Raw genomic sequence first — 128911 nt, forward strand, 5'->3', positions numbered from 1 at the left:
TGTGTGTGTAGACAACTGTTTGTATTGAGTGTGTATACAACTGTGTGTAATGTGTGTGTGTATACAACTGTGTGTATTGTGTGTGTGTGTATATACAACTGTGTGTATTGTGTGTGTGCGTGCATACAACTGTGTGTATTGTGTGTGTATACAACTGTGTTTATTGTGTGTGTGTGTATACAACTGTGTGTATTGTTTGTGTGTGTATACAACTGTGTGTGTGTGTGTATACAACTGTGTGTGTGTGTATACAACTGTGTGTATTGTGTGTGTGTGTACACAACTGTGTCTGTGTATATACAACTGTGTGTATTGTGTGTGTGTATACACGTGTGTTTTGTGTGTGTGTATTCACGTGTGTATTGTGTCTGTGTGTGTATACAACTGTGTGTATTGTGTGTGTATACAACTGTGTGCATTGTGTGTGTGTGTGTATACAACTGTGTGTATTGTGTGTGTGTGCATACATCTATGTGTATTGTGTCTGTGTGTATACAACTGTGTGTATTGTGTGTGTATGCAACTGTGTGTATGTACAACTATGTGTATTGTGTGTGTGTGTATACAACTGTGTGTATTGTGTGTGTGTGTATACAACTGTGTGTATTGTGTGTGTGTGTACATACAACTATGTGTATTGTGTGTTTGTGTGCATACAACTGTGTGTATTGTGTCTGTGTGTATACAACTGTGTGTATTGTGTGTGTAGACAACTGTGTGTATTGTGTGTGTATACAACTGTGTGTAATGTGTGTGTGTGTGTACATACAACTGTGTGTATTGTGTGTGTGCGTGCATACAACTGTGTGTATTGTGTGTGTATACAACTGTGTGTATTGTGTGTGTGTGTATACAACTGTGTGTATTGTTTGTGTGTGTATACAACTGTGTGTGTGTGTATACAACTGTGTGTGTGTGTATACAACTGTGTGTATTGTTTGTGTGTGTATACAACTGTGTGTGTGTGTATACAACTGTGTGTGTGTGTATACAACTGTGTGTATTGTGTGTGTGTGGATACAACTGTGTGTATATACAACTGTGTGTATTGTGTGTCTGTGTATATACAAATGTGTGTATTGTGTGTTTGTGTGCATACAACTGCGTGTATTGTGTCTGTGTGTATACAACTGTGTGTATTGTGTGTGTAGACAACAGTGTGTATTGTGTGTGTATACAACTGTGTATAATGTGTGTGTGTGTGTATACAACTGTGTGTATTGTGTGTGTGTGTATACAACTGTGTGTACTGTGTGTGTATACAACTGTGTTTATTGTGTGTGTATACAACTGTGTGTATTGTTTGTGTGTGTATACAACTGTGTGTGTGTGTATACAACTGTGTGTATTGTGTGTGTGTGTGGATACAACTGTGTGTATATACAACTGTGTGTATTGTGTGTCTGTGTATATACAACTGTGTGTATTGTGTGTGTGTGTATACAACTGTGTGTATTGTGTGTGTGTGTGGATACAACTGTGTGTATATACAACTGTGTGTATTGTGTGTGTGTATACACGTGTGTTTTGTGTGTGTGTATACACGTGTGTATTGTGTCTGTGTGTGTATACAACTGTGTGTATTGTTTGTGTGTATACAACTGTGTGTATTGTGTGTGTGTATATATACAACTGTGTGTATTCTGTGTGTGTGTATCCAACTGTGTGAATTGTGTGTGCGTGGAGATAACTGTGTGTATTGTGCGTGTGTGTATATACAACAGTGTGTAATGTGTGTGTGTGTATATACAACTGTGTGTAATGTGTGTGTGTGCATACAACAGTGTGTATTGTGTGTGCATACAACTGTGCGTATTGTGTGTGTGTATACAACTGTGTGTGTGTGTATACAACTGTGTGTATTGTGTGTGTGTGTGGATACAACTGTGTGTATATACAACTGTGTGTATTGTGTGTCTGTGTATATACAACTGTGTGTACTGTGTGTGTGTGTATACAACTGTGTGTATTGTGTGTGTGTGTTTGGATACAACTGTGTGTATATACAACTGTGTGTATTGTGTGTGTGTATACACGTGTGTTTTGTGTGTGTGTATACATGTGTGTATTGTGTCTGTGTGTGTATACAACTGTGTGTATTGTGTGTGTGTATACAACTGTGTGTATTGTGTGTGTGTGTATATACAACTGTGTGTATTCTGTGTGTGTATCCAACTGTGTGAATTGTGTGTGCGTGTATATAACTGTGTGTATTGTGCGTGTGTGTATATACAACTGAGTGTATTGTGTGTGTGTGTATATACAACTGTGTGTACTGTGTGTGTGCGTGCATACAACAGTGTGTATTGTGTGTGTATACAACTGTGCGTATTGTGTGTGTGTATACAACTGTGTGTATTGTGTGTGTGTGTGTGTGTGTGTGTATACAACTGTGTATATTGTGTGTGTGTTTAGAGACAAATGTGTGTATTGTGTGTGTGTATACATCTGTGTGTGTGTGTGTGTATGCAACTGTGTGTATTGTGTGTGTGTGTATATACAACTGTGTGTATTGTGTGTGTGTATACAACTGTGTGTGTGTGTATACAACTGTGTGTATTGTGTGAGTGTATATACAACTGTGTGTATTTTGTGTGTGTGTATACAACTGTGTGTATTGTGTCTGTGTGTACACAACTGTGTGTATTGTGTGTGTATACAACTGTGTGCATTGTGTGTGTGTATACAACTGTGTGTATTGTGTGTGTGTGTATACAACTGTGTGTATTGTGTGTGTATGCAACTGTGTGTATGTACATCTATGTGTATTGTGTGTGTGTGTATACAACTGTGTGTATGTGTGTGTGTGTATACAACTGTGTGTATTGTGTGTGTGTGTACATACAACTGTGTGTATTGTGTGTTTGTGTGCATACAACTGTGTGTATTGTGTCTGTGTGTATACAACTGCATGTATTGTGTGTGTATGGATACAACTGTGTATACAACTGTGTTTATTGTGTGTGTGTGTATACAACTGTGTGTATTGTTTGTGTGTGTATACAACTGTGTGTGTGTGTGTATACAACTGTGTGTGTGTGTATACAACTGTGTGTATTGGGTGTGTGTGTGGATACAACTGTGTGTATATACAACTGTGTGTATTGTGTGTCTGTGTATATACAACTGTGTGTATTGTGTGTGTGTATACACGTGTGTTTTCTGTGTGTGTATACACGTGTGTATTGTGTCTGTGTGTGTATACAACTGTGTGTATTGTGTGTGTGTGTATACAACTGTGTGTATTGTGTGTGTGTATATACAACTGTGTGTATTGTGCGTGTGTGTATATACAACTGTGTGTAATGTGTGTGTGTGTATATATACAACTGTGTGTAATGTGTGTGTGTGTGTATACAACTGTGTGTAATGTGAGCGTGTGTATACAACTGAGTGTATTGTGTGTGTGTGTATATACAACTGTGTGTACTGTGTGTGTGCGTGCATACAACAGTGTGTATTGTGTGTGTATACAACTGTGCGTATTGTGTGTGTGTATACAACTGTGTGTATTGTGTGTGTGTGTATACAACTGTGTGTGTGTGTGTATATACAACTGTGTGTATTGTGTGTGTGCGTGTATACAACTGTGTGTATATACAACTGTGTGTATTGTGTGTCTGTGTATATACAACTGTGTGTATTGTGTGTGTGTATACACGTGTGTTTTGTGTGTGTGTATACACGTGTGTATTGTGCCTGTGTGTATACAACTGTGTGTATTTTGTGTGTGTGTGTGTATACAACTGTGTGCATTGTGTGTGTGTGTATATAACTTTGTGTATTGTGTGTGTGTGTATATACAACTGTGTGTATTGTGTGTGTGTGTAAATACAACTTTGTGTATTGTGTGTGTGTGTAAATACAACTTTGTGTATTGTGTGTGTGTGTATACAACTGTGTGTATTGTGTGTGTGTGTAAATACAACTTTGTGTATTGTGTGTGTGTGTATATACAACTGTGTGTATTGTGTGTGTGTATATGCAACTGTGTGTATTGCGTGTGTGTATATACAACTGTCAGTATTGTGTGTCTGTGTATATACAACTGTGTGTATTGTGTGTGTGTATACACGTTTGTATTGTGTCTGTGTGTGTATACGACTGTGTGTATTGTGTGTGCGTATATAGACAACTGTGTGTATTGTGTGTGTGTGTGTATACAACTGTGTGTATTGTGTGTGTGTGTATATACAACTGTGTGTATTGTGTGTGTGTGTATACAACTGTGTGTATTGTGTGTGTGTGTATATAACTTTGTGTATTGTGTGTGTGTGTATATACAGATGTGTGTATTGTGTGTGTGCGTGCATACAACTGTGCGTATTGTGTGTGTATACAACTGTGTGTATTGTGTGTGTGTGTATACACCTGTGTGTATTGTTTGTGTGTGTATACAACTGTGTGTGTGTGTATACAACTGTGTGTGTGTGTATACAACTGTGTGTATTGTTTGTGTGTGTATACAACTGTGTGTGTGTGTATACAACTGTGTGTGTGTGTATACAACTGTGTGTATTGTGTGTGTGTGTGTATACAACTGTGTGTATATACAACTGTGTGTATTGTGTGTCTGTGTATATACAACTGTGTGTATTGTGTGTTTGTGTGCATACAACTGTGTGTATTGTGTGTGTAGACAACTGTGTGTATTGTGTGTGTATACAACTGTGTATAATGTGTGTGTGTGTATACAACTGTGTGTATTGTGTGTGTGTGTGTATACAACTGTGTGTATTGTGTGTGTATACAACTGTGTTTATTGTGTGTGTATACAACTGTGTGTATTGTTTGTGTGTGTATACAACTGTGTGTGTGTGTATACAACTGTGTGTATTGTGTGTGTGTGTGGATACAACTGTGTGTATATACAACTGTGTGTATTGTGTGTCTGTGTATATACAACTGTGTGTATTGCGTGTGTGTGTATACAACTGTGTGTATTGTGTGTGTGTGTGGATACAACTGTGTGTATATACAACTGTGTGTATTGTGTGTGTGTAGACACGTGTGTTTTGTGTGTGTGCATACACGTGTGTATTGTGTCTGTGTGTGTATACAACTGTGTGTATTGTGTGTGTGTATACAACTGTGTGTATTGTGTGTGTGTGTATATACAACTGTGTGTATTCTGTGTGTGTGTATCCAACTGTGTGAATTGTGTGTGCGTGTATATAACTGTGTGTATTGTGCGTGTGTGTATATACAACAGTGTGTAATGTGTGTGTGTGTATATACAACTGTGTGTAATGTGTGTGTGTGTGTATACAACTGTGTGTAATGTGAGTGTGTGTATACAACTGAGTGTATTGTTTGTGTGTGTATACAACTGTGTGTGTGTGTATACAACTGTGTGTGTGTGTATACAACTGTGTGTATTGTTTGTGTGTGTATACAACTGTGTGTGTGTGTATACAACTGTGTGTGTGTGTGTATACAACTGTGTGTATTGTGTGTGTGTGGATACAACTGTGTGTATATACAACTGTGTGTATTGTGTGTCTGTGTATATACAACTGTGTGTATTGTGTGTTTGTGTGCATACAACTGTGTGTATTGTGTGTGTAGACAACTGTGTGTATTGTGTGTGTATACAACTGTGTATAATGTGTGTGTGTGTGTATACAACTGTGTGCATTGTGTGTGTGTGTGTATACAACTGTGTGTATTGTGTGTGTGTGTATACAACTGTGTGTATTGTGTGTGTATGCAACTGTGTGTATGTACATCTATGTGTATTGTGTGTGTGTGTATACAACTGTGTGTATTGTGTGTGTGTGTGTATACAACTGTGTGTATTGTGTGTGTGTGTACATACAACTGTGTGTATTGTGTGTTTGTGTGCATACAACTGTGTGTATTGTGTCTGTGTGTATACAACTGCATGTATTGTGTGTGTATGGATACAACTGTGTATACAACTGTGTTTATTGTGTGTGTGTGTATACAACTGTGTGTATTGTTTGTGTGTGTATACAACTGTGTGTGTGTGTGTATACAACTGTGTGTGTGTGTATACAACTGTGTGTATTGGGTGTGTGTGTGGATACAACTGTGTGTATATACAACTGTGTGTATTGTGTGTCTGTGTATATACAACTGTGTGTATTGTGTGTGTGTATACACGTGTGTTTTCTGTGTGTGTATACACGTGTGTATTGTGTCTGTGTGTGTATACAACTGTGTGTATTGTGTGTGTGTGTATACAACTGTGTGTATTGTGTGTGTGTGTATATACAACTGTGTGTATTGTGCGTGTGTGTATATACAACTGTGTGTAATGTGTGTGTGTGTATATATACAACTGTGTGTAATGTGTGTGTGTGTGTATACAACTGTGTGTAATGTGAGCGTGTGTATACAACTGAGTGTATTGTGTGTGTGTGTATATACAACTGTGTGTACTGTGTGTGTGCGTGCATACAACAGTGTGTATTGTGTGTGTATACAACTGTGCGTATTGTGTGTGTGTATACAACTGTGTGTATTGTGTGTGTGTGTATACAACTGTGTGTGTGTGTATATACAACTGTGTGTATTGTGTGTGTGCGTGTATACAACTGTGTGTATATACAACTGTGTGTATTGTGTGTCTGTGTATATACAACTGTGTGTATTGTGTGTGTGTATACACGTGTGTTTTGTGTGTGTGTATACACGTGTGTATTGTGCCTGTGTGTATACAACTGTGTGTATTTTGTGTGTGTGTGTGTATACAACTGTGTGCATTGTGTGTGTGTGTATATAACTTTGTGTATTGTGTGTGTGTGTATATACAACTGTGTGTATTGTGTGTGTGTGTAAATACAACTTTGTGTATTGTGTGTGTGTGTATATACAACTGTGTGTATTGTGTGTGTGTATATGCAACTGTGTGTATTGCGTGTGTGTATATACAACTGTCAGTATTGTGTGTCTGTGTATATACAACTGTGTGTATTGTGTGTGTGTATACACGTTTGTATTGTGTCTGTGTGTGTATACAACTGTGTGTATTGTGTGTGCGTATATAGACAACTGTGTGTATTGTGTGTGTGTGTGTATACAACTGTGTGTATTGTGTGTGTGTGTATATACAACTGTGTGTATTGTGTGTGTGTGTATACAACTGTGTGTATTGTGTGTGTGTGTGTATATAACTTTGTGTATTGTGTGTGTGTGTATATACAGATGTGTGTATTGTGTGTGTGCGTGCATACAACTGTGTGTATTGTGTGTGTATACAACTGTGTGTATTGTGTGTGTGTGTATACACCTGTGTGTATTGTGTGTGTGTGTATACAACTGTGTGTGTGTGTATACAACTGTGTGTGTGTGTATACAACTGTGTGTATTGTTTGTGTGTGTATACAACTGTGTGTGTGTGTATACAACTGTGTGTGTGTGTGTATACAACTGTGTGTATTGTGTGTGTGTGGATACAACTGTGTGTATATACAACTGTGTGTATTGTGTGTCTGTGTATATACAACTGTGTGTATTGTGTGTTTGTGTGCATACAACTGTGTGTATTGTGTGTGTAGACAACTGTGTGTATTGTGTGTGTATACAACTGTGTATAATGTGTGTGTGTGTATACAACTGTGTGTATTGTGTGTGTGTGTGTATACAACTGTGTGTATTGTGTGTGTATACAACTGTGTTTATTGTGTGTGTATACAACTGTGTGTATTGTTTGTGTGTGTATACAACTGTGTGTGTGTGTATACAACTGTGTGTATTGTGTGTGTGTGTGGATACAACTGTGTGTATATACAACTGTGTGTATTGTGTGTCTGTGTATATACAACTGTGTGTATTGCGTGTGTGTGTATACAACTGTGTGTATTGTGTGTGTGTGTGGATACAACTGTGTGTATATACAACTGTGTGTATTGTGTGTGTGTAGACACGTGTGTTTTGTGTGTGTGCATACACGTGTGTATTGTGTCTGTGTGTGTATACAACTGTGTGTATTGTGTGTGTGTATACAACTGTGTGTATTGTGTGTGTGTGTATATACAACTGTGTGTACTCTGTGTGTGTGTATCCAACTGTGTGAATTGTGTGTGCGTGTATATAACTGTGTGTATTGTGCGTGTGTGTATATACAACAGTGTGTAATGTGTGTGTGTGTATATACAACTGTGTGTAATGTGTGTGTGTGTGTATACAACTGTGTGTAATGTGAGTGTGTGTATACAACTGAGTGTATTGTTTGTGTGTGTATACAACTGTGTGTGTGTGTATACAACTGTGTGTGTGTGTATACAACTGTGTGTATTGTTTGTGTGTGTATACAACTGTGTGTGTGTGTATACAACTGTGTGTGTGTGTGTATACAACTGTGTGTATTGTGTGTGTGTGGATACAACTGTGTGTATATACAACTGTGTGTATTGTGTGTCTGTGTATATACAACTGTGTGTATTGTGTGTTTGTGTGCATACAACTGTGTGTATTGTGTGTGTAGACAACTGTGTGTATTGTGTGTGTATACAACTGTGTATAATGTGTGTGTGTGTGTATACAACTGTGTGTATTGTGTGTGTGTGTGTATACAACTGTGTGTATTGTGTGTGTATACAACTGTGTTTATTGTGTGTGTATACAACTGTGTGTATTGTTTGTGTGTGTATACAACTGTGTGTGTGTGTATACAACTGTGTGTATTGTGTGTGTGTGTGGATACAACTGTGTGTATATACAACTGTGTGTATTGTGTGTCTGTGTATATACAACTGTGTGTATTGCGTGTGTGTGTATACAACTGTGTGTATTGTGTGTGTGTGTGTGGATACAACTGTGTGTATATACAACTGTGTGTATTGTGTGTGTGTATACACGTGTGTTTTGTGTGTGTGTATACACGTGTGTATTGTGTCTGTGTGTGTATACAACTGTGTGTATTGTGTGCGTGTATATAACTGTGTGTATTGTGCGTGTGTGTATATACAACAGTGTGTAATGTGTGTGTGTGTGTATATACAACTGTGTGTAATGTGTGTGTGTGTGTATACAACTGTGTGTAATGTGAGTGTGTGTATACAACTGAGTGTATTGTGTGTGTGTGTATATACAACTGTGTGTACTATGTGTGTGCGTGCATACAACAGTGTGTATTGTGTGTGTATACAACTGTGCGTATTGTGTGTGTCTATACAACTGTGTGTATTGTGTGTGTGTGTGTGTGTGTATATACAACTGTGTATATTGTGTGTGTGTTTAGAGACAACTGTGTGTATTGTGTGTGTGTGTATACATCTGTGTGTGTGTGTGTGTATGCAACTGTGTGTATTGTGTGTGTGTATATACAACTGTGTGTATTGTGTGTGTGTATACAACTGTGTGTGTGTGTGTATACAACTGTGTGTATTGTGTGTGTGTATATACAACTGTGTGTATTTTGTGTGTGTGTGCATACAACTGTGTGTATTGTGTCTGTGTGTACACAACTGTGTGTATTGTGTGTCTATACAACTGTGTGCATTGTGTGTGTGTGTGTGTATACAACTGTGTGTATTGTGTGTGTGTGTGCATACAGCTATGTGTATTGTGTCTGTGTGTATACAACTGTGTGTATTGTGTGTGTATGCAACTGTGTGTATGTACATCTATGTGTATTGTGTGTGTATATACAACTGTGTGTATTGTGTGTGTGTGTGTATACAACTGTGTGTATTGTGTGTGTGTGTACATACAACTGTGTGCATTGTGTGTTTGTGTGGATACAACTGTGTGTATTGTGTGTGTGTGTGCATACAACTATGTGTATTGTGTCTGTGTGTATACAACTGTGTGTATTGTGTGTGTATGCAACTGTGTGTATGTACATCTATGTGTATTGTGTGTGTATACAACTGTGTGTATTGTGTGTGTGTGTATATACAACTGTGTGTATTGTGTGTGTGTGTATACAACTGTGTGTATTATGTGTGTGTGTATATAACTTTCTGTATTGTGTGTGTGTGTATATATACAGATGTGTGTATTGTGTGTGTGTATATATATACAACTGTGTGTATTGTGTGTGTGTGTATATACAACTGTGTGTATTGCGTGTGTGTATATACAACTGTGTGTATTGTGTGTGTATTATGCAACTGTGTGTATTGTGTCTGTGTGTGTATACAACTGTGTGTATTGTGTGTGTGTTTATTTACAACTGTGTGTATTTTGTCTGTGTGTATGCAACTGTGTCTATTGTGTCTGTGTGTATACAACTGTGTGTATTTTGTGTGTGTCTACAACTGTGTGTATTGTGTGTGTGTGTATGCAACTGTGTGTATTGTGTGTGTGTGTATATACAACTGTGTGTATTGTGTGTGTATTATGCAACTGTGTGTATTGTGTGTGTATATACAACTGTGTGTATTGTGTCTGTGTGTGTATGCAACTGTGTGTGTTGTGTGTGTGTGTATATACAACTGTGTGTATTGTGTGTGTGTGTGTATACAACTGTGTGTATTGTGGGTGTGTATATATACAACTGTGTGTATTGTGTGTGTGTATATATACAACTGTGTGTATTGTGTGTGTGTGTGTATACAACTGTGTGTATTGTGTGTGTGTATATATACAACTGTGTGTATTGTGTGTGTGTTTATATACAACTGCGTGTATTGTGTCTGTGTGTATATACAATGGTGTGTATTGTGTGTGTGTATACAACTGTGTGCATTGTGTCTGTGTGTATATACAACTCTGTGTACAGTGTATTTGTATATAACAACTGTGTGTATTGTGTCTGTGTGTATATACAACTGTGTGCATTGTGTCTGTGTGTATATACAACTCTGTGTACAGTGTATTTGTATATAACAACTGTGTGTATTGTGTCTGTGTGTATATACAACAACTGTGTGTATTGTGTCTGTGTGTATATACAACTGTGTGTATTGTGTCTGTGTGTATATACAACTGTGTGTATTGTGTCTGTGTGCATATACAACTCTGTGTATTGTGTCTGTGTGTAGAAACAACTGTGTGTATTGTCTGTGTAAAACGAACACCATGGGACATGGGATGGATGCTCCATCCATCAATATTGGCGACCACGCTCTGGAAGTGGTTCAAGAATTCACCTGCAGTCCATGTCCACTCTCCCCTGTCACTGACTCTACACCCATTTAATCACCCACAGTCCATGTCCACTCTCCCCTATCACTGACTCTACACCCATTTAATCACCCACAGTCCATGTCCACTCTCCCCTATCACTGACTCTACACCCATTTAATCACCCACAGTCCATGTCCACTCTCCCCCTATCACTGACTCTACACCCATTTAATCACCCACAGCCCATGTCCACTCTCCCCCTATCACTGACTCTACACCCATTTAATCACCCACAGTCCATGTCCACTCTCCCCCTATCACTGACTCTACACCCATTTAATCACCCACAGTCCATGTCCACTCTCCCCCTATCACTGACTCTACACCCATTTAATCACCCACAGTCCATGTCCACTCTCCCCCTATCACTGACTCTACACCCATTTAATCACCCACAGTCCATGTCCACTCTCCCCCTATCACTGACTCTACACCCATTTAATCACCCACAGTCCATGTCCACTCTCCCCGATCACTGACTCTACACCCATTTAATCACCCACAGCCCATGTCCACTCTCCCTCTATCACTGACTCTACACCCATTTAATCACCCACAGCCCATGTCCACTCTCCCCTATCACTGACTCTACACCCATTTAATCACCCACAGCCCATGTCCACTCTCCCCTATCACTGACTCTACACCCATTTAATCACCCACAGTCCATGTCCACTCTCCCTCTATCACTGACTCTACACCCATTTAATCACCCACAGCCCATGTCCACTCTCCCCTATCACTGACTCTACACCCATTTAATCACCCACAGCCCATGTCCACTCTCCCCCTATCACTGACTCTACACCCATTTAATCACCCACAGCCCATGTCCACTCTCCTCGATCACTGACTCTACACCCATTTAATCACCCACAGCCCATGTCCACTCTCCCCTATCACTGACTCTACACCCATTTAATCACCCACAGCCCATGTCCACTCTCCTCGATCACTGACTCTACACCCATTTAATCACCCACAGCCCATGTCCACTCTCCTCTATCACTGACTCTACACCCATTTAATCACCCACAGCCCATGTCCACTCTCCCCTATCACTGACTCTACACCCATTTAATCACCCACAGCCCATGTCCACTCTCCTCTATCACTGACTCTACACCCATTTAATCACCCACAGCCCATGTCCACTCTCCTCTATCACTGACTCTACACCCATTTAATCACCCACAGTCCATGTCCACTCTCCTCTATCACTGACTCCACACCCATTTAATCACCCACAGTCCATGTCCACTCTCCCCTATCACTGACTCTACACCCATTTAATCACCCACAGCCCATGTCCACTCTCCTCGATCACTGACTCTACACCCATTTAATCACCCACAGCCCATGTCCACTCTCCCCTATCACTGACTCTACACCCATTTAATCACCCACAGCCCATGTCCACTCTCCTCTATCACTGACTCTACACCCATTTAATCACCCACAGCCCATGTCCACTCTCCCCTATCACTGACTCTACACCCATTTAATCACCCACAGCCCATGTCCACTCTCCTCTATCACTGACTCTACACCCATTTAATCACCCACAGCCCATGTCCACTCTCCCCTATCACTGACTCTACACCCATTTAATCACCCACAGCCCATGTCCACTCTCCTCGATCACTGACTCTACACCCATTTAATCACCCACAGCCCATGTCCACTCTCCTCTATCACTGACTCTACACCCATTTAATCACCCACAGCCCATGTCCACTCTCCTCTATCACTGACTCTACACCCATTTAATCACCCACAGCCCATGTCCACTCTCCCCTATCACTGACTCTACACCCATTTAATCACCCACAGCCCATGTCCACTCTCCCCTATCACTGACTCTACACCCATTTAATCACCCACAGCCCATGTCCACTCTCCTCGATCACTGACTCTACACCCATTTAATCACCCACAGCCCATGTCCACTCTCCCCTATCACTGACTCTACACCCATTTAATCACCCACAGCCCATGTCCACTCTCCCTCTATCACTGACTCTACACCCATTTAATCACCCACAGCCCATGTCCACTCTCCTCTATCACTGACTCTACACCCATTTAATCACCCACAGCCCATGTCCACTCTCCTCTATCACTGACTCTACACCCATTTAATCACCCACAGCCCATGTCCACTCTCCTCTATCACTGACTCTACACCCATTTAATCACCCACAGCCCATGTCCACTCTCCCCCTATCACTGACTCTACACCCATTTAATCACCCACAGCCCATGTCCACTCTCCTCTATCACTGACTCTACACCCATTTAATCACCCACAGCCCATGTCCACTCTCCCCTATCACTGACTCTGCACCCATTTAATCCCCTCCCAATTAAAGCTTTCCAATGCATCTGCATGTGCTTTCACGCCACCGCAGAGGAGTTTGGAGCAAGCCCCAGATGGAGAGGGGGGGAGCGGCCCCTTTAAGAGATTCGCAGCAGAAACGCCTTTTTCAAAACGTCATCTCAGAGGTGGTTTGGCCTGCGGGGGCGGCCGTGGCGGCGGGAGCCAGTGCGCAGTCGCGGAAGTGTCTGACACCCGGAAGTGTTGCTGAACCCGGAAGTGGGTCCTCTCCAGCCTCCAAACACCTCAGTTTCAAACATTCTTTGCTATTTGAATTCTTTTTTGTTGTTGTTGTTGTTGAGTTGAATTAAGTTTGATAATTTAAGAAAGGTATAAGCTTTGAAAGGATTATTTTCTGCTCCAGAGCTGCTTTTATGCAACACATGTGGTTTCTTTTGCCAGTATTGATTTGGTTGGCGCAGTTTCAGTGGGAAGGGGTTACATTGGCTTCAGAGGGACTATTCAACTGGGGTGGGCCTGCCCAGCCGCCCCACCCCACCCCACCCCTCCGCGAGGGACCTGCCTTCTGGGAGAGTGTGTTGCAGGGACAAGTGGGGTCGATATTGAGGAGTGTATTAATGGAGGAGAGAGAGAGAGGCGGAGAGGTTGAGGGAGGGAATTCCGGAGCTCGGGACCCCCCCCCCCCCCACCCCCGGCAGCTGAAGGCACGGCCCCCAATGGTGGAGCGATGGGAATCGGGGGATGGTCAAGAGGCCGGAATTGGAGGGAGTGCAGAGATCTCGGAGGGTGGTAGGGGATGGCGGAGGTTACAGAGATAGGGAGGGTTGTAGGGGCTGGAGGAGGTTACAGAGATAGGGAGGGTTGTAGGGGCTGGAGGAGGTTACAGAGATAGGGAGGGTTGTAGGGGCTGGAGGAGGTTACAGAGATAGGGAGGGTTGTAGGGGCTGGAGGAGGTTACAGAGATAGGGAGGGTTGTCGGGGACTGGAGGAGGTTACAGAGATAGGGAGGGTTGTAGGGACTGGAGGAGGTTACAGAGATAGGGAGGGTTGTAGGGGCTGGAGGAGGTTACAGAGATAGGGAGGGTTGTCGGGGACTGGAGGAGGTTACAGAGATAGGGAGGGTTGTAGGGGCTGGAGGAGGTTACAGAGATAGGGAGGGTTGTAGGGGCTGGAGGAGGTTACAGAGATAGGGAGGGTTGTAGGGGCTGGAGGAGGTTACAGAGATAGGGAGGGTTGTAGGGACTGGAGGAGGTTACAGAGATAGGGAGGATTTAAGGGGCTGGAGGAGGTTACAGAGATAGGGAGGGTTGTAGGTGCTGGAGGAAATGAGCTGTAGTGGAAGGCGGGCTTAGTGACTCCTTGCATTGGAGCTCGGGGTACAGCTGCGATGCCCTCGTAGTGGAATAGCAGCCTGTCGTGGTCAGTTGAATGTCTCACTTCACTCTCTCTCTTTCAGGGCTGGAGCCAGTCAGTCCGTCCTGTGCATGCTGCTGTCCGGGGGTCGCCTGCTCGTTCGACCCCTGACCCGACGGCCCCTCATGGAGTTGGCCTCTGTCGTCGCGGCCCTGGAGCGGTTGGCGCCGCCCGCCCTGGCCGCCAGCTGGGATAACGTGGGCCTCCTGGTGGAGCCCAGCCCTCCCCACACCGTGCACACCATGCTGCTCACCAACGACCTGACCGAGGGGGTGATGGAGGAGGCCCTGAGGCTGCAGGCCCAGCTTGTCCTGGCCTACCATCCCCCGCTGTTCCATCCCTTCCGCCGCGTCACCATGGCGACCTGGAAGGAGCGGCTCCTTGTCCGGGCACTGGAGAACCGCGTGGCCATTTACTCCCCGCACACCGCCTTTGACGCCTCACCTCACGGAGTCAACGACTGGCTGGCCAAGGGACTGGGTGAGTAAGCAGTGTCCCCCATCAAACACTCCCAGGACAGGTACAGTACGCGGGTTAGATACAGAGTAAAGCTCCCTCTACACTGTCCCCCATCAAACACTCCCAGGACAGGTACAGTACGGGGGTTAGATACAGAGTAAAGCTCCCTCTACACTGTCCCCCATCAAACACTCCCCAGGACAGGTACAGTACGGGGGTTAGATACAGAGTAAAGCTCCCTCTACACTGTCCCCCATCAAACACTCCCCAGGACAGGTACAGTACGGGGGTTAGATACAGAGTAAAGCTCCCTCTACACTGTCCCCCATCAAACACTCCCAGGACAGGTACAGTACGGGGGTTAGATACAGAGTAAAGCTCCCTCTACACTGTCCCCCATCAAACACTCCCAGGACAGGTACAGTACGGGGGTTAGATACAGAATAAAGCTCCCTCTACACTGTCCCCCATCAAACACTCCCCAGGACAGGTACAGTACGGGGGTTAGATACAGAGTAAAGCTCCCTCTACACTGTCCCCCATCAAACACTCCCCAGGACAGGTACAGTACGGGGGTTAGATACAGAGTAAAGCTCCCTCTACACTGTCCCCCATCAAACACTCCCCAGGACAGGTACAGTACGGGGGTTAGATACAGAGTAAAGCTCCCTCTACACTGTCCCCCATCAAACACTCCCCAGGACAGGTACAGTACGGGGGTTAGATACAGAGTAAAGCTCCCTCTACACTGTCCCCCATCAAACACTCCCCAGGACAGGTACAGTACGGGGTTAGATACAGAGTAAAGCTCCCTCTACACTGTCCCCCATCAAACACTCCCCAGGACAGGTACAGTACGGGGTTAGATACAGAGCAAAGCTCCCTCTACACTGTCCCCATCAAACACTCCCAGGACAGGTACAGTACGGGGGTTAGATACAGAGTAAAGCTCCCTCTACACTGTCCCCATCAAACACTCCCAGGACAGGTACAGTACGGGGTTAGATACAGAGTAAAGCTCCCTCTACACTGTCCCCCATCAAACACTCCCAGGACAGGTACAGTACGGGGTTAGATACAGAGTAAAGCTCCCTCTACACTGTCCCCCATCAAACACTCCCCAGGACAGGTACAGTACGGGGTTAGATACAGAGCAAAGCTCCCTCTACACTGTCCCCATCAAACACTCCCAGGACAGGTACAGTACGGGGGTTAGATACAGAGTAAAGCTCCCTCTACACTGTCCCCCATCAAACACTCCCAGGACAGGTACAGTACGGGGGTTAGATACAGAGTAAAGCTCCCGCTACACTGTCCCCCATCAAACACTCCCAGGACAGGTACAGTACGGGGGTTAGATACAGAGTAAAGCTCCTTCTACACTGTCCCCATTATCTTCTCCTTCTGTCTCTCTTTCTCAGGCGACTGCTCCACTGTGCCTCTGACAAACTCCACAGCAGACACCTTCCCGACACCGGGATCACACCGCCTGGAAGCGACGATCCCGGCCAGCTATGACGCCGCCTCCGTAGTCGCACGGCTGCGGGCATTAGAGGGGGCCACGGTGGCCCTCGTGACCCTCAGGTACTGGGATGTTCCTCATCTGCTGTCGCTGGGGTGGCCTCGGGCCTGGTGGCTGTCACCCGGGCCCGAGTGAGAAGTGGTGGGCTATTCCACTGCAGGTGGCGGCGCAGTGGAGCCCCAGCATTGCGAGGGAAGTCCGATTGGATCCTGACTGCCCAGGGTAGTTTCCCTTTGTGTGTGTGTGTGTGTGTGTGGCTCTGTCCCAACCTGGTTGGAGCCAAGCCGTGACTCGGCTGTTTTTTTCCTCCTGCCACCGCCTCTCTTATTCGCCCGTTGTTTCTGCGTCCCACAGCTCCGGGTCCCGGCTGTCGCTCAACTGTTCCCGGAAAGCCCTTGTGGAGGCCGTGCGAGTCCTGAACCGTGTCGAGGAGATCCGCGCCAGTCTGGAGGTCACGGAGCTTCAGAAGGTAAGGGGCGGGCAGGCGGGCACCGCCGCGCGGATGACTCCGGAATTTGCCCGCCGAGGGGACGTGACCGAGAGCCGACTGGCGCTCGCTCGGCCCGCGCGCGCGCGGGACCGCCATCTGAACCGCCCGTTTGTCCCTCTGATCGCCTCTTCCTCCTCCTCCTTCGCAGCCTCCGCTCCCCGACACGGGGATGGGCCGATTGTGCGCGCTGAGGGAGAAAACGTCCACGGCCGCTGTCATCCGGCGGATCAAAGAGCACCTGAAGCTGGCTCATGTCCGGGTGGCGCTGGGCACGGGGCGGAGCCTGGGTGAGTCGAGCCGTCGCGGAGTCAGTGGGCGGGGGGGGGCTTTCGGGTTTGCCCCCCCCCCCCCCCGGGAAGTGTTCTGACGCGTTCTGAGATGGCGGGCGGGGGTGCTGAGGCCCACGCGTAGTTTCGTCACCGTGGCTGCGGAGCCCGTTAACGCGGGGGCGCGACGGTTCCGGTGCCCGATATACACGTGAGCCTGACCGCCTGTACCTTTTTGCAGATTCGGAGGTGGCGACTGCGGCCGTCTGTGCTGGCTCGGGTGCGAGCGTTCTCCGGGGAGTGGCGGCTGACCTGTTCCTGACGGGTAAGCGCGGTTTGGGCGAGCCCGCGGAGGCAGTGTGGGTGGTTGGGGGTGGGGATGGCGGGTCAGGGGCGCTGTGTCCGGATTGGCCGCCTGCTCAGATTCAACCTTTGCCCCTTCCCCCAGGTGAGATGTCGCACCACGAGGTGTTGGACGCCGTCGCTGTGGGAACGACCGTCGTGCTGTGCGAGCACAGCAACAGCGAGCGGGGATTCCTGGTCGAGCTCCGGGACGTCTTGAGCCAGAGTCTGGAGGGCCGGGTCTCCGTGCTCGTGTCCGCCGCGGACCGGGAGCCTCTCCGCGTCATGTGAGGGCCACGGCAGTGGATAAAGGGAGAGCCCAATCCTGGAGACCCTTCAATTAAATTATTGTATCACTGGCACTGGGAGTGTCTCATTTCCTCACGTTCCCGTGCGGGGAGAGAGAGGATACAGGAGGGGAGAGAGAGAGGAAACCTAAAAGCTTGACGCACTCAAATGTTGAGGGCCTTCAGTTGTAATATGAGGCGTTGTGACAAAGCCGCCCCTTCCAACGCCCTTTTCTGTTACCCCAGCCGTAGGCCCCTTTGAGTCACCCTACTCCTCGCTCCCTCTTCCCTGCTCCCCCCACCACCCACAGGCTCTTCCAAGACCCGAGCCTGGCCCCATCCGACTGTTTCCCAATCTCCTGTCCCGCCACGAAAGCCTTCACAGTGAGGGATCGGGGCCTACCACCCCAGGCTTGGCGGTGACGGAAGGGGCCGAGCAACGGCAGGTCGCGACAGGCGGAGAAATGAAGTGTTTCGAAGTTAAAAAAAAAAAGGAACCCATGTGACCAGGAACAGCGTCATTTATTTGAAGAGGTCATTTGTAATTTGCAAGACTATAAAGTGAAACCAGCAGAGATAAAATACTGGGGTTCTGAAACCGGCTGTGATTATACTGTGCGGGAGAGTGAGCGGTCGGTCACCAGCCTTAGAGAATAGATATATATAAAATAGCGTTGAGTATAAAATTGTGGTACGGATAACGGGAGATGTGAATAAATAAGAACCCAAGGCAGATTACAAACAAGGCCGGGCCGGGGGTGGCCGACATCCGGGGAATGTTTAACACGGGTGGGGGGGGGGGGGGAGGACGGAGGAACGGTGCCCGGGAACGTTTAGTATTCGGAGGAGGTGACGGTGGATTAGGAAAGACCCTTCATTCTTCCCGTCCGAGCAGGGGAGGTGTTGCCCCCTGACGTTGCCGGGCCCTGGTTTGGACCTGCGAGCGCAGGGCCTCACTGCCGGACAGGAGCCGGGCGTCTAGCCGAAGAGCTTGGTGAAGCACGGGTGGCAGTAAGGCTTGTCATTCTCTTCCTTGAAAGTTCCTTTGTTCAGCTGCTTGAGGCAAAAGGCACAGACGAAGTGGTTGGGGTGGAACTTGTTCCCCATGGCAGTGATACAACGACCGGTGATGGGCTTCTCGCACCCCGAACACAGAGAACCCCGGTTCTTGTGGTAGTGGATCTCGCAGTAAGGTTGGCCCGCGTGCTCGAAGAAACTCCCATTCACAAACGGAGTGAAGCAGTCCTGTGGAGAGAGAGCGGGGGCAGTGTGTTTAGTGTGTGGATTGATACTGGGCTGTGGGGAGAGAGCGGGGCAGTGGGATTAGTTTGGGGATTGATACAGGGCTATGGGGAGAGAGCGGGGCAGTGGGATTAGTTTGGGGATTGATACAGGGATATGGGGAGAGAGCGGGGCAGTGGGATTAGTTTGGGGATTGATACAGGGATATGGGGAGAGAGCGGGGCAGTGGGATTAGTTTGGGGATTGATACAGGGCTATGGGGAGAGAGCGGGGCAGTGGGATTAGTTTGGGGATTGATGCAGGGCTATGGGGAGAGAGCGGGGCAGTGGGATTAGTTTGGGGATTGATACAGGGATATGGGGAGAGAGCGGGGCAGTGGGATTAGTTTGGGGATTGATACAGGGATATGGGGAGAGAGCGGGGCAGTGAGATTAGTTTGGGGATTGATACAGGGACACGGGGAGAGAGCAGGGCAGTGAGATTAGTTTGGAGATTGATACAGGGATATGGGGAGAGAGCGGGGCAGTGGGATTAGTTTGGGGATTGATACTGGGCTATGGGGAGAGAGCGGGGCAGTGGGATTAGTTTGGGGATTGATGCAGGGCTATGGGGAGAGAGCGGGGCAGTGGGATTAGTTTGGGGATTGATACAGGGATATGGGGAGAGAGCGGGGCAGTGGGATTAGTTTAGGGATTGATACAGGGATATGGGGAGAGAGCGGGGCAGTGAGATTAGTTTGGGGATTGATACAGGGACACGGGGAGAGAGCAGGGCAGTGAGATTAGTTTGGAGATTGATACAGGGCTATGGGGAGAGAGCGGGGCAGTGAGATTAGTTTGGGGATTGATACAGGGATATGGGGAGAGAGCGGGGCAGTGGAATTAGTTTGGTGATTGATACTGGGCTATGGGGAGAGAGCGGGGCAGTGGGATTAGTTTGGGGATTGATACAGGGCTATGGGGAGAGAGCGGGGCAGTGGGATTAGTTTGGGGATTGATACAGGGACACGGGGAGAGAGCGGGGCAGTGGGATTAGTTTGGGGATTGATACAGGGATATGGGGAGAGAGCGGGGCAGTGGGATTAGTTTGGGGATTGATACAGGGATATGGGGAGAGAGCGGGGCAGTGGGATTAGTTTGGGGATTGATACAGGGATATGGGGAGAGAGCGGGGCAGTGAGATTAGTTTGGGGATTGATACAGGGCTATGGGGAGAGAGCGGGGCAGTGGGATTAGTTTGGGGATTGATACAGGGATATGGGGAGAGAGCGGGGCAGTGGGATTAGTTTGGGAATTGATACAGGGACACGGGGAGAGAGCAGGGCAGTGGGATTAGTTTGGGGATTGATACAGGGCGATGGGGAGAGAGCGGGGCAGTGGAATTAGTTTGGTGATTGATACTGGGCTATGGGGAGAGAGCGGGGCAGTGGGATTAGTTTGGGGATTGATACAGGGACACGGGGAGAGAGCGGGGCAGTGGGATTAGTTTGAGGATTGATACAGGGACACGGGGAGAGAGCGGGGCAGTGGGATTAGTTTGGTGATTGATACTGGGCTATGGGGAGAGAGCGGGGCAGTGGGATTAGTTTGGGGATTGATACAGGGACACGGGGAGAGAGCGGGGCAGTGGGATTAGTTTGGGGATTGATACAGGGATATGGGGAGAGAGCGGGGCAGTGGGATTAGTTTGGGGATTGATACAGGGCGATGGGGAGAGAGCGGGGCAGTGGAATTAGTTTGGTGATTGATACTGGGCTATGGGGAGAGAGCGGGGCAGTGGGATTAGTTTGGGGATTGATACAGGGACACGGGGAGAGAGCGGGGCAGTGGGATTAGTTTGGGGATTGATACAGGGATATGGGGAGAGAGCGGGGCAGTGGGATTAGTTTGGGGATTGATACAGGGATATGGGGAGAGAGCGGGGCAGTGAGATTAGTTTGGGAATTGATACAGGGACACGGGGAGAGAGCGGGGCAGTGGGATTAGTTTGGGAATTGATACAGGGACACGGGGAGAGAGCGGGGCAGTGGGTTTAGTTTGGGGATTGATACAGGGCTACGGGGAGAGAGCGGGGCAGTGAGATTAGTTTGGAGATTGATACAGGGCTACGGGGAGAGAGCGGGGCAGTGGGTTTAGTTTGGGGATTGATACAGGGCTACGGGGAGAGAGCGGGGCAGTGAGATTAGTTTGGGGATTGATACAGGGCTACGGGGAGAGAGCGGGGCAGTGGGATTAGTTTGGGGATTGATACAGGGATATGGGGAGAGAGCGGGGCAGTGAGATTAGTTTGGGGATTGATACAGGGCTATGGGGAGAGAGCGGGGCAGTGGGATTAGTTTGGGGATTGATACAGGGATATGGGGAGAGAGCGGGGCAGTGGGATTAGTTTGGGGATTGATACAGGGCTCTGGGGAGAGAGCGGGGCAGTGGGATTAGTTTGGGGATTGATACAGGGCTATGGGGAGAGAGCGGGGCAGTGAGATTAGTTTGGGGATTGATACCGGGCTATGGGGAGAGAGCGGGGCAGTGGGATTAGTTTGGGGATTGATACAGGGATATGGGGAGAGAGCGGGGCAGTGAGATTAGTTTGGGGATTGATACAGGGCTATGGGGAGAGAGCGGGGCAGTGGGATTAGTTTGGGGATTGATACAGGGATATGGGGAGAGAGCGGGGCAGTGGGATTAGTTTGGGGATTGATACAGGGCTATGGGGAGAGAGCGGGGCAGTGGGATTAGTTTGGGGATTGATACAGGGCTATGGGGAGAGAGCGGGGCAGTGAGATTAGTTTGGGGATTGATACAGGGCTATGGGGAGAGAGCGGGGCAGTGGGATTAGTTTGGGGATTGATACAGGGATATGGGGAGAGAGCGGGGCAGTGGGATTAGTTTGGGGATTGATACAGGGATATGGGGAGAGAGCAGGGCAGTGGGATTAGTTTGGGGATTGATACAGGGCGATGGGGAGAGAGCGGGGCAGTGGAATTAGTTTGGTGATTGATACTGGGCTATGGGGAGAGAGCGGGGCAGTGGGATTAGTTTGGGGATTGATACAGGGACACGGGGAGAGAGCGGGGCAGTGGGATTAGTTTGGGGATTGATACAGGGCGATGGGGAGAGAGCGGGGCAGTGGAATTAGTTTGGTGATTGATACTGGGCTATGGGGAGAGAGCGGGGCAGTGGGATTAGTTTGGGGATTGATACAGGGATATGGGGAGAGAGCGGGGCAGTGGGATTAGTTTGGGAATTGATACAGGGACACGGGGAGAGAGCAGGGCAGTGGGATTAGTTTGGGAATTGATACAGGGACACGGGGAGAGAGCAGGGCAGTGAGATTAGTTTGGAGATTGATACAGGGCTACGGGGAGAGAGCGGGGCAGTGGGTTTAGTTTGGGGATTGATACAGGGCTATGGGGAGAGAGCGGGGCAGTGAGATTAGTTTGGGGATTGATACAGGGCTATGGGGAGAGAGCGGGGCAGTGGGATTAGTTTGGGGATTGATACAGGGATATGGGGAGAGAGCGGGGCAGTGAGATTAGTTTGGGGATTGATACAGGGCTATGGGGAGAGAGCGGGGCAGTGGGATTAGTTTGGGGATTGATACAGGGATATGGGGAGAGAGCGGGGCAGTGGGATTAGTTTGGGGATTGATACAGGGCTCTGGGGAGAGAGCGGGGCAGTGGGATTAGTTTGGGGATTGATACAGGGCTATGGGGAGAGAGCGGGGCAGTGAGATTAGTTTGGGGATTGATACAGGGCAATGGGGAGAGAGCGGGGCAGTGGGATTAGTTTGGGGATTGATACAGGGATATGGAGAGAGAGCGGGGCAGTGAGATTAGTTTGGGGATTGATACAGGGCTATGGGGAGAAAGCGGGGCAGTGGGATTAGTTTGGGGATTGATACAGGGCTATGGGGAGAAAGCGGGGCAGTGGGATTAGTTTGGGGATTGATACAGGGCTACGGGGAGAGAGCGGGGCAGTGGGATTAGTTTGGGGATTGATACAGGGCGATGGGGAGAGAGCAGGGCAGTGGGATTAGTTTGGGGATTGATACAGGGCTATGGGGAGAGAGCGGGACAGTGGGATTAGTTTGGGGATTGAAACAGGGATATGGGGAGAGAGCAGGGCAGTGGGATTAGTTTGGGGATTCATACAGGGATATGGGGAGAAAGCGGGGCAGTGGGATTAGTTTGGGGATTGAAACAGGGATATGGAGAGAGAGCGGGGCAGTGGGATTAGTTTGGGGATTGATACAGGGATATGGGGAGAGAGCGGGGCAGTGGGATTAGTTTGGGGATTGAAACAGGGATGTGGGGAGAGAGCGGGGCAGTGGGATTAGTTTGGGGATTGATATGGGGAGAGAGCGGGGCAGTGGGATTAGTTTGGAGATTGATACAGAGATATGGGGAGAGAGCGGGGCAGTGGGATTAGTTTGGGGATTGATACGGGGATATGGGGAGAGAGCGGGGCAGTGGGATTAGTTTGGGGATTGATACGGGGACACGGGGAGAGAGCGGGTCAGTGGGATTGGTTTGGGGATTGATACAGGGATATGGGGAGAGAAAGGGGCAGTGGGGTTAGTTTGGGGATTGATACGGGGATATGGGGAGAGAGCGGGGCAGTGGGATTAGTTTGGGGATTGATACTGGGCTATGTGGAGAGAGCGGGGCAGTGGGATTAGTTTGGGGATTGATACAGGGCCATGGGGAGAGAGCGGGGCAGTGGGATTAGTTTGGAGATTGATACAGGGATATGGGGAGAGAGCAGGGCAGTGGGATTAGTTTGGAGATTGATATGGGGAGAGAGTGGGGCAGTGGGATTAGTTTGGGGATTGATACAGGGATATGGGGAGAGAGCGGGGCAGTGGGATTAGTTTGGGGATTGATGTGGGGAGAGAGCGGGGCAGTGGGATTAGTTTGGGGATTGATACAGGGCGATGGGGAGAGAGCGGGGCAGTGGAATTAGTTTGGTGATTGATACTGGGCTATGGGGAGAGAGCGGGGCAGTGGGATTAGTTTGGGGATTGATACAGGGACACGGGGAGAGAGCGGGGCAGTGGGATTAGTTTGGGGATTGATACAGGGCTATGGGGAGAGAGCGGGGCAGTGGGATTAGTTTGGGGATTGATACAGGGATATGGAGAGAGAGCGGGGCAGTGAGATTAGTTTGGGGATTGATACAGGGCTGTGGGGAGAAAGCGGGGCAGTGGGATTAGTTTGGGGATTGATACAGGGATATGGGGAGAGAGCGGGGCAGTGGGATTAGTTTGGGGATTGATACAGGGCTACAGGGAGAGAGCGGGGCAGTGGGATTAGTTTGGGGATTGATACAGGGCTATGGGGAGAAAGCGGGGCAGTGGGATTAGTTTGGGGATTGATACAGGGCTACGGGGAGAGAGCGGGGCAGTGGGATTAGTTTGGGGATTGATACAGGGCTATGGGGAGAGAGCAGGGCAGTGGGATTAATTTGGGGATTGATACAGGGCTATGGGGAGAGAGCGGGACAGTGGGATTAGTTTGGGGATTGAAACAGGGATATGGGGAGAGAGCAGGGCAGTGGGATTAGTTTGGGGATTCATACAGGGATATGGGGAGAAAGCGGGGCAGTGGGATTAGTTTGGGGATTGAAACAGGGATATGGAGAGAGAGCGGGGCAGTGGGATTAGTTTGGGGATTGATACAGGGATATGGGGAGAGTGCGGGGCAGTGGGATTAGTTTGGGGATTGAAACAGGGATATGGGGAGAGAGCGGGGCAGTGGGATTAGTTTGGGGATTGATATGGGGAGAGAGCGGGGCAGTGGGATTAGTTTGGGGATTGATACGGGGACACGGGGAGAGAGCGGGTCAGTGGGATTGGTTTGGGGATTGATACAGGGATATGGGGAGAGAAAGGGGCAGTGGGGTTAGTTTGGGGATTGATACGGGGATATGGGGAGAGAGCGGGGCAGTGGGATTAGTTTGGGGATTGATACTGGGCTATGTGGAGAGAGCGGGGCAGTGGGATTAGTTTGGGGATTGAAACAGGGATATGGGGAGAGAGCAGGGCTGTGGGATTAGTTTGGAGATTGATACAGGGATATGGGGAGAGAGCAGGGCAGTGGGATTAGTTTGGAGATTGATATGGGGAGAGAGTGGGGCAGTGGGATTAGTTTGGGGATTGATACAGGGATATGGGGAGAGAGCGGGGCAGTGGGATTAGTTTGGGGATTGATGTGGGGAGAGAGCGGGGCAGTGGGATTAGTTTGGGGATTGATATGGGGAGAGAGTGGGGCAGTGGGATTAGTTTGGGGATTGATACAGGGATATGGGGAGAGAGCGGGGCAGTGGGACTAGTTTGGGGATTGATACGGGGATATGGGGAGAGAGCGGGGCAGTGGGACTAGTTTGGGGATTGATACGGGGATATGGGGAGAGAGCGGGGCAGTGGGATTAGTTTGGGGATTGATACAGGGCTACGGGGAGAGAGCGGGGCAGTGGGATTAGTTTGAGGATTGATGCAGGGATATGGGGAGAGAGCGGGGCAGTGGGATTAGTTTGGGGATTGATACAGGGACACGGGGAGAGAGCGGGGCAGTGGGATTAGTTTGGGGATTGATACAGGGCTACGGGGAGAGAGCGGGGCAGTGGGATTAGTTTGAGGATTGATACTGGACTATGGGGAGAGAGTGGGGCAGTGGGATTAGTTTGGGGATTGATACGGGGCTATGGGGAGAGAGCGGGGCAGTGGGATTAGTTTGGGGATTGATACTGGACTATGGGGAGAGAGTGGGGCAGTGGGATTAGTTTGGAGATTGATACAGGGCTATGGGGAGAGAGCGGGGCAGTGGGATTAGTTTGGGGGTTGATACGGGGATATGGGGAGAGAGCGGGGAAGTGGGATTAGTTTGGGGATTGATACAGGGCTATGGGGAGAGAGCGGGGCAGTGGGATTAGTTTGGGGATTGATACGGGGATATGGGGAGAGAGCGGGGCAGTGGGATTAGTTTGGGGATTGATACAGGGACACGGGGAGAGAGCGGGGCAGTGGGATTAGTTTGGGGATTGATACAGGGATATGGGGAGAGAGCGGGGCAGTGGGATTAGTTTGGGAATTGATACAGGGATATGGGGAGAGAGCGGGGGCAGTGGGATTAGTTTGGGGATTGATACAGGGACACTGGGAGAGAGCAGGACAGTGAGAGCGTCACTCACACGGCAGACAAAACACTCCGGGTGCCACAGGGCGTTGAGGGCCGAGATGTAGTTCTCCAGGATAGGCTGTCTGCAGCCGTGACATCGCGAGGCAAACATCTCATAGAAATCCTTCCTGCAGTAGGGTTTCCCGTCCCTCTCGTGGAATCCTGTGGACGGCACGTGAGGAGACCAGTGAGGAGGGGGGCTGGTGAATTTAACACCGCATCATGGCGCCGTACAGCCCGTCCCAAATTTCAACCTCCCTCCCTCCCCGGGACAATCGCACCGCGAATCGGGGTCTGGAAATAAAAACAACAGCCCTCCAAACAGCCGGCGGGAAGACCGGCACTGCACCGTCCTGACCTGTGTCTCGGAGGCGGGCGGACCTATTTGCCTTGTCGCTTTGCCCGTGTCACGCCCCGTTGTTGATCCGTGACGGGACGTCTGGCCGCCTCCGGCAGACGTCTGGGTGACCGGCTGGGGGACGGTGGGGTGGGGAGGGCGTTGCACTCGGAAAGGGTCACTCACCATCCTCTCCGAAGACGCAGCCACACTTGACGCAGCAGAAGTGGTTGGGGTGCCAGTTGCGATCCAGGGCTGTCACCATTTTCTACAGGTGGGGAAGAGAGAATGAGCAGGAAAAAAACTGGAGGTAAAGGAGAGAATCCGGTCCGCCTCGATCCCACCCCCCCCCCCCACTCCTTTACCCCCTCCGCATCGTTTCCCCACTCCTTCACTCCCTCCATCCTCGTTACCCCCACTCCTTCACTCCCTCCATCCTCGTTACCCCCACTCCTTCACTCCCTCCATCCTCGTTACCCCACTCCTTCACTCCCTCCATCCTCGTTACCCCCACTCCTTCACTCCCTCCATCCTCGTTACCCCCACTCCTTCACTCCCTCCATCCCCGTTACCCCCCCCCCACTCCTTCACTCCCTCCGCATTGTTTCCCCACTCCTTCACTCCCTTCATCCTCGTTACCCCGCTCCTTCACTCCCTCCATCCTCGTTACCCCCACTCCTTCACTCCCTGCGCCTCTTGACCCCCACTCCTTCACTCCCTCCATCCTCGTTACCCCACTCCTTCACTCCCTCCGCATCGTTTCCCCACTCCTTCACTCCCTCCGCATCGTTACCCCCGCTCCTTCACTCCCTCCATCCTCGTTACCCCCACTCCTTCACTCCCTGCGCATCTTGACCCCCACTCCTTCACTCCCTCCATCCTCGTTACCCCCACTCCTTCACTCCCTCCATCCTAGTTACCCCACTCCTTCACTCCCTCCATCCTCGTTACCCCCACTCCTTCACCCCTGCACATCATTCCTCCACTCCTTCACTCCCTCCATCCTCGTTACACCCACTCCTTCACTCCCTCCATCCTCGTTACCCCCACTCCTTCACTCCCTCCATCCTCGTTACCCCCACTCCTTCACTCCCTCCATCCTCGTTACCCCCACTCCTTCACTCTCTCCGCCTCACTCCCTCCGCCTCTTGACCCCCACTCCTTCACTCTCTCCACCTGGTTCCCCCACTCCTTCGCTCCCTCCGCCTCATTCCCCCCCACTCCTTCACTCCCTCCGCCTCTTCCCCCACTCCTTCACTCCCTCCATCCTCGTTACCCCCACTCCTTCACTCCCTCCATCCTCGTTACCCCAACTCCTTCATTCCATCCGCCTCGTTCCCCCACTCCTTCACTCCCTCCACCCTCGTTACCCCCACTCCTTCACTCCCTCCATCCTCGTTACCCCCACTCCTTCACTCCCTCCGCCTCGTTCCCCCCAAACCTTCGCACCCTCCGTCTCGTTCCCCCCAAACCTTCACTCCCTCCATCCTCGTTACCCCCACTCCCTCCACCTCGTTACCCCCACTCCTTCACTCCCTCCATCCTCGTTACCCCCACTCCTTCACTCCCTCCATCCTCGTTACCCCCCCCACTCCTTCACTCCCTCCGCATTGTTTCCCCACTCCTTCACTCCCTCCATCCTCGTTACCCCGCTCCTTCACTCCCTCCATTCTCGTTACCCCCACTCCTTCACTCCCTGCGCCTCTTGACCCCCACTCCTTCACTCCCTCCATCCTCGTTACCCCACTCCTTCACTCCCTCCGCATCGTTACCCCACTCCTTCACTCCCTCCGCTTCGTTACCCCACTCCTTCACTCCCTCCGCATCGTTACCCCCGCTCCTTCACTCCCTCCATCCTCGTTACCCCCACTCCTTCACTCCCTGCGCATCTTGACCCCCACTCCTTCACTCCCTCCATCCTAGTTACCCCACTCCTTCACTCCCTCCATCCTCGTTACCCCCACTCCTTCACTCCCTGCACATCATTCCCCCACTCCTTCACTCCCTCCATCCTCATTACCCCCACTCCTTCACTCCCTCCATCCTCGTTACCCCCACTCCTTCACTCTCTCCGCCTCACTCCCCCACTCCTTCACTCCCTCCGCCTCTTGACCCCCACTCCTTCACTCTCTCCACCTGGTTCCCCCACTCCTTCGCTCCCTCCGCCTCATTCCCCCCCACTCCTTCACTCCCTCCGCCTCTTCCCCCACTCCTTCACTCCCTCCATCCTCGTTACCCCCACTCCTTCACTCCCTCCATCCTCGTTACCCCAACTCCTTCATTCCCTCCGCCTCGTTCCCCCACTCCCTCCATCCCCGTTACCCCCCCCCCACTCCTTCACTCCCTCCGCATTGTTTCCCCACTCCTTCACTCCCTCCATCCTCGTTACCCCCACTCCTTCACTCCCACCGCCTCATTCCCCCACTCCTTCACTCCCTCCGCCTCATTCCCCCCACTCCTTCGCACCCTCCGTCTCGTTCCCCCCAAACCTTCGCTCCCTCCGCCTCGTTCCCCCCACTCCTTCGCTCCCTCTGCCCCATTCTTTTACTCCCCGTGACTCGCTCCCATCGCCACTCGATCAGCCCCTCGCAGAGCTGGGCGGTGGATTACCATGTGGGATTGTAGGGGCAGGTGGAGTGGGTGAATGGCTGTACCACTCTCCCCCTCCCCCGTCTGTATACTCACATCCATGATGGGCTCTTCACACTGAGCACAGCGCGGTGAAAAGAGCAACCAGTAATCCTTCTCGCAGTACGGCACTCCCTCCTTCTCGAAAAAGTTGCTGCCCCCGATCTCCTTTCGGCAGCGCACGCAGACAAAGTGTTCGGGGTGCCAAACCTGCCCCAGGGCGGTCACCACCTGCGGAGAGACGACGACCGGGACAAGACGGGTGAGTCGCGGACGGAGAGCGTACTGTCGGAGGGTCAGTACTGAGGGAGTGTCACACTGTTAGAGGGTCAGTACTGAGGGAGTGTCACACTGTTAGAGGGTCAGTACTGAGGGAGTGTCACACTGTTAGAGGGTCAGTACTGAGGGAGTGTCACACTTTCAGAGGGTCAGTACTGAGGGAGTGTCACACTTTCAGAGGGTCAGTACTGAGGGAGTGTCGCACTGTTAGAGGGTCAGTACTGAGGGAGTGTCACACTGTTAGAGGGTCAGTACTGAGGGAGTGTCACACTGTCAGAGGGTCAGTACTGAGGGAGTGTCACACTTTCAGAGGGTCAGTACTGAGGGAGTGTCACACTGTTAGAGAGTCAGTACTGAGGGAGTGTCACACTGTTAGAGGGTCAGTACTGAGGGAGTGTCACACTGTTAGAGAGTCAGTACTGAGGGAGTGTCACACTGTTAGAGGGTCAGTACTGAGGGAGTGTCACACTGTTAGAGGGTCAGTACTGAGGGAGTGTCACAATGTCAGAGGGTCAGTACTGAGGGAGTGTCACACTGTTAGAGGGTCAGTACTGAGGGAGTGTCACACTGTTAGAGGGTCAGTACTGAGGGAGTGTCACACTGTCGGAGGGTCAGTACTGAGGGAGTGTCACACTGTTAGAGGGTCAGTACTGAGGGAGTGTCACACTGTCAGAGGGTCAGTACTGAGGGAGTGTCACAATGTTAGAGGGTCAGTACTGAGGGAGTGTCACACTGTCAGAGGGTCAGTACTGAGGGAGTGTCACACTGTTAGAGAGTCAGTACTGAGGGAGTGTCACACTGTCAGAGGGTCAGTACTGAGGGAGTGTCACAATGTTAGAGGGTCAGTACTGAGGGAGTGTCACACTGTCAGAGGGTCAGTACTGAGGGAGTGTCACACTGTTAGAGGGTCAGTACTGAGGGAGTGTCACACTGTCGGAGGGTCAGTACTGAGGGAGTGTCACACTGTTAGAGGGTCAGTACTGAGGGAGTGTCACACTGTCAGAGGGTCAGTACTGAGGGAGTGTCACAATGTTAGAGGGTCAGTACTGAGGGAGTGTCACACTGTCAGAGGGTCAGTACTGAGGGAGTGTCACACTGTTAGAGGGTCAGTACTGAGGGAGTGTCACACTGTCGGAGGGTCAGTACTGAGGGAGTGCCGCACTGTCAGAGGGTCAGTACTGAGGGAGTGTCACACTGTCAGAGGGTCAGTACTGAGGGAGTGTCACACTGTTAGAGGGTCAGTACTGAGGGAGGGTCACACTGTCGGAGGGTCAGTACTGAGGGAGCGCCGCACTGTTAGAGGGTCAGTACTGAGGGAGTGTCACACTGTTAGAGGGTCAGTACTGAGGGAGTGTCACACTGTCAGAGGGTCAGTACTGAGGGAGTGTCACACTGTCAGAGGGTCAGTACTGAGGGAGTGTCACACTGTTAGAGGGTCAGTACTGAGGGAGGGTCACACTGTCGGAGGGTCAGTACTGAGGGAGCGCCGCACTGTTAGAGGGTCAGTACTGAGGGAGTGTCACACTGTCGGAGGGTCAGTACTGAGGGAGTGCCGCACTGTCAGAGGGTCAGTACTGAGGGAGTGTCACACTGTCAGAGGGTCAGTACTGAGGGAGTGTCACACTGTCGGAGGGTCAGTACTGAGGGAGTGTCACACTGTTAGAGGGTCAGTACTGAGGGAGTGTCACACTGTCAGAGGGTCAGTACTGAGGGAGTGTCACACTGTCAGAGGGTCAGTACTGAGGGAGTGTCACACTGTCAGAGGGTCAGTACTGAGGGAGTGTCACACTGTCGGAGGGTCAGTACTGAGTGGTGTCACACTGTTAGAGGGTCAGTACTGAGGGAGTGTCACACTGTCGGAGGGTCAGTACTGAGGGAGTGTCACACTGTTAGAGGGTCAGTACTGAGGGAGTGTCACACTGTTAGAGGGTCAGTACTGAGGGAGTGTCACACTGTTAGAAGGTCAGTACTGAGGGAGTGTCGCACTGTCGGAGGGTCAGTACTGAGGGAGTGTCGCACTGTTAGAGGGTCAGTACTGAGGGAGTGTCGCACTGTTAGAGGGTCAGTACTGAGGGAGTTTCACACTGTCAGAGGGTCAGTACTGAGGGAGTGTCACACTGTTAGAGGATCAGTACTGAGGGAGTGTCACACTGTTAGAGGATCAGTACTGAGGGAGTGTCACACTGTTAGAGGATCAGTACTGAGGGAGTGTCACACTGTTAGAGGATCAGTACTGAGGGAGTGTCACACTGTTAGAGGATCAGTACTGAGGGAGTGTCACACTGTTAGAGAGTCAGTACTGAGGGAGTGTCACACTGTTAGAGGATCAGTACTGAGGGAGTGTCACACTGTCAGAGGGTCAGTACTGAGGGAGTGTCACACTGTCAGAGGATCAGTACTGAGGGAGTGTCACACTGTCAGAGGGTCAGGACTGAGGGAGTGTCACACTATTAGAGGGTCAGTACTGAGGGAGTGTCACACTGTTAGAGGATCAGTACTGAGGGAGTGTCACACTGTTAGAGGATCAGTACTGAGGGAGTGTCACACTGTCGGAGGGTCAGTACTGAGGGAATGTCGCACTGTTGGAGGGTCAGTACTGAGGGAATGTCACACTGTTAGAGGGTCAGTACTGAGGGAGTGTCACACTGTTAGAGGATCAGTACTGAGGGAGTGTCACACTGTCGGAGGGTCAGTACTGAGGGAATGTCGCACTGTTGGAGGGTCAGTACTGAGGGAGTGTCACACTGTCAGAGGGTCAGTACTGAGGGAGTGTCACACTGTCGGAGGATCAGTACTGAGGGAGTGTCACACTGTCGGAGGGTCAGTACTGAGGGAGTGTCACACTGTCGGAGGGTCAGTACTGAGGGAGTGTCACACTGTCAGAGGGTCAGTACTGAGGGAGTGTCACACTGTCGGAGGATCAGTACTGAGGGAGTGTCACACTGTCGGAGGATCAGTACTGAGGGAGTGTCACACTGTCGGAGGGTCAGTACTGAGGGAGTGTCACACTGTCGGAGGGTCAGTACTGAGGGAGTGTCACACTGTCGGAGGGTCAGTACTGAGGGAGTGTCACACTGTCGGAGGGTCAGTACTGAGGGAGTGTCACACTGTCGGAGGGTCAGTACTGAGGGAGTGCCGCACTGTCGGAGGGTCAGTACTGAGGGAGTGTCACACAGTCGGAGGGTCAGTACTGAGGGAGTGTCACACTGTCGGAGGGTCAGTACTGAGGGAGTGTCACACTGTCAGAGGATCAGTACTGAGGGAGTGTCACACTGTCAGAGGATCAGTACTGAGGGAGTGTCACACTGTCGGAGGATCAGTACTGAGGGAGTGTCACACTGTCAGAGGGTCAGTACTGAGGGAGTGTCACACTGTCAGAGGATCAGTACTGAGGGAGTGTCACACTGTCGGAGGATCAGTACTGAGGGAGTGTCACACTGTCGGAGGGTCAGTACTGAGGGAGTGTCACACTGTCGGAGGGTCAGTACTGAGGGAGTGTCACACTGTTAGAGGGTCAGTACTGAGGGAGTGTCACACTGTCAGAGGGTCAGTACTGAGGGAGTGCCGCACTGTCAGAGGGTCAGTACTGAGGGAGTGTCACACTGTCGGAGGATCAGTACTGAGGGAGTGTCACACTGTCGGAGGATCAGTACTGAGGGAGTGTCACACTGTCGGAGGGTCAGTACTGAGGGAGTGTCGCACTGTCGGAGGATCAGTACTGAGGGAGTGTCACACTGTCGGAGGGTCAGTACTGAGGGAGTGTCACACTGTCGGAGGGTCAGTACTGAGGGAGTGTCACACTGTCGGAGGGTCAGTACTGAGGGAGTGCCGCACTGTCGGAGGGTCAGTACTGAGGGAGTGCCGCACTGTCGGAGGGTCAGTACTGAGGGAGTGTCACACAGTCGGAGGGTCAGTACTGAGGGAGTGTCACACTGTCAGAGGGTCAGTACTGAGGGAGTGTCACACTGTCAGAGGATCAGTACTGAGGGAGTGTCGCACTTTCGGGAGGGTCAGTACTGAGGGAGTGCCGCACTGTCGGAGGGTCAGTACTGAGGGAGTGCCACACTGTCGGAGGGTCAGTACTGAGGGAGTGCCGCACTGTCGGAGGGTCAGTACTGAGGGAGCGTCGCACTGTCAGAGGGTCAGTACTGAGGGAGCGTCACACTGTCGGAGGGTCAGTACTGAGGGAGTGCCGCACTATCGGAGGGTCAGTACTGAGGGACTGTCGCACAGTCGGAATGTCAGTACTGAGGGAGTGCCGCACTGTCGGAGGGTCAGTACTGAGCGAGTGCCGCACTGTCGGAGTGCCGCACTGTCGGAGTGCCGCGCTGAAGGAGTGTCGCACTGTCGGAGGGTCAGTACTGAGGGAGTGCCGCACTGTCGGAGGGTCAGTACTGAGGGAGTGCCGCACTGTCGGAGGGTCAGTACTGAGGGAGTGCCGCACTGTCGGAGGGTCAGTACTCAGGGAGTGCCGCACTGTCGGAGGGTCAGTACTCAGGGAGTGCCGCACTGTCGGAGGGTCAGTACTCAGGGAGTGCCGCACTGTCGGAGGGTCAGTACTCAGGGAGTGCCGCACTGTCGGAGGGTCAGTACTCAGGGAGTGCCGCACTGTCGGAGGGTCATTACTGAGGGAGTGCCGCACTGTCGGAGGGTCAGTACTGAGGGAGTGCCGCACTGTCGGGCGTTCAGTACTGAGGGAGTGCCGCACTGTCGGAGGGTCAGTACTGAGGGAGTGCCGCACTGTCGGAGGGTCAGTACTGAGGGAGTGCCGCACTGTCGGAGTGCCGCAGTGTCTCGGAACCCGTCTGCCCTCTTGGGCAGAGGGAAAGCTTCCTCTTGGAAGAATGGCAGGACTGGGGGGTTCTTCTCGGTGTCCTGGCCTGGTGGAATCTTGCTGTGCCTCAGCAGTGACGGCACCTCATTGGCTGTCAGGCACTTTGGGGCATCCTGCGGGTGGGGGAAGGCTCTATGCAAATGCACGTTATTTTGTTTTTTTTCCCCTATAGATATCAAGGCTGTCCACCCCTTTGCCCAGTCGCACCCCCCCCCCCTCTCCCCCCCCCCCACCCCCCCACAACCCCCTAGTGTGTTTTTTTAATCAAAGTGGGGATAGGGTCACAGATGGCTGATCTCAGCCCATTTATTTAATGACCTCTGCTATTCGACTGTGAAAGCCCTCGCCATTTGCCACAGCTCCTCCTGGGATTAATTTGCAAGTGCGAGCCAAATATTGGAGCCCTGCCCCCCCCTACCCGTCCTCTTGCCCCCACCTCCCCCCCACTCCCACCCCATCTTCACCCGCCCCTCCCCTCACCTTCCCTCTCTCACCTGCCCCACGATGGGCTTCCGACAGGCGCTACAGGAGCCCTTGGTGATGGTCGAGATTCCCTGGCGGCTGAGGCTGGACTGCAGTATTCCCAGCATGTTATCCAGGTTCCCAGCAGGGACGGCTGTCTGTGACTCACTGACCGGTCCAGGGGAGACGACTGTTACACTCGGCTGTGAGGCTGTCTGGGCCAGGGGCTACAGAGAGGTGGGGGGGGGGGGGGGGGGGTGGGGGCGGAGGGAGGAAGGAGAAGGGAGAGGGAGGGAGGGAGGGAGCGGGGAGGCGGGGAGAGGGAGCGGAGAGAGGGAGCGGGGAGGCGGAGAGAGGGAGAATTATCAAACAGTAACATCACCAGCTGCTCGTGCGGATTCCCCCCTTCAACACATCAAAGCCGCCAAATGAGACACAGGAAGATCCCGGCGAGAGGCAATGTCACCATCACACTGACCAGTCGGGACATTGTCCAGTGGTGCCCGCAGAGGCTGCACACAGCACTGTCAATCCCAGTGTCCTACACAGATATCATCAATTCAGCTCAACGTAACAGTCTAACAGCTGATGTAGTGTGTTAGATACACTGTCCTTTCCCCCTCTGGGACCGGGTGTCACAGTGTGTTAGATACACTGTCCTTTCCCCCTCTGGGACCGGGTGTCACAGTGTGTTAGATACACTGTCCTTTCCCCCTCTGGGACCGGGTGTCACAGTGTGTTAGATACACTGTCCTTTCCCCCTCTGGGACCGGGTGTCACAGTGTGTTAGATACACTGTCCTTTCCCCCCTCTGGGACCGGGTGTCACAGTGTGTTAGATACACTGTCCTTTCCCCCTCTGGGACCGGGTGTCACAGTGTGTTAGATACACTGTCCTTTCCCCCCTCTGGGACCGGGTGTCACAGTGTGTTAGATACACTGTCCTTTCCCCCTCTGGGACCGGGTGTCACAGTGCGTTAGATACACTGTCCTTTCCCCCTCTGGGACCGGGTGTCACAGTGTGTTAGATACACTGTCCTTTCCCCCCTCTGGGACCGGGTGTCACAGTGTGTTAGATACACTGTCCTTTCCCCCCTCTGGGACTGGGTGTCACAGTGTGTTAGATACACTGTCCTTTCCCCCTCTGGGACCGGGTGTCACAGTGTGTTAGATACACTGTCCTTTCCCCCTCTGGGACCGGGTGTCACAGTGTGTTAGATACACTGTCCTTTTCCCCCCTCTGGGACTGGGTGTCACAGTGTGTTAGATACACTGTCCTTTCCCCCTCTGGGACCGGGTGTCACAGTGTGTTAGATACACTGTCCTTTCCCCCTCTGGGACTGGGTGTCACAGTGTGTTAGATACACTGTCCTTTCCCCCCTCTGGGACTGGGTGTCACAGTGTGTTAGATACACTGTCCTTTCCCCCTCTGGGACCGGGTGTCACAGTGTGTTAGATACACTGTCCTTTCCCCCTCTGGGACCGGGTGTCACAGTGTGTTAGATACACTGTCCTTTTCCCCCCTCTGGGACTGGGTGTCACAGTGTGTTAGATACACTGTCCTTTCCCCCTCTGGGACCGGGTGTCACAGTGTGTTAGATACACTGTCCTTTCCCCCTCTGGGACCGGGTGTCACAGTGTGTTGGATACACTGTCCTTTCCCCCTCTGGGACCGGGTGTCACAGTGTGTTAGATACACTGTCCTTTCCCCCCTCTGGGACTGGGTGTCACAGTGTGTTAGATACACTGTCCTTTCCCCCTCTGGGACCGGGTGTCACAGTGTGTTAGATACACTGTCCTTTCCCCCCTCTGGGACCGGGTGTCACAGTGTGTTAGATACACTGTCCTTTCCCCCCTCTGGGACCGGGTGTCACAGTGTGTTAGATACACTGTCCTTTCCTCCTCTAGGACCGGGTGTCACAGTGTGTTAGATACACTGTCCTTTCCCCCTCTGGGACCGGGTGTCACAGTGAGTTGGATACACTGTCCTTTCCCCCTCTGGGACCGGGTGTCACAGTGTGTTAGATACACTGTCCTTTCCCCCCCCCCTCTGGGACCGGGTGTCACAGTGTGTTAGATACACTGTCCTTTCCCCCCCTCTGGGACCGGGTGTCACAGTGTGTTAGATACACTGTCCTTTCCCTCCCCCCCCCGGGACCGGGTGTCACAGTGCGTTAGATACACTGTCCTTTCCCCCCCCCACCCTCTGGGACCGGGTGTCACAGTGCGTTCGATACACTGACCTGTCCCCCTCTGGGACTGGGTGTCACAGTGCGTTAGGTACACTGTCCTTTCCCCCCCTCTGGGACCGGGTGTCACAGTGCGTTAGGTACACTGTCCTTTCCCTCCCCCCCCCGGGGACCGGGTGTCACAGTGCGTTAGATACACTGTCCTTTCCCCCCCCCCCTCTGGGACCGGGTGTCACAGTGCGTTAGGTACACTGTCCTTTCCCTCCGCCCCCCGGGACCGGGTGTCACAGTGTGTTAGATACACTGTCCTTTCCCCCCTCTGGGACCGGGTGTCACAGTGTGTTAGATACACTGTCCTTTCCCCCCTCTGGGACCCGGTGTCACAGTGTGTTAGATACACTGTCCTTTCCCCCTCTGGGACCGGGTGTCACAGTGTGTTAGAGACACTGTCCTTTCCGCCTCTGGGACCGGGTGTCACAGTGCGTTAGATACACTGTCCTTTCCCCCTCTGGGACCGGGTGTCACAGTGTGTTAGATACACTGTCCTTTCCCACTCTGGGACCGGGTGTCATAGTGTGTTAGATACACTGTCCTTTCCCCCTCTGGGACCGGGTGTCACAGTGTGTTAGAGACACTGTCCTTTCCCCCCTCTGGGACCGGGTGTCACAGTGTATTAGATACACTGTCCTTTCCCCCTCTGGGACCGGGTGTTACAGTGAGTTAGATACACTGTCCTTTCCCCCTCTGGGACCGGGTGTTACAGTGTGTTAGATACACTGTCCTTTCGCCCTCTGTGACCGGGTGTCACAGTGCGTTAGATACACTGTCCTTTCCCCCCTCTGGGACCGGGTGTCACAGTGTGTTAGATACACTGTCCTTTCCCCCTCTGGGACTGGGTGTCACAGTGTGTTAGATACACTGTCCTTTCCCCCCTCTGGGACCGGGTGTCACAGTGTGTTGGATACACTGTCCTTTCCCCCCTCTGGGACTGGGAGTCACAGTGTGTTAGATACACTGTCCTTTCCCCCTCTGGGACCGGGTGTTACAGTGTGTTAGATACACTATCCTGGAGTTCAGAAGAGTGAGGAGGGATCTCATAGAAACCTATAAAATTCTAACAAGACTTGACAGGTTAGATGCAGGAAGGATGTTCCCGATGGTGGGGGAGTCCAGAACCAGGGGTCACAGTCTGAGGATACGGGGTAAACCTTTCAGGACGGAGATGAGGAGAAATTACTTCACCCAGAGAGTGGTGAGCCTGTGGAATTCGCTACCACAGAAAGCAGTTGAAGACAAAACATTGTATGTTTTCAAGAAGGAGTTAGATATAGCTCTTGGGTCTAAAGGGATCAAAGGGTATGGGGGGGAAAGCGGGAACAGGTTACTGAGTTGGATGATCAGCCGTGATCATCATGAATGGCGGAGCAGGCTCGAAGGGCCGAATGGCCTGCTCCCATTTTCTATGTTTCTGAATCGAGTGGGGATAGCTGGGTTACTACTATGGGCCGGAGCGTTGGAGATTCCTGGGGTCACCCTCTCCTCTGGTTCTGCCTCCGTACCTGCGTGTCAGTGGCTGAGGGAGGGCGAGGCAGACTCACCTGGCTGTGGAGCTGGAAGTCGGAGAGCGAGGCCATGAGTTTGTCCAGCTCTAGTGTCGCGGTTGTAGCCGAGTTGTTCACTTGTGTCTGCGGCACAGGGTACCTACACAGAGAGAGAGAGAGAGAGACACACAGATCGTGGCAACACTCGCTCAAGAACCATCTCCTCAACTCCCTCCCTCCTTCCTCTAGCCCCTCCTCCTCACCTCGCTCTCTTCTCTGATCCCCTCCCTCATCCCTTCCATCCCACTCTCTCGCCCTGTTTCCCTTGCACCCCTCCCTTCTCCCATCCCCCCCTCCATTGACATTGCCAGTGCCGCGTGACTGTTTACATTGGAAATTCCCATTCTAAACGCGAATGCGCCAATTTTCAGCGACTCAAAGCTGACGGGTGGATCCTCGGGGTATAGGGGTTTGGTTGGATGTATTTCGGGGCTGATATCCTCCGCGGCTGATAACGTGAGCCCGCCGCGCGACACGAAACTCACGTGATCGCTGCTTGCGGCCCAACTCCCGTCACTTTCGGGGCCTCCCTCTCCTCAGCTGGCAACTTCCTGGGCGCTGCCGCTTCTGGGGGGCCGGGGACGACGTCCGCCTCGGCCTGCTGGATTCCCGCCTGCGTCTCGGTCGGCTTGCCCGGTGGAAACTGCGCCAGGATTTCATCTGTAGAGAGTGGAGTGAGAGAGAGAGAGAGAGAGAGAGAGAGAGAGAGAAAGGTGTGTTTGATTGGAAATCTCAATTGGATATTCCCAGGCCTGTGTTTAGTGACAATTCCTCCTTAACGGGGGTCTGACAGTGAGACTCCCTCTTTAACAGGGGTCTCTGACGGTGAGACTCCCTCTTTAACGGGGGTCCCTGACGGTGAGACTCCCTCTTTAACGGGGGTCCCTGACGGTGAGACTCCCTCTTTAACAGGGGTCCCTGACGGTGAGACTCCCTCTTTAACAGGGGTCCCTGACAGTGAGACTCCCTCTTTAACGGGGGTCCCTGACGGTGAGACTCCCTCTTTAACGGGGGTCCCTGACGGGGAGACTCCCTCTTTAACAGGGGTCTCTGACGGTGAGACTCCCTCTTTAACAGGGGGTCCCTGACGGTGAGACTCCCTCTTTAACGGGGGTCCCTGACGGTGAGACTCCCTCTTTAACAGGGGTCCCTGACGGTGAGACTCCCTCTTTAACAGGAGTCCCTGACGGTGAGACTCCCTCTTTAACAGGGGTCCCTGACAGTGAGACTCCCTCTTTAACAGGGGTCCCTGACGGTGAGACTCCCTCTTTAACGGGGGTCCCTGACGGTGAGACTCCCTCTTTAACGGGGGTCCCTGACAGTGAGACTCCCTCTTTAACGGGGGTCCCTGACGGTGAGACTCCCTCTTTAACAGGGGTCCCTGACAGTGAGACTCCCTCTTTAACAGGGGTCTCTGACGGTGAGACTCCCTCTTTAACAGGGGTCCCTGACGGTGAGCCTCTTTAACAGGGGTCCCTGACGGTGAGACTCCCTCTTTAACGGGGGTCCCTGACGGTGAGACTCCCTCTTTAACGGGGGTCCCTGACGGTGAGACTCCCTCTTTAACGGGGGTCTCTGACGGTGAGACTCCCTCTTTAACGGGGGTCCCTGATGGGGAGACTCCCTCTTTAACAGGGGACCCTGACGGTGAGATTCCCTCTTTAACAGGGGTCCCTGACGGTGAGACTCCCTCTTTAACGGGGGTCCCTGACGGTGAGACTCCCTCTTTAACAGGGGTCCCTGACGGTGAGACTCCCTCTTTAACAGGGGTCTCTGACGGTGAGACTCCCTCTTTAACAGGGGTCCCTGACGGTGAGACTCCCTCTTTAACGGGGGTCCCTGACGGGGAGACTCCCTCTTTAACGGGGGTCCCTGACGGGGAGACTCCCTCTTTAACGGGGGTCCCTGACGGGGAGACTCCCTCTTTAACGGGGGTCCCTGACGGGGAGACTCCCTCTTTGAATGGAGTCCCTCAATTTGCTGACAATCAGGGATGGGTTGACCTGAAATTCTGTCCCTCTAATTGTGACTTTGGGATCTAACTCTTACCAGTCATGCTGAACTGCGCTGTGTTCAGTTCCTGCAGCAAACGATCCAGCTCGGAGAGACCGCCGCCTACCATGGTCGAATTGCCAGCAGGCATCTGCTCGTTGGTCTTGGATTTGCACACGGTGCTGTCGGGAGACAACAACAACTTAAATTTACGTGGTGCCTTTAAAGCAATAAAACGTCACAAGGTACTTTTGCAGGGACGTAATGAAACAAAATATGACCCCACGTTAGGGACCGGGAACCAAAAGCCCAAAGAGGGGAGTTTGAGGGAGCGTCTTAAAGGAGCACAGAGATCTCGGAGGGTTGTAGGAGCTGGAGGAGGTTACAGAGATAGGGAGGGTTGTAGGGGCTGGAGGAGGTTACAGAGATTGGGAGGGTCGTAGGGGCTGGAGGAGGTTACAGAGATTGGGAGGGTCGTAGGGGCTGGTGGAGGTTACAGAGATAGGGATGGTCGTAGGGGCTGGAGGAGGTTACAGAGATTGGGACGGTTGCAGGGGCTGGAGGAGGTTACAGAGATAGGGAGGGTTGTAGGGGCTGGTGGAGCTTACAGAGATAGGGAGGGTGGTAGGGGCTGGTGGAGGTTACAGAGATAGGGATGGTCGTAGGGGCTGGAGGAGGTTACAGAGATTGGGAGGGTCGTAGGGGCTGGAGGAGGTTACAGAGATAGGGACGGTTGCAGGGGCTGGAGGATGTTACAGAGATAGGGAGGGGTGTAGGGGCTGGAGGAGGTTAGAGATAGGGAGGGTTGTAGGGGCTGGAGGAGGTTACAGAGATAGGGAGGGTTGTAGGGGCTGGAGGAGGTTACAGTGATAGGGAGGGTTGTAGTGGCTGGAAGAGGTTACAGAGAGGGAGGGTTGTAGGGACTGGAGGATGTTAGAGATAGGGAGGGTTGTAGGGGCTGGAGGAGGTTACAGAGATAGGGAGGGGTGCAGGGGCTGGAGGAGGTTACAGAGATAGGGAGGGGTGTAGGGGCTGGAGGAGGTTACAGAGATGGGAGGGTTGTAGGGGCTGGAGGATGTTACAGAGATAGGGAGGGTTGTAGGGGCTGGAGGAGGTTACAGAGATAGGGAGGGTTGTAGGGGCTGGAGGAGGTTACAGTGATAGGGAGGGTTGCTGTGGCTGGAGGAGGTTACAGAGATAGGGAGTGTTGTAGGGGCTGGAGGATGTTACAGAGATAGGGAGGGGTGTAGGGGCTGGAGGAGGTTGCAGAGATAGGGAGGGTTGTAGGGGCTGGAGGAGGTTACAGAGATGGGAGGGTTGTAGGGGCTGGAGGAGGTTACAGAGATAGGGCGGGTTGTAGGGGCTGGAGGATGTTACAGAGATAGAGAGGGATGTAGGGGACTGGAGGAGGTTACAGAGATAGGGAGTGTTGTAGGGACTGGAGGAGGTTTCAGAGATAGGGAGGGCTGTAGTGACTGGAGGAGGTTTCAGAGATAGGGAGGGGTGTAGGGGACTGGAGGAGGTTACAGAGATAGGGAGTGTTGTAGGGACTGGAGGAGGTTTCAGAGATAGGGAGGGCTGTAGTGACTGGAGGAGGTTTCAGAGATAGCGAGGGTTGTAGTGGCTGGAGGAGGTTACAGAGATAGGGAGGGTTGTAGGGGCTGGAGGAGGTTACAGAGGTAGGGAGGGGTGTAGGGGCTGGAGGAGGTTACAGAGGTAGGGAGGGGTGTAGGGGCTGGAGGAGGTTACAGAGATAGGGAGGGTTGTAGGGGCTGGAGGATGTTACAGCGATAGGGAGTGTTGTCGGGGCTGGAGGAGGTTACAGAGATAGGGAGGGTTGGATGGACTGGAGGAGGTTACAGAGATAGGGAGGGTTGTAGGGGCTGGAAGAGGTTAAAGAGATAGGGAGGGTTGGATGGACTGGAGGAGGTTACAGAGATAGGGAGGGTTGTAGGGGCTGGAGGAGGTTACAGAGATAGGGCGGGTTGTAGGGGCTGGAGGAGGTTACAGAGATAGGGAGGGTTGGAGAGACTGGAGGAGGTTACAGAGATGGGAGGGTTGTAGGGGCTGGAGGAGGTTACAGAGATAGGGAGGGTTGTAGGGGTTGGAGGTGGTTACAGAGATAGGGAGGGTTGTAGGGGCTGGAGGATGTTACAGAGATAGGGAGGGTTGTAGGGGAATGGAATAGATTACAGAGATAGGGAGGGTTGTAGGGATTGGAGGAGGTTACAGAGGTAGGGAGGGTTGCAGGGGCTGGAGGAGGTTACAGAGATAGGGAGGGTTGGAGAGACTGGAGGAGGTTACAGAGATGGGAGGGTTGTAGGGGCTGGAGGAGGTTACAGAGATAGGGAGGGTTGTAGGGGCTGGAGGTGGTTACAGAGATAGGGAGGGTTGTAGGGGCTGGAGGATGTTACAGAGATAGGGAGGGTTGTAGGGGCTGGTGGAGGTTACAGAGATAGGGAGGGTTGTAGGCGCTGGAGGAGGTTACAGAGTTAGGGAGGGTTGTAGGGACTGGAGGAGGTTACAGAGATCGGGAGGGTTGTAGGTACTGGAGGAGGTTACAGAGATCGGGAGGGTTGTAGGTACTGGAGGAGGTTACAGAGATAGGGAGGGTTGTAGGGGCTGGAGGAGGTTACAGAGATAGGGAGGGTTGTAGGGACTGGAGGAGGTTACAGAGATCGGGAGGGTTGTAGGTACTGGAGGAGGTTACAGAGATAGGGAGGGTTGTAGGGGCTGGAGGAGGTTACAGAGATAGGGAGGGTTGTGGGGACTGGAGGAGGTTACAGAGATAGTGAGGGTTGTAGGCGCTGGAGGATGTTACAGAGATAGGGAGGGTTGTAGGGGCTGGAGGTGGTTACAGAGATAGGGAGGGTTGTCGGGGTTGGAGGAGCTTACAGAGATAGGGAGGGTTGTAGGGGACTGGATGTGGTTACAGAGTAGGGAGGGTTTCAGGGACTGGAGGAGGTTGCAGAGATAGGGAGTGTTGTAGGGGCTGGAGGAAGTTACAGAGACAGGGAGGGTTGTAGGGGCTGGAGAAGGTTACCCAGATAGGGAGGGTTGTAGGGACTGGAGGAAGTTACAGAGATAGGGAGGGTTGTAGGGGCTGGAGGAGGTTACAGAGATAGGGAGGGTTGTAGGGGCTGGAGGAGGTTACAGAGATAGGGAGGGTTGTAGGGGCTGGAGGAGGTTACAGAGATAGGGAGGGCTGTAGGGGCGGAAGGAGGTTACAGAGATAGGGAGGGTTGTACTGGTTGGAGGAGGTTACAGAGATAGGGAGGGTTTTAGGGACTGGAGGAGGTTACAGAGATAGGGAGGGTTGTAGGGGCTGGAGGAGGTTACAGAGATAGGGAGGGTTGTAGGGGCTGGAGGAGGTTACAGAGATAGGGAGGGTTGTAGGGACTGGAGGAAGTTACAGAGATAGGGAGGGTTGTAGGGGCTGGAGGAGGTTACAGAGATAGGGAGGGTTGTAGGGGCTGGAGAAGGTTACAGAGATAGGGAGGGTTGTAGGGACTGGAGGAAGTTACAGAGATAGGGAGGGTTGTAGGGGCTGGAGGAGGTTACAGAGATAGGGAGGGTTGTAGGGGCTGGAGGAGGTTACAGAGATAGGGAGGGTTGTAGGGGCTGGAGGAGGTTACAGAGATAGGGAGGGTTGTAGGGGCTGGAGGAGGTTGCAGAGATAGGGAGGGTTGTAGGGGACTGGATGTGGTTACAGAGTAGGGAGGGTTTCAGGGACTGGAGGAGGTTGCAGAGATAGGGAGTGTTGTAGGGGCTGGAGGAAGTTACAGAGACAGGGAGGGTTGTAGGGGCTGGAGAAGGTTACAGAGATAGGGAGGGTTGTAGGGACTGGAGGAAGTTACAGAGATAGGGAGGGTTGTAGGGGCTGGAGGAGGTTACAGAGATAGGGAGGGTTGTAGGGGCTGGAGGAGGTTACAGAGATAGGGAGGGTTGTAGGGGCTGGAGGAGGTTACAGAGATAGGGAGGGCTGTAGGGGCGGAAGGAGGTTACAGAGATAGGGAGGGTTGTAGTGGTTGGAGGAGGTTACAGAGATAGGGAGGGTTTTAGGGACTGGAGGAGGTTACAGAGATAGGGAGGGTTGTAGGGGCTGGAGGAGGTTACAGAGATAGGGAGGGTTGTAGGGGCTGGAGGAGGTTACAGAGATAGGGAGGGTTGTAGGGGCTCGAGGAGGTTACAGAGATAGGGAGGGTTGTAGGGGCTGGAGGAGGTTACAGAGATAGGGAGGGTTGTAGGGGCTGGAGGAGGTTACAGAGATAGGGAGGGTTGTCGGGGCTGGAGAAGGTTACAGAGATAGGGAGAGTTGTAGGGACTGGAGGAAGTTACAGAGATAGGGAGGGTTGTAGGGGCTGGAGGAGGTTACAGAGATAGGGAGGGTTGTAGGGGCTGGAGGAGGTTACAGAGATAGGGAGGGTTGTAGGGGCTGGAGGAGGTTACAGAGATAGGGAGGGTTGTAGGGGCTGGAGGAGGTTACAGAGATAGGGAGGGTTGTAGGGGCTGGAGGAGGTTACAGAGATAGGGAGGGCTGTAGGGGCGGAAGGAGGTTACAGAGATAGGGAGGGTTGTAGTGGTTGGAGGAGGTTACAGAGATAGGGAGGGTTTTAGGGACTGGAGGAGGTTACAGAGATAGGGAGGGTTGTAGGGGCTGGAGGAGGTTACAGAGATAGGGAGGGTTGTAGGGGCTGGAGGAGGTTACAGAGATAGGGAGGGTTGTAGGGGCTCGAGGAGGTTACAGAGATAGGGAGGGTTGTAGGCGCTGGAGGAGGTTACAGAGATAGGGAGGGTTGTAGGGGCTGGAGGAGGTTAGAGATAGGGAGGGTTGTAGGGGATGGAGCAGGTTACAGAGATGGGGAGGGTTGTAGGGGCTGGAGGAGGTGACAGAGATAGGGAGGGTTGTAGGGACTGGAGGAGGTTACAGAGATAGGGAGGGTTGTAGGGACTGGAGGAAGTTACAGAGATAGGGTGGGTTGTAGGGGCTGGAGGAGGTTACAGAGATAGGGAGGGTTGTAGGGACTGGAGGAGGTTACAGAGATAGGGAGGGTTCTAGGGACTGGAGGAGGTTACAGAGATAGGGAGGGTTCTAGGGACTGGAGGAGGTTACAGAGATAGGGAGGGTTGTCGGGACTGGAGGAGGTTACAGAGATAGGGAGGGTTGTAGGGACTGGAGAAGGTTACAGAGATAGGGAGGGTTGTAGGGACTGGAGGAGGTTACAGAGATAGGGAGAGTTATAGGGACTGGAGGAGGTAACAGAGATAGTGAGGGTTGTAGGGGCTGGAGAAGGTTCCAGAGATAGGGAGGGTTGTAGGGACTGGAGGAGTTTACAGAGATAGGGAGGGTTGTAGGGGCTGGAGGAGGTTACAGAGATAGGGAGGGTTGTAGGGACTGGAGGAGGTTACAGAGATAGGGAGGGTTGTAGGGACTGGAGGAAGTTACAGAGATAGGGAGGGTTGTAGGGGCTGGAGGAGGTTACAGAGATAGGGAGGGTTGTAGGGACTGGAGGAGGTTACAGAGATAGGGAGGGTTCTAGGGACTGGAGGAGGTTACAGAGATAGGGAGGGTTCTAGGGACTGGAGGAGGTTACAGAGATAGGGAGGGTTGTCGGGACTGGAGGAGGTTACATAGATAGGGAGGGTTCTAGGGACTGGAGAAGGTTACAGAGATAGGGAGGGTTGTAGGGACTGGAGGAGGTTACAGAGATAGGGAGAGTTGTAGGGACTGGAGGGTGTTACAGAGATAGGGAGGGTTGTCGGGGCTGGAGGAGGTTACAGAGATAGGGAGGATTGTCGGGGCTGGAGGAGGTTAAAGAGATAGGGAGGGTTGTAGGGACTGGAGGAAGTTACAGAGATAGGGAGGGTTGTAGGGGCTGGAGGAGGTTACAGAGATAGGGAGGGTTGTAGGGGCTGGAGGAGGTTACAGAGATAGGGAGGGTTGTAGGGGCTGGAGGAGGTTACAGAGATAGGGAGGGCTGTAGGGGCGGAAGGAGGTTACAGAGATAGGGAGGGTTGTAGTGGTTGGAGGAGGTTACAGAGATAGGGAGGGTTTTAGGGACTGGAGGAGGTTACAGAGATAGGGAGGGTTGTAGGGGCTGGAGGAGGTTACAGAGATAGGGAGGGTTGTAGGGGCTGGAGGAGGTTACAGAGATAGGGAGGGTTGTAGGGGCTGAGGAGGTTACAGAGATAGGGTGGGTTGTAGGGGCTGGAGGAGGTTACAGAGATAGGGAGGGTTGTAGGGGCTGGAGGAGGTTACAGAGATAGGGAGGGTTGTAGGGGCTGGAGGAGGTTACAGAGATAGGGAGGGTTGTAGGGGCTGGAGGAGGTTACAGAGATAGGGAGGGTTGTAGGGGCTGGAGGAGGTTACAGAGATAGGGAGGGTTGTAGGGGCTGGAGGAGGTTACAGAGATAGGGAGGGTTGTAGGGGCTGGAGGAGGTTACAGACATAGGGAGGGCTGTAGGGGCGGAAGGAGGTTACAGAGATAGGGAGGGTTGTAGTGGTTGGAGGAGGTTACAGAGATAGGGAGGGTTTTAGGGACTGGAGGAGGTTACAGAGATAGGGAGGGTTGTAGGGGGTGGAGGAGGTTACAGAGATAGGGAGGGTTGTAGGGGCTGGAGGAGGTTACAGAGATAGGGAGGGTTGTAGGGGCTGGAGGAGGTTACAGAGATAGGGAGGGTTGTAGGGGCTGGAGGAGGTTACAGAGATAGGGAGGGTTGTAGGGACTGGAGGAGGTTACAGAGATTGGGAGGGTTGTAGGGGCTGGAGGAGGTGACAGAGATAGGGAGGGTTGTAGGGACTGGAGGAGGTTACAGAGATAGGGAGGGTTGTAGGGACTGGAGGAAGTTACAGAGATAGGGAGGGTTGTAGGGGCTGGAGGAGGTTACAGAGATAGGGAGGGTTGTAGGGACTGGAGGAGGTTACAGAGAAAGGGAGTGTTGTAGAGGCTGGAGGAGGTTAAAGAGATAGGGAGGGTTGTAGGGGCTGGAGGAGGTTACAGAGAAAGGGAGTGTTGTAGAGGCTGGAGGAGGTTAAAGAGATAGGGTGGGTTGTAGGGGCTGGAGGAGGTTTCAGAGATAGGGAGGGTTGTAGTGGCTGGAGGAGGTTACAGAGATAGGGAGGGTTGAAGGGGCTGGAGGAGGTTACAGAGATAGGGAGGGTTGTAGGGACTGGAGGAGGTTACAGAGATAGGGAGGGTTGTAGGGGCTGGAGGAGGTTACAGAGATAGGGAGGGTTGTAGGGACTGGAGGAGGTTACAGAGATAGGGAGGGTTGAAGGGGCTGGAGGAGGTTACAGAGATAGGGAGGGTTGTAGGGACTGGAGGAGGTTACAGAGATAGGGAGGGTTGAAGGGGCTGGAGGAGGTTACAGAGATAGGGAGGGTTGAAGGGGCTGGAGGAGGTTACAGAGATAGGGAGGGTTGTAGGGGTGACGGGTGAACGGGGACTCGGTGAGAGTTCGGACGCGGAATGGTCGAGTCTGGAGGGGAACGAAGGCGAGGGTTTCAGCAGCTGATGAGCTGAGACAGGGGCGGAGTCGGGGCGACGTTCCAGAGGTGGAAATAGATCATCATGGCAAAGATACAGTCATAAACATATCTTAATGAAAGAATGCACTCCCTCAGTACTGACCCTCCGACAGTGCAGCACTCCCTCAGTACTGACACTCTTACAGTTCGGCACTCCCTCAGTACTGACCCTCCAACAGTGCAGCACTCCCTCAGTACTGACACTCTTACAGTTCGGCACTCCCTCAGTACTGACCCTCCAACAGTGCGGCACTCCCTCAGTACTGACCCTCCGACAGTGCAGCACTCCCTCAGTACTGACACTCCGACAGTGCAGCACTCCCTCAGTACTGACACTCTTACAGTTCGCCACTCCCTCAGTACTGACCCTCCAACAGTGTCGCACTCCCTCAGTACTGACACTCTTACAGTTCGGCACTCCCTCAGTACTGACCCTCCAACAGTGTCGCACTCCCTCAGTACTGACCCTCCAACAGTGCAGCACTCCCTCAGTACTGACCCTCCAACAGTGTCGCACTCCCTCAGTACTGAACCTCCGACAGTGCGGCATTCCCTCAGTACTGACCCTCCGACAGTGTGACACTCCCTCAGTACTGACCCTCCGACAGTGTGACAATCCCTCAGTACTGACCCTCCGACAGTGTGACACTCCCTCAGTACTGACCCTCCGACAGTGCGGCACTCCCTCAGTACTGACCCTCCGACAGTGCAGCACTCCCTCAGTACTGACACTCTTACAGTTCGGCACTCCCTCAGTACTGACCCTCCAACAGTGTCGCACTCCCTCAGTACTGACACTCTTACAGTTCGGCACTCCCTCAGTACTGACCCTCCAACAGTGTCGCACTCCCTCAGTACTGACCCTCCAACAGTGCAGCACTCCCTCAGTACTGACCCTCCAACAGTGTCGCACTCCCTCAGTACTGAACCTCCGACAGTGCGGCATTCCCTCAGTACTGACCCTCCGACAGTGTGACACTCCCTCAGTACTGACCCTCCGACAGTGTGACACTCCCTCAGTACTGACCCTCCGACAGTGTGACACTCCCTCAGTACTGACCCTCCGACAGTGCAGCACTCCCTCAGTACTGACCCTCCAACAGTGTCGCACTCCCTCAGTACTGACCCTCCGACAGTGTGACACTCCCTCAGTACTGACCCTCCGACAGTGCAGCACTCCCTCAGTACTGACCCTCCAACAGTGTCGCACTCCCTCAGTACTGACCCTCCGACAGTGTCGCACTCCCTCAGTACTGACCCTCCGACAGTGCGGCATTCCCTCAGGACTGACCCTCCGACAGTGTAGCACTCCCTCAGTACTGACCCTCCGACAGTGTCGCACTCCCTCAGTACTGACCCTCCGATAGTGCGGAGCTCCCTCAGTACTGACCCTCCGACAGTGTAGCACTCCCTCAGTACTGACCCTCCGACAGTGCGGCATTCCCTCAGGACTGACCCTCCGACAGTGCGGCATTCCCTCAGGACTGACCCTCCGACAGTGTAGCACTCCCTCAGTACTGACCCTCCGACAGTGCGGCATTCCCTCAGGACTGACCCTCCGACAGTGTAGCACTCCCTTAGTACTGACCCTCCGACAGTGCGGAGCTTCCTCAGTACTGACCCTCCGACAGTGCAGCACTCCCTCAGTACTGACCGACAGCGCGGCACTCCCTCAGTACTGACCCTCCGACTGAGCGGCACTCCCTCAGTACTGACCCTCCAACAGTGTCGCACTCCCTCAGTACTGACCCTCCGACAGTGTCGCACTCCCTCAGTACTGACCCTCCGACAGTGCGGCATTCCCTCAGGACTGACCCTCCGACAGTGTCGCACTCCCTCAGTACTGACCCTCCGACAGTGTCGCACTCCCTCAGTACTGACCCTCCGACAGTGCGGCATTCCCTCAGTACTGACCCTCCGACAGTGCAGCACTCCCTCAGTACTGACCCTCCAACAGTGTCGCACTCCCTCAGTACTGACCCTCCGACAGTGTCGCACTCCCTCAGTACTGACCCTCCGACAGTGCGGCATTCCCTCAGGACTGACCCTCCGACAGTGTAGCACTCCCTCAGTACTGACCCTCCGACAGTGTCGCACTCCCTCAGTACTGACCCTCCGATAGTGCGGAGCTCCCTCAGTACTGACCCTCCGACAGTGTCGCACTCCCTCAGTACTGACCCTCCGATAGTGCGGAGCTCCCTCAGTACTGACCCTCCAACAGTGCAGCACTCCCTCAATACTGACCCTCCGACAGTGTAGCACTCCCTCAGTACTGACCCTCCGACAGTGCGGCATTCCCTCAGGACTGACCCTCCGACAGTGTAGCACTCCCTCAGTACTGACCCTCCGACAGTGCGGCATTCCCTCAGGACTGACCCTCCGACAGTGTAGCACTCCCTCAGTACTGACCCTCCGACAGTGCGGCACTCCCTCAGTACTGACCCTCCGACAGTGCGGCATTCCCTCAGGACTGACCCTCCGACAGTGTAGCACTCCCTTAGTACTGACCCTCCGACAGTGCGGAGCTTCCTCAGTACTGACCCTCCGACAGTGCGGCACTCCCTCAGTACTGACCCTCCGACTGAGCGGCACTCCCTCAGTACTGACCCTCCGACTGTGCGGCACTCCCTCAGTACTGACCCTCCGACAGTGCGACACTCCCTCAGTACTGACCCTCCGACAGTGCGACACTCCCTCAGTACTGACCCTCCGACAGTGCGACACTCCCTCGGTACTGACCCTCCGACAGTGCGACACTCCCTCGGTACTGACCCTCCGACAGTGCAGCACTCCCTCAGTACTGACCCTCTGACAGTGCGGCACTCCCTCGGTACTGACCCTCCGACAGTGCAGCACTCCCTCAGTACTGACCCTCCAACAGTGTCGCACTCCCTCAGTACTGACCCTCTGACAGTGCGGCACTCCCTCAGTACTGTCCCTCCGACAGTGTGGCACTCCCTCAGTACTGACCCTCCGACAGTGCGACACTCCCTCAGTACTGACACTCCGACAGTGCGACATTCCCTCAGTACTGACCCTCCGACAGTGCGACACTCCCTCAGTACTGACCCTCCGACAGTGCGACACTCCCTCAGTACTGACCCTCTGACAGTGCGACACTCCCTCAGTTCTGACCCTCCGACAGTGCGACACTCCCTCAGTACTGACCCTCCGACAGTGCGGCACTCCCTCAGTACTGACCCTCCGACAGTGCGGCACTCCCTCAGTCCTGACCCTCCGACAGTGCGACACTCCCTCAGTACTGACCCTCCGACAGTGTGACACTCCCTCAGTACTGACCCTCCGACAGTGCGGCACTCCCTCAGTACTGACCCTCTGACAGTGTGACACTCCCTCAGTACTGACCCTCTGACAGTGTGACACTCCCTCAGTACTGACCCTCCGACAGTGCGGCACTCCCTCAGTACTGACCCTCTGACAGTGTGAAGCTCCCTCAGTACTGAGCCTCTGACAGTGTGACACTCCCTCAGTACTGACCCTCTGACAGTGTGACACTCCCTCAGTACTGACCCTCTGACAGTGTGACACTCCCTCAGTACTGACCCTCCGACAGTGTGACACTCCCTCAGTACTGTCCCTCTAACAGTGTGACACTCTCTCAGTACTGACCCTCTGACAGTGTGACACTCCCTCAGTACTGACCCTCTGACAGTGTGACACTCCCTCAGTACTGACCCTCTGACAGTGTGACACTCCCTCAGTACTGACCCTCCGACAGTGTGACACTCCCTCAGTACTGACCCTCTGACAGTGTGACACTCCCTCAGTACTGACCCTCTGACAGTGTGACACTCCCTCAGTACTGACCCTCCGACAGTGTGACACTCCCTCAGTACTGACCCTATAACAGTGTGACACTCCATCAGTACTGACCCTCCGACAGTGTGACACTCCCTCAGTACTGACCCTCCGACAGTGTGACACTCCCTCAGTACTGACCCTCCGACAGTGTGACACTCCCTCAGTACTGACCCTCCGACAGTGTGACACTCCCTCAGTACTGACCCTCTAACAGTGTGACACTCCCTCAGTACTGACCCTCCGACAGTGTGACACTCCCTCAGTACTGACCCTCTGACAGTGTGACACTCCCTCAGTACTGACCCTCCGACAGTGTGACACTCCCTCAGTACTGACCCTCCGACAGTGTGACACTCCCTCAGTACTGACCCTCCGACAGTGTGACACTCCCTCAGTACTGACCCTCTGACGGTGTGACACTCCCTCAGTACTGACCCTCTAACAGTGTGACACTCCCTCTGTACTGACCCTCTGACAGTGTGACACTCCCTCAGTACTGACCCTCTGACAGTGTGACACTCCCTCAGTACTGACCCTCTGACAGTGTGACACTCCCTCAGTACTGACCCTCCGACAGTGTGACACTCCCTCAGTACTGACCCTCTCACAGTGTGACACTCCCTCAGTACTGACCCTCTGACAGTGTGACACTCCCTCAGTACTGACCCTCCGACAGTGTGACACTCCCTCAGTACTGACCCTATAACAGTGTGACACTCCATCAGTACTGACCCTCCGACAGTGTGACACTCCCTCAGTACTGACCCTCCGACAGTGTGACACTCCCTCAGTACTGACCCTCCGACAGTGTGACACTCCCTCAGTACTGACCCTCTAACAGTGTGACACTCCCTCAGTACTGACCCTCTGACAGTGTGACACTCCCTCAGTACTGACCCTCCGACAGTGCGGCACTCCCTCAGTACTGACCCTCTGACAGTGTGACACTCCCTCAGTACTGACCCTCTGACAGTGTGACACTCCCTCGGCACTGACCCTCAGACAGGTTCACTCTACATTAAACTGATCCATCCCTGTTTAACACTGAAGGAAATCTCAAGGCGTGCCCAGAAAAATAAAACGCATGTACTAAGTCACACAACATCAGAGAATTCAGTGGCATCGGAAATTGTGTTCCTGCCAAACCAGAGCTTTTACTTTATCTCAATGTCCAAGAATTCTACATCCTTCCTGAACATGTCAGAGCATTTCATATCAACTCACAGGGACAGTCACAAACTAGAGGCACCAGTGCGTTAGATACACTGTCCATTCCCACTCTGAGACTGGGTGTCACAGTGTGTTAGATACACTGTCCTTTCCCCCTCTGGGACCGGGTGACACAGTGTGTTAGATACACTGTCCTTTCCCCCTCTGGGACCAGGTGTCACAGTGTGTTCGTTACACTGTCCTTTCCCCCTCTGGGACTGGGTGTCACAGTGCGTTAGATACACTGTCCTTTCCCCCTCTGGGACCGGATGTCACAGTGTGTTCGTTACACTGTCCTTTCCACCTCTGGGACTGGGTGTCACAGTGCGTTAGATACACTTTCCTTTCCCCCTCTGGGACCGGGTGTCACAGTGCGTTAGATACACTGTCCTTTCCCCCTCTGGGTCCGGGTGTCACAGTGTGTTAGATACACTGTCCTTTCCCCCTCTGGGACCGGGTGTCACAGTGCGTTAGATACACTGTCCTTTCCCCCTCTGGGACCGGGTGTCACAGTGTGTTAGATACACTGTCCTTTCCCCCTCTGGGACCGGGTGTCACAGTGTGTTAGATACACTGTCCTTTCCCCCCTCTGGGACCGGGTGTCACAGTGCGTTAGATACACTGTCCTTTCCCCCTCTGGGACCGGGTGTCACAGTGTGTTAGATACACTGTCCTTTCCCCCTCTGGGACCGGGTGTCACAGTGTGTTAGATACACTGTCCTTTCCCCCCTCTGGGACCGGGTGTCACAGTGTGTTAGATACACTGTCCTTTCCCCCCTCTGGGACCGGGTGTTACAGTGCGTTAGATACACTGTCCTTTCCCCCTCTGGGACCGGGTGTCACAGTGTGTTAGATACACTGTCCTTTCCCCCTCTGGGACCGGGTGTCACAGTGTGTTAGATACACTGTCCTTTCCCCCCTCTGGGACCGGGTGTCACAGTGTGTTAGATACACTTTCCTTTCCCCCTCTGGTACAAGGTGTCACAGTGCGTTAGATACACTGTCCTTTCCCCCTCTGGGACTGGGTGTCACAGTGCGTTAGATACACTGTCCTTTCCCCCTCTGGGACCGGGTGTTCGTGAACAATTAGATATTCTCAATGACATTTACCTGTAGAGATGGTCCTTATCTCCACTGACTGCACCTGATCGAGGTTTGTCAGAAGCCTTTGCTGCACTTACAGTCTGTAATTGAAAAAAGGGGATTAAAGGGTGATATCTGTACACTGACTGGTGTCTCTCAGTCCCCTCTCTCTCAGGGTGATATCTGTCCACTGACTGGTGTCTCTCAGTCCCCTCTCTCTCAGGGTGATATCTGTACACTGACTGGTGTCTCTCAGTCCCTCTCTCTCAGGGTGATATCTGTACACTGACTGGTGTCTCTCAGTCCCTCTCTCTCAGGGTGATATCTGTACACTGACTGGTGTCTCTCAGTCCTCTCTCTCTCAGGGTGATATCTATACACTGACTGGTGTCTCTCAGTCCCTCTCTCTCAGGGTGATATCTGTACACTGACTGGTGTCTCTCAGTCCCTCTCTCTCAGGGTGATATCTGTACACTGACTGGTGTCTCTCAGTCCTCTCTCTCTCAGGGTGATATCTATACACTGACTGGTGTCTCTCAGTCCCTCTCTCTCAGGGTGATATCTATACACTGACTGGTGTCTCTCAGTCCTCTCTCTCTCAGGGTGATATCTGTACACTGACTGGTGTCTCTCAGTCCCCTCTCTCTCAGGGAGATATCTGTACACTGACTGGTGTCTCTCAGTCCTCTCTCTCTCAGGGTGATATCTGTACACTGACTGGTGTCTCTCAGTCTCTCTCTCTCAGGGTGATATCTATACACTGACTGGTGTCTCTCAGTCCCTCTCTCTCAGGGTGATATCTGTACACTGACTGGTGTCTCTCAGTCCCCTCTCGCTCTCAGGGTGATATCTGTACACTGACTGGTGTCTCTCAGTCCCCTCTCTCTCTCAGGGTGATATCTGTACACTGACTGGTGTCTCTCAGTCCCCTCTCTCTCTCAGGGTGATATCTGTACACTGACTGGTGTCTCTCAGTCCCCTCTCTCTCAGGGTGATATCTGTACACTGACTGGTGTCTCTCAGTCCTCTCTCTCTCAGGGTGATATCTGTACACTGACTGGTGTCTCTCAGTCCCTCTCTCTCAGGGTGATATCTGTACACTGACTGGTGTCTCTCAGTCCTCTCTCTCTCAGGGTGATATCTGTACACTGACTGGTGTCTCTCAGTCCCTCTCTCTCAGGGTGATATCTATACACTGACTGGTGTCTCTCAGTCCCCTCTCTCTCAGGGTGATATCTGTACACTGACTGGTGTCTCTCAGTCCTCTCTCTCTCAGGGTGATATCTGTACACTGACTGGTGTCTCTCAGTCCCTCTCTCTCAGGGTGATATCTGTACACTGACTGGTGTCTCTCAGTCCTCTCTCTCGCAGGGTGATATCTGTACACTGACTGGTGTCTCTCAGTCCCTCTCTCTCAGGGTGATATCTGTACACTGACTGGTGTCTCTCAGTCCCTCTCTCTCAGGGTGATATCTGTACACTGACTGGTGTCTCTCAGTCCCCTCTCTCTCAGGGTGATATCTGTACACTGACTGGTGTCTCTCAGTCCCTCTCTCTCAGGGTGATATCTGTACACTGACTGGTGTCTCTCAGTCCCTCTCTCTCAGGGTGATATCTGTACACTGACTGGTGTCTCTCAGTCCTCTCTCTCTCAGGGTGATATCTGTACACTGACTGGTGTCTCTCAGTCCCTCTCTCTCAGGGTGATATCTATACACTGACTGGTGTCTCTCAGTCCCCTCTCTCTCAGGGTGATATCTGTGCACTGACTGGTGTCTCTCAGTCCCCTCTCTCTCAGGGTGATATCTGTACACTGACTGGTGTCTCTCAGTCCTCTCTCTCTCAGGGTGATATCTGTACACTGACTGGTGTCTCTCAGTCCCTCTCTCTCAGGGTGATATCTGTACACTGACTGGTGTCTCTCAGTCCTCTCTCTCTCAGGGTGATATCTGTACACTGACTGGTGTCTCTCAGTCCTCTCTCTCTCAGGGTGATATCTGTACACTGACTGGTGTCTCTCAGTCCCTCTCTCTCAGGGTGATATCTATACACTGACTGGTGTCTCTCAGTCCCCTCTCTCTCAGGGTGATATCTGTACACTGACTGGTGTCTCTCAGTCCTCTCTCTCTCAGGGTGATATCTGTACACTGACTGGTGTCTCTCAGTCCCTCTCTCTCAGGGTGATATCTGTACACTGACTGGTGTCTCTCAGTCCTCTCTCTCTCAGGGTGATATCTGTACACTGACTGGTGTCTCTCAGTCCCCTCTCTCTCAGGGTGATATCTGTACACTGACTGGTGTCTCTCAGTCCCTCTCTCTCAGGGTGATATCTGTACACTGACTGGTGTCTCTCAGTCCCTCTCTCTCAGGGTGATATCTGTACACTGACTGGTGTCTCTCAGTCCCCTCTCTCTCAGGGTGATATCTGTACACTGACTGGTGTCTCTCAGTCCTCTCTCTCTCAGGGTGATGTCAGTACACTGACTGGTGTCTCTCAGTCCCTCTCTCTCAGGGTGATATCTGTACACTGACTGGTGTCTCTCAGTCCCTCTCTCTCAGGGTGATATCTGTACACTGACTGGTGTCTCTCAGTCCCTCTCTCTCAGGGTGATATCTGTACACTGACTGGTGTCTCTCAGTCCCTCTCTCTCAGGGTGATATCTGTACACTGACTGTTGTCTCTCAGTCCCCTCTCTCTCAGGGTGATATCTGTACACTGACTGGTGTCTCTCAGTCCCCTCTCTCTCAGGGTGATATCTGTACACTGACTGGTGTCTCTCAGTCCCTCTCTCTCAGGGTGATATCTGTACACTGACTGGTGTCTCTCAGTCCCTCTCTCTCAGGGTGATTTCTGTACACTGACTGGTGTCTCAGTCAATCTCCCTCTCTTGGTCACTTTGGTGGTCTGTTCCTTACCTGCTGGGGTGTGTAGGCTGGAGGCGGAGGCTGCTGGGATCCTCCTGTGCCTATCCGGTGCCCATTGCTGTGCAGGACGGGGCTACATATTGTCGCAGAGTCCATGGGCCTCGCCCCGGGAGCGTCGGGGATTAGTGCAGGCCGCTTGGAGATATGTGAGGTGGTGTTTTCAAGATCGGCCAAGAGCGCATCTGCAACGAGAGAGAGAAAGTGAATGGAAGCAGTCGGATGTCCCATCCTATTTCATTCTCTCCCCTTCAGCATCTCGGGAGAGTGAAGAGTCAGAGAGCGTGACCGGGAGGGTCGGTCAGAGAGCATGACCGGGAGGTTCAGTCAGAGAGCGTGACCGGGAGGTTCAGTCAGAGAGCGTGACCGGGAGGTTCAGTCAGAGAGCGTGACCGGGAGGTTCAGTCAGAGAGCGTGACCGGGAGGTTCAGTCAGAGAGCGTGACCGGGAGGGTCGGTCAGAGAGCATGACCGGGAGGTTCAGTCAGAGAGCGTGACCGGGAGGTTCAGTCAGAGAGCGTGACCGGGAGGGTCGGTCAGAGAGCATGACCGGGAGGTTCAGTCAGAGAGCATGACCGGGAGGTTCAGTCAGAGAGCATGACCGGGAGGTTCGGTCAGAGAGCGTGACCGGGAGGTTCGGTCAGAGAGCGTGACCGGGAGGTTCGGTCAGAGAGCGTGACCGGGAGGTTCGGTCAGAGAGCGTGACCGGGAGGTTCGGTCAGAGAGCGTGACCGGGAGGTTCGGTCAGAGAGCGTGACCGGGAGGTTCGGTCAGAGAGCGTGACCGGGATGTTCGGTCAGAGAGCGTGACCGGGAGGTTCGGTCAGAGAGCGTGACCGGGAGGTTCGGTCAGAGAGCGTGACCGGGAGGGTCGGTCAGAGAGCATGACCGGGAGGTTCAGTCAGAGAGCATGACCGGGAGGTTCAGTCAGATAGCGTGACCGGGAGGTTCAGTCAGATAGCGTGACCGGGAGGGTCGGTCAGAGAGCGTGACCGGGAGGGTCGGTCAGTGAGCGTGACCGGGAGGTTCGGTCAGAGAGCGTGACCGGGAGGTTCGGTCAGAGAGCGTGACCGGGAGGGTCGGTCAGAGAGCGTGACCGGGAGGGTCGGTCAGAGAGCGTGACCGGGAGGGTCGGTCAGAGAGCGTGACCGGGAGGGTCAGTCAGAGAGCGTGACCGGGAGGGTCGGTCAGAAAGCGTGACCGGGAGGGTCGGTCAGAGAGGGTGTGACCGGGAGGGTCAGTCAGAGATGGCGTGACCGGGAGAGTCGGTCAGAGAGGGCGTGACCGGGAGGGTCGGTCAGAGAGGGCGTGACCGGGAGGGTCGGTCAGAGAGGGCGTGACTGGAGGGTCAGTCAGAGAGGGCTGGACCGGAGGGTCAGTCAGAGAGGGCGTGACCGGAGGGTCAGTCAGAGACGGCGTGACCGGGAGGGACAGTCAGAGAGAGTGACCAGGGGGGCGGGGGGGGGGGTCAGTCAGAGAGAGAGTGACCGGGAGGGTCGGTCAGAGAAAGAGTGACCGGGAGGGTCGGTCAGAGATTGTGTGACCGGGAGGGACGGTCAGAGATTGTGTGACCGGGAGAGACGGTCAGAGATTGTGTGACCGGGAGGGTCGGTCAGAGATTGTGTGACCGGGAGGGTCGGTCAGAGAGGGCATGACCGGGAGGGTCGGTCAGAGAGGGCGTGACCGGGAGGGTCGGTCAGAGAGGGCGTGACCGGGCGGGACGGTCAGAGAGGGCGTGACCGGGCGGGACAGTCAGAGAGAGAGTGACCGGGCGGGACAGTCAGAGAGAGAGTGACGGGGGGGGGTCAGTCAGAGAGAGAGTGACCGGGGGCGTCAGTCAGAGAGAGAGTGACCAGGAGGGTCGGTCAGAGAGAGAGCGACCTGGAGGGTCAGTCAGAGAGAGAGCGACCGGGAGATCGGTCAGAGAGGGCGTGACCGGGAGGGTCGGTCAGAGAGGGCGTGACCGGGAGGGTCGGTCAGAGAGGGCGTGACCGGGCGGGACAGTCAGAGAGAGAGTGACCGGGCGCGACAGTCAGAGAGAGAGTGACGGGGGGGGGTCAGTCAGAGAGAGAGTGACCGGGGGCATCAGTCAGAGAGAGAGCGACCAGGAGGGTCGGTCAGAGAGAGAGCGACCTGGAGGGTCAGTCAGAGAGAGAGCGACCGGGAGGGTCGGACAGAGAGGGCGTGACCGGGAGGGTCGGTCAGAGAGAGAGTGACCGGGAGAGTCGGTCAGTGAGGGCGTGACCGGGAGAGTCGGTCAGAGAGGGCGTGACCGGGAGGGTCGGTCAGAGAGGGCGTGACCGGGAGAGTCGGTCAGAGAGGGCGTGACCGGGAGGGACAGTCAGAGAGAGTGACCAGGGGGGCGGGGGGGGGGGGGTCAGTCAGAGAGAGAGTGACCGGGAGGGTCGGTCAGAGAAAGAGTGACCGGGAGGGTCGGTCAGAGATTGTGTGACCGGGAGGGACGGTCAGAGATTGTGTGACCGGGAGAGACGGTCAGAGATTGTGTGACCGGGAGGGTCGGTCAGAGATTGTGTGACCGGGAGGGTCGGTCAGAGAGGGCATGACCGGGAGGGTCGGTCAGAGAGGGCGTGACCGGGAGGGTCGGTCAGAGAGGGCGTGACCGGGCGGGACGGTCAGAGAGGGCGTGACCGGGCGGGACAGTCAGAGAGAGAGTGACCGGGCGGGACAGTCAGAGAGAGAGTGACGGGGGGGGGTCAGTCAGAGAGAGAGTGACCGGGGGCGTCAGTCAGAGAGAGAGTGACCAGGAGGGTCGGTCAGAGAGAGAGCGACCTGGAGGGTCAGTCAGAGAGAGAGCGACCGGGAGGGTCAGTCAGAGAGAGAGCGACCGGGAGATCGGTCAGAGAGGGCGTGACCGGGAGGGTCGGTCAGAGAGGGCGTGACCGGGAGGGTCGGTCAGAGAGGGCGTGACCGGGCGGGACAGTCAGAGAGAGAGTGACCGGGCGCGACAGTCAGAGAGAGAGTGACGGGGGGGGGTCAGTCAGAGAGAGAGTGACCGGGGGCATCAGTCAGAGAGAGAGCGACCAGGAGGGTCGGTCAGAGAGAGAGCGACCTGGAGGGTCAGTCAGAGAGAGAGCGACCGGGAGGGTCGGACAGAGAGGGCGTGACCGGGAGGGTCGGTCAGAGAGAGAGTGACCGGGAGAGTCGGTCAGTGAGGGCGTGACCGGGAGAGTCGGTCAGAGAGGGCGTGACCGGGAGGGTCGGTCAGAGAGGGCGTGACCGGGAGGGTCGGTCAGAGAGGGCGTGACCGGGCGGGACAGTCAGAGAGAGAGTGACGGGGGGGGGTCAGTCAGAGAGAGAGTGACCGGGAGGGTCAGTCAAAGAGAGAGTGACCGGGAGGGTCAGTCAAAGAGAGAGTGACCGGGAGGGTCGGTCAGAGAGAGAGTGACCGGGAGGGTCGGTCAGAGAGACAGTGACCGGGGGCGTCAGTCAAAGAGAGAGTGACCAGGAGGGTCAGTCAGAGAGAGAGTGACCGGGGGCGTCAGTCAAAGAGAGAGTGACCGGGAGGGTCGGTCAGAGAGAGAGAGTGACCGGGAGGGTCGGTCAGAGAGAGAGTGACCGGGAGGGTCGGTCAGAGAGAGAGTGACCTGGTGGGTCGGTCAGAAAGAGAGTGACCGGGAGGGTCGGTCAGAGAGAGAGTGACCGGGAGGGTCGGTCAGAGAGAGAGTGACCGGGAGGGTCGGTCAGAGAGAAAGTGACCGGGAGAGTCAGTCAGAAGACTGACCAGCAGGGTGAATGTGAGAGGGAGACAGACAGAGCAAGAGAGGGAGCTTGAGACAGAGTCAGGGACACTGAGATAGCGAGACGGAGAGAGAGATAGAGAGACAGAGCGAGAGAGACAGAGATGGAGTGGGTGAAAGTTACACAGTAAGCGAGAGAAAGCTGCACAGAGAGTGTGACAGATGCAGAATGAAAACCACAAAGCAAGCTTCGCAGGTAGAGAGAGGAGGGGGGACGGGCAGGAAAACGTGAATGTGTGTGAGAGTGGGAACTTTAAAAAGGAGAGACACTAGTCACTGCTGAATCCCGGGGTGTGGAGGGTCTGTGGGATTGGAACGGGTGCTGTCATAGGGATCTGTAATGCTGTGGATCGGGAGGATGTCAGAGTCTTGCCTTCGTCCAGAGCTTCCCTGTGCCCCACATTGGGTTATAAATATTAGCTGCTCTGGGAGTGTTTGATGGGGGACAGTGTAGAGGGAGCTTTACTCTGTATCTAACCCCCGTACTGTACCTGTCCTGGGGAGTGTTTGATGTGGACAGTGTAGAGGGAGCTTTACTCTGTATCTAACCCCCGTACTGTACCTGTCCTGGGAGTGTTTGATGGGGACAGTGTAGAGGGAGCTTTACTCTGTATCTAACCCCCGTACTGTACCTGTCCTGGGGAGTGTTTGATGTGGACAGTGTAGAGGGAGCTTTACTCTGTATCTAACCCCCGTACTGTACCTGTCCTGGGAGTGTTTGATGGGGGACAGTGTAGAGGGAGCTTTACTCTGTATCTAACCCCCGTACTGTACCTGTCCTGGGAGTGTTTGATGGGGGACAGTGTAGAGGGAGCTTTACTCTGTATCTAACCCCTGGGAGATGGGGGACGGTGCGCGGAGGGGGGAGATGGGGGATGGTGCGCGGAGGGGGGAGATGGGGGATGGTGCGCGGAGGGGGGAGATGGGGGACGGTGTGCAGACAGATACATACATACCGAAAATAACAATACGAGGACTGAGATGATTGTACATTTGCTCAGCTTCTCCTACAGAGAGAGAGAGAGACACAGCACAGAAAGAAATGACTATTCAACATGTGACAGACGGACAGCGAGACGGGGGGGGCGGGGAAGGCGACAAGGGGGTGCGTCCGAGCCCAATCGACCAGCTGCCCTGCCCCGAAGGGACTCCCCGCCACCCAGGCCCGAGCGGAACCCGAATTCCCCTCATCGGCAACCGACCCTCCCTCCCCCGCCCCCCCCGAAACAGAGCAGGAAAAGCCCAGGCTCCAACCGCGGCCTAGTGCGCCGAGCATCCTCCATCTCGGCCCGTGTGGGGCCGAGCCCCCCCACACTCTCACACACACAGATAGCTGGAGGCGAGGAGGCCCTCAGCCTGTACCTCCACACAGCCAGCTTGTCGCAGACCTGCGTCTAAACTGAACGGAAAAGCGCGTGGAAAAACACCAAGCTGACCCTGAGGAGCAAGCTGATGGCAGGCACCAGCTGATAGCCAGAGGAAAATGGAGACACATCTTTGGGATTGACAAGCATTACAGTGAGGGGTGTGCTTCACAGCTCCAGCGACCCGGGTTCAATTCCGGGTACTGCCTGTGTGGAGTTTGCAAGTTCTCCCTGTGTCTGCGTGGGATTTCTCCGGGTGCTCCGGTTTCCTCCCACATGCCAAAGAGTTGCAGGTTGATCGGTTAATTGGCCATTATAAATTGCCCCTAGTATAGGTAGGTGGTAGAGAAATATAGGGACAGGTGGGGATGTGGTAGGAATATGGGTTTAGTGTAGGATTAGTATAAAATGGGTGGTTGATGGTCGGCACAGACTCGGTGGGCCGAAGGGCCTGTTTCAGTGCTGTATCTCTAAAAGTGAGGGGTGTGGGATATATCAGTGTTACAGTGAGGGGTGTGGGATATATCAGTGTTACAGTGAGGGGTGTGGGATATATCAGAGTGTTACAGTGAGGGGTGTAGGATATATCAGTGTGTTACAGTGAGGGGAGTGGGATATATCAGTGTTACAATGAGGGGTGTGGGATATATCAGTGTTATAGTGAGGGGTGTGGGATATATCAGTGTTACAGTGAGGGGTGTGGGATATATCAGTGTTACAGTGAGGGGTGTGGGATATATCAGAGTGTTACAGTGAGGGGTGTAGGATATATCAGTGTGTTACAGTGAGGGGAGTGGGATATATCAGTGTTACAGTGAGGGGTGTGGGATATATCAGTGTTATAGTGAGGGGTGTAGGATATATCAGTGTGTTACAGTGAGGGGTGTGGGATATATCAGTGTTACAGTGAGGGGAGTGGGATATATCAGTGTTACAGTGAGGGGAGTGGGATATATCAGTGTTACAGTGAGGGGAGTGGGATATATCAGTGTTACAGTGAGGGGAGTGGGATATATCAGTGTTACAGTGAGGGGTGTGGGATATATCAGTGTGTTACAGTGAGGAGTGTGGGATATATCAGTGTTACAGTGAGGGGTGTGGGATATATCAGTGTTACAGTGAGGGGTGTGGGATATTTCAGTGTTACAGTGAGGGGTTTGGGATATATCAGTGTTACAGTGAGGGGTGTGGGATATATCAGTGTGTTACAGTGAGGGGTGTGGGATATCTCAGTGTTACAGTGAGGGGTGTGGGATATTTCAGTGTTACAGTGAGGGGTGTGGGATATTTCAGTGTTACAGTGAGGGGTGTGGGATATCTCAGTGTTACAGTGAGGGGTGTGGGATATATCAGTGTTACAGTGAGGGGTGTGGGATATATCAGTGTTACAATGAGGGGTGTGGGATATTTCAGTGTTACAGTGAGGGGTGTGGGATATATCAGTGTTACAGTGAGGGGTGTGGGATATATCAGAGTGTTACAGTGAGGGGTGTGGGATATATCAGTGTTACAGTGAGGGGTGTGGGATATATCAGTGTTACAATGAGGGGTGTGGGATATTTCAGTGTTACAGTGAGGGGTGTGGGATATATCAGAGTGTTACAGTGAGGGGTGTGGGATATATCAGTGTTACAGTGAGGGGTGTGGGATATATCAGAGTTACAGTGAAGGGTGTGGGATATATCAGTGTTACAGTGAGGGGTGTGGGATATATCAGTGTTACAATGAGGGGTCTAGGATATATCAGCGTGTTACAGTGAGGGGTGTGGGATATATCAGTGTTACAGTGAGGGGTGAGGGATATATCAGTGTTACAGTGAGGGGTGTGGGATATATCAGAGTGTTACAGTGAGGAGTGTGGGATATATCAGTGTTACAGTGAGGGGTGTGGGGTATATCAGAGTGTTACAGTGAGGGGTGTGGGATATATCAGAGTGTTACAGTGAGGGGAGTGGGATATATCAGTGTTACAGTGAGGGGTGTGGGATATATCAGTGTTACAGTGAGGGGTGTGGGGTATATCAGAGTGTTACAGTGAGAGGTGTGGGATATATCAGTGTGACAGTGAGGGGTGTGGGATATATCAGTGTTACAATGAGGGGTCTAGGATATATCAGTGTGTTACAGTGAGGGGTGTGGGGTATATCAGAGTGTTACAGTGAGGGGTGCGGGATATATCAGTGTTGCAGTGAGGGGTGCGGGATATATCAGTGTGACAGTGAGGGGTGTGGGATATATCAGAGTGTTACAGTAAGGGGGTGTGGGATATATCAGTGTTACAGTGAGGGGTGTGGGATATATTAGTGTTACAGTGAGGGGGTGTGGGATATATCAGAGTGTTACAGTGAGGGGGTGTGGGATATATCAGAGTGTTACAGTGAGGGGGTGTGGGATATATCAGTGTTACAGTGAGGGGGTGTGGGATATATCAGAGTGTTACAGTGAGGGGGTGTGGGATATATCAGAGTGTTACAGTGAGGGGGTGTGGGATATATCAGAGTGTTACAGTGAGGGGTGTGGGATATATCAGTGTTACAGTGAGGGGGTGTGGGATATATCAGAGTGTTACAGTGAGGGGGTGTGGGATATATCAGTGTTACAGTGAGGGGTGCGGGATATATCAGTGTTACAGTGAGGGGTGTGGGATATATCAGAGTGTTACAGTGAGGGGGTGTGGGATATATCAGTGTTACAGTGAGGGGGTGTGGGATATATCAGTGTTACAGTGAGGGGTGCGGGATATATCAGTGTGACAGTGAGGGGTGTGGGATATATCAGAGTGTTACAGTGAGGGGGTGTGGGATATATCAGTGTTACAGTGAGGGGGTGTGGGATATATCAGTGTTACAGTGAGGGGTGTGGGATATATTAGTGTTACAGTGAGGGGTGTGGGATATATCAGTGTGTTACAGTGAGGAGTGTGGGATATATCAGTGTTACAGTGAGGGGTGTGGGATATATCAGTGTGTTACAGTGAGGGGTGTGGGATATATTAGTGTTACAGTGAGGGGTGTGGGATATATCAGTGTTACAGTGAGGGGTGTGGGATATATCAGTGTTACAGTGAGGGGTGCGGGATATATCAGTGTGACAGTGAGGGGTGCAGGATATATCAGTGTGACAGTGAGGGGTGTGGGATATATCAGTGTTACAGTGAGGGGTGCAGGATATATCAGTGTTACAGTGAGGGGTGTGGGATATATCAGTGTTACAGTGAGGGGTGTGGGATATATCAGTGTGACAGTGAGGGGTGCGGGATATATCAGTGTGTTACAGTGAGGGGTGTGGGATATATTAGTGTTACAGTGAGGGGTGTGGGATATATCAGTGTTACAGTGAGGGGTGTGGGATATATCAGTGTTACAGTGAGGGGTGCGGGATATATCAGTGTGACAGTGAGAGGTGTGGGATATATCAGTGTTACAGTGAGGGGTGTGGGATATATCAGTGTTACAGTGAGGGGTGCGGGATATATCAGTGTGACCGTGAGGGGTGTGGGATATATCAGTGTTACAGTGAGGGGTGTGGGATATATCAGTGTTACAGTGAGGGGTGTGGGATATATCAGTGTTACAGTGAGGGGTGTGGGATATATCAGCGTTACAGTGAGGGGTGCGGGATATATCAGTGTGTTACAGTGAGGGGTGTGGGATATATCATTGTGACATTGAGGGGTGTGGGATATATCAGTGTTACAGTGAGGGGTGTGGGATATATCAGTGTTACAGTGAGGGGTGTGGGATATATCAGTGTTACAGTGAGGGGTGTGGGATATATCAGTGTTACAGTGAGGGGGTGTGGGATATATCAGTGTTACAGTGAGGGGTGTGGGATATATCAGTGTTACAGTGAGGGGTGTGGGATATATCAGTGTTACAGTGAGGGGTGTGGGATATATCAGAATGTTACAGTGAGGGGTATGGGATATATCAGAGTGTTACAGTGAGGGGTGTGGGATATATCAGAGTGTTACAGTGAGGTGTGTGGGATATATCAGTGTTACAGTGAGGTGTGTGGGATATATCAGTGTTACAGTGAGGGGTGTGGGATATATCAGTGTTACAGTGAGGGGTGTGGGATATATCAGTGTTACAGTGAGGGGTGTGGGATATATCAGAGTGTTACAGTGAGGGGTGTGGGATGTATCAGTGTTACAGTGAGGGGTGTGGGATGTATCAGTGTTACAGTGAGGGGTGTGGGATATATCAGAGTGTTACAGTGAGGGGGTGTGGGATATATCAGAGTGTTACAGTGAGGGGTGTGGGATATATCAGAGTGTTACAGTGAGGGGTGTGGGATATATCAGTGTTACAGTGAGGGGTGTGGGATATATCAGTGTTACAGTGAGGGGTGTGGGATATATCAGAGTGTTACAGTGAGGGGTGTGGGATATATCAGTGTTACAGTGAGGGGTGTGGGATATATCAGAGTGTTACAGTGAGGGGTGTGGGATATATCAGTGTTACAGTGAGGGGTGTGGGATATATCAGTGTTACAGTGAGGGGTGTGGGATATATTAGTGTTACAGTGAGGGGTGTGGGATATATTAGTGTTACAGTGAGGGGGTGTGGGATATATCAGTGTTGCACTGAGGTGTGTGGGATATATCAGTGTTTCAGTGAGGGGTGTGGGATATCTCAGTGTTGCAGTGAGGGGTGTGGGATATATCAGTGTTGCAGTGAGGGGTGTGGGATATATCAGTGTTGCAGTGAGGGGTGTGGGATATATCAGTGTTACAGTGAGGGGTGTGGGATATATCAGTGTTACAGTGAGGGGTGTGGGATATATCAGTGTTACAGTGAGGGGTGTGGGATATATCAGTGTTACAGTGAGGGGTGTGGGATATATTAGTGTTACAGTGAGGGGTGTGGGATATATCAGTGTTACAGTGAGGGGTGTGGGATATATCAGTGTTGCAGTGAGGGGTGTGGGATATATCAGTGTTACAGTGAGGGGTGTGGGATATATCAGTGTGTTACAGTGAGGGGTGTGGGATATCTCAGTGTTACAGTGAGGGGTGTGGGATATATCACTGTTACAGTGAGGAGTGTGGGTTATATCAGAGTGTTACAGTGAGGGGTGTGGGATATCTCAGTGTTACAGTGAGGGGTGTGGGGATATATCAGTGTTACAGTGAGGGGTGTGGGATATCTCAGTGTTACAGTGAGGGGTGTGGGATATATCAGTGTGTTACAGTGAGGGGTGTGGGATATATCAGTGTTACAGTGAGGGGTGTGGGATATATCAGTGTTACAGTGAGAGGTGTGGGATATATCAGTGTTACAGTGAGGGGTGTGGGATATCTCAGTGTTACAGTGAGGGGTTTGGGATATATCAGTGTGACAGTGAGGGGTTTGGGATATATCAGTGTTACAGTGAGGAGTGTGGGATATATCAGTGTTACAGTGAGGGGTGTGGGATATATCAGTGTGACAGTGAGGGGTTTGGGATATATCAGTGTTACAGTGAGGGGTGTGGGATATATCAGTGTTCCAGTGAGGGGTGTGGGGATATATCAGTGTTACAGTGAGGGGTGTGGGGATATATCAGTTTTACAGTGAGGGGTGTGGGATATCTCAGTGTTACAGTGAGGGGTGTGGGATATCTCAGTGTTACAGTGAGGGGTGTGGGATATCTCAGTGTTACAGTGAGGGGTGTGGGATATATCAGTGTTACAGTGAGGGGTGTGGGATATCTCAGTGTTACAGTGAGGGGTGTGGGATATATCAGTGTGACAGTGAGGGGTTTGGGATATATCAGTGTTACAGTGAGGGGTTTGGGATATATCAGTGTTACAGTGAGGGGTGTGGGATATATCAGTGTTACAGTGAGGAGTGTGGGATATATCAGTGTTACAGTGAGGGATGTGGGATATATCAGTGTTACAGTGAGGGGTGTGGGATATATCAGTGTGACAGTGAGGGGTGTGGGATATCTCAGTGTTGCAGTGAGGGGTGTGGGATATATCAGTGTTGCAGTGAGGGGTGTGGGATATATCAGTGTTACAGTGAGGGGTGTGGGATATATCAGTGTTACAGTGAGGGGTGTGGGATATCTCAGTGTTACCGTGAGGGGTGTGGGATATCTCAGTGTTACAGTGAGGGGTGTGGGATATATCAGTGTGACAGTGAGGGGTTTGGGATATATCAGTGTTACAGTGAGGGTGTGGGATATATCAGTGTTACAGTGAGGGGTGTGGGATATATCAGTGTTACAGTGAGGGGTGTGGGATATCTCAATGTTACAGTGAGGGGTTTGGGATATATCAGTGTTGCAGTGAGGGGTTTGGGATATCTCAGTGTTACAGTGAGGGGTGTGGGATATCTCAGTGTTACAGTGAGGGGTGTGGGATATATCAGTGTTACAGTGAGGGGTGTGGGATTTATCAGTGTTACAGTGAGGGGTTTGGGATATATCAGTGTTGCAGTGAGGGGTTTGGGATATCTCAGTGTTACAGTGAGGGGTGTGGGATATATCAGAGTGTTACAGTGAGGGGTGTGGGATATCTCAGTGTAACGGTGAGGGGTGTGGGATTTATCAGTGTTCCAGTGAGGGGTGTGGGATATATCAGAGTTGCAGTGAGGGGTGTGGGATATATCAGTGTGTTACAGTGAGGGGTGTGGGATATATCAGTGTTACAGTGAGGGGTGTGGGATATATCAGTGTTACAGTGAGGGGTGTGGGATATTTCAGTGTTGCAGAGAGGGGTATGGGATATATCAGTGTTGCAGAGAGGGGTATGGGATATATCAGTGTTACAGTGAGGGGTATGGGATATATCAGTGTTACAGTGAGGGGTATGGGATATATCAGTGTTACAGTGAGGGGTGTGGGATATATCAGTGTTACAGTGAGGGGTGTGGGATATTTCAGTGTTGCAGAGAGGGGTGTGGGATATATCAGAGTGTTACAGTGAGGGGTGTGGGATATATCAGTGGTACAGTGATGGGTGTGGGATATTTCAGTGTTGCAGAGAGGGGTGTGGGATATATCAGTGTTGCAGTGAGGGGTGTGGGATATATCAGTGTTACAGTGAGGGGTGTGGGATATATCAGTGTTACAGTGAGGGGTGTGGGATATATCAGAGTTGCAGTGAGGGGTGTGGGATATATCAGTGTTGCAGTGAGGGGTGTGGGATATATCCGTGTTACAGTGAGGGGTGTGGGATATATCAGTGTTACAGTGAGGGGTGTGGGATATATCAGTGTTACAGTGAGGGGTGTGGGATATATCAGAGTTGCAGTGAGGGGTGTGGGATATATCAGTGTTGCAGTGAGGGGTGTGGGATATATCAGTGTTGCAGTGAGGGGTGTGGGATATATCAGTGTTACAGTGAGGGGTGTGGGATATCTCAGTGTTACAGTGAGGGGTGTGGGATATCTCAGTGTTACAGTGAGGGGTGTGGGATATATCAGTGTTACAGTGAGGGGTGTGGGATATCTCAGTGTTACAGTGAGGGGTGAGGGATATATCAGTGTTACAGTGAGGGGTGTGGGGTATATCAGTGTTACAGTGAGGGGTGTGGGATATATCAGTGTTACAGTGAGGGGTGTGGGATATATCAGTGTTCGAGTGAGGGGTGTGGGATATATCAGTGTTACAGTGAGGGGTGTGGGATATCTCAGTGTTACAGTGAGTGGTGTGGGATATATCAGTGTTACAGTCAGGGGTGTGGGATATCTCAGTGTTACAGTGAGTGGTGTGGGATATCTCAGTGTTACAGTGAGGGGTGTGGGATATATCAGTGTTACAGTGAGGGGTGTGGGATATATCAGTGTTCGAGTGAGGGGTGTGGGATGTATCAGTGTTACAGTGAGGGGTGTGGGATATCTCAGTGTTACAGTGAGGGGTGTAGGATATATCAGTGTTCGAGTGAGGGGTGTGGGTTATATCAGTGTTACAGTGAGGGGTGTGGGATATCTCAGTGTTACAGTGAGGGGTGTGGGATATATCAGTGTTCGAGTGAGGGGTGTGGGATATATCAGTGTTACAGTGAGGGGTGTGGGATATATCAGTGTTACAGTGAGGGGTGTGGGATATCTCAGTGTTACAGTGAGGGGTGTGGGATATATCAGAGTGTTACAGTGAGGGGTGTGGAGTATATCAGTGTTGCAGTGAGGGGGGTGGGATATCTCAGTGTTACAGTGAGGGGTGTGGGATGTATCAGTGTTACAGTGAGGGGTGTGGGATATATCAGAGTGTTACAGTGAGGGGAGTGGGATATATCAGTGTTACAGTGAGGGGTGTGGGATATATCAGTGTTACAGTGAGGGGTGTGGGATATATCAGTGTTACAGTGAGGGGTGTGGGATATATTAGTGTTACAGTGAGGGATGGGGATATATCAGTGTTACAGTGAGGGGTGTGGGATATATCAGTGTTACAGTGAGGGGAGTGGGATATATCAGTGTTACAGTGAGGGGTGTGGGATATATCAGTGTTACAGTGAGGGGTGTGGGATATATCAGTGTTCCAGTGAGGGGTGTGGGATATATCAGTGTTCCAGTGAGGGTTGTGCGATCTATCAGTGTTACAGTGAGGGGTGTGGGATATATCAGTGTTTGACAGTGAGGGGTGTGGGATATATCAGTGTTACAGTGAGGGGTGTGGGGAATATCAGAGTGTTACAGTGAGGGGTGTGGGATACATCAGTGTGTGACAGTGAGGGGTGTGGGATATATCAGAATAACAGTGAGGGGTGTGGGATATCTCAGTGTTACAGTGAGGGGTGTGGGATATATCAGTGTTACAGTGAGGGGTGTGGGATGTATCAGTGTTACAGTGAGGGGTGTGGGATGTATCAGTGTTGCAGTGAGGGGTGTGGGATGTATCAGTGTTACAGTGAGGGGTGTGGGATATCTCAGTGTAACAGTGAGGGGTGTGGGATATCTCAGTGTTACAGTGAGGGGTGTGGGATGTATCAGTGTTACAGTGAGGGCTGTGGGATATATCAGAGTGTTACAGTGAGGGGAGTGGGATATATCAGTGTTACAGTGAGGGGTGTGGGATATATCAGTGTGACAGTGAGGGGTGTGGGATATATCAGTGTGTTACAGTGAGGGGTGTGGGATATATTAGTGTTACAGTGAGGGGTGTGGGATATATCAGTGTTACAGTGAGGGGTGTGGGATATATCAGTGTTACAGTGAGGGGTGCGGGATATATCAGTGTGACAGTGAGGGGTGCGGGATATATCAGTGTGACAGTGAGGGGTGTGGGATATATCAGTGTTACAGTGAGGGGTGCAGGATATATCAGTGTTACAGTGAGGGGTGTGGGATATATCAGTGTTACAGTGAGGGGTGTGGGATATATCAGTGTGACAGTGAGGGGTGCGGGATATATCAGTGTGTTACAGTGAGGGGTGTGGGATATATTAGTGTTACAGTGAGGGGTGTGGGATATATCAGTGTTACAGTGAGGGGTGTGGGATATATCAGTGTTACAGTGAGGGGTGCGGGATATATCAGTGTGACAGTGAGAGGTGTGGGATATATCAGTGTTACAGTGAGGGGTGTGGGATATATCAGTGTTACAGTGAGGGGTGCGGGATATATCAGTGTGACCGTGAGGGGTGTGGGATATATCAGTGTTACAGTGAGGGGTGTGGGATATATCAGTGTTACAGTGAGGGGTGTGTGATATATCAGTGTTACAGTGAGGGGTGTGGGATATATCAGCGTTACAGTGAGGGGTGCGGGATATATCAGTGTGTTACAGTGAGGGGTGTGGGATATATCATTGTGACATTGAGGGGTGTGGGATATATCAGTGTTACAGTGAGGGGTGTGGGATATATCAGTGTTACAGTGAGGGGTGTGGGATATATCAGTGTTACAGTGAGGGGTGTGGGATATATCAGTGTTACAGTGAGGGGGTGTGGGATATATCAGTGTTACAGTGAGGGGTGTGGGATATATCAGTGTTACAGTGAGGGGTGTGGGATATATCAGTGTTACAGTGAGGGGTGTGGGATATATCAGAATGTTACAGTGAGGGGTATGGGATATATCGGAGTGTTACAGTGAGGGGTGTGGGATATATCAGAGTGTTACAGTGAGGTGTGTGGGATATATCAGTGTTACAGTGAGGGGTGTGGGATATATCAGTGTTACAGTGAGGGGTGTGGGATATATCAGTGTTACAGTGAGGGGTGTGGGATATATCAGAGTGTTACAGTGAGGGGTGTGGGATGTATCAGTGTTACAGTGAGGGGTGTGGGATGTATCAGTGTTACAGTGAGGGGTGTGGGATATATTAGTGTTACAGTGAGGGGTGTGGGATATATTAGTGTTACAGTGAGGGGGTGTGGGATATATCAGTGTTGCACTGAGGTGTGTGGGATATATCAGTGTTTCAGTGAGGGGTGTGGGATATCTCAGTGTTGCAGTGAGGGGTGTGGGATATATCAGTGTTGCAGTGAGGGGTGTGGGATATATCAGTGTTGCAGTGAGGGGTGTGGGATATATCAGAGTGTTACAGTGAGGGGTGTGGGATATATCAGTGTTACAGTGAGGGGTGTGGGATATATCAGTGTTACAGTGAGGGGTGTGGGATATATCAGTGTTACAGTGAGGGGTGTGGGATATATCAGTGTTACAGTGAGGGGTGTGGGATATCTCAGTGTTACAGTGAGGGGTGTGGGATATATCAGTGTGACAGTGAGGGGTCTGGGATATATCAGTGTTACAGTGAGGGGTTTGGGATATATCAGTGTTACAGTGAGGGGTGTGGGATATATCAGTGTTACAGTGAGGAGTGTGGGATATATCAGTGTTACAGTGAGGGATGTGGGATATATCAGTGTTACAGTGAGGGGTGTGGGATATATCAGTGTGACAGTGAGGGGTGTGGGATATCTCAGTGTTGCAGTGAGGGGTGTGGGATATATCAGTGTTGCAGTGAGGGGTGTGGGATATATCAGTGTTACAGTGAGGGGTGTGGGATATATCAGTGTTACAGTGAGGGGTGTGGGATATCTCAGTGTTACCGTGAGGGGTGTGGGATATCTCAGTGTTACAGTGAGGGGTGTGGGATATATCAGTGTGACAGTGAGGGGTTTGGGATATATCAGTGTTACAGTGAGGGTGTGGGATATATCAGTGTTACAGTGAGGGGTGTGGGATATATCAGTGTTACAGTGAGGGGTGTGGGATATCTCAGTGTTACAGTGAGGGGTTTGGGATATATCAGTGTTGCAGTGAGGGGTTTGGGATATCTCAGTGTTACAGTGAGGGGTGTGGGATATCTCAGTGTTACAGTGAGGGGTGTGGGATATATCAGTGTTACAGTGAGGGGTGTGGGATTTATCAGTGTTACAGTGAGGGGTTTGGGATATATCAGTGTTGCAGTGAGGGGTTCGGGATATCTCAGTGTTACAGTGAGGGGTGTGGGATATATCAGAGTGTTACAGTGAGGGGTGTGGGATATCTCAGTGTAACGGTGAGGGGTGTGGGATTTATCAGTGTTCCAGTGAGGGGTGTGGGATATATCAGAGTTGCAGTGAGGGGTGTGGGATATATCAGTGTTACAGTGAGGGGTGTGGGATATATCAGTGTGTTACAGTGAGGGGTGTGGGATATATCAGTGTTACAGTGAGGGGTGTGGGATATATCAGTGTTACAGTGAGGGGTGTGGGATATTTCAGTGTTGCAGAGAGGGGTATGGGATATATCAGTGTTGCAGAGAGGGGTATGGGATATATCAGTGTTACAGTGAGGGGTATGGGATATATCAGTGTTACAGTGAGGGGTATGGGATATATCAGTGTTACAGTGAGGGGTGTGGGATATATCAGTGTTACAGTGAGGGGTGTGGGATATTTCAGTGTTGCAGAGAGGGGTGTGGGATATATCAGAGTGTTACAGTGAGGGGTGTGGGATATATCAGTGGTACAGTGATGGGTGTGGGATATTTCAGTGTTGCAGAGAGGGGTGTGGGATATATCAGTGTTGCAGTGAGGGGTGTGGGATATATCAGTGTTACAGTGAGGGGTGTGGGATATATCAGTGTTACAGTGAGGGGTGTGGGATATATCAGAGTTGCAGTGAGGGGTGTGGGATATATCAGTGTTGCAGTGAGGGGTGTGGGATATATCCGTGTTACAGTGAGGGGTGTGGGATATATCAGTGTTACAGTGAGGGGTGTGGGATATATCAGTGTTACAGTGAGGGGTGTGGGATATATCAGAGTTGCAGTGAGGGGTGTGAGATATATCAGTGTTGCAGTGAGGGGTGTGGGATATATCAGTGTTGCAGTGAGGGGTGTGGGATATATCAGTGTTACAGTGAGGGGTGTGGGATATCTCAGTGTTACAGTGAGGGGTGTGGGATGTATCAGTGTTACAGTGAGGGGTGTGGGATATATCAGTGTTACAGTGAGGGGTGTAGGATATATCAGTGTTCGAGTGAGGGGTGTGGGTTATATCAGTGTTACAGTGAGGGGTGTGGGATATCTCAGTGTTACAGTGAGGGGTGTGGGATATATCAGTGTTCGAGTGAGGGGTGTGGGATATATCAGTGTTACAGTGAGGGGTGTGGGATATATCAGTGTTACAGTGAGGGGTGTGGGATATCTCAGTGTTACAGTGAGGGGTGTGGGATATATCAGAGTGTTACAGTGAGGGGTGTGGAGTATATCAGTGTTGCAGTGAGGGGGGTGGGATATCTCAGTGTTACAGTGAGGGGTGTGGGATGTATCAGTGTTACAGTGAGGGGTGTGGGATATATCAGAGTGTTACAGTGAGGGGAGTGGGATATATCAGTGTAACAGTGAGGGGTGTGGGATATATCAGTGTTACAGTGAGGGGTGTGGGATATATCAGTGTTACAGTGAGGGGTGTGGGATATATTAGTGTTACAGTGAGGGATGGGGATATATCAGTGTTACAGTGAGGGGTGTGGGATATATCAGTGTTACAGTGAGGGGAGTGGGATATATCAGTGTTACAGTGAGGGGTGTGGGATATATCAGTGTTACAGTGAGGGGTGTGGGATATATCAGTGTTCCAGTGAGGGGTGTGGGATATATCAGTGTTCCAGTGAGGGTTGTGCGATCTATCAGTGTTACAGTGAGGGGTGTGGGATATATCAGTGTTTGACAGTGAGGGGTGTGGGATATATCAGTGTTACAGTGAGGGGTGTGGGGAATATCAGAGTGTTACAGTGAGGGGTGTGGGATACATCAGTGTGTGACAGTGAGGGGTGTGGGATATATCAGAATAACAGTGAGGGGTGTGGGATATCTCAGTGTTACAGTGAGGGGTGTGGGATATATCAGTGTTACAGTGAGGGGTGTGGGATGTATCAGTGTTGCAGTGAGGGGTGTGGGATGTATCAGTGTTACAGTGAGGGGTGTGGGATATCTCAGTGTAACAGTGAGGGGTGTGGGATATCTCAGTGTTACAGTGAGGGGTGTGGGATGTATCAGTGTTACAGTGAGGGCTGTGGGATATATCAGAGTGTTACAGTGAGGGGAGTGGGATATATCAGTGTTACAGTGAGGGGTGTGGGATATATCAGTGTTACAGTGAGGGGTGTGGGATATATCAGAGTGTTGCAGTGAGGGGTGTGGGATATATCAGTGTTACAGTGAGGGGTGTGGGGTATATCAGTGTTACAGTGAGGGGTGTGGGATATATCAGTGTTACAGTGAGGAATGTGGGATATATCAGTGTTCCAGTGAGGAGTGTGGGATATATCAGTTTTACAGTGAGGGATGGGGATATATCAGAGTGTTACAGTGAGGGGAGTGGGATATATCAGTGTTACAGTGAGGGGTTTGGGATATATCAGTGTTACAGTGAGGGGTGTGGGATATATCAGTGTTCCAAGGAGGGGTGTGGGATATATCAGTGTTACAGTGAGGGGTGTGGGATATATCAGTGTTACAGTGAGGGGTGTGGGATATATCAGTGTGTGACAGTGAGGGGTGTGGGATATATCAGAATAACAGTGAGGGGTGTGGGATATCTCAGTGTAACAGTGAGGGGTGTGGGATATATCAGTGTTACAGTGAGGGGTGTGGGATATATCAGTGTTGCAGTGAGGGGTGTGGGATGTATCAGTGTTACAGTGAGGGGTGTGGGATATCTCAGTGTTGCAGTGAGCGCTGTGGGATATCTCAGTGTTACAGTGAGGGGAGTGGGATATATCAGTGTTGCAGTGAGGGGTGTGGGATATATCAGTGTTGCAGTGAGGGGTGTGGGATATATCAGTGTTACAGTGAGGGGTGTGGGATATATCAGTGTTACAGTGAGGGGTGTGGGATATATCAGAGTGTTACAGTGAGGGGTGTGGGATATATCAGTGTTACAGTGAGGGGTGTGGGGTATATCAGTGTGACAGTGAGGGGTGTGGGATATCTCAGTGTTACAGTGAGGGGTGTGGGATATCTCAGTGTTACAGTGAGGGGTGTGGGATATCTCAGTGTTACAGTGAGGGGTGTGGGATGTATCAATGTTACAGTGAGGGGTGTGGGATATATCAGAGTGTTACAGTGAGGGGTGTGGGATATATCAGTGTTACAGTGAGGGGTGTGGGATATATCAGTGTTACATTGAGGGGTGTGGGATATATCAGTGTTACATTGAGGGGTGTGGGATATATCAGAGTGTTACAGTGAGGGGTGTGGGATATATCAGTGTGTTACAGTGAGGGGTGTGGGATATATCAGTGTTACAGTGAGGGGTGTGGGATATATCAGTGTTACAGTGAGGGGTGTGGGATATATCAGTGTTGCAGTGAGGGGTGTGGGATATATCAGTGTTACAGTGAGGGGGTGTGGGATATATCAGTGTTACAGTGAGGGGTGTGGGATATCTCAGTGTTGCAGTGAGGGGTGTGGGATATCTCAGTGTTACAGTGAGGGGTGTGGGATATATCAGTGTTACAGTGAGGAGTGTGGGAGATATCAGTGTGACAGTGAGGGGTGTGGGATGTATCAGTGTTACAGTGAGGGGTGTGGGATATATCAGTGTTACAGTGAGGGATGTGGAATATATCAGTGTTACAGTGAGGAGTGTGGGATATATCAGTGTGACAGTGAGGGGTGTGGGATGTATCAGTGTTACAGTGAGGGGTGTGGGATATATCAGAGTGTTACAGTGAGGGGAGTGGGATATATCAGTGTTACAGTGAGGGGTGTGGGATATATCAGTGTTACAGTGAGGGGTGTGGGATATATCAGTGTTACAGTGAGGGGTGTGGGATATATCAGTGTTACACTGAGGGATGGGGATATATCAGTGTTACAGTGAGGGGAGTGGGATATATCAGTGTTGCAGTGAGGGGGGTGGGATATCTCAGTGTTACAGTGAGGGGTGTGGGATGTATCAGTGTTACAGTGAGGGGTGTGGGATATATCAGTGTTCCAGTGAGGGGTGTGGGATATATCAGTGTTCCAGTGAGGGGTGTGGGATCTATCAGTGTTACAGTGAGGGGTGTGGGGAATATCAGAGTGTTACAGTGAGGGGTGTGGGATATATCAGTGTTACAGTGATGGGTGTGGGGAATATCAGAGTGTTACAGTGAGGGGTGTGGGATATATCAGTGTGTGACAGTGAGGGGTGTGGGATATATCAGAATAACAGTGAGGGGTGTGGGATATCTCAGTGTTACAGTGAGGGGTGTGGGATATATCAGTTTTACAGTGAGGGGTGTGGGATATATCAGGTTTGCAGTGAGGGGTGTGGGATGTATCAGTGTTCCAGTGAGGGGTGTGGGATATCTCAGTGTAACAGTGAGGGGTGTGGGATATCTCAGTGTTACAGTGAGGGGTGTGGGATATCTCTGTGTTACAGTGAGGGGTGTGGGATATCTCAGTGTTACAGTGAGGGGTGTGGGATATATCAGTTTTCGAGTGAGGGGTGTGGGATATATCAGTGTTACAGTGAGGGGTGTGGGATATATCAGTGTTACAGTGAGGGGTGTGGGATATATCAGTGTTACAGTGAGGGGTGTGGGATATATCAGTGTTACAGTGAGGGGTTTGGGATATATAAGTGTTACAGTGAGGGGTGTGGGATATATCAGTGTTGCAGTGAGGGGGGTGGGATATCTCAGTGTTACAGTGAGGGGTGTGGGATGTATCAGTGTTACAGTGAGGGGTGTGGGATATATCAGAGTGTTACAGTGAGGGGAGTGGGATATATCAGTGTTACAGTGAGGGGTGTGGGATATATCAGTGTTACAGTGAGGGGTGTGGGATATATCAGTGTTCCAGTGAAGGGTGTGGGACATATCAGTGTTCCAGTGAGGGGTGTGGGATCTATCAGTGTTACAGTGAAGGGTGTGGGATCTATCAGTGTTACAGTGAGGGGTGTGGGGAATATCAGAGTGTGACAGTGAGGGGTGTGGGATATATCAGTGTTACAGTGAGGGGTGTGGGATATATCAGTGTGTGACAGTGAGGGGTGTGGGATATATCAGTCTGTGACAGTGAGGGGTGTGGGATATATCAGTGTTACAGTGAGGGGTGTGGGGAATATCAGAGTGTTACAGTGAGGGGTGTGGGATATATCAGTGTGTGACAGTGAGGGGTGTGGGATATATCAGAATAACAGTGAGGGGTGTGGGATATCTCTGTGTTACAGTGAGGGGTGTGGGATATATCAGTGTTGCAGTGAGGGGTGTGGGATGTATCAGTGTTACAGTGAGGGGTGTGGGATATATCAGTGTTACAGTGAGGGGTGTGGGATATATCAGTGTTGCAGTGAGGGGTGTGGGATGTATCAGTGTTACAGTGAGGGGTGTGGGATATCTCAGTGTAACAGTGAGGGGTGTGGGATATATCAGTGTAACAGTGAGGGGTGTGGGATATATCAGTGTTACAGTGAGGGGTGTGGGATATATCAGAGTGTTACAGTGAGGGGTGTGAGATATCTCAGTGTTACAGTGAGGGGTGTGGGATATCTCAGTGTTACAGTGAGGGGTGTGGGATATCTCAGTGTTACAGTGAGGGGTGTGGGATATCTCAGTGTTACAGTGAGGGGTGTGGGATATCTCAGTGTTACAGTGAGGGGTGTGGGATATATCAGTGTTCGAGTGAGGGGTGTGGGATATATCAGTGTTACAGTGAGGGGTGTGGGATATATCAGTGTTACAGTGAGGGGTGTGGGGATATATCAGTGTTACAGTGAGGGGTGTGGGATATATCAGTGTTACAGTGAGGGGTTTGGGATATATAAGTGTTACAGTGAGGGGTGTGGGATATATCAGTGTTGCAGTGAGGGGGGTGGGATATCTCAGTGTTACAGTGAGGGGTGTGGGATGTATCAGTGTTACAGTGAGGGGTGTGGGATATATCAGAGTGTTACAGTGAGGGGAGTGGGATATATCAGTGTTACAGTGAGGGGTGTGGGATATATCAGTGTTACAGTGAGGGGTGTGGGATCTATCAGTGTTACAGTGAGGGGTGTGGGATATATCAGTGTGTGACAGTGAGGGGTGTGGGATATATCAGTGTTACAGTGAGGGGTGTGGGGAATATCAGAGTGTTACAGTGAGGGGTGTGGGATATATCAGTGTGTGACAGTGAGGGGTGTGGGATTTTTCAGAATTACAGTGAGGGGTGTGGGATATCTCAGTGTTACAGTGAGGGGTGTGGGATATATCAGAGTTACAGTGAGGGGTGTGGGATATATCAGTGTTACAGTGAGGGGTGTGGGATATATCAGTGTTGCAGTGAGGGGTGTGGGATGTTTCAGTGTTACAGTCATAGGTGTGGGATATCTCAGTGTTACAGTGAGGGGTGTGGGATGTATCAGTGTTACAGTGAGGGCTGTGGGATATATCAGAGTGTTACAGTGAGGGGAGTGGGATATATCAGTGTTACAGTGAGGGGTGTGGGATATATCAGTGTTACAGTGAGGGGTGTGGGATATATCAGTGTTACAGTGAGGGGTGTGGGATATCTCAGTGTTACAGTGAGGGGTGTGGGATATATCAGTGTTACAGTGAGGTGTGTGGGATATATCAGTGTTACAGTGAGGAATGTGGGATATATCAGTGTTACAGTGAGGGGTGTGGGATATCTCAGTGTTACAGTGAGGGGTGTGGGATATATCAGTGTTACAGTGAGGTGTGTGGGATATATCAGTGTTACAGTTAGGAATGGGGATATATCAGAGTGTTACAGTGAGGGGAGTGGGATATATCAATGTTACAGTGAGAGGTGTGGGATATATCAGTGTTCCAGTGAGGAGTGTGGGATATATCAGTGTTACAGTGAGGAATGTGGGATATATCAGTGTTCCAGTGAGGGGGTGTGGGATATATCAGTGTTACAGTGAGGAATGTGGGATATATCAGTGTTACAGTGAGGGGTGTGGGATATCTCAGTGTTACAGTGAGGGGGTGTGGGATATATCAGTGTTACAGTGAGGAATGTGGGATATATCAGTGTTACAGTGAGGGGTGTGGGATATCTCAGTGTTACAGTGAGGGGTGTGGGATATATCAGTGTTACAGTGAGGTGTGTGGGATATATCAGTGTTACAGTTAGGAATGGGGATATATCAGAGTGTTACAGTGAGGGGAGTGGGATATATCAGTGTTACAGTGAGGGGTGTGGGATATATCAATGTTACAGTGAGGGGTTTGGGATATATCAGTGTTACAGTGAGGGGTGTGGGATATATCAGTGTTCCAAGGAGGGGTGTGGGATATATCAGTGTTACAGTGAGGGGTGTGGGGAATATCAGAGTGTTACAGTGAGGGGTGTGGGATATATCAGTGTGTGACATTGAGGGGTGTGGGATATATCAGAATAACAGTGAGGGGTGTGGGATATCTCAGTGTGACAGTGAGGGGTGTGGGATATCTCAGTGTTACAGTGAGGGGTGTGGGATATATCAGTGTTCGAGTGAGGGGTGTGGGATATATCAGTGTTACAGTGAGGGGTGTGGGATATATCAGTGTTACAGTGAGGGATGGGGATATATCAGTGTTACAGTGAGGGGTGTGGGATATATCAGTGTTACAGTGAGGGGTGTGGGATATATCAGTGTTCCAAGGAGGGGTGTGGGATATATCAGTGTTACAGTGAGGGGTGTGGGGAATATCAGAGTGTTACAGTGAGGTGTGTGGGATATATCAGTGTTACAGTGAGGAATGTGGGATATATCAGTGTTACAGTGAGGGGTGTGGGATATCTCAGTGTTACAGTGAGGGGTGTGGGATATATCAGTGTTACAGTGAGGTGTGTGGGATATATCAGTGTTACAGTTAGGAATGGGGATATATCAGAGTGTTACAGTGAGGGGAGTGGGATATATCAGTGTTACAGTGAGGGGTGTGGGATATATCAATGTTACAGTGAGGGGTTTGGGATATATCAGTGTTACAGTGAGGGGTGTGGGATATATCAGTGTTCCAAGGAGGGGTGTGGGATATATCAGTGTTACAGTGAGGGGTGTGGGGAATATCAGAGTGTTACAGTGAGGGGTGTGGGATATATCAGTGTGTGACATTGAGGGGTGTGGGATATATCAGAATAACAGTGAGGGGTGTGGGATATCTCAGTGTGACAGTGAGGGGTGTGGGATATCTCAGTGTTACAGTGAGGGGTGTGGGATATATCAGTGTTCGAGTGAGGGGTGTGGGATATATCAGTGTTACAGTGAGGGGTGTGGGATATATCAGTGTTACAGTGAGGGATGGGGATATATCAGTGTTACAGTGAGGGGTGTGGGATATATCAGTGTTACAGTGAGGGGTGTGGGATATATCAGTGTTCCAGTGAGGGGTGTGGGATATATCAGTGTTCCAGTGAGGGGTGTGGGATATATCAGTGTTACAGTGAGGGGTGTGGGGAATATCAGAGTGTTACAGTGAGGGGTGTGGGATATATCAGTGTGTGACAGTGACGGGTGTGGGATATATCAGAATAACAGTGAGGGGTGTGGGATATCTCAGTGTTACAGTGAGGGGTGTGGGATATATCAGTGTTACAGTGAGGGGTGTGGGATATATCAGTGTTGCAGTGAGGGGTGTGGGATGTATCAGTGTTACAGTGAGGGGTGTGGGATATCTCAGTGTAACAGTGAGGGATGTGGGATATCTCAGTGTTACAGTGAGGTGTGTGGGATGTATCAGTGTTACAGTGAGGGCTGTGGGATATATCAGAGTGTTACAGTGAGGGGTGTGGGATATATCAGTGTTACAGTGAGGTGTGTGGGATATATCAGTGTTACAGTGAGGAATGTGGGATATATCAGTGTTCCAGTGAGGAGTGTGGGATATATCAGTGTTACAGTGAGGGATGGGGATATATCAGAGTGTTACAGTGAGGGGAGTGGGATATATCAGTGTTACAGTGAGGGGTGTGGGATATATCAGTGTTACAGTGAGGGGTTTGGGATATATCAGTGTTACAGTGAGGGGTGTGGGATATATCAGTGTTCCAAGGAGGGGTGTGGGATATATCAGTGTTACAGTGAGGGGTGTGGGGAATATCAGAGTGTTACAGTGAGGGGTGTGGGATATATCAGTGTGTGACAGTGAGGGGTGTGGGATATATCAGTGTGTGACAGTGAGGGGTGTGGGATATATCAGAATAACAGTGAGGGGTGTGGGATATCTCAGTGTAACAGTGAGGGGTGTGGGATATATCAGTGTTTCAGTGAGGGGTGTGGGATGTATCAGTGTTACAGTGAGGGGTGTGGGATGTATCAGTGTTACAGTGAGGGGTGTGGGATATATCAGAGTGTTACAGTGAGGGGAGTGGGATATATCAGTGTTGCAGTGAGGGGTGTGGGATATATCAGTGTTACAGTGAGGGGTGTGGGATATATCAGTGTTACAGTGAGGAGTGTGGGATATATCAGTGTTACAGTGAGGGGTGTGGGATATATCAGTGTTACAGTGAGGGGTGTGGGATATATCAGTGTTACAGTGAGGGGTGTGGGATATATCAGTGTTACAGTGAGGGGTGTGGGATATCTCAGTGTTGCAGTGAGGGTGTGGGATATATCAGTGTTACAGTGAGGGGTGTGGGATATATCAGTGTTACAGTGAGGGGTGTGGGATATATCAGTGTTACAGTGAGAGGTGTGGGGTATATCAGTGTTACAGTGAGGGGTGTGGGATATATCAGTGTTACAGTGAGGGGTGTGGGATATATCAGTGTTACAGTGAGGGGTGTGGGATATATCAGTGTTACAGTGAGGGGTGTGGGATATATCAGTGTTACAGTGAGGGGTGTGGGATATCTCAGTGTTGCAGTGAGGGGTGTGGGATATATCAGTGTTACAGTGAGCGGGTGTGGGATATCTCAGTGTTACAGTGAGGGGTGTGGGATATCTCAGTGTTATAGTGAGGAGTGTGGGATATATCAGTGTTACAGTGAGGGGTGTGGGATATATCAGTGTTACAGTGAGGGGTGTGGGGAATATCAGTGTTACAGTGAGGGGTGTGGGATATATCAGTGTTACAGTGAGGGGTGTGGGATATATCAGTGTTACAGTGAGGGGTTTGGGATATATCAGTGTTACAGTGAGGGGTTTGGGATATATCAGTGTTACAGTGAGGGGTGTGGGATATATCAGTGTTACAGTGAGGGGTGTGGGATATATCAGTGTTACAGTGAGGGGTGTGGGATATATCAGTGTTACAGTGAGGGGTGTGGGATATATCAGTGTTACAGTGAGGGGTGTGGGATATCTCAGTGTTACAGTGAGGGGTGTGGGATATCTCAGTGTTACAGTGAGGGGTGTGGGATATCTCAGTGTTACAGTGAGGGGTGTGGGATATATCAGTGTGTTACAGTGAGGGGTGTGGGATATATCAGTGTTACAGTCAGGGGTGTGGGATATATCAGAGTGTTACAGTGAGGGGTTTGGGATATATCATTGTTGCAGTGAGGGGTGTGGGATATATCAGAGTGTTACAGTGAGGGGTGTGGGATATATCAGTGTTACAGTGAGGGGTGTGGGATATATCAGTGTTACAGTGAGGGGTGTGGGATATATCAGTGTTACAGTGAGGGGTGTGGGATATATCATTGTTACAGTGAGGAGTGTGGGATATTTCAGTGTTACATTGAGGGGTTTGGGATATATTAGTGTTTCAGTGAGGTGTGTGGGATATATTAGTGTTACAGTGAGGGGTGTGGGATATATCAGTGTTACAGTCAGGGGTTTGGGATATCTCAGTGTTACAGTGAGGGGTTTGGGATATATTAGTGTTTCAGTGAGGGGTGTGGGATATATCAGTGTTACAGTGAGGGGTGTGGGATATATCAGTGTTACAGTGAGGGGTGTGGGATATATCAGTGTTACAGTGAGGGGTGTGGGATATATCAGTGTTACAGTGAGGGGTGTGGGATATATCAGTGTTACAGTGAGGGGTGTGGGATATCTCAGTGTTACAGTGAGGGGTGTGGGATATCTCAGTGTTACAGTGAGGGGTGTGGGATATCTCAGTGTTACAGTGAGGGGTGTGGGATATATCAATGTTACAGTGAGGGGTGTGGGATATCTCAGTGTTAGAGTGAGTGGTGTGGGATATCTCAGTGTTACAGTCAGGGGTTTGGGATATCTCAGTGTTACAGTGAGGGGTGTGGGATATCTCAATGTTATAGTCAGGGGTTTGGGATATCTCAGTGTTACAGTGAGGGGTTTGTGATATATTCGTGTTACAAAGAAGGGTGTGGGATATCAATGTTACAGCGAGATGGTGTTTTGCATGCCTCTGTGTGAGGTTATCCACTTTGGTAGCAAAAGCAGGAAGGCAGATTACTATCTGAACGGCTGTAAACTGAGAGAGGGGGAATATGCAGCCAGACCTGGGTGTTCTCGTACACCAGTCGCTGAACGTCAGCATGCAGGTGCAACAGACGGTAAAAAAAGGGCAAATGGTATGTTGGCCTTCATAGTGAGAGGATTAGAGTACAGGAGCAGGGATGTCTTGCTGCAGTTATACGGGGCCTTGGTGAGGTCACACCCGGAACATAGTGTGGATTTCTGGTCTCCTTATCTGAGGAAGGATGTTCTTGCTAGAGAGGGAGTGCAGCGAAGGTTTACCATCCTGGGATGGTGGGACTGACGTACGAGGGGAGATTGAGTCGGTTCGGTTTATATCCGCTGGAGTTCGGAAGAGTGAGGGGGGATCTCATAGAAACCTATAAAATCCTAACAGGACTTGACAGGGTACATGCAGGAAGGATGTTCCCGATGGTGGGGGAGTCCAGAACCAGGGGTCATAGTCTGAGGATACGAGGGCAAACCATTCAGGACGGAGATGAGGAGAAATTACTTCACCCAGAGAGTGGTGAGCCTGTGGAATTCCCTCCCGCAGAAAGCAGTTGAGGCCAAAACATTGTGTGTTTTCAAGGAGGAGTTAGAGATAGCTCTTGTGTCTGAAGGGATCAAAGGGTATGGGGGGGAAAACGGGAAAAGGTTGCTGAGTTGGATGATCAGCCGTGATCGTAATGAACGGCAGAGCAGGCTCGAAGGGCCGAATGGCCTACTCCTGCTCCTATTTTCTATGTTTCCTTGACAGTTACTCAATGCAGCATTGAGTATATACAATGTGAGGAACTGCAGACTGGTCAATCAGCGACTGTCTGAGCAAGGAATGTTTCCCATGCTTTATTAACTGGGTGCTACATCCTGTACACACACTCTAACCCCAGCATGCTGCGTGACCTTCCCTTCTGAATCACTGGGAACTTACTTATCAAACACTCTCCATCTACAGTCCAGAGCAATCCAACTCAATTCCGTTCAGGACATGTCCGCACACAGAATATTTCAGAAGCACTGGATATAGAAACGACCTTAGAACATCTGTTCTCCTCCGAGACCGATTACGAAACATAATCCATTCCCGTACTCAATTAACACACTTCCCAGCAGAGAGCTCCCTCTACAGTGACTCCCATCAAACACTCCCCAGGACAGGTACAGTACGGGGGTTAGATACAGAGTCAAGCTCCCTCTACACTGTCCCCCATCAAACACTCCCAGGATAGGTACAGTACGGGGGTTAGATACAGAGTAAAGCTCCCTCTACACTGTCCCCCATCAAACACTCCCAGGACAGGTACAGTACAGGGGTTAGATACAGAGTAAAGCTCCCTCTACACTGTCCCCATCAAACACTCCCAGGACAGGTACAGTACAGGGGTTAGATACAGAGTAAAGCTCCCTCTACACTGTCCTCCATCAAACACTCCCAGGACAGGTACAGTATGGGGGTTAGATACAGAGTAAAGCTCCCTCCACACTGTCCCCCATCAAACACTCCCAGGACAGGTACAGTACAGGGGTTAGATACAGAGTAAAGCTCCCTCTACACTGTCCTCCATCAAACACTCCCAGGACAGGTACAGTACGGGGGTTAGATACAGAGTAAAGCTCCCTCTGCACTGTCCCCCATCAAACACTCCCCAGGACAGGTACAGTACGGGGGTTAGATACAGAGTCAAGCTCCCTCTACACTGTCCTCATCAAACACTCCCCAGGACAGGTACAGTACGGGGGGTTAGATACAGAGTCAAGCTCCCTCTACACTGTCCCCCATCAAACACTCCCCAGGACAGGTACAGTACGGGGGGTGAGATACAGAGTAAAGCTCCCTCTACACTGTCCCCCATCAAACACTCCCAGGACAGGTACAGTACGGGGGTTAGATACAGAGTAAAGCTCCCTCTACACTGTCCCCATCAAACACTCCCCAGGACAGGTACAGTACGGGGGTTAGATACAGAGTAAAGCTCCCTCTACACTGTCCCCATCAAACACTCCCCAGGACAGGTACAGTACGGGGGTTAGATACAGAGTAAATCTCCCTCGACACTGTCCCCCATCAAACACTCCCAGGACAGGTACAGTACGGGGGTTAGATACAGAGTAAAGCTCCCTCTACACTGTCCCCATCAAACACTCCCAGGACAGGTACAGTACGGGGGTTAGATACAGAGTGAAGCTCCCTCTACACTGTCCCCCATCAAACACTCCCAGGACAGGTACAGTACGGGGGTTAGATACAGAGTAAAGCTCCCTCTACACTGTCCCCCAAACACTCCCAGGACAGGTACAGTATGGGGGTTAGATACAGAGTAAAGCTCCCTCTACACTGTCCCCCATCAAACACTCCCCAGGACAGGTACAGTACGGGGGTTAGATACAGAGGAAAGCTCCCTCTACACTGTCCCCCATCAAACACTCCCCAGGACAGGTACAGTACTGGGGTTAGATACAGAGTAAAGCTCCCTCTACACTGTCCCCCATCAAACACTCCCCAGGACAGGTACAGTACTGGGGTTAGATACAGAGCAAAGCTCCCTCTACACTGTCCCCCATCAAACACTCCCCAGGACAGGTACAGTACGGGGGTTAGATACAGAGTAAAGCTCCCTCTACACTGTCCCCCATCAAACACTCCCAGGACAGGTACAGTACGGGGGTTAGATACAGAGTAAAGCTCCCTCTACACTGTCCCCATCAAACACTCCCAGGACAGGTACAGTACGGGGGTTAGATACAGAGTAAAGCTCCCTCTACACTGTCCCCCATCAAACACTCCCAGGACAGGTACAGTACGGGGGTTAGATACAGAGTAAAGCTCCCTCTACACTGTCCCCATCAAACACTCCCAGGACAGGTACAGTACGGGGGGTTAGATACAGAGTAAAGCTCCCTCTACACTGTCCCCCATCAAACACTCCCAGGACAGGTACAGTACGGGGGTTAGATACAGAGTAAAGCTCCCTCTGCACTGTCCCCCATCAAACACTCCCAGGACAGGTACAGTACGGGGGTTAGATACAGAGTAAAGCTCCCTCTACACTGTCCCCCATCAAACACTCCCAGGACAGGTACAGTACGGGGGGTTAGATACAGAGTAAAGCTCCCTCTACACTGTCCCCATCAAACACTCCCCAGGACAGGTACAGTACGGGGGGTTAGATACAGAGTAAAGCTCCCTCTACACTGTCCCCATCAAACACTCCCAGGACAGGTACAGTACGGGGGTTAGATACAGAGTAAAGCTCCCTCTACACTGTCCCCCATCAAGAAACAAAAAAAGCAGGGATAGATATTTTTATTCATTTCACGGGATGTGGGTGTCACTGGCTAGACCAGCAGATATTGCCCTTGAGAAGGTGGTGGTGAGCTGCCTTCTTGAACCGCTGCAGTCCATGTGGGGTAGATACACCCAGAGTGCTGTTCGGAAGGGAGTTCCAGGATTTTGACACAGCAACAGTGAAGTAATTACGATTTAGTTCCAAGTCAGGAGGGTGTGTGACTTGGAAGGAAATTGCAGGTGGTGGTTTTCCCAAGCCTCTGATATTCCCTCGGCATTGAGAGAGGGACTGAGAGACACCAGTCAGTGTACAGATATCACCCTGAGAGAGAGGGACTGAGAGACACCAGTCAGTGTACAGATATCACCCTGAGAGAGAGGGGACTGAGAGACACCAGTCAGTGAACAGATATCACCCTGAGAGAGAGGGGACTGAGAGACACCAGTCAGTGTACAGATATCACCCTGAGAGAGAGGGGACTGAGAGACACCAGTCAGTGTACAGATATCACCCTGAGAGAGAGGGACTGAGAGACACCAGTCAGTGTACAGATATCACCCTGAGAGAGAGGGACTGAGAGACACCAGTCAGTGTACAGATATCACCCTGAGAGAGGGGACTGAGAGACACCATTCAGTGTACAGATATCACCCTGAGAGAGAGGGGACTGAGAGACACCAGTCAGTGTACAGATATCACCCTGAGAGAGAGGGGACTGAGAGACACCAGTCAGTGTACAGATATCACCCTGAGAGAGGGACTGAGAGGCACCAGTCAGTGTACAGATATCACCCTGAGAGAGAGGGGACTGAGAGACATCTGTCAGTGTACAGATATCACCCTGAGAGAGAGGGGACTGAGAGACACCAGTCAGTGTACAGATATCACCCTGAGAGAGGGACTGAGAGACACCAGTCAGTGTACAGATATCACCCTGAGAGAGAGGGGACTGAGAGACATCTGTCAGTGTACAGATATCACCCTGAGAGAGAGGGGACTGAGAGACACCAGTCAGTGTACAGATATCACCCTGAGAGAGAGGGGACTGAGAGACACCAGTCAGTGTACAGATATCACCCTGAGAGAGGGACTGAGAGGCACCAGTCAGTGTACAGATATCACCCTGAGAGAGGGACTGAGAGACACCAGTCAGTGTACAGATATCACCCTGAGAGAGAGAGGGACTGAGAGACACCAGTCAGTGTACAGATATCACCCTGAGAGAGAGAGGGACTGAGAGACACCAGTCAGTGTACAGATATCACCCTGAGAGAGAGGGACTGAGAGGCACCAGTCAGTGTACAGATATCATCCTGAGAGAGGGACTGAGAGGCACCAGTCAGTGTACAGATATCACCCTGAGAGAGAGGGGACTGAGAGACACCTGTCAGTGTACAGATATCACCCTGAGAGAGAGGGGACTGAGAGACACCTGTCAGTGTACAGATATCACCCTGAGAGAGAGGGACTGAGAGACACCAGTCAGTGTACAGATATCACCCTGAGAGAGAGGGACTGAGAGACACCAGTCAGTGTACAGATATCACCCTGAGAGAGAGAGGGACTGAGAGACACCAGTCAGTGTACAGATATCACCCTGAGAGAGAGGGGACTGAGAGACACCAGTCAGTGTACAGATATCACCCTGAGAGAGAGAGGGACTGAGAGACACCAGTCAGTGTACAGATATCACCCTGAGAGAGAGGGACTGAGAGACACCAGTCAGTGTACAGATATCACCCTGAGAGAGAGGACTGAGGGACACCAGTCAGTGTACAGATATCACCCTGAGAGAGAGAGGGACTGAGAGACACCAGTCAGTGTACAGATATCACCCTGAGAGAGAGGGACTGAGAGACACCAGTCAGTGTACAGATATCACCCTGAGAGAGAGGGACTGAGAGACACCAGTCAGTGTACAGATATCACCCTGAGAGAGAGGGGACTGAGAGACACCAGTCAGTGTACAGATATCACCCTGAGAGAGAGGGGACTGAGAGACACCAGTCAGTGTACAGATATCACCCTGAGAGAGAGGGACTGAGAGACACCAGTCAGTGTACAGATATCACCCTGAGAGAGAGGGGACTGAGAGACACCTGTCAGTGTACAGATATCACCCTGAGAGAGAGGGGACTGAGAGACACCAGTCAGTGTACAGATATCACCCTGAGAGAGAGAGGGACTGAGAGACACCAGTCAGTGTACAGATATCACCCTGAGAGAGAGGGACTGAGAGACACCAGTCAGTGTACAGATATCACCCTGAGAGAGAGGGACTGAGAGACACCAGTCAGTGTACAGATATCACCCTGAGAGAGAGGGGACTGAGAGACACCAGTCAGTGTACAGATATCACCCTGAGAGAGAGGGACTGAGAGACACAGTCATTGTACAGATATCACCCTGAGAGAGAGGGACTGAGAGACACCAGTCAGTGTACAGATATCACCCTGAGAGAGAGGGGACTGAGAGACACCAGTCAGTGTACAGATATCACCCTGAGAGAGAGGGACTGAGAGACACCAGTCAGTGTACAGATATCACCCTGAGAGAGAGGGACTGAGAGACACCAGTCAGTGTACAGATATCACCCTGAGAGAGAGGGGACTGAGAGACACCAGTCAATGTACAGATATCACCCTGAGAGAGAGGGACTGGGGGACACCAGTCAGTGTACAGATATCACCCTGAGAGAGAGGGGACTGAGAGACACCAGTCAGTGTACAGATATCACCCTGAGAGAGAGGGGACTGAGAGACACCAGTCAGTGTACAGATATCACCCTGAGAGAGAGAGAGACTGAGAGACACCAGTCAGTGTACAGATATCACCCTGAGAGAGAGAGACTGAGAGACACCAGTCAGTGTACAGATATCACCCTGAGAGAGAGAGACTGAGAGACACCAGTCAGTGTACAGATATCACCCTGAGAGAGAGGGGACTGAGGGACACCAGTCAGTGTACAGATATCACCCTGAGAGAGAGGGGACTGAGAGACACCAGTCAGTGTACAGATATTACCCTGAGAAAGAGGGGACTGAGACACCAGTCAGTGTACAGATATCACCCTGAGAGAGAGAGGGACTGAGAGACACCAGTCAGTGTACAGATATCACCCTGAGAGAGAGAGACTGAGAGACACCAGTCAGTGTACAGATATCACCCTGAGAGAGAGAGGACTGAGAGACACCAGTCAGTGTACAGATATCATCCTGAGAGAGAGAGGACTGAGAGACACCAGTCAGTGTACAGATATTACCCTGAGAAAGAGGGGACTGAGACACCAGTCAGTGTACAGATATCACCCTGAGAGAGAGGGGACTGAGAGACACCAGTCAGTGTACAGATATCACCCTGAGAGAGAGGGGACTGAGAGACACCAGTCAGTGTACAGATATTACCCTGAGAAAGAGGGGACTGAGACACCAGTCAGTGTACAGATATCACCCTGAGAGAAAGGGGACTGAGAGACACCAGTCAGTGTACAGATATCACCCTGAGAGAGAGGGGACTGAGAGACACCAGTCAGTGTACAGATATTACCCTGAGAAAGAGGGGACTGAGAGACACCAGTCAGTTTACAGATATCACCCTGAGAGAGAGAGACTGAGAGACACCAGTCAGTGTACAGATATTACCCTGAGAAAGAGGGGACTGAGAGACACCAGTCAGTGTACAGATATCATCCTCAGAGAGAGAGGACTGAGAGACACCAGACAGTGTACAGATATCACCCTGAGAAAGAGGGACTGAGAGACACCAGTCAGTGTACAGATATCATCCTGAGAGAGAGAGGACTGAGAGACACCAGTCAGTGTACAGATATCACCCTGAGAGAGAGGGGACTGAGAGACACCAGTCAGTGTACAGATATCACCCTGAGAGAGAGGGACTGAGAGACACCAGTCAGTGTACAGATATTACCCTGAGAAAGAGGGGACTGAGAGACACCAGTCAGTGTACAGATATCATCCTCAGAGAGAGAGGACTGAGAGACACCAGACAGTGTACAGATATCACCCTGAGAAAGAGGGACTGAGAGACACCAGTCAGTGTACAGATATCATCCTGAGAGAGAGAGGACTGAGAGACACCAGTCAGTGTACAGATATCACCCTGAGAGAGAGGGACTGAGAGACACCAGTCAGTGTACAGATATCACCCTGAGAGAGAGGGACTGAGAGACACCAGTCAGTGTACAGATATCACCCTGAGAGAGAGGGACTGAGAGACACCAGTCAGTGTACAGATATCACCCTGAGAGAGAGGGACTGAGAGACACCAGTCAGTGTACAGATATCACCCTGAGAGAGAGGGGACTGAGAGACACCAGTCAGTGTACAGATATCACCCTGAGAGAGAGGGACTGAGAGACACCAGTCAGTGTACAGATATCACCCTGAGAGATAGAGACTGAGAGACACCAGTCAGTGTACAGATATCATCCTGAGAGAGAGAGGACTGAGAGACACCAGTCAGTGTACAGATATCACCCTGAGAGAGAGGGACTGAGAGACACCAGTCAGTGTACAGATATCACCCTGAGAGAGAGGGACTGAGAGACACCAGTCAGTGTACAGATATCACCCTGAGAGAGAGGGGACTGAGAGACACCAGTCAGTGTACAGATATCACCCTGAGAGAGAGGGGACTGAGAGACACCAGTCAGTGTACAGATATCACCCTGAGAGAGAGGGGACTGAGAGACACCAGTCAGTGTACAGATATCACCCTGAGAGAGAGGGGACTGAGAGACACCAGTCAGTGTACAGATATCACCCTGAGAGAGAGGGACTGAGAGACACCAGTCAGTGTACAGATATCACCCTGAGAGAGAGGGGACTGAGAGACACCAGTCAGTGTACAGATATCACCCTGAGAGAGAGGGACTGAGAGACACCAGTCAGTGTACAGATATCACCCTGAGAGAGAGGGACTGAGAGACACCAGTCAGTGTACAGATATCACCCTGAGAGAGGGGAGTGAGAGACACCAGTCAGTGTACAGATATCACCCTGAGAGAGAGGGGACTGAGAGACACCAGTCAGTGTACAGATATCATCCTGAGAGAGAGAGACTGAGAGACACCAGTCAGTGTACAGATATCACCCTGAGAGAGAGAGGACTGAGAGACACCAGTCAGTGTACAGATATCACCCTGAGAGAGAGGGACTGAGAGACACCAGTCAGTGTACAGATATCACCCTGAGAGAGGGACTGAGAGACACCAGTCAGTGTACAGATATCACCCTGAGAGAGAGGGGACTGAGAGACACCAGTCAGTGTACAGATATCACCCTGAGAGAGAGGGACTGAGAGACACCAGTCAGTGTACTGATGTCTCCCTGAGAGAGAGAGGGACTGAGAGACACCAGTCAGTGTACAGATATCACCCTGAGAGAGAGGGACTGAGAGACACCAGTCAGTGTACAGATATCACCCTGAGAGAGAGGGGACTGAGACACCAGTCAGTGTACAGAAATCACCCAGAGAGAGAGGGACTGAGAGACACCAGTCAGTGTACAGATATCACCCTGAGAGAGAGGGGACTGAGAGACACCAGTCAGTGTACAGATATTTCCATGTGCCTCTTACTGCTGATATTTTGGCTGAGTGTTTTGGGCAGCCTTGCTCAAAGATTGCTAAATATGGAAAGTTTATAATCTCACTCTCCGCTACTGGAATGTAATTAAACCCTGAGCCCGAGACCCATACACATTCTCCAACCCACCCTTTGAGTTACAGACAGACCCCGGGCAGCCAGTTCCCTCTTGTACGGGGATTAACCCTCTCACCCACCTCTCCCCAGTTACACACACCGGGCAGCCAGTTCCCTATTGGAGGGAGATTAACCCTCTCACCCACCTCTCCCCATTAGTCATCTGTGTTGATGTTAATCCTGCTCCCTCACACTGTCACTCAGTAACCCCTCTCCCCCAGCACCCTGTGTTACTGACTGTATCTCTACTGATGTTAATCCAGCTCCCTCACACTGTCACTCAGTAACCCCTCTCCCCCCAGCACCCTGTGTTACTGACTGTATCTCTACTGATGTTAATCCTGCTCCCTCACACTGTCACTCAGTAACCCCTCTCCCCCAGCGCCCTGTGTTACTGACTGTATCTCTACTGATGTTAATCCAGCTCTCTCACACTGTCACTCAGTAATCCCTTTCCCCCCCAGCGCCCTGTGTTACTGACTGTATCTCTACTGATGTTAATCCAGCTCCCTCACACTGTCACTCAGTAACCCCTCTCCCCCCAGCACCCTGTGTTACTGACTGTATCTCTACTGATGTTAATCCAGCTCCCTCACACTGTCACTCAGTAACCCCTCTCTCCCCCAGCACCCTGTGTTACTGACTGTATCTCTACTGATGTTAATCCAGCTCCCTCACACTGTCTCTCAGTAACCCCTCTCCCCCCAGCGCCCTGTGTTACTGACTGTATCTCTACTGATGTTAATCCAGCTCCCTCACACTGTCACTCAGTAATCCCTCTCCCCCAGCACACTGTGTTACTGACTGTATCTCTACTGATGTTAATCCAGCTCCCTCACACTGTCACTCAGTAACCCCTCTCCCCCCAGCACCCTGTGTTACTGACTGTATCTCTACTGATGTTAATCCAGCTCCCTCACACTGTCACTCAGTAACCCCTCTCCCCCCAGCGCCCTGTGTTACTGACTGTATCTCTACTGATGTTAATCCAGTTCCCTCACACTGTCACTCAGTAACCCCTCTCCCCCAGCGCCCTGTGTTACTGACTGTATCTCTACTGATGTTAATCCAGCTCCCTCACACTGTCACTCAGTAACCCCTCTCTCCCCAGCGCCCTGTGTTACTGACTGTATCTCTACTGATGTTAATCCAGCTCCCTCACACTGTCACTCAGTAACCCCTCTCCCCCCAGTGCCCTGTGTTACTGACTGTATCTCTACTGATGTTAATCCAGCTCCCTCACACTGTCACTCAGTAACCCCTCTCTCCCCGCAGCGCCCTGTGTTACTGACTGTATCTCTACTGATGTTAATCCAGCTCCCTCACACTGTCACTCAGTAACCCCTCTCCCCCAGCGCCCTGTGTTACTGACTGTATCTCTACTGATGTTAATCCAGCTCCCTCACACTCACTCAGTAACCCCTCTCTCCCCAGCGCCCTGTGTTACTGACTGTATCTCTACTGATGTTAATCCAGCTCCCTCACACTGTCACACAGTAACCCCTCTCCCCCCAGTGCCCTGTGTTACTGACTGTATCTCTACTGATGTTAATCCAGCTCCCTCACTATCGGGATACCCCTCCGTCCCCCGAGATTCCATCCTTGACCCTCAGAACACCTTCAAGCCAAGGCAAGACACCTCCCTTAACGTCAGAACAGAAGGACAGGACACGTCCCCTCTGCCCCTCGAGACTGCCCTGCCAAAAATCTATCAATCTCAGTCTCGTATACACTCAATGCTGGAGCATCTGAAACGTTCTGAGGTGGAGAATTCCATACAGTCACCACCCTCTGTGTGAAGAAATGTCTCCTCATTGTAGTTAAAATCAGCTGCCTGGGGCCCTCCGCTCTGGAATTCCCCCCTCTACCTCTCCGCCCCTCTCTCTCTCTCCTCCTTCAAGACGATCCTGAAAAGCGACCTCTTTGACTGAGCGTTTGAGCCTGTCCCTAATACCTCCCCACGTGGCTCGGGGTCAAATAATCCCACCCTCCAGGCTTCAGTTAGAGACAGGCCCGTCAGTGAGGCCTAGGCACAGGCTGTGTAATCCCACCCTACAGCCTTCAATTAGAGATAGGCCTGTCAGTGAGGCCTAGGCAAATAATCCCACCATCCAGGCTTCAATTAGAGCCAGGCCCATCAGTGAGGCCTAGGCACAGGCTGTGTAATCCCACCCTACAACCTTCAGCTCGAGACAGGCCCATAAGTGAGGCCTAGGCAAATAATCCCACCATCCAGGCTTCAGTTAGAGACAGGCCCGTCTGTGAGGCCTAGGCACAGGCTGTGTCATCCCACCCTACAGCCTTCAATTAGAGATAGGCCTGTCAGTGAGGCCTAGGCAAATAATCCCACCATCCAGGCTTCAATTAGAGCCAGGCCCATCAGTGAGGCCTAGGCACAGGCTGTGTAATCCCACCCTACAGCCTTTAGTTAGAGACAGGCCTGTCAGTTAGGCACAGGCTGTGTAATCCCACCCTGCAGGCTTCAGTTGACCGAGTATGGCATCAAGGAGCCCGAGCAAAACTGGAGTCAATGGGAATCAGGGGGAAAACCCTCCGCTGGTTGGAGTCATACCGAGCGCAAAGGAAGATGGTTGTGGTTGTTGGAGGTCAATCATCTGAGCTCCAGGACATCACTGCAGGAGTTCCTCAGGGTAGTGTCCTCGGCCCAACCATCTTCAGCTGCTTCATCAATGACCTTCCTTCAATCATAAGGTCAGAAGTGGGGATGTTCGCTGATGATTGCACAATGTTCAGCACCATTCGTGACTCCTCAGATACTGAAGCAGTCCGTGTAGAAATGCAGCAAGACCTGGACAATATCCAGGCTTGTGCTGAGAAGCGGCAAGTAACATTCACGCCACACAAGTGCCAGGCAATGACCATCTCCAACAAGAGAGAATCGAACCATCTCCCCTTGACATTCAATGGCATTACCATCTCTGAATCCCCCACGATCAACATCCTGGGGGTTACCATTGACCAGAAACTGAACTGGGCCAGCCATATAAATACCGTGACTACAAGAGCAGGTCAGAGGCTGGGAATTCTGCAGTGAGTAACTCACCTCCTGACTCCCCAAAGCCTGTCCACCATCTACAAGGCACAAGTCAGGAGTGTGATGGAATACTCTCCACTTGCCTGGATGGGTGCAGCTCCAACAACACTCAGGAAGCTCGACACCATCCGGGACAAAGCAGCCCACTTGATTGGCACCCCATCCACAAACATTCACTCCCTCCACCACCGACACACAGTGACAGCAGTGTGTACCATCTACAAGATGCACTGCAGCAACTCACCAAGGCTCCTTAGACAGCACCGCCCAAACCCGCGACCTCCACCAACTAGAAGGACAAGGGCAGCAAATACATGGGAACACCACCACCTGCAAGTTCCCCTCCAAGTCACACACCATCCTGACTTGGAACTATATCGGCCGTTCCTTCACTGGCGCTGGGTCAAAATCCCGGAACTCCCTTCCTCACCGCACTCTGGGTGCACCTACCCCACACGGACTGCAGCGGTTCAAGAAGGCAGCTCACCACCGCCTTCTCAAGGGGCAATTAGGGATGGGCAATAAGTGCTGGCCTGGCCAGTGACGCCCACATCCCAGGAATGAAGTTTAAAAAAAGTTAGTGACAGGCCTCTCAGTGAGGCCTAGGCAAATAATACCGCCCTCCAGGCTTCAGTTCGAGCCAAGCCCGTCAGCGAGGCCTGGATGCAGGCTGCTGATCCCACTCCACCCTCCCCCATCACTGGACTTCAGAGTGAGGCCGTGGGGACAGAGCCTGGAATCTGGACCTCCAGGAAGCAGAGGGAGAAAGAGGCAGATTCAGTCTGCAACACAGGGGAAAAAGTGAAGGCACACATCTGGCTCCCACACCACCCTTGAGTCACACACAGAGCGCTCACAGTCATCGACTGCTCTATTAATAACACCAGCTATTGTAAATCATTTCCTCTCGGCAGCAGGGGCCAGTTATCCAAATCCGCAGGCACGCAGTGCGGAAAAATAACAGGCATTGCTCGCCAGAAAAACCTCCAGCCTGCCTCGACTGAAAATATTCCCAAAACAGCAGCACTAACACTGGGAAAGAGAGACAGACAGAGAGAGAGACAGACAGAGAGAGAGAGACAGACAGACAGACAGAGAGGGAGACAGAGAGAGACAGACAGACAGAGAGAGAGACAGACAGACAGAGAGAGAGACAGAGAGAGACAGAGAGACAGAGAGAGAGACAGAGAGAGACAGACAGACAGACAGAGAGAGAGACAGACAGAGAGAGAGAGACAGACAGACAGACAGAGAGGGAGACAGAGAGAGACAGACAGACAGAGAGAGAGACAGAGAGAGACAGAGAGAGAGACAGACAGAGAGAGAGACAGAGAGAGACAGACAGACAGACAGAGAGAGAGACAGACAGAGAGAGAGAGACAGACAGACAGAGAGACAGACAGAGAGGGAGGGAGAGAGACAGACAGACAGAGAGGGAGGGAGAGAGACAGACAGACAGACAGAGAGGGAGGGAGAGAGACAGACAGACAGAGAGAGAGACAGAGAGAGAGGGAGACAGAGAGAGACAGACAGAGAGAGACACAGAGAGACAGACAGACAGAGAGGGAGGGAGAGACAGAGAGGGAGGGAGAGACAGAGAGGGAGGGAGAGGGAGAGAGAGAGAGGAAGAGACAGGGAGGGAGAGACAGAGTGAGAGACAGGGACAGAGTGAGAGAGAAAGAGTCAGAGAGAGAGGGCGAGAGGCAGGGAGAGGGCGAGAGGCAGGGAGAGGGCGAGAGGCAGGGAGAGGGCGAGACAGAGAATGGCAGAGGGAGAGACAGAGAGAGGGACAGAGAGAGAGGGAGAGACAGAGGGAGGGAGAGGGAGAGGGAGGGAAAGACATAGGGAGAGACATAGAGAGGGAGAGGGAGAGAATGGCAGAGGGAGAGACAGAGGGAGGGAGAGACAGAGGGAGGGAGAGACAGAGAGTGGGAGAGACAGAGAGTGGGAGAGACAGAGGGAGGGAGACAGAGGGAGGGAAAGACATAGGGAGAGACATAGAGAGGGAGAGGGAGAGACAGAGGGAGGGAGAGACAGAGTGAGAGACAGGGACAGAGTGAGAGAGAAAGAGTCAGAGAGAGAGGGCGAGAGGCAAGGAGAGGGCGAGACAGAGAGGGAGAGACAGAGGGAGGGAGAGACAGAGGGAGGGAGAGACATAGGGAGGGAGAGGGAGAGACAGAGAGTGGGAGAGACAGAGGGAGGGAAAGACATAGGGAGAGACATAGAGAGGGAGAGGGAGAGAATGGCAGAGGGAGGGAGAGACAGAGGGAGGGAGAGACAGAGGGAGGGAGAGACAGAGAGTGGGAGAGACAGAGGGAGGGAGAGACAGAGGGAGGGAAAGACATAGGGAGAGACATAGAGAGGGAGAGGGAGAGAATGGCAGAGGGAGAGACAGAGGGAGGGAGAGACAGAGGGAGGGGGAGACATCGGGAGGGAGAGGGGGAGGGGGAGACAGAGAGAGGGAGAGACAGAGGGAGGGAGAGACATAGGGAGGGAGAGGGAGAGACAGGGACAGAGAGAGGGAGAGGCAGAGAGAAAGAGAGAGAGAGAGAGATGGAGAGAAAGAGAGGAGTTTGAAGTGCAGTCACTGTTGCCATGGAGGAAACACGACAGGCAGTCTACGCACAGCAAGATCCCACAAACAGGAATGTGACAAAGGACCACATGCTCTCTCTTTTTTGTTCGCGATGTTGGTTCATGGATCGATATTAGGCCGCGGGGGGGGGGGGTGGGGGGGGGTGCGGAGAACTCCTCCCCCCTTGCCCGCCCACCCCCCCCTACCCCTCCGCCCAGAGCTTGCCTTGCAAATGGTGCAATGGGATCCGTAATGTTCACGTGAGAACCATCATCGCAACGTTTGGGAGCTTGCTGTGCGCCTTCACAACACTGGCAGAACCGTGGGACCGGAGGCCGAGGGAGTCAATTTGAAGGGATGGTTCCCCCGGGGGTTTGAGAGGCTTTAGGATTCTCCGCGATGGTGGGATACGGGGAGCATGCGGGAAGGTGCGGTTGAGGCAGAAGAAACGACACGATCGCATTGACCGGCGGAACAGGCTCGAGGGGCCGAACGGCCTTCGCCCGCTCCTGTTTCATGTCCTGCTCCAAGAGAGATTAACCCAACGTCTGGGGCCTCCATTCCCAGCAGACGCACGGCCAAAAAAAAAACCCAACTCCGCCTTCCCTTTAAGCGAGGCAGCAGCGAACCTCAATGAGACGAGACAATTCCACACCTCGGTATCAAAGGAGCAGCACATATCACTCCGTGAGAGATAGAGTGAGGCAGGAAGTCGCACGATAGGTTCCCCTGTACATCAAAAAAAACAAACATTCCCAAAATACAGCTAGTGTCCCCCCCAGCAAACACTCCCAGGACAGGTACAGTACGGGGGTTAGATACAGAGTAAAGCTCCCTCCACACTGTCCCCCATCAAACACTCCCAGGACAGGTACAGTACGGGGGTTAGATACAGAGTAAAGCTCCCTCCACACTGTCCCCCATCAAATACTCCCAGGACAGGTACAGTACGGGGTTAGATACAGAGTAAAGCTCCCTCTACACTGTCCCCCATCAAACACTCCCAGGACAGGTACAGTACAGGGGGTTAGATACAGAGTAAAGCTCCCTCTACACTGTCCCCCATCAAACACTCCCCAGGACAGGTACAGTACGGGGGTTAGATACAGAGTAAAGCTCCCTCTACACTGTCCCCCATCAAACACTCCCCAGGACAGGTACAGTACAGGGGTTAGATACAGAGTAAAGCTCCCTCGACACTGTCCTCATCAAACACTCCCAGGACAGGTACAGTACGGGGGTTAGATACAGAGTAAAGCTCCCTCTACACTGTCCCCCATCAAACACTCCCAGGACAGGTACAGTACAGGGGTTAGATACAGAGTAAAGCTCCCTCGACACTGTCCTCATCAAACACTCCCAGGACAGGTACAGTACGGGGTTAGATACAGAGTAAAGCTCCCTCTACACTGTCCCCCATCAAACACTCCCCAGGACAGGTACAGTACGGGGTTAGATACAGAGTAAAGCTCCCTCTACACTCTCCCCCATCAAACACTCCCCAGGACAGGTACAGTACGGGGGTTAGATACAGAGTAAAGCTCCCTCTACACTGTCCCCATCAAACACTCCCAGGACAGGTACAGTACGGGGGGTTAGATACAGAGTAAAGCTCCCTCTACACTGTCCCCCATCAAACACTCCCAGGACAGGTACAGTACAGGGGTTAGATACAGAGTAAAGCTCCCTCGACACTGTCCTCATCAAACACTCCCAGGACAGGTACAGTACGGGGGTTAGATACAGAGTAAAGCTCCCTCTACACTGTCCCCATCAAACACTCCCCAGGACAGGTACAGTACGGGGGTTAGATACAGAGTAAAGCTCCCTCTACACTGTTCCCCATCAAACACTCCCAGGACAGGTACAGTACGGGGGGTTAGATACAGAGTAAAGCTCCCTCTACACTGTCCCTATCAAACACTCCCCAGGACAGGTACAGTACGGGGGTTAGATACAGAGTAAAGCTCCCTCGACACTGTCCCCCATCAAACACTTCCAGGACAGGTACAGTACGGGGGTTAGATACAGAGTAAAGCTCCCTCTACACTGTCCCCATCAAACACTCCCAGGACAGGTACAGTACGGGGGTTAGATACAGAGTAAAGCTCCCTCTACACTGTCCCTATCAAACACTTCCAGGACAGGTACAGTACGGGGGTTAGTACAAGAACCACGCACCTCCTCTATCTGGGAGTCCACCTTAGCCCCGCTGAGGAAGCCTGGCCGGCAAACTGGCAGGAGTTGGAGGCGAAAGTCACCGCTCGGCTGGGGCGCTGGACAGAACTGCTCCGAGTGCTTTCCTCCAGGGGCTGAGCGCTGGTCATAAACCAACTGGTGGCCTCCATGCTGTGGTACCGGTTGGTCACTTTGGCCCCGCCCCCTGTATTTGCCACCAAGATCCAGAAGAAACTCGTCGATTTCTTCTGGGGCAAGAGGAAACACTGGGTCTCTGCCGCGGTCCTGAGTCTCCCGATCGAGGAGGGCGGTCAGTCGCTGGTGTGCGTCCGCACCCAGGCTGCGACTCTCCGCCTTCGGACCCTGCAGAGATACCTGTCCGTCGAGCGTCCTCCCAGATGGTGTGCGCTGGCGACGTATTTTTTCCGCCAGTGTCACTGCCTTCAAGACGACACGCAGCTCCCGGCGGAGTCCGTTAGCCGCGCCTCTCTGAGGGAGTTGCCTGTCTTTTACCGGGATCTATTCAGAGTCTGGAACACGGTCGCCTCCAGTCAGGGCGCTCCCCCGCCGGCGGAGGAGAGCGCCTCGGCTGTCCGGGCGGCCGACTCTGGGGAACGGACCGGCGGGTGGAGGGTGTTGCACAGGGCAGTCGCTTGCAATAGACTTTTAAGTAGGTTCACGGACTCCCAGGCCGCCTGTACTTTCTGCAGCCTGCTCGAGTCCGTGTTCCACGTATATATGGAGCGTGCGAGGTTGCAGCCCCCGTTTTCCCCCGTCTGGGGAACCGAAAACACGGGGTGGGGGGGGGGAGAGATATATCGTCACTTGGAGAGTTGTGAATCTTTGGTATTCTCAGAGGGTAGTTAGTGAATTGTCTGGAATCCCATCCAACATTTCACTCGGTTTTTAAACAGTTTGCCCAGAAATCCATTTGCCCTTTCTTTAATCATTCATCTCCTACTTTCGGGCGCGCACTAGGTCGAGAATGGAGCCTGGGCCTTTCCCTCGCTCCCCCCACCGATATCTCTCTCTGCCGCTGTCTCTCCCAGTCCCTCTCTCTCCCTCTTTATCTGCCCCTCTCTCTCTCTCTGTCTCTCCCTTAGAAACGCTCCTCTCTCCTCTCCATCTCTCCCTGACTGTCTCGGTCCTCTCTCTCTCTCTGGCTCTCCTCTGCGTCTCTCCCCTCTCTCAGTCCCCTATCCCACTCCCCTGCTCTCCTTCCCCCCCTCCCCCTTCTCATCCTCCTTCTCTCTCTCTCTCTCTCTCCCCCAACTATTCCTCACTGCCTCTCACTCTGTCTCTCCCCCTCTCTTTCTCCAGCTCCCTTTCTTTCTCTTCGCCCCTCTCCCCTCGTTCACCCCCTCTCTCCTCTCCCCCTTTCAATTCCTCCCTATCTCTCGCTCTCTCCGACTCTCCCCTCTTTTGCTCACTGCCTCCCCCACTCTCTCACCCCGCTCCCCCTTCTCCTCCTCCCTCTCTCCCTCACTTCTCACCATTTCCATCTCTCTTTCACCGTCTCCCCTCTCTCTCCATTTCTCCCCTCTCTCTCCTCCCTCACGCTCTCTTCTCCCCTTCTCTTTCTCCCTTTCTCTCTCTCCATTTCTCCCCTCTCTCTCCTCCCTCACGCTCTCTTCTCCCCTTCTCTTTCTCCCTTTCTCTCTCTCTCCTCCCTCACGCTCTCTTCTCTCTCTCCATTTCTCCCCTCTCTCTCCTCCCTCACGCTCTCTTCTCCCCTTCTCTTTCTCCCTCTCCATTTCTCCCCTCTCTCTCCCACTCCATTTCCCTCGCTCTTCTCTCTCTCTGTCTCTCTCTCCCCCTCTTTGAGCAGACCTCTCCCGGAGGTGAGTGATAAATGCAGCCTCACAGACAGGAACATGACGTTACCCAGTAGATCAGTGACAGCAAGCCCCCGCTTTCCTCGATATCAGGCAAGGGCTGAGATTACAACGACCGCAAGCAGGTAATTAGACCAATACATTAGTTATCGCAACAGATACCGAGAAACTGGGAGCTCAGGCATTTTGATAAACAAACGGTCACTGCGATAAAACATAGCAGCACAAAGAACAAGGAAGGCATTTCAGAATTCTCCGGGTGAAATATTCCAGTCACAAATAAATCCTTTAAAACCCAGTTCCGAACCGTAATCCCCAGGTCGGGAACACACCCAGAAAATCCCGAGATCGGGGGTTCGTGAGACTGACTCACACAGTTAGAGAGTTAAACACAGTTAGACAGTTACAGTGCGTTAAACACAGTTAGACAGTTACAGAGAGTTAAACACAGTTAGACAGTTACAGAGAGTTAACACAGTTAGACAGTTACAGAGAGTTAAACACAGTTAGACAGTTACAGTGAGTTAAACACAGTTAGACAGTTACCGAGAGTTAAACACAGTTAGACAGTTACAGAGAGTTAAACACAGTTAGACAGTTACAGTGAGTTAAACACAGTTAGACAGTTACAGAGAGTTCAACACAGTTAGACAGTTACAGAGAGTTCAACACAGTTAGACAGTTACAGTGAGTTAAACACAGTTAGACAGTTACAGAGAGTTAAACACAGTTAGACAGTTACAGTGAGTTAACACAGTTAGACAGTTACAGTGAGTTAAACACAGTTAGACAGTTACAGTGAGTTAAACACAGTTAGACAGTTACCGAGAGTTAAACACAGTTCGACAGTTAGTGAGTTAAACACAGTTAGACAGTTACAGTGAGTTAAACACAGTTAGACAGTTACAGAGAGTTCAACACAGTTCGACAGTTACAGTGAGTTAACACAGTTAGACAGTTACAGTGAGTTAAACACAGTTAGACAGTTACAGAGGATTCAACACAGTTAGACAGTTACAGTGAGTTAACACAGTTAGACAGTTACAGTGAGTTAAACACAGTTAGACAGTTACAGTGAGTTAACACAGTTAGACAGTTACAGAGAGTTCAACACAGTTAGACAGTTACAGAGAGTTCAACACAGTTAGACAGTTACAGAGAGTTCAACACAGTTAGACAGTTACAGAGAGTTCAACACAGTTAGACAGTTACAGTGAGTTAAACACAGTTGGACAGCTACAGTGAGTTAAACACAGTTAGACAGTTACAGAGAGTTAAACACATTTAGACAGTTACAGTGAGTTAAACACAGTTAGACAGTTACAGTGAGTTCAACACAGTTAGACAGTTACAGAGAGTTAAACACATTTGGACAGTTACAGTGAGTTAAACACAGTTAGACAGTTACAGAGAGTTAAACACAGTTAGACAGTTACAGTGAGTTAAACACAGTTAGACAGTTACAGAGAGTTAAACACAGTTAGACAGTTACAGTGAGTTAAACACAGTTAGACAGTTACAGAGAGTTAAACACAGTTAGACAGTTACAGAGGGTTCAACACAGTTAGACAGTTACAGAGAGTTAAACACAGTTAGACAGTTACAGTGAGTTAAACACAGTTAGACAGTTACAGAGAGTTAAACACAGTTAGACAGTTACAGAGAGTTCAACACAGTTAGACAGTTACAGTGAGTTAAACACAGTTAGACAGTTACAGAGAGTTAAACACAGTTAGACAGTTACAGAGAGTTAAACACAGTTAGACAGTTACAGAGAGTTAAACACAGTTAGACAGTTACAGAGAGTTAAACACAGTTAGACAGTTACAGTGAGTTAAACACAGTTAGACAGTTACAGTGAGTTAAACACAGTTAGACAGTTACAGAGAGTTAAACACAGTTAGACAGTTACAGTGAGTTAAACACAGTTAGACAGTTACAGTGAGTTAAACACAGTTAGACAGTTACAGAGAGTTCAACACAGTTAGACAGTTACAGTGAGTTAAACACAGTTAGACAGTTACAGAGAGTTAAACACAGTTAGACAGTTACAGATAGTTAAACACAGTTAGACAGTTACAGAGAGTTGAACACAGTTAGACAGTTACAGAGAGTTAAACACAGTTAGACAGTTACAGTGAGTTAAACACAGTTAGACAGTTACAGTGAGTTAAACACAGTTAGACAGTTACAGAGAGTTAAACACAGTTAGACAGTTACAGTGAGTTAAACACAGTTAGACAGTTACAGTGAGTTAAACACAGTTAGACAGTTACAGAGAGTTAAACACATTTAGACAGTTACAGTGAGTTAAACACATTTAGACAGTTACAGTGAGTTAAACACAGTTAGACAGTTACAGAGAGTTAAACACAGTTAGACAGTTACAGAGAGTTAAACACAGTTAGACAGTTACAGTGAGTTAAACACAGTGAGACAGTTACAGAGAGTTAAACACAGTGAGACAGTTACTGAGAGTTAAACACAGTTAGACAGTTACAGTGAGTTAAACACAGTGAGACAGTTACAGTGAGTTAAACACAGTTAGACAGTTACAGTGAGTTAAACACAGTGAGACAGTTACAGTGAGTTAAACACAGTTAGACAGTTACAGTGAGTTAAACACAGTTAGACAGTTACAGTGAGTTCAACACAGTTAGACAGTTAGTGAGTTAAACACAGTTAGACAGTTACAGTGAGTTCAACACAGTTAGAAAGTTACAGTGAGTTAAACACAGTTAGACAGTTACAGAGAGTTCAACACAGACAGTTACAGTGAGTTAAACACAGTTAGACAGTTACAGAGAGTTAAACACAGTTAGACAGTTACAGTGAGTTAAACACAGTTAGACAGTTACAGTGAGTTAAACACAGTTACACAGTTACAGTGAGTTAAACACAGTTAGACAGTTACAGTGAGTTAAACACAGTTAGACAGTTACAGAGAGTTAACACAGTTAGAAAGTTACAGTGAGTTCAACACAGTTAGACAGTTACAGAGAGTTAAACACAGTTACACAGTTACAGTGAGTTAAACACAGTTAGACAGTTACAGTGAGTTAAACACAGTTAGACAGTTACAGAGAGTTCAACACAGTTAGAAAGTTACAGTGAGTTCAACACAGTTAGACAGTAACAGAGAGTTAAACACAGTTAGACAGTTACAGAGAGTTAAACACAGTTACACAGTTACAGTGAGTTAAACACAGTTAGACAGTTACAGTGAGTTAAACACAGTTAGACAGTTAGAGAGTTAAACACATTTAGACAGTTACAGAGAGTTAAACACAGTTAGACAGTTACAGTGAGTTAAACACAGTTAGACAGTTACAGTGAGTTAAACACAGTTAGACAGTTACAGAGAGTTAACACAGTTAGAAAGTTACAGTGAGTTCAACACAGTTAGACAGTTACAGAGAGTTAAACACAGTTACACAGTTACAGTGAGTTAAACACAGTTAGACAGTTACAGTGAGTTAAACACAGTTAGACAGTTACAGAGAGTTCAACACAGTTAGAAAGTTACAGTGAGTTCAACACAGTTAGACAGTAACAGAGAGTTAAACACAGTTAGACAGTTACAGAGAGTTAAACACAGTTACACAGTTACAGTGAGTTAAACACAGTTAGACAGTTAGAGAGTTAAACACATTTAGACAGTTACAGAGAGTTAAACACAGTTAGACAGTTACAGTGAGTTAAACACAGTTAGACAGTTACAGTGAGTTAAACACAGTTAGACAGTTAGAGAGTTAACACAGTGAGACAGTTACAGTGAGTTAAACACAGTTAGAAAGTTACAGTGAGTTAAACACAGTTAGACAGTTACAGAGAGTTAAACACAGTTAGACAGTTACAGAGAGTTAAACACAGTTAGACAGTTACAGAGAGTTAAACACAGTTAGACAGTTACAGAGAGTTAACACAGTTAGACAGTTACAGAGAGTTAAACACAGTTAGACAGTTACAGAGAGTTAACACAGTGAGACAGTTACAGAGAGTTAAACACAGTTAGACAGTTACAGAGAGTTAACACAGTGAGACAGTTACAGTGAGTTAAACACAGTTAGAAAGTTACAGAGAGTTAAACACAGTTAGACAGTTACAGAGAGTTAAACACAGTTAGACAGTTACAGAGAGTTAACACAGTGAGACAGTTACAGTGAGTTAAACACAGTTAGAAAGTTACAGTGAGTTAAACACAGTTAGACAGTTACAGTGAGTTAAACACAGTTAGACAGTTACAGTGAGTTAAACACAGTTAGACAGTTACAGAGAGTTAAACACAGTTAGACAGTTACAGAAAGTTAAACACAGTTAGACAGTTACAGAGAGTTAAACACAGTTAGACAGTTACAGAGAGTTAAACACAGTTAGACAGTTACAGTGAGTTAAACACAGTTAGACAGTTACAGTGAGTTAAACACAGTTAGACAGTTACAGAGAGTTAAACACAGTTAGACAGTTACAGAGAGTTAACACAGTGAGACAGTTACAGTGAGTTAAACACAGTTAGAAAGTTACAGTGAGTTAAACACAGTTAGACAGTTACAGTGAGTTAAACACTGTTAGACAGTTACAGAGAGTTAAACACAGTTAGACAGTTACAGAGAGTTAAACACAGTTAGACAGTTACAGTGAGTTAAACACAGTTAGACAGTTACAGTGAGTTAAACACAGTTAGACAGTTACAGTGAGTTAACACAGTGAGACATTTACAGTGAGTTAAACACAGTTAGACAGTTACAGTGAGTTAAACACAGTGAGACAGTTACAGAGAGTTAAACAAAGTGAGACAGTTACTGAGAGTTAAACACAGTTAGACAGTTACAGTGAGTTAAACACAGTGAGACAGTTACAGTGAGTTAAACACAGTTAGACAGTTACAGTGAGTTAAACACAGTGAGACAGTTACAGTGAGTTAAACACAGTTAGACAGTTACAGTGAGTTAAACACAGTTAGACAGTTACAGTGAGTTCAACACAGTTAGACAGTTAGTGAGTTAAACACAGTTAGACAGTTACAGTGAGTTCAACACAGTTCGAAAGTTACAGTGAGTTCAACACAGTGAGACAGTTACAGAGAGTTAAACACAGTTAGACAGTTACAGTGAGTTAAACACAGTTAGACAGTTAGAGAGTTCAACACAGAGAGTTACAGTGAGTTAAACACAGTTAGACAGTTACAGAGAGTTAAACACAGTTAGACAGTTACAGTGAGTTAAACACAGTTAGACAGTTACAGAGAGTTAAACACAGTTAGACAGTTACAGAGAGTTAAACACAGTTAGACAGTTACAGTGAGTTAATCACAGTTAGACAGTTACAGTGAGTTAAACACAGTTAGACAGTTACAGAGAGTTAAACACAGTTAGACAGTTGCAGTGAGTTAAACACAGTTACACAGTTACAGTGAGTTAAACACAGTTAGACAGTTACAGAGAGTTCAACACAGTTAGACAGTTACAGTGAGTTAAACACAGTTAGACAGTTACAGAGAGTTAAACACAGTTAGACAGTTACAGTGAGTTAAACACAGTTAGACAGTTACAGAGAGTTAACACAGTTAGAAAGTTACAGTGAGTTCAACACAGTTAGACAGTAACAGAGAGTTAAACACAGTTAGACAGTTACAGAGAGTTAAACACAGTTAGACAGTTACAGTGAGTTAAACACAGTTAGACAGTTACAGTGAGTTAAACACAGTTAGACAGTTACAGTGAGTTAAACACAGTTAGACAGTTACAGAGAGTTAAAAACAGTTAGACAGTTACAGAGAGTTAAACACATTTAGACAGTTACAGAGAGTTAAACACATTTAGACAGTTACAGTGAGTTAAACACAGTTAGACAGTTACAGAGAGTTAAACACAGTTAGACAGTTACAGAGAGTTCAACACAGTTAGACAGTTACAGTGAGTTAAACACAGTTAGACAGTTACCGAGAGTTAAACACAGTTAGACAGTTACAGAGAGTTAAACACAGTTAGACAGTTACACTGAGTTAAACACAGTTAGACAGTTACAGTGAGTTAAACACAGTTAGACAGTTACAGTGAGTTAAACACATTTAGACAGTTACAGTGAGTTAAACACAGTTAGACAGTTACAGTGAGTTAAACACAGTTAGACAGTTACAGTGAGTTAAACACAGTTAGACAGTTACAGTGAGTTAAACACAGTTAGACAGTTACAGAGGGTTCAACACAGTTAGACAGTTACAGTGAGTTAAACACAGTTAGACAGTTACAGTGAGTTAAACACAGTTAGACAGTTACAGAGAGTTAAACACAGTTAGACAGTTACAGTGAGTTAAACACAGTTAGACAGTTACAGTGAGTTAAACACAGTTAGACAGTTACAGAGAGTTAACACAGTTGGAAAGTTACAGTGAGTTCAACACAGTGAGACAGTTACAGAGAGTTAAACACAGTTAGACAGTTACAGTGAGTTAAACACAGTTAGACAGTTACAGAGAGTTCAACACAGACAGTTACAGTGAGTTAAACACAGTTAGACAGTTACAGAGAGTTAAACACAGTTAGACAGTTGCAGTGAGTTAAACACAGTTACACAGTTACAGTGAGTTAAACACAGTTAGACAGTTACAGAGAGTGAAACACAGTTAGACAGTTACAGAGAGTTAAACACAGTTAGACAGTTGCAGTGAGTTAAACACAGTTACACAGTTACAGTGAGTTAAACACAGTTAGACAGTTACAGAGAGTTAAACACAGTTAGACAGTTACAGTGAGTTAAACACAGTTAGACAGTTACAGAGAGTCAACACAGTTAGAAAGTTACAGTGAGTTCAACACAGTTAGACAGTAACAGAGAGTTAAACACAGTTAGACAGTTACAGAGAGTTAAACACAGTTACACAGTTACAGTGAGTTAAACACAGTTAGACAGTTACAGAGAGTTCAACACAGTTAGACAGTTACAGAGAGTTCAACACAGTTAGACAGTTACAGTGAGTTAAACACAGTTAGACAGTTACAGTGAGTTAAACACAGTTAGACAGTTACAGTGAGTTAACACAGTTAGACAGTTACAGAGAGTTAAACACATTTAGACAGTTACAGAGAGTTAAACACATTTAGACAGTTACAGAGAGTTAAACACATTTAGACAGTTACAGTGAGTTAAACACAGTTAGACAGTTACAGAGAGTTAAACACAGTTAGACAGTTACAGAGAGTTCAACACAGTTAGACAGTTACAGTGAGTTAAACACAGTTAGACAGTTACAGTGAGTTAAACACATTTAGACAGTTACAGTGAGTTAAACACAGTTAGACAGTTACAGAGAGTTAAACACAGTTAGACAGTTACAGTGAGTTAAACACAGTTAGACAGTTACAGAGAGTTAAAAACATTTAGACAGTTACAGTGAGGTAAACACAGTTAGACAGTTACAGAGAGTTCAACACAGTTAGACAGTTACAGAGAGTTAAACACATTTAGACAGTTACAGAGAGTTAAACACATTTAGACAGTTACAGAGAGTTAAACACATTTAGACAGTTACAGTGAGTTAAACACAGTTAGACAGTTACAGTGAGTTAAACACAGTTAGACAGTTAGTGAGTTAAACACAGTTAGACAGTTACAGTGAGTTAAACACAGTTAGACAGTTACAGTGAGTTAAACACAGTTAGACAGTTACAGTGAGTTAAACACAGTTAGACAGTTACAGAGAGTTAAACACAGTTAGACAGTTACAGTGAGTTAAACACAGTTAGACAGTTACAGAGAGTTAAAAACATTTAGACAGTTACAGTGAGGTAAACACAGTTAGACAGTTACAGAGAGTTCAACACAGTTAGACAGTTACAGAGAGTTAAACACAGTTAGACAGTTACAGTGAGTTAAACACAGTTAGACAGTTACAGAGGGTTCAACACAGTTAGACAGTTACAGAGAGTTAAACACAGTTAGACAGTTACAGTGAGTTAAACACAGTTAGACAGTTACAGTGAGTTAAACACAGTTAGACAGTTACAGTGAGTTAAACACAGTTAGACAGTTACAGAGAGTTAAACACAGTTAGACAGTTACAGTGAGTTAAACACAGTTAGACAGTTACAGTGAGTTAAACACAGTTAGAAAGTTACAGTGAGTTCAACACAGTGAGACAGTTACAGAGAGTTAAACACAGTTAGACAGTTAGTGAGTTAAACACAGTTAGACAGTTACAGAGAGTTCAACAAAGACAGTTACAGTGAGTTAAACACAGTTAGACAGTTACAGAGAGTTACACACAGTTAGACAGTTACAGTGAGTTAAACACAGTTAGACAGTTACAGTGAGTTAAACACAGTTAGACAGTTACAGTGAGTTAAACACAGTTAGACAGTTACAGAGAGTTCAACACAGTTAGACAGATACAGTGAGTTAAACACAGTTAGACAGTTACAGTGAGTTAAACACAGTTAGACAGTTACAGTGAGTTAAACACAGTTTGACAGTTACAGTGAGGTAAACACAGTTAGACAGTTACAGTGAGTTAAACACAGTTAGACAGTTACAGAGAGTTAAACACAGTTAGACAGTTACAGAGAGTTAAACACAGTTAGACAGTTACAGTGAGTTAAACACAGTTAGACAGATACAGTGAGTTAAACACAGTTAGACATGTACAGAGAGTGAAACACAGTTAGACAGTTACAGACAGTTAAACACAGTTAGACAGTTACAGTGAGTTAAACACAGTTAGACAGTTACAGTGAGGTAAACACAGTTAGACAGTTACAGTGAGTTAAACACAGTTAGACAGTTACAGAGAGTTAAACACAGTTAGACAGTTACAGTGAGTTAAACACAGTTAGACAGTTACAGTGAGTTAAACACAGTTAGACAGTTACAGTGAGTTAAACACAGTTAGACAGATACAGTGAGTTAAACACAGTTAGACAGTTACAGAGAGTGAAACACAGTTAGACAGTTAAAGAGAGTTAAACACAGTTAGACAGTTACAGTGAGTTAAACACAGTTAGACAGTTACAGAGAGTTAACACAGTTAGACAGTTACAGTGAGTTAATCACAGTTAGACAGTTACAGTGAGTTAAACACAGTAAGACAGTTACAGAGAGTTAAACACAGTTAGACAGTTACAGAGAGTTAAACACAGTTAGACAGTTACAGTGAGTTAAACACAGTTAGACAGTTACAGAGAGTTAACACAGTTAGACAGTTACAGAGAGTTAAACACAGTTAGACAGTTACAGTGAGTTAAACACAGTTAGACAGTTACAGTGAATTAAACACAGTTAGACAGTTACAGTGAGTTAAACACAGTTAGACAGTTACAGAGAGTGAAACACAGTTAGACAGTTACAGAGAGTTAAACACAGTTAGACAGTTACAGTGAGTTAAACACAGTTAGACAGTTACAGTGAGTTAAACACATTTAGACAGTTACAGTGAGTTAAACACAGTTAGACAGTTACAGTGAGTTAAACACAGTTAGACAGTTACAGTGAGTTAAACACAGTTAGACAGTTACAGAGAGTTAAACACAGTTAGACAGTTACAGTGAGTTAAACACATTTAGACAGTTACAGTGAGTTAAACACAGTTAGACAGTTACAGAGAGTTAACACAGTGAGACAGTTACTGTGAGTTAAACACAGTTAGACAGTTACAGAGAGTTAAACACAGTTGGACAGTTACAGAGAGTTAAACACAGTTAGACAGTTACAGTGAGTTAAACACAGTTAGACAGTTACAGAGAGTTAACACAGTTAGACAGTTACAGTGAGTTAAACACAGTTAGACAGTTACAGAGAGTTAAACACAGTTAGACAGTTACAGTGAGTTAATCACAGTTAGACAGTTACAGTGAGTTAAACACAGTTAGACAGTTACAGAGAGTTAAACACAGTTAGACAGTTACAGTGAGTTAAACACAGTTACACAGTTACAGTGAGTTAAACACAGTTAGACAGTTACAGAGAGTTCAACACAGTTAGACAGTTACAGTGAGTTAAACACAGTTAGACAGTTACAGAGAGTTAACACAGTTAGAAAGTTACAGAGAGTTAACAGTTAGACAGTTACAGTGAGTTAAACACAGTTAGACAGTGACAGAGAGTTAAACACAGTTTGACAGTTACAGAGAGTTAAACACAGTTAGACAGTTACAGTGAGTTAAACACAGTTAGACAGTTACAGTGAATTAAACACAGTTAGACAGTTACAGTGAGTTAAACACAGTTAGACAGTTACAGAGAGTGAAACACAGTTAGACAGTTACAGAGAGTTAAACACAGTTAGACAGTTACAGTGAGTTAAACACAGTTAGACAGTTACAGAGAGTTAACACAGTGAGACAGTTACTGTGAGTTAAACACAGTTAGACAGTTACAGAGAGTTAAACACAGTTAGACAGTTACAGAGAGTTAAACACAGTTAGACAGTTACAGAGAGTTAACACAGTTAGACAGTTACAGTGAGTTAAACACAGTAGGACAGTTACAGAGAGTTAAACACAGTTAGACAGTTACAGAGAGTTAAACACAGTTAGACAGTTACAGTGAGTTAAACACAGTTAGACAGTTACAGAGAGTTAAACACAGTTAGACAGTTACAGAGAGTTAAACACAGTTAGACAGTTACAGAGAGTTAAACACAGTTAGACAGTTACAGAGAGTTAAACACAGTTAGACAGTTACAGAGAGTTAAACACAGTTAGACAGTTACAGTGAGTTAAACACAGTTAGACAGTTACAGAGAGTTAAACACAGTTAGACAGTTACAGAGGGTTCAACACAGTTAGACAGTTACAGAGAGTTTAACACATTTAGACAGTTACAGTGAGTTAAACACAGTTAGACAGTTACAGTGAGTTAAACACAGTTAGACAGTTAGAGGGTTCAACACAGTTAGACAGTTACAGTGAGTTAAACACAGTTAGACAGTTACAGAGAGTTAAACACATTTAGACAGTTACAGAGAGTTAAACACAGTTAGACAGTTACAGAGAGTTAAACACATTTAGACAGTTACAGTGAGTTAAACACATTTAGACAGTTACAGAGAGTTAAACACAGTTAGACAGTTACAGAGAGTTAAACACATTTAGACAGTTACAGAGAGTTAAACACATTTAGACAGTTACAGAGAGTTAAACACAGTTAGACAGTTACAGTGAGTTAACACAGTTCGACAGTTACAGAGAGTTAAACACAGTTAGACAGTTACAGTGAGTTAAACACAGTTAGACAGTTACAGAGAGTTAAACACAGTTAGACAGTTACAGAGAGTTAAACACAGTTAGACAGTTACAGAGAGTTAAACACATTTAGACAGTTACAGAGAGTTAAACACAGTTAGACAGTTACAGAGAGTTCAACACAGTTAGACAGTTACAGTGAGGTAAACACAGTTAGACAGTTACAGAGAGTTAAACACAGTTGGACAGTTACAGTGATTTAAACACAGTTAGACAGTTACAGAGAGTTGAACACAGTTAGACAGTTACAGTGAGTTAAACAGAGTTGGACAGTTACAGTGATTTAAACACAGTTAGACAGTTACAGAGAGTTCAACACATTTAGACACTTACAGTGAGTTAAACACAGTTAGACAGTTACAGAGTTTTCAACACAGTTAGACAGTTACAGAGAGTTCAACACAGTTAGACAGTTACAGAGAGTTAAACACATTTAGACAGTTACAGAGAGTTAAACACAGTTAGACAGTTACAGTGAGTTAAACACAGTTAGACAGTTACAGTGAGTTCAACACAGTTAGACATTTACAGAGAGTTCAACACAGTTAAACAGTTACAGAGAGTTAAACACATTTAGACAGTTACAGTGAGTTAAACACAGTTAGACAGTTACAGTGAGTTCAACACAGTTAGACAGTTACAGTGAGTTCAACACAGTTAGACAGTTACAGTTAGTTAAACACAGTTAAACAGTTACAGTGAGTTCAACACAGTTAGACAGTTAGAGAGTTAAACACAGTTAGACAGTTACAGTGAGTTCAACACAGTTAGACAGTTACAGTGAGTTCAACACAGTTAGACAGTTACAGAGAGTTGAACACAGTTAGACAGTTACAGTGAGTTAAACAGAGTTGGACAGTTACAGTGATTTAAACACAGTTAGACAGTTACAGAGAGTTCAACACATTTAGACACTTACAGTGAGTTAAACACAGTTAGACAGTTACAGAGTTTTCAACACAGTTAGACAGTTACAGAGAGTTCAACACAGTTAGACAGTTACAGAGAGTTAAACACATTTAGACAGTTACAGAGAGTTAAACACAGTTAGACAGTTACAGTGAGTTAAACACAGTTAGACAGTTACAGTGAGTTCAACACAGTTAGACATTTACAGAGAGTTCAACACAGTTAAACAGTTACAGAGAGTTAAACACATTTAGACAGTTACAGTGAGTTAAACACAGTTAGACAGTTACAGTGAGTTCAACACAGTTAGACAGTTACAGTGAGTTCAACACAGTTAGACAGTTACAGTTAGTTAAACACAGTTAAACAGTTACAGTGAGTTCAACACAGTTAGACAGTTAGAGAGTTAAACACAGTTAGACAGTTACAGTGAGTTCAACACAGTTAGACAGTTACAGTGAGTTCAACACAGTTAGACAGTTACAGTGAGTTAACACAGTTAGACAGTTACAGAGAGTTAAACACAGTTAGACAGTTACAGAGAGTTAAACACAGTTAGACAGTTACAGAGAGTTCAACACAGTTCGACAGTTACAGTGAGTTAAACACAGTTAGACAGTTACAGAGAGTTAAACACAGTTAGACAGTTACAGAGAGTTCAACACATTTAGACAGTTACAGAGAGTTCAACACAGTTCGACAGTTACAGTGAGTTAAACACAGTTAGACAGTTACAGAGAGTTAAACACATTTAGACATTTACAGTGAGTTAAACACATTTAGACAGTTACAGAGAGTTAAACACATTTAGACAGTTACAGTGAGTTAAACACAGTTAGACAGTTACAGAGTTTTCAACACAGTTAGACAGTTACAGAGAGTTAAACACATTTGGACAGTTACAGTGAGTTAAACACATTTAGACAGTTACAGTGAGTTAAACACATTTAGACAGTTACAGAGAGTTAAACACATTTAGACAGTTACAGAGAGTTAAACACAGTTAGACAGTTACAGAGAGTTAAACACAGTTAGACAGTTACAGTGAGTTCAACACAGTTAGACAGTTACAGAGAGTTAAACACATTTGGACAGTTACAGTGAGTTAAACACATTTAGACAGTTACAGAGAGTTAAACACATTTAGACAGTTACAGAGAGTTAAACACAGTTAGACAGTTACAGAGAGTTAAACACAGTTAGACAGTTACAGTGAGTTCAACACAGTTAGACAGTTACAGAGAGTTCAACACAGTTAGACAGTTACAGAGAGTTAAACACATTTAGACAGTTACAGTGAGTTAAACACAGTTAGACAGTTACAGTGAGTTAAACACAGTTAGACAGTTACAGTGAGTTCAACACAGTTAGACAGTTACAGTTAGTTAAACACAGTTAAACAGTTACAGTGAGTTCAACACAGTTAGACAGTTACAGTGACTTCAAAACAGTTAGACAGTTACAGAGAGTTAAACACAGTTAGACAGTTACAGAGAGTTAAACACAGTTAGACAGTTACAGAGAGTTAAACACAGTTAGACAGTTACAGTGAGTTCAACACAGTTAGACAGTTACAGTGACTTCAACACAGTTAGACAGTTACAGAGAGTTAAACACAGTTAGACAGTTACAGAGAGTTAAACACAGTTAGACAGTTACAGTGAGTTCAACACAGTTAGACAGTTACAGTGACTTCAACACAGTTAGACAGTTACAGTGAGTTAACACAGTTAGACAGTTACAGAGAGTTAAACACAGTTAGACAGTTACAGAGAGTTAAACACAGTTAGACAGTTACAGAGAGTTCAACACAGTTCGACAGTTACAGTGAGTTAAACACAGTTAGACAGTTACAGTGAGTTAAACACAGTTAGACAGTTACAGTGAGTTAAACACAGTTAGACAGTTACAGAGAGTTAAACACAGTTAGACAGTTACAGAGAGTTCAACACAGTTAGACAGTTACAGAGAGTTCAACACAGTTCGACAGTTACAGTGAGTTAAACACAGTTAGACAGTTACAGAGAGTTAAACACATTTAGACAGTTACAGTGAGTTAAACACATTTAGACAGTTACAGAGAGTTAAACACATTTAGACAGTTACAGTGAGTTAAACACAGTTAGACAGTTACAGAGTTTTCAACACAGTTAGACAGTTACAGAGAGTTAAACACATTTGGACAGTTACAGTGAGTTAAACACAGTTAGACAGTTACAGAGTTTTCAACACAGTTAGACAGTTACAGAGAGTTAAACACATTTGGACAGTTACAGTGAGTTAAACACAGTTGGACAGTTACAGTGAGTTAAACACAGTTAGACAGTTACAGAGAGTTAAACACAGTTAGACAGTTACAGAGAGTTAAACACAGTTAGACAGTTACAGAGAGTTAAACACATTTAGACAGTTACAGAGAGTTAAACACATTTGGACAGTTACAGTGAGTTAAACACATTTAGACAGTTACAGAGAGTTAAACACATTTAGACAGTTACAGAGAGTTAAACACAGTTAGACAGTTACAGTGAGTTAAACACAGTTAGACAGTTACAGAGAGTTCAACACAGTTAGACAGTTACAGAGAGTTAAACACATTTAGACAGTTACAGTGAGTTAAACACAGTTCGACAGTTACAGAGAGTTCAACACAGTTAGACAGTTACAGAGAGTTAATCACATTTAGACAGTTACAGTGAGTTAAACACATTTAGACAGTTACAGTGAGTTAAACACATTTAGACAGTTACAGTGAGTTAAACACAGTTAGACAGTTACAGAGAGTTCAACACAGTTAGACAGTTACAGAGAGTTAAACACATTTGGACAGTTACAGTGAGTTAAACACATTTACACAGTTACAGTGAGTTAAACACAGATAGACAGTTACAGAGAGTTAAACACAGTTAGACAGTTACAGTGAGTTAAACACAGTTAGACAGTTAGTGAGTTAACAGAGTTAGACAGTTACAGAGAGTTAAACACAGTTAGAAAGTTACAGAGAGTTAAACACAGTTAGACAGTTACAGAGAGTTCAACACAGTTCGACAGTTACAGTGAGTTAAACACAGTTAGACAGTTACAGTGAGTTAAACACAGTTAGACAGTTACAGAGAGTTAAACACAGTTAGACAGTTACAGAGAGTTAAACACAGTTAGACAGTTACAGTGAGTGAAACACAGTTAGACAGTTACAGTGAGTTAAACACATTTAGACAGTTACAGAGAGTTAAACACAGTTAGACAGTTACAGTGAGTTAAACACAGTTAGACAGTTACAGTGAGTTAAACACATTTGGACAGTTACAGTGAGTTAAACACATTTAGACAGTTACAGAGAGTTAAACACATTTGGACAGTTACAGTGAGTTAAACACATTTAGACAGTTACAGAGAGTTAAACACATTTAGACAGTTACAGAGAGTTAAACACAGTTAGACAGTTACAGTGAGTTAAACACAGTTAGACAGTTACAGAGAGTTAAACACAGTTAGACAGTTACAGAGAGTTAAACACAGTTAGACAGTTACAGTGAGTTAAACACAGTTAGACAGTTACAGAGAGTTAAACACAGTTCGACAGTTACAGAGAGTTAAACACAGTTGGACAGTTACAGAGAGTTAAACACAGTTAGACAGTTACAGTGAGTTAAACACATTTAGACAGTTACAGTGAGTTAAACACAGTTAGACAGTTACAGAGAGTTAAACACAGTTAGACAGTTACAGTGAGTTAAACACAGTTAGACAGTTACAGTGAGTTAAACACAGTTAGACAGTTACAGAGAGTTAAACACAGTTAGACAGTTACAGTGAGTTAAACACAGTTAGACAGTTACAGAGAGTTAAACAGTTAGACAGTTACAGTGAGTTAAACACATTTAGACAGTTACAGAGAGTTCAACACAGTTAAACAGTTACAGTGAGTTAAACACAGTTAGACAGTTACAGAGAGTTAAACAGTTAGAAAGTTACAGTGAGTTCAACACAGTTCGACAGTTAGAGAGTTAACACAGTTAGACAGTTACAGTGAGTTAAACACAGTTAGACAGTTACAGAGAGTTAAACACATTTAGACAGTTACAGTGAGTTAAACACAGTTAGACAGTTACAGAGAGTTAAACACAGTTAGACAGTTACAGAGAGTTCAACACAGTTAGACAGTTACAGAGAGTTAAACACAGTTAGACAGTTACAGTGAGTGAAACACAGTTAGACAGTTACAGTGAGTTAAACACATTTAGACAGTTACAGAGAGTTAAACACAGTTAGACAGTTACAGTGAGTTAAACACAGTTAGACAGTTACAGTGAGTTAAACACATTTGGACAGTTACAGTGAGTTAAACACATTCAGACAGTTACAGAGAGTTAAACACAGTTAGACAGTTACAGTGAGTTCAACACAGTTAGACAGTTACAGTGACTTCAACACAGTTAGACAGTTACAGTGAGTTAACACAGTTAGACAGTTACAGAGAGTTAAACACAGTTAGACAGTTACAGAGAGTTAAACACAGTTAGACAGTTACAGAGAGTTCAACACAGTTAGACAGTTACAGAGAGTTAAACACAGTTAGACAGTTACAGTGAGTTAAACACAGTTAGACAGTTACAGAGAGTTAAACACAGTTGGACAGTTACAGTGAGTTAAACACAGTTAGACAGTTACAGAGAGTTAAACACAGTTAGACAGTTACAGTGAGTTAAACACAGTTAGACAGTTACAGTGAGTTAAACACAGTTAGACAGTTTCGGAGAGTTAAACACAGTTAGACAGTTTCAGAGAGTTAAACACAGTTAGACAGTTACAGAGAGTTAAACACAGTTGGACAGTTCCAGTGAGTGAATCTTAGACTGACAGTCACAGATAGTTAAACACTAAGACAGTTCCAGAGAGTTAAAGATAGTTCGAGCTGGAGGCAATTTATTTTCCTAATCCCCTTGATCTCTGCTCCTCCCTGTCTCTCTCTCTTCTTCCCCCACCCCCTCCCTGTCTCTCTCCCCCTCTCCATCACTCACCCAGATCATCCATGCTTTGCTGGCGTTTCTGTCTTCTGTTCAGTGTCGGCTCTTCTCTCTCTCTCTCTCTCTCGCTCTATGTATTTCAGCCTCTATCTCTTACCTGCAGCCCTGCTCCCTGTCCTGTCTGCTTACCGAGCACAGCCAAACTGCAGAAGCCCGGAAGCAGTGGGACGGAGCTTGGGGTTTTTTTTGAGGAGGAGGGCTCTGGAGAGAGAGCTGGCGGAGTGGTTTCTTGGCCTCTCCATGTAAGGAGATTCTGTTCAGAATTCCTGGCAGGAAGGGAGGGAGAGAGAGAGGGAGAGAGAGAGAGAAATTCTCCAGAAACATCCCCAGTTGGTAAAAATGTTCCCTGAAACTTGCACGGATCTGTGAATTGCTGGCCAACCCTGCTTTCGGGATCTGGATGGATTACAGATGTAGCAGAGACACACAGACACACACAGAGCCTGCTCACGAAAGCAAATTGCAGGGAACAGAACAGAGAATGTATAAAAGAGCACCAGGGGTTACAGGATCTGACTTTCGCCTGGAATATTTTGTAATGGAAGAAGGTGCATTTAATCCCGGTCTACTTTGTCAATCCCCCTCTGTTCAACCTCTCTAACCCGCTTCCCGATTCTCCTCTAACTCCATTCATAATCCCTTCTTTCCCAAGTCGAGGGAGCTTTACTCTGTATCTAACCCCCGTACTGTACCTGTCCTGGGAGTGTTTGATGGGGGACAGTGTAGAGGGAGCTTTACTCTGTATCTAACCCCCGTACTGTACCTGTCCTGGGAGTGTTTGATGGAGGACAGTGTAGAGGGAGATTTACTCTGTATCTAACCCCCGTACTGTACCTGTCCTGGGGATTGTTTGATGAGGGACAGTGTAGAGGGAGCTTTACTCTGTATCTAACCCCCGTACTGTACCGGTCCTGGGAGTGTTTGATGAGGGACAGTGTAGAGGGAGCTTTACTCTGTATCTAACCCCCGTACTGTAGCTGTCCTGGGAGTGTTTGATGGGGACAGTGTAGAGGGAGCTTTACTCTGTATCTAACCCCCGTACTGTACCTGTCCTGGGAGTGTTTGATGTGGGACAGTGTAGAGGGAGCTTTACTCTGTATCTAACCCCCGTACTGTACCTGTCCTGGGAGTGTTTGATGGGGACAGTGCAGAGGGAGCTTTACTCTGTATCTAACCCCCGTACTGTACCTGTCCTGGGGAGTGTTTGATGAGGGACAGTGTAGAGGGAGCTTTACTCTGTATCTAACCCCCGTACTGTACCTGTCCTGGGAGTGTTTGATGGGGACAGTGTAGATGGAGCTTTACTCTGTATCTAACCCCCGTACTGTACCGGTCCTGGGGAGTGTTTGATGGGGACAGTGTAGAGGGAGCTTTACTCTGCATCTAACCCCCGTACTGTACCCGTCCTGGGAGTGTTTGATGGGGGACAGTGTAGAGGGAGCTTTACTCTGTATCTAACCCCCGTACTGTACCTGTCCTGGGAGTGTTTGATGGGGACAGTGTAGAGGGAGCTTTACTCTATATCTAACCCCCGTACTGTACCTGTCCTGGGGAGTGTTTGATGGGGGACAGTGTAGAGGGAGCTTTACTCTGTATCTAACCCCCGTACTGTACCTGTCCTGGGAGTGTTTGTTGGGGGACAGTGTCGAGGGAGCTTTACTCTGTATCTAACCCCCGTACTGTACCTGTCCTGGGAGTGTTTGATGGGGGACAGTGCAGAGGGAGCTTTACTCTGTATCTAACCCCCGTACTGTACCTGTCCTGGGAGTGTTTGATGGGGACAGTGTAGAGGGAGCTTTACTCTATATCTAACCCCCGTACTGTACCTGTCCTGGGGAGTGTTTGTTGGGGGACAGTGTGGAGGGAGCTTTACTCTGTATCTAACCCCCGTACTGTACCTGTCCTGGGAGTGTTTGATGGGGACAGTGTAGAGGGAGCTTTACTCTGTATCTAACCCCCGTACTGTACCTGTCCTGGGGAGTGTTTGTTGGGGGACAGTGTGGAGGGAGCTTTACTCTGTATCTAACCCCCGTACTGTACCTGTCCTGGGAGTGTTTGTTGGGGGACAGTGTGGAGGGAGCTTTACTCTGTATCTAACCCTCATACTGTACCTGTCCTGGGAGTGTTTGTTGGGGGACAGTGTGGAGGGAGCTTTACTCTGTATCTAACCCCCCGTACTGTACCTGTCCTGGGAGTGTTTGATGGGGACAGTGTGGAGGGAGCTTTACTCTGTATCTAACCCCCGTACTGTACCTGTCCTGGGAGTGTTTGTTGGGGGACAGTGTAGAGGGAGCTTTACTCTGTATCTAACCCCCGTACTGTACCTGTCCTGGGAGTGTTTGTTGGGGGACAGTGTGGAGGGAGCTTTACTCTGTATCTAAGCCGTGTTGCATTGGCCTTGTGATTTTCTGTGAGCTTTGGATGCCTCCGTGCAAGGGATAATTCATAAAATATGTCACTGGGTTAGGGACCGTCCCTAAATTGTGCAGAAATTTGAATGCAGAATCCAGAAAGGTCAGTTTGGAATCTGCCACCAGACGCCAACGCAGACTGAAAGGAGACATATGAACAGCACCTCCGTACAGCAAAGTATTATAAGGTGGCAGCCAGTGACTCAGTTGGGGGCATTCTTGCCACCCCCCCCCCCCCCAAGTGAGAAGGCTGTGGGTTTGAGTCCTGTTCCAGGTAGGTGGACCACCAGCACAGTAGAGGGAACGCCGCGCTGTCGGAGGGTCAGTGCTGAGGGAGCGCTGCGCTGTTGGTGGGTCACTGCTGAGGGAGTGCCCCAGCAGGTGGGAGCTCACCCTGGCATCCTGGGTGAAAATTCATCCCTGGTCAAATCACAAAAACAGATGTTGTGGGTCATTTTTCACATGACCGCTTGTGGAATCTTGCTGTGCGTACATTGGCTGCTGCGCTTCCTACGGTCGTGCTGGGCCCCCGCCTGCCGAGAATGCGGCACGTCAATTTGGTCATGAACAATGGTTTCAAACTGTCGCTGGAACAAGGAAATAACTTGTTAAACAGTTCAGCCATGGCTGGAGAAACATTTGCATATTAACACATGAGGATTGGAAGGACAAAGGACCATTCCCTGACACATTGAACCCATAATGGACCTTGATCACCAGGTATTGTGTGTAAGATGAGCATTCCAGCGACTTCTAAGGTGATACAATTCAAGGCGTGGTCAGACCAGTTCGTCATATGACTAACTTGCTTGGCAAGCTGGGGTTTTCCGAGTTGTACAACAGTTTGAACTCAAAGACTGTTTGCTCCTGCATTGAGCAGATCTCTCCTTTCTACTCCCATTGCCTCTGAAGACACATGAACTCCAGGAGAGAAAAGTCTCCGACAGTGAACAAGGTTTAAGAAGACTACTGGGTCCCAGTGAAAAGCAAGATCTACCTGCAATCAAGGACTCTACAGTGAGCTCGAAGAACCGGAACAACAACTCTTCAGATACTGCCTCAAACTTTTCCACTTTATTTTTCTTCTGCTCTTTTCTGTCTCTATCTGCGTGTGTATCGCACACGCATGCTAGCATGGGTGTGTCGTGTATCCAAATTAGAGTTAAAGTTAAAGCCTTATAATTGGAAAGCGGTGAACAAGGATTCACCGAGGGGGGAGCTAAAAACACGGTGTGATTAAAATTAAATGCTGTTACAGTCAGACCAGGTGAAGGCTGAAAGGGAACCCGAGACCCCTTTCTCACCTGGTGGTGCAACTACATTCAAAAACAACTTCATTGGCTGGCACGGGAAAAACGTACGTCCTTTCAAACTTTGCCTGCATTTATGCAGCGCCGGGAACGATTATCGAACAAAGTTCAACACCGAGCCACAGCAGGAGATATTTGGGCAGGTGAGCTCGGTCAAAGAGGTCGGACTTCAGCAGTGTCTTAAAGGGGGAGAGGGGGAGGTGGGGAGATTTAGGGAGTGAATCGCGGAGCTTAGGGGCCTGTGGCGGTTGCCAGTGTCGGAGAGGTGCCCATTTGCGCGCAGCAAGATCCCACAGACTGCGCCACGATCGCCCCCAGGTCGTTTCCTTTCAGCACTGAGGGGCGAGGATCGATTGGCGGTCCTGGGACACCGGGTGGAACTCCCCTTCACTCCTCTTCCAGTCACGGAGCTGATGCGGCACATCCGATAGGGCAGGCGGAGCCCTCGGTTTAATGCCACTTCTGAAAGGCGGCACCTCAGACAGTGCGGCACTCCCTCAGTCCTGACACCGGGAGAAGGAGACTGCAAGGGGGAGACAGTGAGGGAGAGTGACAAACAGGGAGAAAGAGAGAGAGAGAGACAAAGAGAGAGGGACAGAGAAAGACAGTGACAAGGAGGGAGAATAGCAACAGAGAGAGAGAGAGACACAGATGGACACAGACAGCAGAGAGCGAACAAAAGAGAGAGAGAGCGAACGAGAACGGGGGAGAGGGAGGGCGCGAACGGGGGAGAGGGAGAGCGCGAACGGGGGAGAGGGAGAGCGCGCACGGGGGAGAGGGAGAGCGCGCACGGGGGAGAGGGAGAGCGCGCACGGGGGAGAGGGAGAGCGCGAACGGGGGAGAGGGAGAGCGCGAACGGGGGAGAGGGAGAGCGCGAACGAGAGAGAGAGAGAGCGAACGAGCGAGAGAGAGCGAACGAGCGAGAGAGAGCGAACGAGCGAGAGAGAGCGAACGAGAGAGAGAGAGAGCGAACGAGAGAGAGAGAGAGCGAACGAGAGAGAGAGAGAGCGAACGAGAGAGAGAGAGAGCGAACGAGAGAGAGAGAGAGCGAACGAGAGAGAGAGAGAGCGAACGAGAGAGAGCGAACGAGAGAGAGAGAGCGAACGAGAGAGAGAGAGCGAACGAGAGAGAGAGCGAACGAGAGAGAGCGAACGAGACAGAGCGAACGAGACAGAGCGAACGAGACAGAGCGAACGAGACAGAGCGAACGAGAGAGAGCGAACGAGAGAGAGCGAACGAGAGGGCGCGAACGAGAGGGCGCGAACGGGGGAGAGGGAGAGCGCGAACGGGGGAGAGGGAGAGCGCGAACGGGGAGAGGGAGAGCGCGAACGGGGGAGAGGGAGAGCGCGAACGGGGAGAGGGAGAGCGCGAACGGGGGAGAGGGAGAGCGCGAACGGGGGAGAGGGAGAGCGCGAACGGGGGAGAGGGAGAGCGCGCACGGGGGAGAGGGAGAGCGCGCACGGGGGAGAGGGAGAGCGCGCACGGGGAGAGGGAGAGCGCGCACGGGGGAGAGGGAGAGCGCGCACGGGGGAGAGGGAGAGCGCGCACGGGGGAGAGGGAGAGCGCGCACGGGGGAGAGGGAGAGCGCGCACGGGGGAGAGGGAGAGCGCGCACGGGGGAGAGGGAGAGCGCGCACGGGGGAGAGGGAGAGCGCGCACGGGGGAGAGGGAGAGCGCGCACGGGGGAGAGGGAGAGCGCACGGGGGAGAGGGAGAGCGCGAACGAGAGAGAGAGAGAGCGCGAACGAGCGAGAGAGAGCGAACGAGAGAGAGAGAGAGAACGAGAGAGAGCGAACGAGAGAGAGAGAGAGCGAACGAGAGAGAGCGAACGAGAGAGAGAGAGCGAACGAGAGAGAGAGAGCGAACGAGAGAGAGAGAGCGAACGAGAGAGAGAGAGCGAACGAGAGAGAGAGAGCGAACGAGAGAGAGCGAACGAGAGAGAGCGAACGAGAGAGAGCGAACGAGAGGGCGCGAACGATGAGGGCGCGAACGGGGGAGAGGGAGAGCGCGAACGGGGAGAGGGAGAGCGCGAACGGGGGAGAGGGAGAGCGCGAACGGGGGAGAGGGAGAGCGCGAACGGGGGAGAGGGAGAGCGCGAACGGGGGAGAGGGAGAGCGCGAACGGGGGAGAGGGAGAGCGCGAACGGGGGAGAGGGAGAGCGCGAACGGGGGAGAGGGAGAGCGCGAACGGGGGAGAGGGAGAGCGCGAACGAGAGAGAGAGAGAGCGAACGAGCGAGAGAGAGCGAACGAGCGAGAGAGAGCGAACGAGCGAGAGAGAGCGAACGAGAGAGAGAGAGAGCGAACGAGAGAGAGAGAGAGCGAACGAGAGAGAGAGAGAGCGAACGAGAGAGAGAGAGAGCGAACGAGAGAGAGAGAGAGCGAACGAGAGAGAGCGAACGAGAGAGAGAGAGCGAACGAGAGAGAGAGCGAACGAGAGAGAGCGAACGAGACAGAGCGAACGAGACAGAGCGAACGAGACAGAGCGAACGAGACAGAGCGAACGAGAGAGAGCGAACGAGAGAGAGCGAACGAGAGGGCGCGAACGAGAGGGCGCGAACGGGGGAGAGGGAGAGCGCGAACGGGGGAGAGGAGAGCGCGAACGGGGGAGAGGGAGAGCGCGAACGGGGGAGAGGGAGAGCGCGAACGGGGGAGAGGGAGAGCGCGAACGGGGGAGAGGGAGAGCGCGAACGGGGGAGAGGGAGAGCGCGAACGGGGGAGAGGGAGAGCGCGCACGGGGGAGAGGGAGAGCGCGCACGGGGGAGAGGGAGAGCGCGCACGGGGGAGAGGGAGAGCGCGCACGGGGGAGAGGGAGAGCGCGCACGGGGGAGAGGGAGAGCGCGCACGGGGGAGAGGGAGAGCGCGCACGGGGGAGAGGGAGAGCGCGCACGGGGGAGAGGGAGAGCGCCACGGGGGAGAGGGAGAGCGCGCACGGGGGAGAGGGAGAGCGCGCACGGGGGAGAGGGAGAGCGCGCACGGGGGAGAGGGAGAGCGCGCACGGGGGAGAGGGAGAGCGCGCACGGGGGAGAGGGAGAGCGCGAACGAGAGAGAGAGAGAGCGAACGAGCGAGAGAGAGCGAACGAGAGAGAGAGAGAGAACGAGAGAGAGCGAACGAGAGAGAGAGAGAGCGAACGAGAGAGAGCGAACGAGAGAGAGAGAGCGAACGAGAGAGAGAGAGCGACGAGAGAGAGAGAGCGAACGAGAGAGAGAGAGCGAACGAGAGAGAGAGAGCGAACGAGAGAGAGCGAACGAGAGAGAGCGAACGAGAGAGAGCGAACGAGAGGGCGGCGAACGAGAGGGCGCGAACGGGGGAGAGGGAGAGCGCGAACGGGGGGAGAGGGAGAGCGCGAACGGGGGAGAGGGAGAGCGCGAACGGGGGAGAGGGAGAGCGCGAACGGGGGAGAGGGAGAGCGCGAACGGGGGAGAGGGAGAGCGCGAACGGGGGAGAGGGAGAGCGCGAACGGGGGAGAGGGAGAGCGCGAACGAGAGAGAGCGAACGAGAGAGAGCGAACGAGAGAGAGCGAACGAGAGAGAGCGAACGAGAGAGAGCGAACGAGAGAGAGCGAACGAGAGAGAGCGAGAGAGAGGGAGCGCGAACGGGGGAGAGAGAGAGAGAGGGAGCGCGAACGGGGGAGAGAGAGAGAGAGGGAGCGCGAACGGGGAGAGAGAGAGAGAGGGAGCGCGAACGGGGGAGAGAGAGAGAGAGGGAGCGCGAACGGGGAGAGAGAGAGAGAGGGAGCGCGAACGGGGGAGAGAGAGAGAGAGAGGGAGCGCGAACGGGGAGAGAGAGAGGGAGCGCGAACGGGGGAGAGAGAGAGAGAGGGAGCGCGAACGGGGGAGAGAGAGAGAGAGGAGCGCGAACGGGGAGAGAGAGAGAGAGAGGGAGCGCGAACGGGGGAGAGAGAGAGAGAGGGAGCGCGAACGGGGGAGAGAGAGAGAGAGGGAGCGCGAACGGGGGAGAGAGAGAGAGAGGGAGCGCGAACGGGGGAGA

At 50.2% G+C, this 128911-nt stretch overlaps 2 protein-coding genes across 5 annotated transcripts; one reads left to right on the forward strand and one right to left on the reverse strand.

Moving 5' to 3' along the window:
- Positions 1 to 13670: 13670 nt before the first annotated feature.
- Positions 13671 to 18292, forward strand: nif3l1 (NIF3 NGG1 interacting factor 3-like 1 (S. cerevisiae)). Its single transcript, XM_068027424.1, has 7 exons — positions 13671 to 13807; positions 14895 to 15331; positions 16732 to 16894; positions 17187 to 17301; positions 17471 to 17609; positions 17830 to 17913; positions 18037 to 18292. The coding sequence occupies exons 2-7, from the start codon at positions 14923 to 14925 to the stop codon at positions 18219 to 18221; spliced, it is 1095 nt and encodes a 364-aa protein (XP_067883525.1). The 5' UTR covers positions 13671 to 13807; positions 14895 to 14922; the 3' UTR covers positions 18222 to 18292.
- Positions 18293 to 18722: 430 nt separating this feature from the next.
- Positions 18723 to 121372, reverse strand: LOC137363922 (transforming growth factor beta-1-induced transcript 1 protein-like). Of its 4 annotated transcripts, XM_068027419.1 has the most exons (12): positions 121199 to 121372; positions 62231 to 62281; positions 57513 to 57703; positions 54624 to 54697; positions 41012 to 41136; positions 39448 to 39622; positions 38960 to 39062; positions 35206 to 35400; positions 29656 to 29829; positions 27157 to 27238; positions 26647 to 26795; positions 18723 to 19462 (listed from the first exon to the last, which is right to left on the reverse strand). In XM_068027419.1, the coding sequence occupies exons 1-12, from the start codon at positions 121209 to 121211 to the stop codon at positions 19196 to 19198; spliced, it is 1599 nt and encodes a 532-aa protein (XP_067883520.1). In that variant the 5' UTR covers positions 121212 to 121372; the 3' UTR covers positions 18723 to 19195. The 4 variants fall into 4 exon arrangements, with proteins under 4 accessions (XP_067883520.1, XP_067883521.1, XP_067883522.1 ...); XM_068027420.1 differs by lacking the exon at positions 62231 to 62281; XM_068027421.1 differs by lacking the exon at positions 62231 to 62281 and having other exon boundaries at positions 121302 to 121348.
- Between the last annotated feature and the right edge of the window lie 7539 nt (positions 121373 to 128911).

This window comes from Heterodontus francisci, unplaced genomic scaffold (genome assembly GCF_036365525.1).
Source record: "Heterodontus francisci isolate sHetFra1 unplaced genomic scaffold, sHetFra1.hap1 HAP1_SCAFFOLD_645, whole genome shotgun sequence".
Lineage (NCBI taxonomy): Eukaryota > Metazoa > Chordata > Chondrichthyes > Heterodontiformes > Heterodontidae > Heterodontus > Heterodontus francisci.

Coding starts and splice junctions, on each gene's coding strand:
- nif3l1 (XM_068027424.1), top strand. CDS start 14,923: ATGCTGCTGTCCGGGGGTCGCCTGCTCGTTCGACCCCTGACCCGACGG. Junction 15,332..16,731: donor CTGGCTGGCCAAGGGACTGG/GTGAGTAAGCAG, acceptor TCTCTTTCTCAG/GCGACTGCTCCACTGTGCCT. Junction 17,914..18,036: donor GGCTGACCTGTTCCTGACGG/GTAAGCGCGGTT, acceptor CCCTTCCCCCAG/GTGAGATGTCGCACCACGAG.
- LOC137363922 (XM_068027419.1), bottom strand. Junction 29,830..35,205: donor GGAAGCCCATCGTGGGGCAG/GTGAGAGAGGGA, acceptor GTCTCTCCGCAG/GTGGTGACCGCCCTGGGGCA. Junction 19,463..26,646: donor CGGAGTGTTTTGTCTGCCGT/GTGAGTGACGCT, acceptor CTCTCTCCACAG/GACTGCTTCACTCCGTTTGT.